At 40.0% G+C, this 144179-nt stretch overlaps 1 long non-coding RNA gene across 2 annotated transcripts; it reads left to right on the top strand.

Annotated features, from left to right (window-relative positions):
• The first annotated feature begins 35705 nt into the window (after nucleotides 1–35705).
• LOC135232926 (uncharacterized) lies at nucleotides 35706–109829 on the top strand. Of its 2 annotated transcripts, none has more exons than XR_010323545.1 (4): nucleotides 35706–36446; nucleotides 37201–37245; nucleotides 42767–42986; nucleotides 109281–109829. It is a non-coding gene; the product is annotated as an uncharacterized LOC135232926 (long non-coding RNA). The 2 variants fall into 2 exon arrangements; XR_010323546.1 differs by lacking the exon at nucleotides 109281–109829 and adding an exon at nucleotides 70725–70782.
• The last annotated feature ends 34350 nt before the right edge of the window (nucleotides 109830–144179 follow it).

Genomic DNA, 144179 nt, shown 5'->3' with positions numbered 1-144179 from the left:
GGGTTACCTTGAGCTTTAAATAAGATAATCTTTTATGAAAGAGCCTAGTAGAATGCCAGACACAGAAAGCAGTCTTTAATAAACTTCAGAAATGCAGAATTCTGCATAAGAAGGACATAAAATGTCTTTGATGGGGAAATGCAGACTACTCGGAGACAGTTTTGCCTGTATTTAGATTTATTTTCAGGAAACATTTTCAAATACTTAACATGCAAGGCAAGTGCACAAGGCAAGTGTCTTACACATTGTGGGAAACACGGAGATGAGAAAGACATGACTCGCCCTCAAGGGATTCTGTTCTAAAAGGGCAGAGGGACTTTGGACACGACGGACTGTACTTTTGGCAGAACGAGCTTTGTTCTACGCCTGCCGGGAAAGTGTGATGAAGAGGCTCTTGGATAACGAGAAGATGGATGTGGAAAACAACTACTGGGCCAAATGCCAGGGTCACAGCAGGGTCCTAGGTCAGGCATCAGCTGTCTTCCTAGAAAGACATGGAAGAAAACTTCTACTATCATCTACAGAGTAGAATACCCACTTACGCCTGGTAAGCAAAGCACGTGACATGTTCTATGCATGGCCTGCCATTCCTGCCACCCCCATCACCCCCGCCATGTTCCACACACATGCAAGCAATTGCCATTCCCCAAATGTGCCGGGATTTCTGTCCCTTCTACGTCTTTCCTGCTGTTTTCTCTGCCTAAGATCTAATTCTCTCTGTTCTCCAACTGGTTAAATCTAATTTCCCCCGCCAATGTTTCTAGCTCAAATGCCTCCTTGTAACATTTTCCCCAGCTCCTCCGCCAGAATTAACCATTCCTACCTCTTTTCCCCCTCAAACCTGCAGATGCTTCTGTTATATAGTCTTATTCTACTCTATTCTATTCTAACACACTGTTTAGGAAAACCAAGGAGGCCAAGGACCGTGTTTCATGCAGCACTGTATCTACATTGCTTAGTGCAGGGTGCTTGACTCCAAGGAGGCGTTTCCCAGAGCGCTAATGAAGGGGCCAGGGAGCTTGCCCTTTTTGTACCCTTTCTGTATGCAAGCTGCTGTGCCAGGTGCCATGCCAGACCCTTGCCTACCACCCTCACAGAAATACTACAAGGTAGGTGGTGTTACCATATTTTGGGTAAAGAAAGTGAGAATTAAAGAGATTTATTAACACATTCAAGATCACACAAAATAGTGTTATTATGGAAATAAGATTTGGACCCTGGTGCTTTTGAGTCCAAAAATCTTGATTGGACAACTCTGTAGGGAAAATCCACAGCAAGGACTGTTGAAAGTGGCTGATCTGCATCTAGGGGTGGCGTTTGGAGTAGGTTGCCCTGTCATATGGCTGTCCACCAAGGTGCTACAAAATCTGTTAGAATTAGCCATGGTGTATGGCCAGTTAGCCTCGGAGTCATCAGGACTGTGCAATAGCCAGAGTGTGACATCTGTATCTAGATTGCCTGCCTGGGTTTGCATAATACCTTCACCAACGTCTACCTTATAGGATTGTTGTGTTCACTAAGTAAGATAATGTATGTACAATGTGTATGATGGTGCTGGGCACACAGGTAGCGATCATAATGTTATTTGGTATCTGCCCTTGTATTGCCAAGGAAAGGCTTTTATGAGAACTAACACTTTCCATAGGCTTCCAAAAGAGAAGAAGTGAAAGATTATCAAGAATAATTGAAACTTGGTGCTATTAGAAGCTTCTTGGACTTAAGTTTACCAGGGCGCCTGCGTTGTCAGAGAATAGTCGTCCAGAGCAGGGATGGGCCAACTGTGACCTGCTGGTGGGATCCAGCGCAAAGACTGTTTTTGAACAAACCACGAACTAAGAATTTTTATTTTTTTACATTCTTTTTTTAATAGTTTAATTTTCATTTTATTCATTATTTATTTTTTTTGCAGTTACAATAGGCAAGTAGTTTTTGTTTCAGTTGGGATGTCAATTTGCTTTTTTTAAACTTCTTATTGTTGTAACTGACCATCACTTCTTTTATTTTTTAATTTTATTGTGCTTTAGGTGCAAGCTTACAGCCCAAGTTAATTTCTCATTCAAAAATTTATGCACATAGTGTTTTTTGACATTGGTTGCGTATTTTTTTTTTGGAAAACATTCTTAAAGGGTTACTAAAAAAAAAAAAAAAAAATCAGAGCAAAAGAAAAATAAGTGCCAGACACCCTCTGTGGCCTGCAAAACCTAAAATATTTACTGTCTGTCCCTTTACAGAAAATATTTGCCAATCCCTGCTCTAAAGCATTATTTTCCAAAGTGCATTCTACAGGTACAGGTATTGAAACAAAAACGATTCCGTGACCAGTGAGTTTGAGAAGTGCTGGTGTACTCAAAGTTAAACAGAGATCTGTAGTAAAACCAAAAAAAAACCCAAACCCATTGTCGCCAAACTGATTCTGACTCATAGTGACCCTACAAGACAGAGTAGAACTGCCCCATAGGGTTTCCAAGGAGCAGCTGGTAGACTGGAACTGCCGACTTTTTGATTAGCAGCTGAATGCTTAATACTGGGCACCCAGGGCTCTGGGATCCATACTGCGGGGCCTCAAAGAGCCATTAATTGGTTAATATGTGTTGTAAGTTCCACAAATGAGGCTGCACTATGAAACGATGCCCAAATTTATTTGAATTCTTTCTCATGGGTTGTCTTCAGACCAAGTGTTCCAAGGACTGTACTTTGAGAAATGTTGATGTCAGAATATTAATACAAAAAGCATATTCACTAGTTAAATTCCAAAAGAGAAATGAACAGGCATATAACTTTCAACTTTTAAAGTTGATGCCGGTTCTCTTACGTTTGATACGAAGGAGGACAGAGACCATCCGAGATGTTCCAACTAATTTTCGTTCCCCGTGGAACAGTTAACATTTTAATTTTGCATAATAATGGCAAAATAAAAATGGGAAAACTGTATTATCCCAAGAAAGTGCCTTGAAAGTTTGGATAACGACAGGGACTGACTTCCAGAAGTCTGCGTCATCACTCTCATGCCCTTTCCCATCAGTCCCACAAGCTCACAAGTCATTCTTTCCCTCGCCCCTTGGCCCTTGGACATGTGATATTTGTGCAGAAGAAATTCTTAACAGACTACAGCATAAGTCAAGCCCAGCTGAACTGTTTGTGTGAGCTATAGGCCTCTAGTAAGCCCAGTGATGGATTACGCACAAGCAAGGTAGGCACGGGCTTACTTATGCTTACTTACTAACCTGTAGTGCACAGTTTCACCTGCTTTTCACCACCTCTTTGATGTGGTGAAATCCATGTGGAATTCCTAAGCCTGTGTGTGCCTTGCTTACTGTAAGCCCATGTGTACCTTGCTTACTATTTAATCCACCCCTGAATAAACTTCAGTTCAGTATTTAGTGAGGAATCCTTGAACGGCCAGATCTGGCCCAGGTAGACAAAGCTCAGCCAGGATTGAACCAGGAACATAACAGGGATCAACCTCCCTTTATTTTAATTCAGATATTTACTAGTGCCTACTGGATACCACTCCCTGGCTGGTACAAATGGTTAATACTCTTGGCTACTAACCAAAAGATTAGCAGCTCAAGTCCACCCAGAGGCACCTCAGAAGAAAGGTCAGGTGATCGACTTCTGAAAAACCAGCCATTGAAAACCCTGTGGAGCACAGTTCTACTCTGACACACATGGGGTCACCTTGATTCAGAATTATCTTGAAGGCAACTGATTTACCACATCTCAGGCATTGTACCAAGTGCTGGGGATACACATATCAATCTAGAAATCTTTTTTTTACCCTCTAGAAACTCATAGTTGATTCAAAGGGTTAAAAAATACTTAACAGACACCTACTATGTTCTACATTAGAAAACATGATAGAAAGTGGGCATTGAACAAGTAATTAGAGGAACAAATGCTAGTCTCGGGGGCCAGAACGTTGAACTAAACAGACACAGTCCCTGCCCTCTTGGAAGTCACAGCTCAATGACGAAGACAGATACGTGAATTAAAAGTGACAGTTAAAAGAGATGCTAAAAGTTGCTGTGAGCTCACATGAGTCATAGATGGTATTCTTTGCATGGTGGAGTGAGGAAATGTTTAGCTGAAAGAATAATTCTTAAAGAGGAACTAAGGTTCTCAAAAGACAGAGAAGGAGAAAGGGCATTCCAGGCAGAGGGATTATTGTGTTCAAGACAGGGTTTCAAACTGGTTAATTCTGGGTCAAACCCCTGGTGATAATTTGCATTTCCACCCCAGATATACTGAATCAGAATCTACATTTAAACAAGATACATAAAAATCTATTCTATATTTTATTTAATTAAAGAAAAAAAAAAAAGCTCTTCGTCACCTACCAAATTGATTTTCTGACCCACTATGGATCTTGGTTCACTATGTGAAAAACATTATTATAGAATTGTGGGGTAAGAGGGTGTGTTTTTGTTTTTTCAAGAAGGGAATAATGGCAAATGGTGATTTCTAGAAGTAGTGTGTAGTAGGAACCTCATAATGAATGAGCAAATCGGGAAAACACATTTGAGAATAAAAATGCAGTGCTTGGAAGGTCTTGTTTAGGGGAAGTGAACCTTCCAAAATATGAAGATGGTGGACTGTTAGGGACAGCTAGTAAATTGCTCACTGACAAATTCTTCTCCTTCAAGGTTGGGGTCACCGCTGGAAGGAATGTACTTAGCTCTCACCCTGCTTTCCCAAAGGTTGAAACACAGGTGCCTTCAGGATTTGGAAATGCAAAATGGCAACAGGGTTTTCTTAAAATGAAGGGTTTATTTGAAAATTCTATTCATAAAAAAAGACAAACGACTTTATAAAAAATTGAAACAAGTAAATATAACCAGAAAAACCCATGAGGAGGAGGTTTCTCTCTCCTAGTTTAAGGGAGGGTAGAATTGTACAAACTTTTATTAGAACTCTTTTTAAGCCTAAAAGGATGGTCAGCGTCACTAAATTAGTGAGGTCTTCCTTAATGCTTTCATAGCTTAGGTATCTGTGTAAACTGAGCCCTGTCATAGCATCAAGGATCTAGGGAGGTGGCTGAGGTGTGGCTTTGGAGCCTATAGATCTGCGTTTGAGTCCAGGTTCTAACTCTTTGCTATGTGACCTTGGTAAAATTACTTAGCTCCTCTAAGCTTTTTTCTCATCTTTAAAACAGGAATTAGAGTATCTAGCTATCTCAAAATTGTCTCAAGGCTTATAACTGTTGTACTAAAAGAAGCAAGCAATACAGCACAGTACCTGGCATATACTAAGTATTCAGTAAATGCCATAAAAATAAAAATTACCATTCATCACACCTCAACAAAAAGAAAAAAATCCTCACAACTGGACCAACAAGAAACATCATGAAAAACAGAGAAAATATTGAAGTTGTAAAGGATTTCATTTAACTTGGATCCACAATCAACACCTATGGAAGCAGCAGTCAAGAAATCAAACTACACATTTCATTGGGCAAATCTGCTCTAAAAAGACCTCTAAAGTGTTGAAAAGAAAAACAGACTAAGGGGTGCCTGACCCAAGCCATATTGTTTTCAGTCGCCTCATATGCATGTAAAAGCTGGATGATGAATAAGGAAGACTGAAGAAGAAATGACACCTTTTGAATTTTGGTGTTGGAGAAGAATATTGAATGTACCATAGACTGCAAAAAGGACGAACAAATCTGTCTTGGAAGAAGACTACCAGAATGCTTAAGAGTGGTGAGAGTATGTCTCACATACTTTGGACATGTTATCGGGAGGGATCAGTCCCTGGAGAAGGACATCATGCTTGATAAAGTAGAGGGTCAATGAAAAAGAGGAAGAATCCCTCAACGGGGTGGATTGACACAGTGGCTGCAACAATGGGCTCAAGAATAGCAATGATTGTGAGGATGGTGCAGGACCGGGCAGTGTTTCATTCTGTTGTACATAGGGTCGCTATGAGTCAGAACTGACTCGATGGCACCTAACAACGCCGGCCATTCATTATTATGTATGAGTAGCATTGACATTCGACAAAATCCTAGGCACTACTGCTCCTCAAGGCTTACTTTCAGATTTCGTCCTCTTGGTAGAAGGGAAGCTGCTAGGAACTACATTTTACATTGGTTGCCCAATGAGATTTGCTCAGAAACAGCATCTGATGAGGGAAGTGAGTGACACCTCAATAGTGAGAAGCTTCTGACTTTCTCAGGAAAGAGCCTCAGAGAAAGGACCTTGTGAATCACCACCAGTATCATCCTTAAGTATCAACATTATCTTGTGGAGACAGCTCTTTTGAAAATGGTCTGTGAATGCCTGATGCATTTAAGTCGCTACTCATCTGCTTGAGGGGAAATCATGGGAGTGTTTTCCGGTGTTGTTGGGTAAAAGATGTAGTATAATAGATGGCAAACTCCATGAAGAGAAATTCTGAATTGGCATCATTTTCAGATATTCCTTTTTAAAAGCCTGCTGTAAAAATTGATACTAAAACCTGAGTTTGAATATATGACCAACAAAAGAAGTCTGTTGGTTGAAGTCGTAGAGTGGTAGCTGACCACTTGTATACATGGGCTTGCCCAGTAGTGTTGCTTGGAAACACCATGTTATCAAAGACAACCTCACTTTAGGTTGGAGTAGTTCCCAGACAGCCGGTTAGTAAAGATAATTTGCAATGGAAAGAAGTCTAATATCTGTTCCAGGAATTTTTCTTTTCTCTTTATTTCATTTTCTCACACTTAAGGTGATAATTTTGGAGGCAGAGTGGTGGATTTGGTTATTTACTTCTATAAGATGGAAGATTAAATGAGGTGATACTTGCAAATATGGTCCATAAGCTGTAAAGTAATCGTATACAGGTAAGCTTCGTTCGTCAAAATGACTATTAAAAAGATAGGAGTGTCTGGAGAGAAAATGATGAAACTTGGTGATTAAAAATGACGCATTCTAGAGGCCCTAGATAAATAAGGCATTACTGAAAAAGAAGAACAAAGTGGGAGGCCTTACTTTACCTGATTTTAGAACCTATTATACCACCATGGTAGTCAAAAAAGCCTGGTACTGGTATGACAACAGATACATAGACCAATGGAACAGAATTGAGAATCCAGACATAAATCCATCCACATATGAGCAGTTGATATTTGACAAAGACCCCAAAACAGTTAAATGGGGAAAAGACAGTCTTTTTAACAAATGGTGCTGACATAACTGGATATCCATCTGCAAAAAAAATGAAACAAGACCCATACCTCACTCGATGCACAAAAACTAACTCAAAATGGATCAAAGACCTAAATATAAAATCTAAAATGATAAAGATCATGGAAGAAAAATTAGGGACAATGTTAGGAGCCCTAATACATGGCATGAACAGTATACAAAACATTATTAAGAATGTAGAAGAAGGGGGCGGAGCCAAGATGGCGGACTAGGCAGACGTTACCTCGGATCCCTCTTACAACAAAGACACGGAAAAACAAGTGAATCGATCACATACATAACAATCTACGAACTCTGAACAACAAACACAGATTTAGAGACGGAGAACGAACTAATACGGGGAAGCAGCGATTGTTTCCAGAGCCTGGAGCCAGCGTACCAGTCAGGTACGGCACAAGCACAGAGACCTGCTCCACCCCTCTGAACTAACCCCGGGAGGGGGACCAGCCGGTTCCACGGGCGGCGTGGGACGCAGCCGGTAGGAGAAGTCCCCGGGAGGCAGTGACTGATCTTGGAGCAGAAAGAGCAGCATCCGAGCCGGGGAACCGTCCCGCAGGGATTTGGACTGCACGCAGGCAGCTTCATTAACATCTGAATAGCCTGAGCCAAAGGGAGAACTCTGATAGGGATCTGACTGCAGTTTTTTTTTAGCGGATTTTCTGGAAAAACTAGTTTCCCAGTGATGGCTCGGAGACAACAATCCATATCAAACCACTTAAAGAAGCAGACCGGGACAGCTTCTCCAACCCCCCAAACAAAAGAATCAAAATCTTTCCCAAATGAAGATACAATTTTGGAATTATCAGATACAGAATATAAAAAACTAATTTACAGAATGCTTAATGATATCACAAATGAAATTAGGATATCTGCAGAAAAAGCCAAGGAACACACTGATAAAACTGTTGAAGAACTCAAAAAGATTATTCAAGAACATACTGGAAAAATTAATAAGTTGCAAGAATCCATAGAAAGACAACATGTAGAAATCCAAAAGATTAACAATAAAATAACAGAATTAGACAACGTAATAGGAAGTCAGAGGAGCAGACTCGAGCAATTAGAATGCAGACTGGGACATCTGGAGGACCAGGGAATCAACACCAACATAGCTGAAAAAAAATCAGATAAAAGAATTAAAAAAAATGAAGAAACCCTAAGAATTATGTGGGACTCTATCAAGAAGGATAACCTGCGGGTGATTGGAGTCCCAGAACAGGGAGGGGGGACAGAAAACACAGAGAAAATAGTTGAAGAACTTCTGACAGAAAACTTCCCTGACATCATGAAAGACGAAAGGATATCTATCCAAGATGCTCATCGAACCCCATTTAAGATTGATCCAAAAAGAAAAACACCAAGACATATTATCATCAAACTCACCAAAACCAAAGATAAACAGAAAATTTTAAAAGCAGCCAGGGAGAAAAGAAAGGTTTCCTTCAAGGGAGAATCAATAAGAATATGTTCTGACTACTCAGCAGAAACCATGCAGGCAAGAAGGGAATGGGACCACATATACAGAACACTGAAGGAGAAAAACTGCCAGCCAAGGATCATATATCCAGCAAAACTCTCTCTGAAATATGAAGGCGAAATTAAGATATTTACAGACAAACACAAGTTTAGAGAATTTGCAAAAACCAAACCAAAGCTACAAGAAATACTAAAGGATATTGTTTGGTCAGAGAACCAATAATATCAGATATCAGCACAACACAAGGTCACAAAACAGAACGTCCTGATATCAACTCAAATAGGGAAATCACAAAAACAAACAAATTAAGGTTAATTAAAAAAAAAAAATACACATAACAGGGAATCATGGAAGTCAATAGGTAAAAGATCACAATAATCAAAAAGAGGGACTAAATACAGGAGGCATTGAACTGCCATATGGAGAGTGATACAAGGCGATATAGAACAATACAAATTAGGTTTTTACGTAGAAAAATAGGGGTATATAATGAGGTAACCACAAAAAGGTATAACAACTCTATAACTCAAGACAAAAACCAAGAAAAACGTAACGACTCAACTAACATAAAGTCAAACACTATGAAAATGAGGATCTCACAATTTACTAAGAAAAACGCCTCAGCACAAAAAAGTATGTGGAAAAATGAAATTGTCAACAACACACATAAAAAGGCATCAAAATGACAGCACTAAAAACTTATTTATCTATAATTACCCTGAATGTAAATGGACTAAATGCACCAATAAAGAGACAGAGAGTCACAGACTGGATAAAGAAACACGATCCATCTATATGCTGCCTACAAGAGACACACCTTAGACTTAGAGACTCAAACAAACTAAAACTCAAAGGATGGAAAAAAGTATATCAAGCAAACAATAAGCAAAAAAGAAGAGGAGTAGCAATATTAATTTCTGACAAAATAGACTTTAGACTTAAATCCACCACAAAGGATAAAGAAGGACACTATATAATGATAAAAGGGACAATTGATCAGGAAGACATAACCATATTAAATATTTACGCACCCAATGACAGGGCTGCAAGATACATAAATCAAATTTTAACAGAACTGAAAAGCGAGATAGATACCTCCACAATTATAGTAGGAGACTTCAACACACCACTTTCGGAGAAGGACAGGACATCCAGTAAGAAGCTCAACAGAGACATGGAAGATCTAATTACAACAATCAACCAACTTGACCTCATTGACTTATACAGAACTCTCCACCCAACTGCTGCAAAATATACTTTTTTTTCTAGCGCACATGGAACATTCTCTAGAATAGACCACATATTAGGTCATAAAACAAACCTTTGCAGAATCCAAAACATCGAAATATTACAAAGCATCTTCTCAGATCACAAGGCAATAAAACTAGAGATCAATAACAGAAAAACGAGGGAAAAGAAATCAAATACTTGGAAAATGAACAATACCCTCCTGAAAAAAAGAATGTAGAAGAAACACTAGATAACTGGGAGCTCCTAAAAATCAAACACCTATGCTCATCCAAAGACTTCACCAAAAGAGTAAAAAGACTACCTACAGACTGGGAAAAAGTTTTTAGCTATGACATTTCTGATCAGTGCCTGATCTCTAAAATCTACATGATACTGCAAAAACTCAACTACAAAAAGACAACACAATTAAAAAATGGGCAAAAGATATGAATACACACTTCACTAAAGAAGACATTCAGGTAGCTAACAGATATATGAGGAAATGTTCATGATCATTAGCCATTAGAGAAATGCAGATCAAAACTACAATGAGATTTTATCTCATTCCAATAAGGCTGGCACTAATCCAAAAAACACAAAATAATAAATGTTGGAGAGGCTGCGGAGAGATTGGAACACTTACATACTGTTGGTGGGAATGTAAAATGGTACAAGCACTTTGGAAATTGATTTGGCGCTTCCCAACAAGCTAGAAATAGAACTACCATACGATCCAGCAATCCCACTCCTCGGAATATATCCTAGAGAAATAAGAGCCTTTACACGAACAGATATATGCACACCCATGTTTATTGCAGCAGTGTTTACAATAGCGAAAAGATGGAAGCAACCAAGGTGCCCATCAATGCATGAATGGATAAATAAATTGTGGTATATTCACACAATGGAATACTATGCATCAATAAAGAACAGTGAGGAATCTGTGAAACATTTCATAACATGAAGGAACCTGGAAGGAATTATGCTGAGTGAAATTAGTTGCAAAAGGACAAATATTGTATAAGACCACTATTATAAGAACTTGAGAAATAGGTTAAACTGAGAAGAAAACATTCTTTTGTGGTCACGAGAAGGGGGAGGGAGGGAGAGTGGGAGAGCGGTATTCACTAATTAGATAGTAGATAAGAACTACTTTAGGTGAAGGGAAAGACAACACACAATACAGGGGAGGTCAGCACAACTGGACTAAACTAAAAGCAAAGAAGTTTCCCAAATAAACTGAATGCTTTGAAGGCCAGTGTAGCAGGGGCAGGGGTTTGGGGACCATGGTTTCAGGGGACATCTAAGTCAATTGGCATAATAAAATCTATTAAGAAAACATTCTGCATCCCACTTTGAAGAGTGGTGTCTGGGGTCTTAAACGTTAGCAAGCAGCCATCTAAGATGCATCAATTGGTCTCAACCCACCTGGATCAAAGGAGAATGAAGAACACCAAGGACACAAGGTAATTACGAGCCCAAGAGACAGAAAGGGCCACATGAACCAGAGACTACATCATCCTGAGACCAGAACTACCTGGGTACAACCGATGACTGCCCTGACAGGGAACAAAACAGAGAACCCCTGAGGGAGCAGGAGAACAGTGGGATGCAGACCTCAAATTCTCACAAAAAGACCAGACTTAATGGTCTGACTGAGACTAGAAGGACCCAGGTGGTCATGGCCCCCAGACCTTCTCTTCTGTTGGCCTAGGACAGGAACCATTCCCGAAGCCAACTCTTCAGACATGGATTGGACTGGACAATGGGTTGTAGAGGGATGCTGGTGAGGAGTGAGCTTCTTGGATTAGGTGGACACTTGAGACTATGTTGGCATGTCCTGCCTGGCGGGGAGATGAGAGGGTGGAGGGGGTTAGAAGCAGGTGAAATGGACACGAAAAGAGAGAGTGGAGGGAGAGAGCAGGCTGTCTCATTAGGGGGAGAGTAATTGGGAGTGTGTAGCAAGGTGTATATAAGTTTTTGTGTGAGAGACTGACTTGATTTGTAAACTTTCACTTAAAGCATAATAAAAATTATAAAAAAAAATGATGCATTCTAGAAATATCTGCCAAGAACAGATAGGGAAAGAGACCCTAAAAAGTTACAAATGTATTCTCTGTGTAAGTGTTGACATAGGTTGCTAGGTTCCAAAATATTTTATCACCACCGTAGTAGCACTTCTGGATGACAACACTCAACACCAGTTAGAACTTTGCCTCTCAAAGGACATTGAGATACATTTTAATAGCTCATTCTTTGAGACCATCATAGTTAGAAAGGCCCTTTCTATTAAGATGCTGTTAAGAAATCCAAAAAGCAGAATACCTAGAGGAAACAGGTATTCTGCACCAGTAACAGGGATTTAAGATTGGCCAAAAGAATAATCCAGCTCAGTGGATTTCAAACTTTTCCCCTCCTGGTTAGGTAATTGTGAAGCTTTCTCTTCAAAAGACCTGCCATTGGAAAGCCTGTTTTGTAAAATAAATAAGAACGTATCTGCTCTAGGGATGGTGGGGGGCAGTGGATTCCCACCCACCAGCCTTTCTCCATTCTACCTTTCAGGTTCTGAACTCCCACCTTCTGCTCTTGATTAGTGGACTGGATAGGTAGATTTGAAACTGGCCTCTGCTGTGGGGTTCCCTAGAGGTAACTAAGGGTCCACCTGGGTAGTATCAATGAGGAGCATACCAGTGTCGCTCAGGCATGTATATATATATATATGTGTGTGTGTGTGTGTGTGTGTATGTATGTATGCACGCACACACACATACCTATGTACATATGCGTATGTGTATATATGACTTGTCTGGTGGGACTGAAATCCGGAAGCAATTATTTGTAGGACTATCCTCATACAATTCAAATTATACAATTCCAGAAAATACTTTCTTCAGTCCAATCCATGGCTTATAAATAAAAATTCTCAAGTAATTACTAAATGTTCTAGTTGAATTCAGGTCAGCAGGCGTTTAAATCTACTTCTCACCTGTTAATGGACCTTGCTCTCCTCTCCCGTATGCCTGGATCAGCATCATGAATCTGTCTCCCTGGTATTCCCCCTTACGTGAATTTCTTCATGAAAAAAGGAAAGTGGTGTTATTAAAATAGATAATTTGTGAGTTTGTGTGACTATATATGTATGTGTGTATATTTTTTTTCCTGTTTTGCTACTGGCCACCAACAGTTGACATTCTGGAGTCCTATCTGCTGTCATAACTGAAACCAAAGGTTTGTTTCAAATTTGAAAAGTTGTAGAATGGGGTAATACTATCTGACCCAAGTCTGACTCAAGCTGTGGTATTTTCAGTCACCCCAAATGCATGTGAAAGTTAGATAAGGAGTAAGGAAGACCGAAGAAGAATCGATGCCTTTGAATTATGGTGTTGGCGAAGAATATTGAAGATACTATAGACTATGAGAAGGAGGAACAAATCTATCTTGGAAGAAGTACAGCTAGAGTGCTCCTTACAAACGAGGATGGTGAGACTTTGTCTCATGTAATCTGGACATGCCATCAGGAGGGACGAGTCCCTGGAGAAGGACATCATGCTTGGGAAAGTAGAGGGTCAGCAAAATTGAGGAAAACCCTCAACAAGGTGGACTGACACAGTGGCTGCAACAACGGGCTCAAGCATAGCAAGGATGGTGAGGACGGCTCAGGATGGCAATGTTCTGTTCCGTAGTACATAGACTCATTGTGAGTTGTAACCAACTGGACGGCACCTAAAACCAGCAACAATATCTGAATGTTTGAACACATCAACTGCTTCCATGGGAGAAAGATGTGACAGTGTGCTTCCATAACGATTTACAGCCTTGGAAACTTGACGGGGCAGTTTAACTCTGTTCGACAGGGCCGCTATGATTTGGGATCTACTCGACAGCAGTGGGCTTGTTTTGGTTTGGTTTGGTTTTGGTTTAACATCTGAATGGAGTTGCCCTTGGAAGGCCTAGGTTCAGTTCCTACATCTAGTTTCTGGGATAGAGTGGTATTTTTCCCTTGATCAACAAAGAAGAATTAGACTCTCAAAATGACAAACTGATTTCTACTTAGTTTGCATTTCTGCCTTCTTGTGATCAACTTTCACTTTAAAAGTCTCCAAAGGGAGACATTTCTACCTGAATGCACATACGTACGTTCACTGCAACCTGCAGGCCTTTTAAAGTGATGAACTGTAATTGTTTGGAACTTGGCTTACTTTTCTCCCTCAGTAAGAAGCAGAAGTCTACCGGTTTGAACTTTAATGGTCTCAGCTGTTTGGAGTGGTGTAATCACATTGTTAGATTCATCGTGCAGCTGGGCTAGTGAACTGTGTTCATTCAAAAAACCAGTTTTACCTGGTTGACTCCAGTTTTCGTAGATCCACACTCACATGGGCAAATGTTTACCTTCGACCTTGACCAAGGAAATCTTTAATCCTGGAGGAAACTGTTACTGCTGTTATTCTGGGGCTCTGTACCCATCATGCCTTCTCTCCGAGGAGTTCTCTAACCAGATGGAAAGGGGGATTGTCTCGAGAATGTTCTCAAACACACAGAGAAAGCCTTGCATATGCAGCAATTTCAGTTTCTATTTCTGAGAATTTTGTCAGGAGCCTTGACAATCAATGTGAACTGAAAACAATTAGTCACAGTCGTGGATGTCTCTTTAAATTCATGGTCAGGACAGCTTAACTGGGAAAGCCACGTTCCGATGAAAATCAGGGCTGTGCTGTACACAGCTTTTCACCAGACAATGGCATTGCAGTCTGGGGCTCAGGAAACATCCTGACATTCCCTTTGTTTAATCAAAGTTCTTTCCAACTCTCAAATGCTGGCTGATTTGCAGAGCTTCCTTATATTTCCTATCTCTGATAGATGATACAGTTGGTGTTGAAATCTTTACGACTAATCTGAGCAAAATGTTTTCAACCAGTAGAAACACAGCCAAACAATGCATTCTTATTATCAATAAAAGACATTTCTGAATTTCCCTGCAGGGAGGGATTCAGCTTTCTTTCATTCCATCCAGTACTCCCAAGTGAATTCACATAGATTGGAGAAAGCAGGACCTCGGGAATACGGAACCCAGCCTGCCACGGCACAGAGGTGTTGAGGAAAAGACAATGGGGAAATACCTCTCGGAAGAATTACAAATCTGCTTTTAAGAACCGTTTTATGTAGCCCCTGTTTTGCTTGGTATGGTTTCGTTTGCATTGTATTTGTTTTGTTTGTATTGTATCGCTTTGCATTTTGTGTGTGTGGAGGAATAGGGTAATGCAAAGAGTATTCAATAAATATTTACTGAGAGCTCTGTTTGTGCTGAGGTGTGGACTTGAATCCAACAGAGTCCCTGCCCTCAAACAGCTCATAGGCTGGTGGGAAGACCAACTTGTAACCAAGGCTTATCACTAAGAGGTTCAAGGTTCTGTGATAGCAGTGGTAGAAGATTTGAGCAGTGGTTTTTTTTTTTCTGGGTTGATGATGGCAACAGGGAAGAGGTCAGGATACTTCAGAGAGTCTTCTTAGAAGAATGGCAGGAGTTTGCAAGGGAGAGAAATTATTGTACCCACAGCAGCTGGGTGGAGAAAGACAGAGATGTGGACCAGCTGAACCTAAACAACTCAAGAAGCCCGTAAAGCTCATGACCTCCGTATATTAACTCTATAACCATGGGTACTTATTTAAACCTCTTGAGCTTCGGGGTTTTCTCATGTGTTAAAGGGAGACATTATTCACTTTGCAGGGTTGCTTACTAAGGCTGATTTTTGGGTCAAATATCACAATGTATTTATAGGACAAGGTTTGATGTGTAACACAAAGTTTGGAACATAATGGGTGGGACCAATGCTGGTTCCCTGCTCACCAAGGGCTCCCCGGCTTGCACCCCACTTTAGCTTATATAGTCTCAGACACAGCAGAGCAGAAATGTTTGTTTGCTTGTTTTCTTCATTTCATTTAATTTTTCCTTCTCTCCATGGTCCTGGTCCCTTTGCTTGGCTGTCTCACATTTACCCTGGGCTCACTGAGGACACCCTTTATATAAACCCCCCTGTGACTACCCTGGGCCTTCCAGCTGCCACAGCAGAATTAGTTTTATCTGGTCCCATTTGTCCAAATCCTTGATTGCTCTCCTTCCCAACCAGGAAGGCATCTTTATGCCTCTGTCTACACTTGTGAGTGGTTGAATTTCAGAGGCATGGGAATCAGGGAAGCTTCTGAAAAGAGGTGGGTTTCATGTTATTTGCTTTTCTTTTGTTTCCTGGGGACATATGAAAGAGTAGGCAGTCAACAAACAGCGACCGGCTTGATTACTGGGTCAAACAGGAGATTGTCTCTCGGGCTGTAGACTTCTCCAGTCTCCACTGAATAATGAGAACAGCTGTTCTGAAATAATGGGGCAAGAAAATTCTTACATGATTCCACTTACATGAAGTATCTAGAATAAGCAAGTGTATAGAGACCTAAGTTTATTAGTGGTTACCAGGGACAGGCAGGAGGGAGAGGGAATGGCAGCCTCATTGCTTAGGAGGCACTAAGCTCCTGTGAAGGGTGATGGAAAAATCTGGAAAGAGATCATGGTGATGATTGCCCAACATTATGAACGCAGTTAATGCCACTGATTGTACATATTAAAAAAATGTTAAAATGACAAATGTGTTGTATAGATAACATGTCCAAAAAAAAAGTATAGAAACAGCCTCAGAGAAACCCCTTTGGTTTACATTTTCTACTCCAGAAAATTAGGTAAATCACAAAAATGCCATGAAAATGTTCCCTGCTTGGTTCAAATCTTATAGAACGTATTTGGAGCAAAGGCAACTTGAGGGGAAATGATAGGCTGGTTCCATCTGTCAACTCTGTTCCTTGCCTGAGTTTGGTTCAACGATCGAAATGGATGCATAGAAAGCTGCTGTTCCACCTGAGAGGATGAAAGTGAGCTGGATGTGACTTCTTTCTGTATAGACATCTTCCTTCAATAATTCGAAAACAGAAAGAACAGAAGTCAGGAAATAGAGGCCGTAGACTTCCTCTTCATGGGTGGAGAGAGAGATATGAAACCTTGAGAATCTAAAGCTGTGGATTTACAACCAATTTTTTTTTTTTCCTTTTTGTTAACATGAGTCTGGCCCCATGCCCTGGACTTAAATAGCAGCCCACAGCTGCTGCAAATTGATTTATCCTCTGATGATAGTTGAAGCTGCTGCCTGTAACATCCGAGAGGCACTGCTTTCGGGCCGTTTTTTAAAGACACATTTATTTATTTATTTAGCTCCTTGCTATTCATTTTACCATCTGGTATTTTTGGTTGCAAAGTGGAGTTAACAATTATTGTTTTTTTAAAGTTAAGATTATTCTGAGATCTGTGTGTTTTGGGGAGTATTGGTGGTTTTTGTTGGGTGGGGTATGATAGGTACCTATCATAGTAGGCAGCTAAGCTTATTGCTTTTTCTTAAAAATGCCTTTATGAATTCTTTTTAAGTTACTATCCCTAAAAGGAGCCCTGGTGGAGCAAGCGGTTTGCGTTGGTTACTAACCTAAAAGTTGGCAGTTGGAACCCACCCAGCAGTTCGATGGAAGAAAGTCCTTGTGATCTGCTTCTGTAAAGACTAACCAAACCCGCTGCCATGGAGTCAACTCAGACTCACAGGGACCTTTTAGGACAGGGTAGAAATGCCCCATAGGGTTTCCAAGGCTGTAATTTTCACGGAAGCAGACTGCCACATTTTTCTCCTGAGGGGCAGCTGGTGGGTTCAAACCACTGACCTTTCAGTTAGTAGCAAAGTGCTTAACCGCTGCACCACCACGGCTCCTCCAGTAAAGACCACTCGCCGTTGAGTTGATTTTGACTCACATTGACCACACAGGATGGAGTAGACCGCCCCACAGGGTTTCCAAGGAGTGGCTGGTGGATTCGAACTGCCGATATTTTATGATAGCTCTTGACCACTGCAGCACCAGAAAAGATTACAGCCCAGAAAACCCTTTGGAGCAGTTCTACTGTGTAACACACAGAGTCACCATAAGTCAGGGGCCAATTCAACGGCAGCTAATAACAACAATTTTCCTTACCCTTTAAGATGATATACGTTGGACCCGAAGTGAGAAGAAATCTTTGATCTAACTGGTCTTATTCCCTGCCCCGTCTGGAAACTGGGCAGTACTCCTTGTTGCTGAGGCGACTTGGAAATGCTCTCTCAAATCAGGGGGTCACACAGCCTTGGAATGAAGCTCTGGAGCCGGTGCAAAGGAAAGGGCAGTGCAGTCTGGTGGGAGAAACATGGGTCTTAGAGTCCAACAGACCTGATTTGAGTTCTTTACTCACCACTTTCTAACCCTGATCAAGCCATTTAATGCTTTTTTAATCTTGGGAGCTTCACTTAGATAATGAGTTCAGTATTAATCAACCCTGGTGGGTAGTGTAGTTAAGAGTTCGGCTGCTAACCAAAAGGTTACCAGTTCAAATCCACCAGGCGCTCCTTGGAAACCCTATGGGGCAGTACTACTATGTCCTATAGGGTCACTATGAGTTGGAATCAACTCCATAGCACAAGATTTATTTTTTTTTAGGTGGGAATCAAGTTAGATGACACAACATTATACATACAATTAGTCCTTTGTGTTGTTAGCTGTCTTCAGGTTGGCCCCAATCATTCATGGTGACCCCATGCACAACAGACCAAAATGTTGCCCAGTCCTATGCCGTACCCACTATGGTTGCGGATCGGACCATTGTGATCCAGACGGTTTTCATTATCTGATTTTTGGAAGTGGACTACCAGGCTTTACTTCCTAGTCTGTCTTAGTCCAGAAGCTCTTCTGAAGGCTGTTCAGCATCATAGCGACACACAAGCCTCCACAGACAGACACGTGGTAGTTGCACAGCAGGTATATTGACTGAGAATCGAACCTGGATCTCCTGCATGGAAAGCGAGAATTCTACCACTGAACCACCTCTGCCCGCGTTAGTCCCTTGTAGCATAGACTAGGTACGTATTACCTGTTACTATAATTACTTTTTATCTGGGATGGGATCAGGCTCACGGGAGTGGCTAGAGACTGTTTAGGAGGAAGTATGGCTTTTTGCAAGAATTTTCTCCCTCCTGCTGCCCATACCCCCATGGGAGGATGTTTCCAATGGATTTTCCAGCTCCATCTATAATTCTGAATTCAGGATTGCATTCGCTGGGGCTTCCAGGCTCTTCTGCAAGGCTCAACTGATCTAATTTACCAACTCTAAGCATACTTACCTGCATGCTATAGGTAAATCCCATGGGAGGATGTTTCCAATGGATTTTCCAGCTCCATCTATAATTCTGAATTCAGGATTGCATTCGCTGGGGCTTCCAGGCTCTTCTGCAAGGCTCAACTGATCTAATTTACCAACTCTAAGCATACTTACCTGCATGCTATAGGTAAATCCCTCCCAGGAGCCATTTGTAACATCTTCCCGTGAGAGGCCACATAAATAAGGAATGGGAGTGAAAGGGATTGATTGCGAGGGAGCGGAGTTTGTATAAGCTCCCACCAGCCTGGGCTGCACGTGCACTGTGGCTGTGTTTACCTCTCCCGGCCCTGGTGATGTGAACAACACCTAAGATTTGAAGCCTTGTGGCCCAGGAATGTTGCCTCAGCTTGTGTTCTGTACCACATGGTGTTACCCTGGCCTTCCAGGACTATTTTCAAAGTAGCACTAGAAATCCAGTGACCCAGATTTTGTCTTGCCAATAGCACATTTCCAATGAAAAGTACAAGTTTGCGGGGATGAATCATGGACTCTGTATAAATTCTGCTATGTGATGATTTATTTCCTTGACACCAAATAAATTACACACAGTGAACTTGGCCTACATGTATACCACCTAGTCTACGTTTCCTGGATTAACATAAAGGGAATTGACGGGAATGACAACTAATTTAGTGGGTGATGAGGACCCCATAACTTGGACCCTATAGGCAAATTATTTTAAAGAAGTGAAGAGTCAAAATAGCTTTCATGTACCACAGAGATTTTATAATACCTAGGGGTCCTTCCTGATTTAAAAACTCACCTAACAAGTGCAGTGCCATCGATGGAAACACCAAAGCCCCGAGCCAGCCCACATTTGCAATCCTGAAAGAGGCGCTAATTACACATGGCCCCCAGCGACCTAAATGTCACGACCTATTTCTCTTCTGCCTGTGCTGAGGAACTATCAGCAAGGAAGCATTTCAAAGCAGGTTTGATTTTGAAATTGGCTTAGTTGTGATAACCTAAGCTGTCACTGGCCCTTTTTAAAAGCTATCTTAATACCAAGTAACCTTTTCAACATGGGAGGAAGATGTGGTAGTCTGCTTCTGTAAAGATTTGCAGTCTTGGAAAGTCTATAAAAAAAAACAAAAACAAAACAAACCCATTGTTGTGGTTGATTCCGACTGGTAGCAAACCTATAGAACGGAACTGTCCCGTAGGGTTTCCAAGGAGTGCCTGGTGGATTCAAACTGCTGACCTTTTGGTTAGCAGCCCATAGCTCTTAAGCGCTACGCCACCAGGGTTTACCAGAAAGTCTATGGGGGAAGTTCTGTCCTGTCCTATAGGGTCACTATGAGTTGGAATTGATCCAACAGCAATAGGTTTTTGGTTTGCATCCGTTAAAAAAGAAAAGTCATTTTCAAACTTAGTAGCGCATAATATACTCTTGGGACCTGATGCTAGGGGCTGACTATAATTGCCTTTCCTTCCTCTTCTACTTGGAACAAGTGCCATTAAATTTTAGGTTATACAATCACAGCCCTGCAAGTAGTCATGAGGGTCCTTCCTATCTCTAAATGAAGAAACCAAGGCCCAGAGAGGTTTAACACTTTGTTCAAGGACATACAGCACGATTAGGTAGGGTTGAAATCACATAAGCGAATGCCCCGCCCCCAAAAAACACACACACACACACACACCAAACCCACCACTGCCAGTCCTGACTCCTAGCAACCCTACAGGACAGAGCAGAACTGCCCCATGGGGTTTCCAAGGCTGTAAAACTTTGCAGAAGCAGACTGCGTATCTCTCTTCCGCGGAGCAGCTGGTGGATTTGAATCTCTGACCTTTTAGTTAGCAGCCTAGTGCTTTAACCACTGTGCCCCAGTGTCCTCTTTCGTTCTCCACAATGCCTTTGCTACTCAAAGTAGCTAGTTTGTAGACCAGCATTTTTGCATCATCTAAGAGCTTATCACAAATGCAGACACTTAGGCTCCAGCCCAAGCATATTGAATCAGAATCTGCATTTTAAGCTAATTGCTGAGTTCAGTGAAAATAGATTTAAAAAAACAAACGAAACCCAGTGAAACAAACTCCTAATTGCGATCCTATTTTGTGCCATGTTGACCTTTACTATCATTTTTCTTTATCATCACACAATTAACTCACCCCCTAAAGCAAAGACACAGACGCGTGCATACACACATACGTATACATATATACACATACACACCTGCAAACATATACATACATATACACATACATACATGTATACATACAGATGCACACACACACGCAGTTACACTTCTATCACTTCAGACTTTCAACTGGCCGCTAAGTATCTTGGGTACTATCTGCTATCTCCCTGTCTGTGTCACCTCTCCTATTCCACAGCTCCCAACCCGAGACTCCCTGCTTCCAGTCTTCCCCTGATCAACCTCCCTCCCCACTGACTCCAGAGGGAGTTTCCTTAAACTCTATTTGCCCATACCCGTTTCTCAACTGAAGTCCTTTGCAGGTTCTACCCTACCCAAAAGGGAAAGTACAAACTTCAAAATGGCGTAAGGATAGTTGATGATTTGGGAATCTTGTGAGTCTTCAGTAGATTGTTTCTGGTTGCGTGAATGAATTGAGCAATTTCACTTCTCTAGAAATCGATGTATAAAGTTGAAAGTGGTGGAGGAGGAGCTTGTTTTGGGAATCACACAAAGAAATGCTTGATGTTATGCTGCTTCTTGGTCCCCAGGAGAGCAGGGCCAAGGAGGCAGGAAGCAGCTGTGGTGACAGCTCTTTCTCGCCTTCTCCCACATGGCCCAGCTGGGGGAAGTGTGTCTGGGGTGGTGATGCCTCTGGGAAGGTGGTCTGGGCACCATCTCCAATCCCAGGTGGAGGAGCTCAGTCAGTGATGGATTGGGGGCAAAACATGCCTCCCCAGGGGCACGCTGGAGTTGTACAAGAGGTTTCTTTGCTCTTGCTCAGGATGGTAGCAGTGCTCAGGAGTGTTTGTGCCAATACCACTGGAGCTGGCCCTAATGCCTGGCCACCACCCTCCCTTCTCTCTCAGCCTCTCCAACTCTTGAAGGAGGCTGGTCAGTGGCAGCAATATGGCCCCGGGCTCTGCCTGCCTCCGGTGCAGAGCTCAGCTGCAGAGTATTCTTTGGAGTTTTATTCTTTCATATTCTCCTACTCCATCCAGACATTTCAGGTGATGGCACCAAAATCTAGAAACTGATTTGCCGCAAAGCCGGTCAGAAGTTAGTAACTTCACGAGCTGTTTTATATTTAGCTTGATTAGTTTTTTTTTTTTTTCCAAATTAGGTTATAGTAAAATCTGATTAGGTAAAATAATGGATACCAGGGGCAGGGCCAGGTTTTGTGGGCCAAAGCATATAGAATTTTTCAGGTTCTCTTTAAGAAAAAGAATAAAAAAAAAAAAAAATCACAGACCCAAAGTGAAAGTGGATATTTATTTCAGATTTATTTTTATGTATTCTTGGTCTTCTGAATTCTTAAATACACCTTTTTCTAAATCTTAATTTGTACTTGATACTTATGCCCTTCTTTCATTGTTCAGAAGCATTCTTGCATTATCTTTGATGATTTTCTCTTTTTCTGTGTTCCTAGTATCCAGGACATTTATAAATCTAATTGTAAGACCTTATTTTTTTAGTCTTTATTAAGACCTTTTATTTATTTTTTATTTATATTCACTGTCTTTTTTTTTTTAAAATTTTTATTGTACTTTAGATGAAGGTTTACAGAGCAAACTAGTTTCTCATTAAACAGTACACATATTGTCCTATGACATTGGTTAACAACCCCAAGACGTGTCAATACTCTCCCTTCTCCACCTTGGGTTCCCTATTATCAGCTTTTTTGATCCCTCCTGCCTTCTAGTCCTTGCACCTGGGCTTTTGTGCCTCTTTAGCCTTGTTTTGTTTTATCAAACCAAACCGAACCAAACCAAACCCAGTGCCATTGGGTCGATTCCAACTCTTAGTGACCCTATAGGACAGAGTAGAACTGCCCCATAGAGTTTCCAAGAAGCGCCTGGCAGATTCGAACTGCCGACCCTTTGGTTAGCAGCCATAGCACTTAACCACTACGTCACCAGGGTTTCCCGTTCATTCATATACATCATATAAAATCCTGTAACTTAAAAGGAGAAACTATACCAGTATTTCTGGTTTGGATTTTTCATTCTGATTTGGCCTGTCTAATCTTTGGCTGAAGGGTGAACCTCAGGAATGACTTCATTACTGAGCTAAAAGAGCGTCTGGTGGCCATACCCGAGGGGTTTCTCCAGTATCTGTCAGGCCGGTAAGTCTGGTCTTTTTTTGTGAGTTAGAATTTTGTTCTACACTTTTCTCCAACTCTGTCCAGGGCCCTCTATTGTGATCTCTGTCAGAGCAGTCAGTGGTGGTAACTAGGCACCATCTAGTTGTACTGGACTCAGTCTGGTGGAGGCTGTGGTAGACGTGGTCCATTAGTCCTTTGGACTAATCTTTCCCTTGTATCTTTAGTTTTCTTCATTCTCCCTTACTCTGAAAGGGGTGAAACCAGTGGAGTATCTTAGACGGCCGCTCAGAAGCTTTTACGACCCAAGATGCTACTCACCAAAGTAGAATGTAGAACAACTTCTTTATAAACTATGTTATGCCAGTTGAGCTAGATGATCCCCGAGACCACAGTCCCCACAGCCCTCAGCCCAGGGAGTTTGGATGTGTCAATGGAGCTTTCATGACCTTGCCTTGTACAAGTTGTGCTGGCTTCCCCAGTATCCTGTACTGTTTTACCCTTCACCAAAGCTACCATTTATCTATTGTCTATTTAGTGTTTTTGCATCCCCACCTCTCCCCTCCCTCGTAACCATTAAAAATTGTTTCTTTTTGTGTGTAAACCTTTTCATGAGTTTTTACAGTGGTCTCATACAATATTTGTCCTTTTGTAATTGACTTATTTCACTCAGCATAATGCCTTCGAGATTCATCCATGTTATGAGATGCTTCACAGATTCATCATTGTTCTTTATTGTTGTTGTTACACCATTGTGTGTATGTACCATAGATTGTTTATCCATTCCTCTGTCGATGGGCATCTAGGTTGTTTCCATCCATTTTCTATTGCTGCAATGAACATGGGTGTGCATGTCTACTCGTGTGATGACTCATATCTCTAGGATATATTTCTAGGAGTGGGATTGCTGGATCATATATTATTTGCTATTTTTAGATTTCTAAGGAAGAGCTGGAAACCCTGGTGGTGTAGTGGCTGAGAGCTACGTCTGCTAACCACAAGGTAGGCAGTTCAAATCCACCAGGCACTGCTTGAAAACTCTATAGGCGGTCTGCTCTGTTCTATAGGGCGACTATGAGTTGGATTCGGCTCGACGGCAATGGGTTTTGGTTTTTGTAAGGAAGAGCCATATCATTTTCCAAAATGGTTGTATCATTTTGCATTCCCACCAGCAGTGCATTAGAGTTCCAATCTCCCTGCAGCCTCTCAACAGTTGTTATTTCCTGTGCTTTTGATTCGTGCCAGTAATGCTAGGGTGAGGGTATCTTATTGTGGTTTTGATTTGCATTTCTCTAATGGCTAGTGATCCCGAGCATTTCCTCACATCTGTTAGCCACTTGAATGTCTTCTTTGGTGAAGTGTCTGTTCATTTCCTTTGCCCATTTTTTAATTGGATTATTTGTCTTTTTGTTGTAGAGGTGTTGGATTTTCTTGTTAGAGATTAGGCTTTTTTGTCTGATTTGTAATAGCCAAATAATTTTTTCCCAGTCCGTAGGTTCTTTTTTTACTGTTTTGGTGAAGTCTTTTGAGGAGCATAAGTGTTCAATTTTTAGAAGATCCCAGTTATCTAATACCCTAATGGCATACTGGTTAAGAGCTACAGCTGCTAACCAAAAGGTTGGCAGTTCGAATCCAGCAGACAGTCCTTGGAAACCCTATGGGGCAGTTCTACTCTGTCCTATAGGGTCTCTATGAGTTGGAATTGACTCGACGGCAACGAGTTACGGATTAGTTATTTAGCTTATCTTCTGGAGTTGTGTGTTGTTGCTTATGGTTTGTATCCTGTTAATGCTGTGTATTAGGGCCTCCAGCATTGATCCTATTTTTTTCTTCTATGACCTTTATGGTTTTTAGTTTTATATTTAGGTCTTTGATCCATCTTGAGTTAGTTTTTGTATCTGGTGTGAGGTATGAATCTTGTTTCATTTTTTTGCAGCTGGTCATCCAGTTTTGGCAGCAAGCACCATTTGTTAAAAAGGCTGTCTTTTTCCCCGTTTCATGGACTTTGGGCCCTTATGGAAGATCCAGTGACTCTAGGTGGATGGATTTACATCCGGGTTCTCAGTTCTGTACCATTGGTCAATGTATCTGCCGTTGCACCAGTACCAGGCTGTTTCGACTACTGTAGCTGTGTAATAGGTTCTGAGGTCAGGTAGTGTGAGTCCTCCTACTTTATTCTTCAGTAGTGCTTTACTTATCTGTGGCTTCTTCCCTTTCCACATAAAGTTAATGATTAGTTTTTCCATCTCTTTAAAAAATGTTGTTGGTTTTAGGATCAGGATTCCATTGCATTTGCAAATCACTTTGGATAGAATTGTAGTTTTCACAGTGTTGAGTCTACCTATCCATGAGCATGGCATGTTTTTCCATTTACGTAGATCTCTCTTGGTTTCTTGCAGTAGTGTTTTGTAGTTTTTTTTGTATAGATCTTTTACATCCCTGGTTAGATTTATTCCTAAGTATTTTTTTTTTTTTTAGGGCTATTAAAAATGGCATTGTTTTCCTAATTTCCTCATCGTTCTCTTTATTGTTGTATAGGAAGCAACCTGATCTTTGTATGTTTCTGTGTATTGTGCTACTCTGCTAAACCTTTCTATTAGTTCTAGTAGTTTCTTGTGGAGTCTTTTGGAATATCTATGTATATTATCATATAGTCCTCAAATAGAGACAGCTTTATTTCTTCATTACCAATTTGAATGCCCTTTATTTCTGTTTCTTGCCTTATTGTTCTAGCTTGGACTTTCAGCACAATGTTAAATAGGAGTGGTGATAAAGGGCATCCTTGTCTTGTTCCTGTTCTTAAGGGGAATGTTTTCAGCTTCTTTCCATTGAGAATGATGTTGGCCATTGGTTTTGCATAGATGCCCTTTATTATGTTGAGAAATTTCCCTTCTATACCTATTTTATTGAGAGTGTTTATCAGGAACGGGTGTTGGGCTTTGTTGAATGCCTTTTCTGCATTGATTGAGATGATCATGTGATTCCTCTATTTCCTTTTATTCATGTAGTGGATTATGTTGATTGATTTTCTAATGTTGAACCCTCCTTGGTTGAACCATACGTGGTATGAGTCCTACTTGGTCCTGGTGTATAATTTTTTGATATGATGGTGAATTCTATTGTCTAGAATACTGTTGAGAATTTTTGCTTCTATAATCATGAGAGATATTGGTCTGTAATTTTCATTTTTTGTGGTGTCTTTGCCTGGTTTTGGTATCAGGGTTATGCTGGCTTCATAGAATGAATTTGGAAGTGTAGCTTTCTTTTCTTTCTTCTGAAATCATTTGAGTAGTACTGGTGTAAGCTCTTCTCTGAATGTTGGTAGAATTCTCCAGTGAAGCCATCTGGGCCAGGGCTTTTTTTGCTAGAAGTCTTTTTTTTTTTTTTTTTTCTTTTTACCTTTTCAATCTCTTCTCTTATTATGGGTCTGTCAATTTGGCCAGTGCTTTGTTGATTTTGTGGATCCTTTCAAAGAACTAACTTTTGGGTTTGTTGGTTCTTTCTATTGTTTTCTTATTCTCTATTTCATTTATTTCTGCTCTGATCTTTATTATTTCCTTTTTTATGATGACTGTGGGCTTTTTTTTTTGCTGTTCTCTTTCTATTTGTTGAGGTTATGTAGCTAAAGTTTTGATTTTGTCCTTTTCTTCTTTTTTGATGTGTATACCTACTGCTATAAATTGACCTCTGAGGACTGCCTTTGCTGTGTCCCAAAGGTTTTGGTATGATTTGTTTTCATTCTTGTTTAATTCTAGGAATTTTTTTGATTCCATCTCTAATTTCTTCTATTACCCAGTGGTTTTTAAACAGGGTGTTATTCGGTTTCCATATAATTGATTTTTTTTCCTTGCTCTTCCTGTTGTTAATTTCTACCTTGATGGTGTTGTGGTCACAGAAGATACTTTGTATTACCTCAATGTTTTGGATTTTGCTGAGGGTGCTCTGTGGCCTAAGAGGTGGTCTATTCTGGAGAATGTTCCATATACATTGGAAAACAATGTGTACTTTGCAGCTGTTGGGTGGAGTGTTTTATACATGTCTATGAGGTCAATTTGGCTGATTTTGCCCTTTAGCTCTATTGTATCTTTGTTGAGTTCCTTTCTAGTTGTCGTATCCTTTACCAAGAGTGGTGTGTTGAGGTCTTCTACTATTATTGTGGAACTGTCAATTTCTCTTTTCAGAGCTGTTAGAGTATGTTTAATGGATTTTGGAGCGCTGTCATTGGGTGCGTAGGTATTTATTATGGTTATGTCTTAATGATGCATCATCCCTTTAATCATTATATAGTGCCTTTCTTTATCTTTTATGGTGGATTTTGTTTTATAGTCTATTTTATCTGAGATTAGTATTGTTGTCACTCCTGCTCTTTTTTGGTAGCTGTTTGCTTGGTATATTTTTTTTATCCTTTAATTTTTAATAAATTTACATCTTTGTTTCTGTGGTGTGTCTCTTGTAGACAGCATATTGATAGATCTTGTTTTTAATCCATTCTGTCACTATCTCTTTATGGGTGCATTTAGGCCATTTACATTCAGCGTAATTGTTGATATGTGTGAATTTATTGCTGTCATTTTGTAGTGCTTTTTTTGTGGTGCTGACATTTTCTTTGTTCCTCTTATCTTCTGTGCTGAATTCCTTTTGTTAGTTTTTTTTTCCATTTCTTTTGTTTTTGTAGATTTTGTTTTTACTGAGACTTTTTATTTTTCTTCTTTATTTTGATGACTAGGTTTGTTAACTTTCTTTGCGGTTATCTTGAAATTTACTCTTACCTTCCTAGGTTTGAACCAGTCTATTATTACTTGGTATCGCCTTGTCTTCCTCTCTGTTAGAAAGTTGTATACCTACACTGTTTATTCCCTCTTTTATTGTTCTGAGATTGTTGTCATTTACAGATTAACCTCTCTGGTTCCCTGTTGTAATTCTTTTGGTTTTGGACAGTCCTTGAGAGTTCATTTCCAAGGTTAGTATTCCATTTGGTGCTTCACTGAGTTCTTTATCTCTTCATTTGACACTTAGAGTTCCAGAGTTGATATTTGTATCTGTTTTACTTAGTTTTTCCTGCCTTTCTGTGGAGGGACAGCATGGTGCTTCTGTCTAGAGAGCCATGTTGGCTCCATCTCCTCACTTTGTCTTTTTATTCTACTTTCTGGAAGACTTGCTAACCTTAATTTTTCAGATCTGCCGTTGAATGTTCTTTATTAAAAAAAAAAAAAAAATTTTTTTTTTCTTTATTAGCTATGTTATATATAAGAGATTTAAAAAAATCTACTTTTCTATTTTTTTTCTTAATTGAGTAATGCTTAAAACAGCTTAACTAATTAAGCTTTATTTGTCAAGTTATGGTACATATATCATGGCATCTTATTAAACATTATGCTTAGTAAAAGAAGATAAACCAAAAAGGCTACATATCTTATGATATTAATTACATGAAATGCCCAGAATACCCAGCTCCATAGAGATAGAATGTAGATTAGTGGTTGCCAGTGTTTGTAGGGGGAGAAGATGGGGGTGACTGCTAACAAGTACCTGTTTTCTCTTTGGGGTGATGAAAATATTCTGGAATTAGACAATTGTGATGGTTGCACAACCTTTTGAACCTACGAAAAACCACTAGATTAACCACTGGATTGTACACTTTTAAATTGTGAAATTAATGGTGTATGAATTATGCCTCAAAAAAAAGTATTAGAGAATTCATTCTTTATCTCCATGTTGGAAGTGTTTAAATAGCACTGGCATTATCAGTTGTATGTTACAAGCCCTAACATCCCCCACTTTGGACAATAACCTGAATGCTTTTTGAAAGAGATAAAAGAAGACCTATGAGGAATATGAATTCTTAAGCTGTATTGACTATGACTGGAATGTTTTCATTGAGTTAAGCTCAACTTGAAACAATCTGGAAGTCAACAAAAACTAGCAGATTTCTGCTATTTCCTCAGAGTTATCTGATGACTATCATTTGATTTAGAAATTTGGATGAAAAGAGACCCAAAGTGAAGACAGAAAATGTAGACAATGAGGAAAGGTGGAGGTATATATATGTTTTTTTCTTACAGTAAATGATAAATTCCTGAGTTCAGGTCTCTTTATACTCAAGTCTATACATTAAAGGTGTTTGGGAATGTCTTTCTGTTAATCAGGATTTGATCACATTTTACATAAACAGAGTATAATGTTGGAAAGAAAAGTGTAAAAATGACTCATTAGTGAATTTTGTAAAAGTTGTTTCCTTTTAATAGGAATTATGCTTAGTAGTTTAAATAAGTTAGATATATTTAAATACATAATATTTTAAAAGTATTAAAAAAAAAAAAAAGGTTGCCATTGAGTAGACTTAGGCTCATGGCGACCCCATATGTGTCAGAGTAAAACCATGTGCTGTAGAGTTTTCAATGGCTGCTTTTTCAGAAGTAGATAGCCAGGACTTTTTTCTGAGGCAGCTCTGGGTAGACTCAAGCCTCCAGACTTTTGGTTAGCAGCTGAGTGTGTTACCATTTGTACCACCCAGCAACTCCGTATTAAATACAGTTTATTGGAAAAATATGAAGAGGGTGAAACTAACATGTTTCAAGTGTCTTCTGTGTACCAAGGTGGCTTATCTATGTGATGTTATTCAGTTGTCACAATGGTCTTTGCTGTATGTACGTAGTATTTTCTCCATTTTCTAAATGAAAACATTTAGAGGGTAAGTCGTGTAATTTCTGAAAACTCACTTAACTTCCTCAAATCTCTGTTTCTGAAGCAGTAGCAATTGAATATTATGAAATCATGACAAAAGAAAACCAATATATAAAGGTTTTTTCGGTGATAAACCATAGTAAATGTAAGGCATTACTCTTAGAATATGGGTTATGCACACCATAAAAATAAATTTTCTTTTCATGCATGAAAATGCTTTCAAATTGGGGATGCCATGTGTAAATAAGACTGAGATGTGTGCCTGGGGTGATATGCACAGTCCTTATCTTTAAGCACTTGATGCTGTTTATTGTACCCCATAGGTAAGTTGACCATATGTTCAAGTTTGCCCAGGACATCCAGGTTCATGCCTATTGTTGTTGTTGTTGTTAGGTGCCGTCGAGTCGGTTCTGACTCATAGCGACCCTATGCACAACAGAAGGAAACACTGCCCGGTCCTGCGCCATCCTTATCACAGTGAAATTATTAACAACATCCTTTTTGAATATCAAAAATGTCCTAGCATATAAAAATATTATATACCTGCAAACATTTGGGTCTCCTTTTAAACTCTGAGTCAGAGCTCAGAGCTAAAAGATCATCTTTTGGAACCACTCATTTTGTAGATGAAGAACCACGAGGAAAAATTATTCACCAAAGTTCACAAAATGGGTAGAAGAATGAAGACTGGCCAAGGCCTTTGGATGACCTGCTTTTTGCTCACCTGTTTGGGGAGTCCCTGAAGGTTGTGAGTGTCCTCCAGTTTCTCTGTTCCCCAAGAGAGAGCAACATTGAAATGTAGGTGAGGTGTCAGGTGGCAGACTCAATAAGGAGTGACGATGGGCTGAGGGGAACATTCTAGAATGCTGAGATATGGTTGATTTGCCTCTGGGGAAGTGCTGACTCCTTCCCAATTTGTTTTTTTAGGAATTTTTAATCAGGTAAGACAAGAGATCCTTTGCAGAGAAAGAGAGGAAGGAAAGGAGGAAAAACGAAGGATGTGAGGAAAGGAGGGAAGGGGAATGAAAAAAGGCTGTTGGACAGATGTAGCCACTGACATATTTCCAGGGAGTAAAAACTGTGATTCTTCTTTGGACTGTGCTTGGAATAATTACAGTTACTAAGGAAGAAGCCACTCTGATCATGTCTAAAATGTCAAAATATTGACAAAGGGTTAACAATCTGGAAACCAAGTTCTACAAAGCTGTGAAGACAGTAATATGAACGAACAAATTTATATAGACAGGTAAACGGAACACCAGCCTGCAGAGGTAGAATGATTAAACATGAATAAAGTTTCTTCACCAGTGAAGATTTAATAAACAGCTTGAAATTTTCTCCATTTCAACGATATTTCTATCTTGAACAATTGTTATTTCCACACATTAACAGAAGACATAGGACGGGGATATGGTTTACAACTTACGTACTTAACACATGTAACTTTGAATATTCTTTCAGATTTCTGACTGTTAAACTTTTCTTTTTTTCTACTTTATGGACTTTTTTTTTTTTGGTTGTTGTTTTTGTGGAGGTGGGAGGGGAAATATGGGACGTTTTCTCTATGTGGTGGTTCTGGTGGCCCCTATAACCCATATAACTCATTTCTGAGAAAAGTAGTCATAAGGGATTGGATCAGGGATCACTGCTGCCCCAAAGGTTGCTCACATAAAACTGCACCTTTTTAGCTGGTGGTCAACCAAACGAATTTGATCTTTTTTATTTGGGGCTATCAAAGGAGAGAAACATTCCCAGTAGGAAAGTTGGCATAGATCTTAGCAGGGCAAGGGAGGGCTAGAAAGTAAGAGAAGAGAGGCAGAGGAAGGATAGTTAAGGTTACCTGGATATATTCCTGTCCCTCCAGAAGTGAAAGGATTTTCCCACTATTTTGCAAAAGCCCCTCCCTTTTAAAAAGAGCCGCCATCTTACCTTGCTGGTGACTGCCCTTGGAGAAGTTTGCCTTTTCGCTTTTCCTAGAAGCTTACATTGCTTAAAAATGTGCTTCTGAATAATTTGACAGCATTTCTTCTCTTCTGGAGTCAGTTGGCTGTGTTGCTTTCTGGAGAGCAGTTGTTTTATATCAGAATGTACTTTTTAATTTTTAGGAAAGCAGCAAAAATGCTTCATAAATAAGGAGGCGTATGGGAAACCCTGGTGGTGTAGTGGTTGAGTACTATGGCTGCTAACCAAAAGGTCGGCAGTTCGAATCCGCCAAGCACTCCTTGGAAACTCTACGGGGCAGTTCTACTCTGTGCTATAGGGTAGCTACGAGTCAGAATTGACTCGACGGCAGTGGGTTTGGTTTTCCTTTTGGAATGACTTTAAATTGGGAGAGTTTCTACAAGTTTTAGGTGTAAATCCGGTTCTGGAGTTATGGGGAAAAGAGCCTCCATAGCTTTTATCTGTGGTATATAATACAGAGTTCACATATCCACGTTCCACTGCTAACAACAGAGGCAGGAACACTAGGCATGAATTCGCCCTTGGACTGCAGCGCAAAATCAGAGGGAAATTACCATGTTGTGGTTTTAAAATGTAAAGTGTGCAAAAAATAAATTATTTCTGACTAGGTTCTATTAAAGAGCTCAAACTTGATTAATTCTTGGCCTAGATAAGCATTCACCTTTAGCAACTACATGCCACTATTGCAGTGATAATTTTGTAGAAGCTAATAAACACTATCTGGAGTTAATATTTGCTCCTGAAGAGTGTTTGCCAAGAGCTTAGAAAAAGTTTATGGAAGATTTTGTCTGCTAGGCTTGCGTACTAAATTTGAAACACTGAAATCCTTTCAGCATCATTAATTAAACAACAACAACAACAACAAAAAATCAATGCACAAACAGTTGTACCCAATAAAGCTGAAATCTAATACAGAAATAGGTAAAACCTTTGGAATTTTACATAGTTAGCCAAGTACTGTCCATGTTAAATGAATTTCAGCCACTCTGCGGTTGATTTAGTCTTTAAAATGGTCTTTGCCTAAATCTATACCGTTTGGAGCTATGCTCTTGCTAATTTTAAGATTGGCCAGGCCTCGTAAAGGCCATGCAGAGTATGGCCTGTTGGTTTAACGCACCCATGCTAGAGGTAACAATGGGATGTTGGTGAATGTGTTCAGTAAAAAAAAGTGTTCAATAGGGAAGAATAAACATATTCGTGATTCATATACCTGATTACAGTGTTATGCTTAATGATTTGTGTATGTAGGGTTTGCTTTGATTTAAACTCCTATTGGGCTTAAGTAAGTGAATATGTTTGAATTTCCCTGAATGTGTTAGATATGTACATATCATTAGTAGGCCAAGAATTAGGAAAAATTAGTATTTTACTGTACTGGTATAAAAAAATATGGCATGTTTCTTAAGTTCACATATGATTAACCCTTATATCAGAACAATAAACATAAACGTGATCCATGAATTTAGAATCTTCTTCTCTACTTAAGTTGATGCTTGTTCTTTAACCAGGAAAAAATGCCCATGTTTACTACCGTAATTTGCTTTATTTACCTATATATCTTATATTCTGATTGGCTAGCATCTGGATCTTTGAATCAATTCACTTTCTAGAAACTTTATTAACTGCTGAACTTTTCAGGCCTCCTCATTTATTGAGAACTTAAGGTATGATTTCTTGTGGGCAAAGAGTATGAAATTAGATCTAAAATTTCTTCTTATATTTCACAATTTTTTCTGTACCTAAAACATTTTTCTTAGAGTGACAGACAACAAATGGCACCTGTACGTATGTATGCATCATGAAACATCTAGGAGAGAGCATGCTTTGTAAAATACTAAAGAGCGTGTCTGTCCATGTGTGCTTCTTCTATGGGATTTACTTATGAACTCCTTTGAAGATGTTGGGTTAAAGTTATTTGTTGCTAAAAGAAGGATTGACATTTTGGGCTGTTATAGAATGATGTTTAGGGAGAGGCAGCTTAGGATAAGAGTGTAGGCTCTTAAGCAAGTTACCTGATTTCGCTCTATTTCAGTTTTCTCTAGTAAAATGGGTCACTGTAGGGATCAAATAAGTAAATGCATGGAAAGTGTTTAGGGCTATATCAAGTAGCTACCATGGTAGCTAGAGATAGAGGCTGCACCACAAGGGTGGGGGTAGCAGGCAGCTTGCAGTCTTGCATACCCAGCTCAGAGGGATTACGAGGGAAAGCAACAAGAAGGTGTTGAAAACCATACAGGAAAGACTCACAGACATCAGTGGTGACTGATACTTTAAAGAAATTATTTGTCTGCCTTGACAATATAAATTAGGAGAAAGTCTTTTATAATAAGATTGCCACATCAAAGAAGAATAACAAAAATGGGAATATCAAGGAGTGTAGTCTTGGGATGTTTCAGTTTGCTGATAGCTTTGAAGCCAAGGACCATTCTTTTTCTACTATGGGGGCTTCCACCAAAAAAAAAAAAAAAAAAGTCAACACCAACCATTACTGCTTTAACTAAGTAAGCATTTCTCTTGATGTCTTACCATGCAGGTTTGGGGAAATAGATGAGTGACTGTGTGTATGTGTAAGTTGGAGTAGGGTACATCAACTTTGCCATGGGAAAGTGGACCATGTCTTTGGTGAACTCATAGATAGGACTTGCATATATTTATAGTAAACTTTAGTTCAGCAATTTAAAAAAGAAAAAAAAATTCTAGAAAAGTTACCATATATAAGAATGGTATATTAAAAAAGAGTAAGTTAGTAAAATCTAAAAATGACTAAAGTTTGAAAAATTCTTTGTATTCCAAGTCCCGATTAAACTGTTCCCTTGTTTACTTATTCAACGAGCATTTATTATCTACCGTGTGTACATGGCACTATACTAGAATCTAGAGATATGTTGGTTAATGAGCCAAACATGCTCTCAGTTTTATGAAATTTACAATCTGGTGCGAGAGATAAACCTTAAACGGTTATTATCATTAGTTAATTTAGTTTTAATTTATTGGAAGCTATGATTACTCAGTTGAAACTGATACAACTGCTAGAAAAGAGAAGTAAAAAGTATGGGCTGCTGAGAGCGAGGGTGAGTGGCTCGGACGCAGCCTGGCAGGGTACAGAGTGGAGCGGCTCGGACGCAGCCTGGCAGGGGACAGCGTGGGGCGGCTCGGACGCAGCCTGGCAGGGGACAGCGTGGAGCGGCTCGGACGCAGCCTGGCAGGGGACAGCGTGGGGCGGCTCGGACGCAGCCTGGCAGGGGACAGCGTGGGGCGGCTCGGACGCAGCCTGGCAGGGGACAGCGTGGGGCGGCTCGGACGCAGCCTGGCAGGGGACAGCGTGGGGCGGCTCGGACGCAGCCTGGCAGGGGACAGCGTGGGGCGGCTCGGACGCAGCCTGGCAGGGGACAGCGTGGGGCGGCTCGGACGCAGCCTGGCAGGGGACAGCGTGGGGCGGCTCGGACGCAGCCTGGCAGGGGACAGCGTGGGGCGGCTCGGACGCAGCCTGGCAGGGGACAGCGTGGGGCGGCTCGGACGCAGCCTGGCAGGGGACAGCGTGGGGCGGCTCGGACGCAGCCTGGCAGGGGACAGCGTGGGGCGGCTCGGACGCAGCCTGGCAGGGGACAGCGTGGGGCGGCTCGGACGCAGCCTGGCAGGGGACAGCGTGGGGCGGCGCAGGTCAGATCAGGGTTGGCTTCTTTAAGAACGTATTGTTTGAGATGAGTTCGGAAAGACAGGAGTAAGCAGCATGATATGGAAAAGGGAAAACGTGCAAATGACTGGAGATGGGAGACGGTTTGGAGCTTTCAAGGAACAACAACAACAACAAAAAACTAGCGTAAAGAAATATAAAGAGTAAGGGAGAACAGTCAAGTTGATGAACTATACAGGTTTCTGGCGTCCTCCCAAAAGGTAATCCTTAATGAACTACAGAATCAAGCAGGAGAAATAAAATACTAGAAACTAACACACAGAAGAAAGAAAGAAGGCAATAATGTCCACTATCATCACCACCCTTTAACACGGGGCTAGAGGCAATGGTCAGTGCTGGTAGGTTAGAAAAACAAATGAGAGGCGTAAGGAGAAGGAAAACTGCCAGCATTTGTAGTGGTGTGATCATAGCCTTCGAATAACGAGAGAATCAAAGAATTATTAAAACTAATAAGAGCGTTTAGGAAGGTGTCCAGATATAAGATCATTAAAATCAATTCTATTTTTATTCACCAAGAGTTATCAATTAGAAAGATTAATTACTAAAAGATACTACCTATTTTTACACAGCAAAACTACTGATGGTGGAGACTGGAAGAACCACTGAGACTATGATCCCCGGACACCCTGCTAACTCAGAACTGAAACCACACCTGAAGTCCATTTTCAGACGGAGATTAGACAGCCTACAAAACAAGCAATAACATGCGTGAGGAACATGCTTCTTAGTTCAATGAAATATACTAGACCAAATGGGTAACTCTTGCCCCAAAGCAAGACCAGATGGCAGGAAGCGACAGGGACTGAATGAATGGACACAGGGAACCAGGGGCGGAAAGGGAAAGCATGCTGTCGCATTGTGAGGATTGCAACCAATGTCACAAAACTATATGTGTATAAATTTTTGAAGGAGAAATTAACTTGAGTTGTAAACTTTCACCTAAAGCAAAACAAACAAACAAACTACTGATGGTTAATTTAAACAAGAATATATTAGACGTTTAGTAAAACCAAACCAAACCCATTGCTGTTGAGTTGATTCTGACTCATAGCAGCTCTATAGGACACAGTAGAGCTGCCCCATAGAGTTTCCAAGGAGCACCTGGTCGATTTGAATTGCTGACCTTTTGGTTAGCAGCCATAGCACTTAACCACTACACCACCAGGGTTTCTACAGTACATACAATATTATCTGAATAACAAGAAAGACACTGTATTTCTTTAATGGATCATTTTTGTCCACTGGGCTTGGAAGGACCACATGGAGATTTGAACAACTTCTAGCCTGTCTTTGTCATAGCGTATCTTGACAAAAGCAGGCTGGGGTATAAGACCATGACTTGTTCTGGCTTTCTGGTACTTCTAAATATTTGTCTTTGTGCAACATTGTTTCAAGATGCTATTAACCATTGTTGTGCAAGTACAGAGTAAAGACTGCAATTTTTTTCTATTTCTTATTTAAGGCCCTGCCCCAATGTCACTGCTTTTGCAAAGCCTTCTCCACACAGGTGAGTTCCGTTTCTGTGCTCATAATACTGTGCACATCCATCTAATTGTCCTTAGTATATAACATTTAGAATATGTTTGTTTCTTCTGCTAGACTGTAAGCTCTTCAAGGGCAGGTGCTGTATCTTTATTCAAATTTTCATCTCCCTTGCTGATCATAAAACTTGGGATGAAGAAGGTAATTAACAAGCAATTGTTGAATATGTGTTATTTTCTTTTAATTACGCTTGCTTGGCTGTCAGTGATTGGTGCTTGGTTAGTTCATAGGTGTAAGCCTGACCTTGTAGCTGTAATGTTATTATCATTATGTCAGCCTCAGTGCTGAAAGGGACTTAGAAATCCCGGAGTCAGACATGGCTATTGAAAGAGTCTCTGCCTGTCCCCAGCACATCTCAGAAGCATGGATGTTCCCAGCATGACAGGATGCGTGTTCTTAAAAATTTGCATGGACTTATGATGCCAGCAACCCTGGGAAGAATTATTTGCTGGAGGCCACTTGCATGTCCTTGGGGACTTTGGCTGTCAAACCCTCTCGCCCTAGTCATAGGATGCTATTGGAAGGTCTCAGGAGAGAATCCACGTAGCTCTTTTTCATGAGCAAGACACCAGCTGAGGTATAGACTCCTTGTCTGCTCTGTGTGTACAGTGTAGCCCAGAGTCGCTGATCAAGCAATGACTCTGCGAACACAGTCTGCCTGGAGGGAAATTTTGAGCTGTAACTAGGCACAAGAAGCGTAGTTGAATTTGAAGTGAAAGCTGTACTGTTTATGTCCATGGTGATTGAAAACCGTGGGAGATTCAGCAAGTAATAGGAACCAGGGAATTTAATGTGGGTAAAGTGATATTCTTAGTTGTGGTGTAAGTCTCTGGGAAACACTGTGGTGTAGGAAACACAAAAGTAATTAGGGGGCTTGGAGTTAGAAGACAGAACCAGCTTGCTCCCTGATGACAGTGACCAGGGCCAAGTTTCTTAACTATAAAGCAGTAGTTAATAAGCAGCTTCACATAGTGGCTAGGAAGAGCAAATGAGATGCTTATGAAAGTGAAAGTGTTTTGTAACTTCACAGCTGTGAACAAATGTTAGATTTTATTAATATGTGTAACCAAAAATACGGGGAGAAGTGAAGAATGTCAAATGAGGCCAAGAAGGAGAAAGACGAAGGTCAGCAAGTGGATTCTTGCCTGTATTCCCATGTGACCTGGCAGACAGATAGCAAACCTGCTCATTCCTCGCTGATGACTGCCTGTCGGTTGAAAATGCACTAAATAGAAGATGCTCAATAGGTGGCGAAGAGCCTATGAAGGCCAGGACATACTGTGCCTTGTTTCAGAGCTCTGGTCTGTTCCCATTTAGACAAAAAGTATATGGTGGATGGGGAAGGTGCAGCCCTGAATAAATGTTTCCACTGAAGAGAGATGAAACAACCCCAGGGATGACAGACGCTTGCAGAAGAGTCCTGCTTGGAGGAAAACCTCTAGATGGAAATCTTGTCTGGAAAATGATGAATTGTGGCACTGGTGTCCTGCCGTCCCAGGGCTAGAGCACAGTCCAGAACACATCTACTGGTGAAAGCAGAAGTGCCCGTTAACTTTGCAGACGGAGTTGGCAAGTGCTCATTACAGAAGTGTTGGTGCAGGCTGGGGGGAAGTGAATGTGAAATGCAAAGGCAGAGATCAGGGTCAAGTTCTGGCTCTGCTACCAGCTGGCTGGGTAATTTCAGCAGAGTGAGTTCCTCATGCTGGTCCTTAGTTTCTTCCTTTATCAAATACATGGGTGGAGTGAGATGATTTCCCGCCATAGAATCCTCTGATTCTGGGAAGGAAAAACTGATCTCTCTCTCTCTTCAGATGTTTCTATTAGTTTTCCAAATATTTCTTAATCCAGGAGACCCCAGCTGGTGAGTGGGCAGAGATGCATCTTTCTACCACCGAGATTTAATGCTGAGATTGTAATTTCTTCTAGTCATATCACTTGTGTGTGTTCTAGGATCATTATTATTAAGAGTTTACCAGATAATTTACACTTTCTTATATATATTTAAATTTCAGATTCGTTTTTAACTTTTAAATTAAGTTTTAAAATATATCCTGTGCACTGAGTATTTTCCAAAGGGAACACTTGCCTGATTTCTTAGACACTGGCATAAAACTCTCAGAAAAGTTGGTATAGAGCCTTCTTTTTAGAATCACATCTATTCTATAGTTTGTCTCCCAAAAATCAGAATGTTGCAAAATATAGAAGAAAACTCAAATTCACAAAAAAAGAAAGACCAGGCTTGCTAGTCTGACAGAGACTGTAGAAACCCCAAGTTTCCTTAAAAAGGACACCCTTTTAACTCAGTACTGAAGTCATTCCTGAGGTTCACCCTTCAGCCAAAGATTAGAGAGGTCTATAGGGCCCAACAATAACACATGTGAGGGACATGCTTCATAGTTCAATCCTGTGTAAGAGACTAATGGGCACACCAGCCCAAAAGCAAAGATGAGGAGGCAGGAAGAGACAGGAAAACTGGACAAATGGAAACAGGGAACTCGGGATGGAGAAGGGGAAAGAGTTGATATATCACAGGGTTGGCAACCAATGTCACAAAACAATTTGCATATTAACTGTTTAATGAGAAACTACTTTGCTCTGTAAACTTTCACCTAAAGTACAATAATAACAATAATAATAAAATCAGAACATTGCAACATTTAAAACATAGATTCTTGAGTTTCTTCTGCCCTGTAGTTTTCTGATTAGCTTTTCTGCAAACAGTGTTATTGAGATATAATTCACATTCCATATAATGTTTAAAGTATGCAATTTAATGTTGTCTTTAGTGTAATCACAAAATTGTTCAGCCATCAGGAAAATCAATATTAGAGCATCTTCATCACTTTAATAAGTAATCCATACCCCTTAGCTGTCACCCCACTCTAATCTCCTCATTAGTGTCTTCCCCTTCCCCAGCTTTAGGCAACCACTAATGTTGTTTCTGTCTCTATGGATTTGCCTAGTCTGGACATATCATATAAATGGAATCATACAATATGTGGCCTTTCTTTCACTTAGCATAATGCTTTCAAGGCTTATTTATGTTGTAGCTTCTATCAGTAAGTACTTCCTTTATTTTTATGGCTGAATAATATCCCGTTGAGAGATATACCATATTTGTTTATCCACTCCTCAGTTGATGGATATTTGCGTAGTTTCCACCTTTTGGTTATTATGAATAATGCACTATGAACGTGTGTATACGTTTTTGTGTGGAAATTTTTGTTTGTCTTGGGTATATATCTAGGAATGGGATTGCTAAGTCAACCATCAACCCTATGTTTAACGATTTGAGAAACTGCCAGACTGTTTTCAAAGTGGCTGCACCATTTTACATTCCCACTAGTAATGCATGAGAGTTCTGATTGCTCCACATTTTCACCAATACTTGGTATTATTTGTCTTTTTGATTATAGCCATCCTAGTGGTTTTTGAAGTCCCTGAGTGGTGTAAATGGCTTTCACTCAACTACTAACCAGAAAGTTAGCAGTTTGAACTCCCCCAGTGGTGCCACAGAAGAAAGGTCTGGACGTCTGTTTCCTTAAGATTTATAGCCAAAAAAAAACCCTATGGAGCTCATTTGACTCTGTAACACATGGGGTTGCCATGAGTTAGAACCGACTCGATGGCAATGAGTTAGTGGGTGTTGAACAGCCTCTGAGTAGTGCAATGTTACCATGCTTGGCTGCTAACTGAAAGGCAGGAGGTGAGGTCCACCCAGAGGTGCGTCAGAAGAGAGTCCGGGTGACCACCTTCTGAAAAATCGGCTACTGAAACCCCGTTTAGCTCAGTTATGCTCTGACTCACGTGGGGTCGCCACAAGCTGGAGTGAATTTGATGATAACTTTTTTTTTTCAGTGACTAAGAAGTGGTATCTCATTCTGGTTTTCATTTTCATTTCCCTGATGGCTAATGATGTTGAGTGTCTTTTCATGTGCTCGTTGGCCACTTGTATGCCATCTTTGGAGAAATCTGATTACTTTTTAAACTTGTAACATCATAGTCCCGTCTGTTTTCTGTTGTCTGGTGACTTTCCAGTATAGGGAAAATGGCAAATAACTTCAAGTTTGGAGATTTCGGGAACCACAGCACAGTATGGTTAACGGCAGATCAGAATTATAGTTTTATTACCTCCCCTCCCATTGTAGGAGCTCTGGTTGTGCAGCGGTTAAGAGCTTGGCTGCTAACCAAAAGGCTGGCAGTTCAAATCCACCAGCCACCCCTTGAAAACCCTATCATGTAGTTCTCTCTGTAGCTATGAGTCTGAATCAAGTCAACGGCAATAGGCTTTTGGTTTTCTCCCATTACAAAGGAAAAAAAAGTGTAAGTTGTCATTACATATACTCAGTGCAACATGATACAATTTGGATTTTAAGTTCAATGTTTTCACTTTTATATACTTGATTTGAATAATTTTGGTTTTCATAATATTGTCTTTACGTATAATGAAATACTACTGGTTCAGGGCAAATCATTCTTAAATATATTTAAAAAAAAAAAAAGAATAGCCTCAGTTTATCTTAGAAATACTAGCACCCAAATTATACAATTAAGTAAAACAAATGATCGAGATTATGTTTCTTCTGCTTCAGGGCCCACTGCTGAGTTTCAAGGAACGGCATTTCTCTTCTTTCCCTTGGATCTCCTACCAAGAGTTCACTGCCAACTTACCATGTGGTTTTCATATATAGAGAGTTCATGGCAGTGCATCAGACTGAGTTCTCATCTCTTTAGATTTATCTCTTCCAAGAGCATGTCATTAGTCATGTCTTAATGGCCTTTTCTAAGACTGAAGTTTCTAGTATGGTTCTTACTCCTGATTTAGTTACACCTGGGAAGTATAAGTAAACTGGCTGTGGATCCTAGACTAACTCCTTTTCTGTCTGCTTTTGTGTCTTTCTTTCTCTTTCTGCCTTTCCTAAGTGTGGGGTTAAGAGAAAAAATAAGACCTGGTTAGAAGCACTGTGAGCGAGGCAGGGATGCATGCAAGTTGTTAATCCACCATGTGAGGCCCCTGCGGTAGAGAAGTACATGAGAGCTTCTGGGGATACCAAGGAAGAAGCCCTGACTGCATGGTCTTTGTGGTCCAGGAGGTGTGGGAGTCAAGACTGCACAGGGGAGGAGACAATTGAGCTCACGATAATGATTAGATGTTATCCAGGTAGACAAATAAGAGAGGTTATCCCAGTAGAAGATCCAGAATGATGAAGGTGGGTGGCAGTGAAAGAGCAAATAGTCTGCTGTGACAATGATAGAGTTTATCCTGGTGGGCAGTGTGGTGGAGGTGAGTGGGAGAGGCCAACAGACAAAACCATTCTCCGTTGCCTTAGAGCTTGTATTATTTCTTCCCATTAGTTTTGCTTTTACTCTCTGGAACAACAAAGAATGCACTGAATTATTCTATCATTTCAAGGTTTATATATATATGTGTATACATATATATTTGACAACAGCTCTAATATCTGTCCCAATCTTTTATTTTCCAGGCTAAACATTCCCTGTTCCTTCACTTTTTCCCCTTATGGAATGGTTTCCAGGTCCTTCACCATCACAATCTTCTCTATTATGCTTCAATTTATTTCTTAACACGTGGCTTCCAACACTGAATCCAGCACTCCAGATGTAGTCTGCACAGCGCAGTGTCACGGGGCCCTTCTCTCGTCTGTCTTGAGCACCTGACTTTGGTACCCAGCCATAGCAACTCAGGTGAGTGCATTTCAAACCTCTGAGCCTTATTTACCTGTTCTACAAGGTTCCTTCGTCCTTGTGCATGTTACTGTTTGACTCAAGGTACAGGGCTGGATATTTACATGTACTTATTTTCTTCTGGTTGATTTTGGCCCCTTGTTCTCAGTATGCCAGAACCTTTTAAAATCCTGATTCAGCTCTCCAACAATGTTTTGGCTATCTCTCCCCACTTGGTGTCTTTGAAAGATTTCATAGTCATGCGTGGCTTGTCCTCATCCAACTCTTTGATAAAAATAATGATTGTCACTGGGCTCAGTATGGAACCAGCAGCCTTGGTTTATTAAGAACTGGTATTAGTGACAGAAAGTGGTATTCACTGATTGATAAACAGACACCCCAGAGCAGCGTTTCTAAGTTAAACCTATGGATTCTCTCTGATGTTTAGTAAAATGTAAATTTCTGGTCTTCATTTGAGACCGGGAATTTCAGACCCTTCACAGCAGAGACACTGGGGTATGCATTGTAACAGGTGATTCTTGTGTACATTAGAACATGAATGAATAACGTAGTGTACTCCTTAGCATGAATAATGGACAGTGGTCCAAGATGTGCAGTTTGTACCTGAACTTGGTGTAATGAGTTTGGTCTTACTTATGGGCAAGCATGTTTAAATTGATATATTGGTGAAATGATGCCAGAGAAGTTTTTGGTGGATCTTATTAAAAAGAAAAAAAAAAAAATCTTAATCTAGGACACCCTTCCTATGAGGTAGCTTTCAAGCTGGGCCAAGGATCATCTTTGCCTTCGACCAGAGGTGCCAGCACTATCTCGGCGTTATGTGGTGTTAGTCACTGTTATATTGGGAGGGTGACTGGTCTGTATTGGGTGCATGAAGCGACGGATCTCATCCTTCAATGGCAAAACCTACAACCCTGTCAAACTCTCGATCCTTGAGTCTCAGTGGGACTGACTCGCAGCTCTTTCCACACACCCTGCAGCTCTAAATTCACACCACGGTAGACAGTGTGAGTTTGGCGACGTGCTAGGGAAGAGTCTCCTGAAACACATATTTACGGAATCACAACTCTTTAGACTCTCGCTCTATATTTACCCTCCTAAAATGGCTGCCAAGGTCCCACCTATTCTCACGTGACTCTGATGCTGCTGAGGATTTAAAGAGCACTATTTTTAAAGCTAGTTGTGAATGTCACGTTTCCCCGCCTTAGAAGATTCTAATTATCTGTGTGTTAGACATCCCCTGATCTCTGCAACTTCATTCTACTCCATAGGCTCGCTCGCCCTTTATTTTAGGAGTCAGTGCAGATCATTGTTGGCGATTTCTGTAGGCGAGTCTTATGATGATTTGCTACTTAACTTTCTTACGTCAATGTCACTTTAGAAATATGCCTTAAAGCCTTTCTCTTGCTCTTATTTATAATTTTTTTTGAAATTTCTACCATTTTTTTTGTCTATAACATCAATAAGGACAAACTCTTTAAAAATAAAGATTTTTCACTGATTATAAAAAAAAAATTTGTTAAGCACAGACTCATAGAAAAACTCAGTTATAATTCTGTCACCCTAACACCACTATATAGGGAGCACCACTGGCATAGTTCTTAAGTGCTCAACTGCTAACCCAAAGGTCTGTGGTTTGAACTCACCAGCCACTCTGATTCATGTTATTGTATAAACATCAAATGAAAGCAGGAACACAAACAGAAACCTGTATACCAGTATTCGTTACAGCATTATTCACAATAGCTGAAGGGTGGAAACAACCTAAACGTCCATCAACAGATGAATTAATACACAAAATGTGGTATACAATGGAATTTACTCAGCCATAAAGAGGAATAAAGTCCTCACACATGCCACAACGTGGCTGAACCTTGAAAACATTATGCTGAGTGAAATAAGTCATTCACAAAAGGACAAATACTGAATGGTCTCACTTATTTGAAATGCTGTTGTTGTTAGGTGCCGTCGAGTTGTTTCCAAGGCATAGTGACCTTATGCACAACAGAACAAAACACTGCCTGATCCTGTGCCATCCTCACAATCATTGTTATGCTTGAGCCCATCGTTGTAGCCACTGTGTCAAACCATTTTGTCGAGAGTTTTCCTTTTTTCCACTAACCTTCTAGTTTACCAAACATGATGTTCTTCTCCAGGGACTGGTCCCTCCAAAAGCTTATTAGTGGTTACCAGGGGCTGGAGGCAGGGGAAAAATGAGTGTCTTCTTAGGGGGCACTGAGGGAGCACTGAGTTTCTGTTAATGGTGATGGAATAATTTGAAAAGGGTGGTGATAATGGTGGGACACCATGATGAGTGTAATCAACTTCGCTGAATTATACACATAAAAATTGTTGAATAGGCAAACGTTTTGTTAGATATATTTTTACCACAATTAAAAAGAAAGGAACTGGGAATTAACTTGAGAAATACATAATATCCGTATGAGGAAGCACTACTGAGAATCTTAAAAGAAAACCTAAAGAAATAAAAAGGCATCGCATATCCTCGAATAAGGAGACTATTTTTTTTTTTTATCATAAAGGTGCCTTGAGTGGGCACTAACCCTACAAAATACTAAAATCTACTATAAAACCTCCAAAATAAAAATGAAATGATTAATTACCCTACTGTTGATCATTTATATTGATTTTTATAAATGACACCATAATAATATCTTTGAAGTCAAGGTTTGCTTTTCATATCTCTTGGGTAATTTCCTCAGGATGAAGTCAAAGAAGTGCTATTATTGTACTAAGGGAACATTTTTAAGGTTCTTGATACATCTTGCCAAATTGCTTTCCAAAAGAGTTGAATCCATTTATACTCCTACCAGCAATATCTGAAAGTATTTGTTTGCACAAACTCTTTGAATATCTCTGATGGCATGATTTATCCCAGGAAAATGATAGTTACATATTGTAAGAGGAAAAAATACCATTCTCTATTAGGAGAAAAGTGAGAGCATTTTCATAGGTGAAACAGATCTCAAGACAAGTTTCATGGTTTAGGATGCTCACCAAATCCCTTATCCGTTGGGCTTGAGAAGAACTTCTTAAAGAGGAAGGAATGCCAGCAATAAATACAAAAGCTATTGTGTAGACCGTTTGCTCTTCTTTTGACTTTTCAAGCATTGACAAAGTCATTCTCACTGATCTCCTATAAGAAAAAGTGAGAAGGTCAAAAGTTATAGAATCATTTAATGCTTCACGTGTGTGACTAAGAACCAGTTCATGCAGACAAATTCTTGAAGATCCTGAAGACGATAATCCAGGAGCTGCGCTCCTTGAGGTAAATTATTGTGGCCTAAAGTGTGATAACAGGTTTCATTACTAGTATTCAAAAGACTCAGATCGTTTCCTCAAGTTGTCAAAGTGGAAATGGAATCAAGACAGGAAAAAAAAAAAAAAAAAAAGAAGAAAGGAAATAATAGAGAACTGGGGATTTAAAATGGACTGGCAAGTTGTTATTCAACATTAACTTCCTCTATTGCCCTATACAGAATCTTTGTATAGTTTAAGATCCCATCTACAAGGCCAGAGAAGAAGAGTAAACTTGAGATTAAACATGCCTGGGTTAAAAACCTAGTCTTGCTACTTTTTTCAGACCCTTAGGCAAGTTTCTTAACTTCTCTGAGCTTCATTTTCCTTATCTGTCAAAACAGGGACAATTTTTATAATAAATAACACCTCTTTTTAATATATTGGATTAAGAGAGTACGTGAAATTGTAACATACACTGTAATAAATATTATTATTATTTTTTGTTGGATAATGTAATGGGCATTTTTCATCAAATGTCTGCACCTTCCTGCTTCTTTCTCTTTATAACTCTTCAATGCATGATGCATATTCTTGCTTTGCCCAGCTGTTTCCAAAATGGCGTTCCCCTTTTCCAGAATACACTTCAGTGCAAACCAATCTCTTTGTCCTTTAGTCTGCTAACCTTATGGCTTGGATCATTCATTCTTTTCTTTTTCTTTTGAATTTTCTAGTATCAACCAAGTCATTTTCACAGATTCCCTGGAAGAACGCTTTTGCATTGTAGTAGGTTTTTATTATGTATTTTTGTGTCTTCCCAATCAGACTGTAACCTTCTCAAGGGCGGGAATGTTGTCTTTGTGTTCCTCTCAGGTTCTACCACCATTTACTTACTTTTTTTCTCCCAACCATTTATGTATTCATCTGTTCTATCTCCACTCATGTGGTGTATTTAATAATCCTTTGCTGAGCCAGGCACTGGGTTAAGCTCTGAGAATTCAACGAGACACAATTTCTGCTCCAAAAGGAACATTTGTCTAGTTTAATGGAGAAGGTAGTCGGTGGAGAAGATCGAAATGGCAGCACGAGATGATAAATGCTTTAATGCTAGTAAGGAAGTATTTGAATTTAGGTTCCTAACCCCCTCTGAGAATGCTTTCAGAAGGAGGTGACATTTCAGTGAGAATTTGAAGGACAGGTGATACAGACCCCAAAAAAGAGATGGGGAGCTGGTGGGGTATCCCAAGCCACAGGAACTATTCACTCAGAGCCCTGGCAGCATGGGCCTCTGAAAATCCCAAATTGGTCAGTGTGACTCAGCCAAAGGATACTTGTTGGGATGGAGCAGGAGCTGAGATCAGATGTGTCTCTAAAAGCCTTATGATGAAGGACCCTGTAGTTTATAAAAAAGAGCTGTGCAAAAGATTTCAAAGGGCAGCTTGGCAAGGCAAAGTAAAGTATTATAGTGACATGCAAAGACCTGGAGTTAGAAAACCAAAAGGGAAGAACAAGCTTGGCATTTCTCAAGCTGAAAGAATTGGAAAAAAAAAAAATTCAAACCTCAAGTTGCAATACTGAAGGATTCTGTGGGCAAAGTACTGAATGACACAAGAAGCCTCAAAAGAAGATGGAAAGAATACAGAGTCACTGAACCAAAAAGAACTGGTCGACTTTCAGTCATTTTAGGAGGTAGCATATGATCGAGAACCTATGGTACTGAAGGAAGAAGTCCAAGCTGCACTGAAGACACTGGCAAAAAACAAGGCTCCAGGAATTGATGGAATACCAACTGAGCTGTTTCAACAAATGGATGCAGTGCTGAAAGTGCTCATTCATATATGTCAAGTAATTTGGAAGACAGCCACCTGGCCAACTGACTGGAAGAGATTTATATTTATGCCTATTTCAAAGAAAGGTGATCCAACCAAAAGTGGAAGTTATTGTATCACACACAAGTGAAATTTTGCTGAAGATCATTCAAAAGAGATTGCAACAGTAAATCAACAAGGAACTGCCAGAAACTCAAGCCGGTTCAGAGGAGGACATAGAAAGAGGATATCATTGCTGATGTCAGATGGACCCTGGCTAAGAGCAGAAAATTCCAGAAAGATGTTTACCTGAGTTTTATTGACTATGCAAAGGCATTTGACTGTATGAATCATAACAAATTATGGGTAAGATTGCCAGGAATGGGAACTCCAGAATGCTTAATTGTGCTCATGAGCAACTTGTACATAGATCAAGAGACAGCCATTTGAACAGAACAAGGGAATACTGTGTGGTTTAAAGTCAGGAAAGCTGTGCGTCAGGTTTGTACCCTTTCACCATACTTATTCAATCTGTATGCTGAGCAAATAATCCAAGGAGCTGGACTATATGAAGGACAGGGCATTAGAATTGGAGGAAGACTCTTTTAAGAACAGGCTTTATGCAGATGACACAACCTTGCTTGCTGAAAGTGAAGAGGACCTGAAGCACTTACTGATTAAGATCAAAGACCACAACCTTCAGTATGGATTATACCTCAACATAAAGAAAACAGAAATCCTCACAACTAGACCAATAAGCAACATCATGATGAATGGAAAAAAAGATTCAGGTTGTCAAGGATTTCATTTTACTTGAATCCACAATCAACACCCATGAAAGCAGCAGTCAAGAAATCAAAGGACACACTGCAGTGGGCAAATCTGCTGCAAAAAAACTTCTTTAAAGTGTTAAAAAGCAAAGATGTCACTTTGAGGGCTAAGGTGCGCCTGACCCAAGCCATAGTGTTTTTGATCCCCTCATTTACATGTGAAAGCTGGGCAATGAATAAGGAAAACCTAAGAAGAGTTGATACCTTTGAATTACGGTGTTGGCGAAGAATATCGAATATACCATAGAGTGCCAAAAGAATGAACAAATCTGTCTTGGAAGGAGTATAGCCTGAATGCTCCTTAGAAGTGAGGATGGTGAGACTATACCTCACCTATTTTGGACATGTTATTAGGAGGGATCAGTCCCTGGAGAAAGACATCATGGTTGGTAAAGTAGAGGGTCATCAAAAAAGAGGACGACCCTTGAGATGGATTGACATAGTGGCTGCAACAATGGGCTCAACACAGCAAGGATTATGAGGATGGCATACAATTGGGCAGTGTTTCATTCTGTTGTACATAGGGCGAGTGGAACCGACTGTATGGGACCTAACAACAGCAACAACAGCCTATAATACATAGTTTGAGCAAGGCTTGAGAGCAGTGGGGTGTCATTAACGCTTTTAATTAAGAGAGAGACATGGTCAGAGTGCGGAAGTTGAGATTGAGGGGCATAAGAATATATTCAAAGAGGGTGGTTAGAAGGCTGTGCAGTAAATCTGGTTAGAAATGGTGAGGTTCTGACCTAAGGCGGTAACAGTAGTGCTGGAGCAGAGTGATACAATTTGAGAGGCGTTTGTTTATTTTTTTTTTAAGGAGTTAGAGGAGGCAATGTGGTCCAGCGGTAGAATTCTTACCTTCCATGTGGGAGACCCTGGTTTGATTCTCAGCCAATGCAGCTCATGTGTTGCCACCACCCATCTGTCAATAGAGGCTTATGTGTTCCTATGTTTCTCAACATGTGTCAGTGGAGCTTCCGGACTAGGAAGAACAAGGAAGAAAGGCCTAGTGATCCAGTCCCAAAACTCAGCCCATGAAAACCCTAAGGATCACAAAGGTTCTATCCCCAACCATTCATGGGGACATTGAGGGGCTGGGCAGTGTTTAGTTCTGTTGAGCATGGGGTCACCATGAGTCAGAGGCAGACTGGATGGGAGCTAACAACTATTAGTTAGAATTGGTGAGTCTTGGTGAGTCAACTAGTTGTAGAGGCTGAGGAACAAGAAAGGAGAAGTTGAAGGTCATGAACAGCCTGGATTTTTTACTTGGGTCAGTGGACAGATTGTGAGGCTGTTCATAAAGTCCAGCCACAAGGATGAAGAGAAGGAGCTGTGTGTTGGTGGTAGATGTTTAGCTCTGATTTTGAGGCAGAGCAGGTCCTTTAATTAGATGTAATTTCAACTTTAAGAATGATATTATGCCTTGAGATTGTAATGGCACTGCCTATAGTATAAAAGGGATCTAAATCTACATGGATTAGTCAATCTACAAGGTCTTACTGGGTATCTTCTATGTGTTTGTACTGTTTTTGTTTCTGAGAAATTGAAAAAGGTACTCTTAATCATGGACTGCCAGAAAAAAGAAGAAATCTGTCTTAGAAGAAGTACACTTAGAATGCTACTTAGAAGCGAGGATGGCAAGACTTCAGCTCACGTACTTTGGACATGTTATCAAGAGGGAGCAGTCCTGGAGAAGGACATCATCCTTGGTAAGGTAGAGGGTCATTGGAAAAGAGGAAGACCCTCCATTAATGGATCGACACAGTGGCTGCAACAAAGGTATTAAGCATAACAAGGATTATGAGGGTGGCAAAGGATAGGGCAGTGTTTCCTTCTGTTGTACCCAGGGTCACTGTGAATCGGAACTGACTCGACGGCACCTAACAACAACAGAGATGGGTGAGATGCTTTGACATCACATCAGAAAGGAGGACAGCATCAGCAGCTGTGTCCGGTATACCTGGTCCACCCTAGAGATGTGTTTTTCAGATTGACCAGAGTGCTGGAGCCTAGGTCTGGGACAGAGTAGTTTTAGATAAATTCTTCTCTGGTAAACCTACCTAGCCTGAGGCATTTTCAGAGCCAACCACCCACAGGTAGGATGAGAGTGGCAATAAAGACATAATTTTTGTCCTGCCCCAGGGCCTAAATTATTGTACTAGGGTAGCAGATTTGGCTAACAAGACTTTGGAATGCTTCTTGGCAAGAGCTGGGTTCAAACGTGTGGAGGACATTATGTATTCTTCTTTCCCCTGACTGCAATTCTGGGAGTGTGTGGAGAGTTCTGAAAAGCCTTACAATTTATTTCCAAAACAGAGGTGAGTCTCTTGGCTGTTCTCAAGCTTGACGTGCGTGAACAATGTCGGCTCTGAGACTTGCCTCTTCAAAAGGAAATGAAGGCTATTTGCTGGCTAGGTTTGCAGATTTGCTTGCTACCTGCTGTCACTATTCCCAGACATTTATACTATCCAATAAGTGGGAAATGTTCACAGAGAGTTGGGAATTAGGAGCTTGTGGTCTCATAGTAACTTCATCGATAGTTGACATTTCTGCCCCCCTATTTACTGTGAGTCACCATGAGTTGTACACCGGTAACTGGCAAAATAAAATTTCTTTACAGCAATTTTAGAGCTGCTTTCTTTTCCTTTTGTTTTGTTACATATGTAAATATGCCTGGTGACAAAAACAATAAGTAAGATACAGTTTCTTAACCTAGACATAATCAATTAACTAGTTGCTGTTGAGTTGATTCTGATTCATGGCAACCCCATGTGTATTGGAGTAGAATTGTGCACCCTAGGGTTTTCAATGACTGATTTTTAGGAAGTAGATCTCCAAGCTTTTCTTCTGAGGCAGCTCTGGGTTGGTGCATCTGCCAACCTTTCTGTTGGAAGTCAAGTGCATAAATATTTGCACCATTCAGGAACTCTATGTTATTTATATATGATCAAAAGCTAATGTTAATCTCTAATATACTTATGTTGGAGCCCTGGTGGCACAGTGGTCAAGAGCTGACCTGCGAACCAAAAGGTTGGTAGTTTCAATCCACTGGCTGTTCCTTGGAAGCCCTATGGGGCAGTTCTACTCTGTCCTATAAGGTTACCATGAATTGGAATCAACTCAAGGCAACGAGTATTATACTTATGTTAGGCCAGTTCCCAGTTATTCAATCAAGTACTAATCTAGGTGTGACTGTGAAAGTATTTTGTAGGTGTGGTTAACCCCTGCAATCAGTTTGTTGACTTTAAGTACAGAAGATTACCCTCGACAATGTGGGTGGGCCTCATCCAATCAGTTGAAGGCTATAAGAGTACAACCTGAGGTTTCCTGGAGAAGTGATTCTGCCTCAAGACTGCGTTATCAACTCCAGCTGAGTCTCCAGTCAGTCAGCCAACCCCTTAAAATAAATCTCAGACTTTTCTGCAGATTTTGGACTTGCCAGCCCCCACAATCTGTGAGCCAAACCCTTAAAATAAATCTCAGCCCCCACAATCCATGAACCAACCCTCCAAAATAAACCAGTTTCTCTGTCTATCACCATAGTTCATTGAACTGACTTCTGATCTTATGAAACTCTTTCAATAATCTATGGACTCTCTGGATACCCTTTTAACTCAGTACTGAAGCTACTCCTGAGATTCACTCTTCAGCCAAAGATTAGACAGGCCCACAAAGCAAAGCAAGACTAAATGGGCACACCAACCTGGGGAAAGGATGAGAATGCAGGAAGGGGAAGGAAACCTGGTAATGGGGAACCCAGGTTTGAGAAGGGGAGAGTGTTGACATGGCTGGTAACCAATGTCGCAAAACAATATATGTATTAATTGTTTAATGAGAAACTAATTTGCTCTGGAAACCTTCATCTAAAGCATAAGAAAAAAATAATCTATTCATTGTGAATGACATGAGAGAAAATGACCACTTGGGTTGTATAACTTGCCTTGCTGCTATTGTTGTTAGATGCTGTGGAGTGGATTTTCCCCTTATAGCAATTGCATGTGGTAGAATAGAACTGACCCGTAGAGTTTTCTAGGCTATCTTTACAGGAGCAGATCACCAGGTCTTTCTCCCGAGGAGACACTGGTGGGGTTTAAACCACCAATTAGCAGCTGAGTTCTTAAGTGATAAACCACCATGGCTGTTTATAAATTGTCTTGTTGTTGTTATTGTTAGGTGCCATCAAGTTGGTTCTGACTCATATTGTCCCTATAGGACAGAGTAGAACAGCCCCAAAGGGTTTCCCAAGGAGCGGCTGGTGGATTTGAACCGCTGACCTTTTGGTTAGCAACTGAGCTCTAAACCACTATGCCACCAGGGCTCCATAAGCTGCCTTAGGCTAGGAAATAATCAATGGAATAAGTAATACTTAAGTTAACGTTATATTTATAAAATTACTTCCATCTATGAATGCAGTTTATCCATGGATATAACATGAATGTGTGATAATGTTACAGAAGAGGTGTATTAGTGAATTTGTATCCTACTATTTACTCCTTCCCTCCTCATCCCACCCTGACCACAATAGAGCATCAAGGGGTTGCCTGTTTGCTTATCTTATTTCTCCTGCCTGGAAATCTAAAGAGAGAAAGTGCAAACAATAAATGGGAACCTTTTCTGCAGAAAAGAGCCAGGCAGAATAAGAAATAAATGCTCAAGGGGTCTGCACCTAGAGTGATCTGGGAAAACAAAGGGGCAGTGAAGAAGGAGAGATGGGAGGTTCAGGAGTACATTGTAACTAACTAACTAACCCATTGCTGTTGAGTCGATTCCAACTCATAGTGACATAGGACAGAGTAGAACTGCCCCATAGGGTTTCCAAGGGGCACCTGGTGGATTTGAACTGCTGGCCTTTTGGTTAGAAGCCATAGCTCTTAACCACTAAGCCACCAGGGTTTCTGTGGTACATTGCAGAAGAGGGAAAATGGAAGAGGTAGTCAAGGGGTCAAGATGGCAGTGTCAGGTTGGTTTTGATGGGGGGGGCGACATTTTTTTTTGGAAGGAAGGGAAGATTAGGAGGTTAAGAGAGTCCCCGGTATTTAGGGGTTTGGAGAATAAAACAGGAAAGAAAAGCAATAAGAATTGTGGTAATCTATGCACAAGGGAGCCCTGGTGGCGCAGTGGTTAAGAGCTTGGCTGCTAACCAAAATGTCAGCAGTTCACCAGCTACTCTTTGGAAACTTTATAAAGCTGTTCTACTCTATCCTGTAGGATCGCTGTGAGTCAGAATTGACTCAGTGGCAATGGTTTTGGTTTTTAGTATGCACATGAGAGAGACACAAATTATTATTTGGGCTGAATTTTTAACTACAACACTTTTAGACTGGGCATCATGAGTGATGACTTTATAAGGGTTACAAGTACAAATAATGTTTTTATACAGATTTTTCTGTGTGTGGGGGGTGTGTGTCTGTTTTAAAGGATTGGAAAAGAAGCGGGAAAGAAAACAAGTGGAGGAATACATTCAAACAACATATATTTCCTGAACAACTGTTCTGTTCTTGGCCTGGCACTAGATACGGCCGGGGGTGGGGTGGGGTGGGGGTGGGGGGGCGGGTGGGGGGGGCGGGGACGGAGGAAGATGACTAACATAATAGTCCTTGCTCCCAAACAGTGCACAAACTATAGAGAGATAAATGTATTTGTTTAAGGAACTGTTGGGTGTAAGTATTATATGAAAAGTGTTAACAGAGTGCTTAGAAATTCTGAAGCTCATAGCATTTTATCTCATCATATACACAGTTGAGTAAGGCACCTATATGGGGATGCTAAGGGAGAATAGCCAAAATGAACTCCCCTGCCCATATCTAGAGAATAACAAGATGAAGAGTTGGACTACAGTGTAATAATAATGATAGCAACAGTAGGCACATAAACAACAACCAACATTGATTGAGTGCTTCTAGGTAGACATTGTACAGTTGAATATACTGTAAATGTTGAAAACGCATTACTTTGTTTAATCCTCACATTGGCCCTATGTGTTTGTATATTAGGCACGGAAATTATCCTTATTTTATAGAGAAAGAAACAGCTTTGATCGGGTTAAGTGACTGACCTTAAGTATGTTATATATAGGAGGCCAGTTCTAGAGTTAGGGTGGAGACATTGACTCCAAAGTTTACCGCTTTAGGCGCTACTCATGTATAAGCCTTAGAAGGGAGGTTAGGATTAAATAGGACTGGAACTATAGATTAGGGATTTTTTACTTTATTTAATGGGTAATGGAGAGTTTTGTGCATTGCTCTGATTGTGAGGTGTTTCGGGGGAGAGGAATCTGGGGTCATCTTGTGCTGGCTGCATTGAAGAGGAAAGACATTGGAATCAGGGGACCAGTTTGAAACATATCACAAAGGTCTTGGGGAGAGACAACAGGGTGGTGGCAATGGGATTGGAAAAGGGGGTTGCATTATTATTTATTTTTTGGCAGTATGATATGTATATGTGTGTGTTTGTGAGAGAGAGAGAGATATAAAATTTTAAACTACACCTGAGGGGCATTTAGTTAATATTTGATATGTGCTTAAAAAAGTGAGAGAGAGAGAGATATAAAATTTTAAACTACACCTGAGGGGCATTTAGTTAATATTTGATATGTGCTTATTGTGGATAAATACTCAGATTGGGATGGATGGCATGGTTATCTAATCGAAGGCCCATACTACAGAGATAGCTACTACAAGCCCTCCTGCTGTAGTTAACTACAATTGTAATCAGATGGTTTGTTATCTAACATAATGAATATTGTTAAAACGTGGATGGTTTTTCATTGGTGAAATTAATGGTGTTCAAGATATGTAGAGCTCATGTCAAGAATGCATAAAAGCCCTTTAAAATCATTAAGAATCTAACCCAACAGATAGAGGATGAACACACATTTTATAAAAGGAAAAACATATGGCCAATAAATATTTGTATGTTATGTGATCATGGCAATGTAAATCAAGACCACACTGAGATACCATTTTATACTATTTAATTGGCAATAATCAAAATTCGACAATACCAAGTGCTGGAAGAGATGTGTATTCACAGAAAATCTCCTTTACATTCATGGTGAGAGAGGAAGCATGTTAGAAGATGATTCACAATTATTTTCTAAACATTCACCTACTCTATTGACCCAGTAACTCCACAACTCAATAAACTTTGCATGTGTATAACAAAAGACTTGTATAAGAATACTCATAGAAGCATTATTCTAAATAGTAACAAAAATCCTGGAAATAATCTAAATGTTGATCACCTGAAAAGTAAATGAGTAAATTGTTGCATATTACAAAAGAGTCAAAACAAACTATAGCTACATACAACAATAGGGAAGAATAGTAACAATTTATAATAGCTGAAAAAGTATGTCCCAATGATTATACCCAATAAAATGTCCTTATGTTAAGTTAAAAATAATTAAAATTAAAATGCACATAATACAGTTTTTATAGGAACCTTTCTCATATAAAAATTTTTTTTTTTTATATGAGTTGCAATAGCAAGGGAATATTGAGCACTGAATTCAGGTTACCTCAGGTGACGGTGGAGTTTGGAAGGGAAGCACAACCCTGTTGCGGTAGAGTCGAGTTTGACACATGGTGACCCCATGTGTTATGGAGTAGTACTGCTCCATAGAGTTTTCATGGTTGTAATCTTTCCAGGAGCAAATCCTTAGGCCTTTCTCCCATAGTGCTGCTGGGTAGGTTCAAACTACCAACCTTTCAGTTAGCAGCCGATTGCAAACCACTTGGGTCACCCAAGGACCTCTGGAAACACCATAGATGTACTTTATTTTAAAGCTCATAGACTTTTTGTTTTATATTGTTTAAGGTTTTTTTTTTTTTGGAAAGTGGGGTTTCACTGCTGCTTAATACATAATTTTAAATAAGTAATTAAATAAAACTGCTGGTAAAATACATGTGAATTAGCTAGAAATATTATGCAGTCAATTCTGCCCTTGTGTGAAGAAGATATAAAAACCCGGTAAGCCTAATGGCCAACATCCTTTATAGTGGACTCAGAGGGTTAAGATGTCACTTCCGTCTGTGTTTAGCTGACACTGGAAGGATCTTTGTCATCTGAATTGAACAAGAAGGTTAGCTGGATTGTGCCACTAGAATATTGCTACATCAGCATTGAATGAAAATTTCATGCAAAATATTCAGAAAGGACAGAGAGCTAGGCTTCATCGATCTAACAGGAAAGGTTGTTTGATACATTTTGAGCCTCCTCACTAATACGTGGGTCGGATTCAGTCTGGGTCTTGTTTTCATGATAACATACCATATGAGATTGTGAGAGAGGAAGCCCGGAGCTCCCACCTGCTTTGACCTATTGAAAGCCTGAGGTATCTACCAAAAACGTTGCTCATATTTGTGTATGTGATCATGCTGGCTTTGGACAGTTTGCAATGAAGGGTTTGTTATGAGGGCTAACATATGCAGTTAATAATTGATTGAACGTGAGAAGTGGTAGTGAGGAAGGGATCAGAAATTATACTGAATTTCTGTGAGGATCTAGCAATAGAATGACAATTTCAATGACCAAAAAGAAAGAGGTCTGTAGAATGAACCAGTTTAAGGAAGGCAAGGATGAGTATGATTTTACACTTGTTGAGTTTGAGTTACTGGGGAAAGTTAAGAGTTAAGCAAATCAGCAGCTAGAAATTGAGGGTCAAAGTGAGGGGAAGGATGGTCACGGTTAGAAATATATATATATATATTTTTAGTAGGACACATGGAGGTGATAGATGAACTTGAGGAGTAGTGTAAACTCCAAACAAAGGCAAAGAGAAAGTGGTGTAAACTCCAAACAAAGCGTGGAAATATTGGGGGTCTGCTGCATTGGCAAGGTGGGAAGAGCCAAAGGAAGGATACAGTGCAGAAGTGGTTTGGGAGTAAAGGGGAGATCTGGATGCTCTCATATTTCAGAAGAAGAACAGAAAACAATATCAAAAGCAAAAAGAGAACTGCAAACAGGGCATGGCCAACTGTGTTCAGTGTTACTGAGGCTCACAGATGAAGAACCCAAGAAAGGGGCAACAGCATGGAGAATCATAAATAGCCATCAAGTGGACCATTTTCACTGGGCTAGTGGACAGGCTCGACTACACAATTTTCGGAGCCCAGTGCAAAATTAAAATGCAAGTACGTACTCTTGTTCAAAAATTATTAGGAATTTCCAGTTGGCAACAGCAGAGCATTAAACCTAGATACTTGCATTTCAGGAAACCCGTTAGAGTCTTGGAGAGGATTCAGAGGTCAAGTGGGTTGAAGTGACCTGATACCTGTGGACAGGCCAGCGGGCCCAGATGTCTTTAATCTGAGAAGTTCTTGAAATGTTTTCCAAGTCCTCACTGTTATGAAAGATAGTTACCTTGAACATCAATGAGTTTTTCAAATTGTCAAGCCAATAACTAGAATACTTATCTTCAAACAAAAAAATTAGCAAGTTTAATCAAACTGAAAGGAAGTAGCTCTTCCCTTAGAGGCCACTAAGTTTAAAGAAGGATTTGGCCATTGGTTGACCCAATCAGATACCAAGTAACAAATTAATCTGCCTTTTTAAATTGCTTTGCTACTTTATTATTTTTTTTCCTACCTAATATTGCAGTTAGTTTTGTAAGTTATCAAAACCCTTTGTGGAAGTAGGCAAAGTAGGTTAGGTAAATTTATGGGCAACTAATATGCTTTGGGAAACCCTGGTGGCATTGTGGTTAAGTGCTGCAGCTGCTAACCCAAAGGTTGGCAGTTCGAATCCACCAGGCGCTCCTTGGAAACTCTATGGGGGCAGTTCTACTCTGTTCTATACGGTCACTGGGAGTCGGAATTGACTCAATAGCAATGGTTTTAGTGTGATTTGGGCTGGACACTGCCAATTTTCGAAGTTCTCATCAAGGATAATTGAATTGAGTCCTACCACAATGGGTCTTTGGAGTCCAATATCAGAGAGAGAACACTGAACAATATGGGTGAGGAGGTCGATTCATTCTGTCAGTCAGCTTGGGGCATGGAACAGACCAGCAGTTTCAAACCCACTTTACTGCTACTAGTAATATGGCTTCAGGTTAAGTCTCCATGTCTTCATTTGCTCACCTTTAAAAATGGGGTTTCAGAATCACCACTATTCATGGATAGTCTGAATATCCAAAAATTTAACAAAATTGAACGTCACTTGGCATAATGCATGAACTTGATAAATCTCAGCTCTTCTTTATGAGTTGTGGAGGGAGGAAGGAGTAAGAAGTATATGTAGTATGACTAAGGAACTGTAGAAGCATAGAGGAAAGTGAGGGGAGGAAAGACACATATAGACACATACAGAACAGAACAGATGTTCAAGAAACTGAGCAGATCACATATGTTGAAATAACACAACCTACATGCTAGGTCCCATGGCCTTTGCTAACAGTAGTCTCATTTTTCTTTTCTTAAAGAAAAAATATCACTGTATTTGGGACGACTGCTCTAAACCCTTGGAATGCCTATTCTAGCACAGGCATTTGGTTACTGCAGTTAATTGAAACAGCGATACAAATTCATCCAAAATATAACTAAAAAAATTCTAAATTTTTAGTATTATTAATTTGGATATTGAGATTGATCACATGAAAAATAGACTATTGAAGCTAAAATCAGTAGATGATTATTATAGAAAATTTGGAAAATAGTGAAAACAAGTAAGATAAAAATCATCTATAATTCATATCTTGATATATTCCCTTCCTAAAAAAAAAAAAATTCACTTCCGTCTTTTGCATTTTTGTTGGTACATAGCTGAGATTGTATTGACTAATTTATCCTATTCTGTCTATTAACATTATTTAGTTACCATTTTCCCACATCATTATAAATGTTTAGAACAATAATCTATTATGGTGTGAATGATTTCATTTAGTCTATATAACATAAATTATGTTACTATTACCCTATTGGACTTTCAAGGAGATTCTATTTTTTCATGACAATAGTAAATACTATGGTAAATATCTTGCGGATAAAAGCTCTTTTACTAATACCTTTTGGATTTCTTTTATGTATGTATATACATGGAAACCCTGGTGGCGTAGTGGTTAAGTGCTACGGCTGTTAACCAAAGGGTCAGCAGTTCGAATCCGCCAGGCGCTCCTTGGAAACTCAATGGGGCAGTTCTACTCTGTTCTGTAGGGTCGCTCTGAGTCGGAATCGACTTGACGGCACTAGGTTTGTGTGTATATATATATATATATATATATATATATATACACACACACATACACATATACATGTATGTATATATATGTGTGTGCATATTTGTGTGTGTGTGTTCACAGAATTGGAATAATCAGGTTTAAAGGCATTACCGTTTTAAGACTCAATATAGATGTAAAATTATTTTCTAAATCATTGTGCCATTGCACACCCTCAGGAGCAGCATGAATTGGACATGTCTTTTTTAGAACATAGTTTTGTTTGATACATGCAAACATTTTTACGGCAGGGCTGAATCTTAGCAAACAATGGCCGTTTTGAATCCAAAGTCTTCGGCGTTGCGTGGACTTCTGGATGGCTAAGAAGGCCTGCAAAACCAAAACAAATGTTTTCAGCTAATAACACCTTCAAGTCATGAGCTGGTGGGGTGTGAGAGTTACTGAAAGGAACTCGAACAAAGCAAACATTGGCCCTCCTGGGAAACACCTGAGGGCTTGGGCCAGTTTAAGTGGGATATGAGGAATTCTTTTCACACCGTGATTACTATTTGAAGTTTCTTTTTGTCTGGCAGCTGCTTCCATAGTACCATCAGATAATATCTACTATCTACTAATTTAATCTGTCACATTGTTTCTGCATACATTGCTGCCTATATTTAGAATCAAGCCTCTCTCTCCAAGGTCCCAGGCAGATTTCAAACCCTACTAAGCCAGAAAACGTGTGTGTATTGTGTGTGTGTTTTAACCCTGTTGTTATGTAAAACACACACAGGCACACGTATTTCACCAACCCACCCTGAAAAATATGGCTTTTGCTTAAAAAAAAATAGGAGAAGAAGACAGTTTACACTGCTGTGTAGCAAAGACCATATTTTCTCGTATTTAGGAACAAAGACATGTCAGGCTTTATTGAGCACATCACTAACGATATAACTAGCGTTAAACACTCTATTTGCAACTGTTGCTGTGTATTTTGTGTGTGATTATCACCCCTAGATCTGCATCCTATAAAAAGATATTTCTGTTTGCTTAATTATAAAGCTCTTTATGAACAAGCTCATCTGTAAATAGCTTGGTGCAGCTGAAATAGAAATATAATTATAATGAAGGCAGATGTTTGTGAGATACTGGCTCATGAAACTTGTTCAGAATCTACAAAGGAGAAACATTGTGAGAGTGTGTGTTTACTGGTGGGCCAAAGCTGGGAGCAAGGAGTGTTTGCCTATATGCTTAGAGTCATCATTTTCCCCCTCAACTGTTGTCTTCCTCCATCTCTTTGGAAAAGGAGTAGCTTACCTCATTTTATCTCTGAGCTGCAGGAAAAATGATTTCTACAAGAGCCTAAGTTGGGCTTAGGGGTAAAAGAGTAGTGTTCGTGGTTGTGATTCCATCATTTACACAACACGGGTTGAGTTTTTAGGACTTGGGATCTGGGGTGAAAGATTTCAGGGCAGGTTTGGTGACATTTCCTCAATGATCGACATTTCTTTTCTCTTCATGCAAGTTGTCTAGAAGACACTCATACAAGAACAGCCTATGTGTGGAGAGGAGAAAGTTTTAAAAAAATGCAAATTTCACAAGGTTTCTAACTAGTCTAGATTCTAGGAAGTCAATCTACTGATATACGATTCTGGGGAACTAACAGACATACAGGTACTAAAGATTTGGGCTGACTCGGTAGTTTGTATGAGGATTTAAAATTAAAAAAAAAAAAAAGAAAGAAACAACACTCAATAACATATCATTATTTCCCAGGCAATAACCAACTTTTAGTTTTAATTTAACTTCTTTGATTCAAACTAAATTCTGTCTGAATTCTTTGTAAGTGAACATCGTGTTAAAAGTCGCTATGTCTGATTTGTCCAAATTTTCCTAGCTGTTATTGTGTTGGGGTCTCTTAAGCATTTTGAAAGTGTTAGTGTTAATTTTTATGTCTTTAATAACTGAGTGAATTAAAAAAAAAAAGATTAATCTACCTGAGATAATCCAACTATGGGCATACTCTTTGTGGTCATCCTTTCAAGCTGTTTGTAGTTCTACATTGATAGTTCACGATCTGTGCTGGAAGAGTGGTAGACATTAATAAATATGATTTTCAAATGTAAATAAACATAAATTATTTTCCAGGTCTGCCTCATGTGACCATATATATGTGTCCCTGAGGTACTACCTGTTAATTGTACCTTTAAGAGTTCAATTAATTACATTTTAACTACTCTAGATAAGGAGGTTATGTGTCTTAGAGTAGATCTGCTTCTTTTGTAACTTCTTATACAAAATGAAAAATGTCTCTCAATTCCTCATTGTTCAAATATATATATACACCCACACAAATATATATATGTATACACACACACAAACATATATATATATATGTACGTGGAGCCCTGGTGGAGTACTGGTTAAGAGCTTGGCTGCTGGCTGCTAACCAAAAGGTTGGCAGTTTGAATCCACCAGCAGTTCTACTCTGTCCTATAGGGTCGCTATGAGTTGGAATTGGCTTCAAGGCAACAGGTTTGTTTTTTGGCATATATGTGTATACATATATAAAAATACACTTACATATATGCATATATGTACACCCATTGCTGTCCAGTCTATTTCTAGTAACAGTGGCCCTATAGGACACAGAGTGGAACCACTCCACAGGATTTCCAAGGCTGTAAATCTTTACGGAAGCAGACTGCCACATCTTTCTCCCATGGAGAGGCTGGTGGGTTCAAACTGCTGACCTTCTGGTTAGCAGCTGAGCACTTAATCACCGAGCCACCAGGGCTCCTTGTGTACATGTATACATATATATGTGTATATATTTGTGAGTGTGTTTGTGTGTGTGTATATGTATCCTATATCTTTACATTTCTCTAGCTCTACCTCACATTCACCAAAATTATTATATACTGCATGTATTGGCAAATGGAAGTCAGTGATTATGAATGCAGATAACCATTATTCACAATAACAGAGGGGAAGGATGGGTCTCTCTTATCAGTATCTTTTCTCTTCTGTTGACTCATCTGCCAGTTCTTTTTACACCAATACCACAATGTCTTTTTCTTGATTTAGCTTTAAAAACAAGTTTTGCTACTTACTTAAATAACTTTCTCTTATTATTTACTTGGAAATATTTAAAGTTATCTTTAGATATTCTTCCAGGTGAATATTAGAATAATTTTGTTAAGATAGAAAAAAAAAATGATGGTTGGATTTTAATTAAAATTTAATTCATAATTAATTAAAAAATTTTTACTAGCATCTTCTGTAAAAGTTTACTGAAGTGAGCTGATCTATAAGAGACCCGTAGACCGCTTAGGGACATTGAAGAGTCATGTATTCTGTATTAATTAATGACAAATGGGCCGAGCCCCAGGAGAAAAAAGGGGCCTGCAATCTCCCATCTATTCTTCTCTCAAGCTTGGCGCATGGACTTTCCAAGAAGCATTGTCACCATACTTGAAGATTTTTCTTTTAACATACTTATTTCCTAGGTTGCGATTACTTGAAATAGTTGAGGTAATTGGATATGTAGGTCTTAAGTAAGAGTGCAATGTCTAGTCTGTCTATCCAATTACACTCTTCTCAGTAGCCCTGGTGGTGCAGTGGCTGCTAACCAAAAGACTGGCAGTTTGAATCCACCAGCTGCTCCTTGGAAGCTGTAGGGGCAGTTCTACTCTGTCCTGTAGGGTCGCTGTGAATTGGAGTCAACTCAATGGCAACAGGTTTTTTTTGTTGTTTTTGTTTTTTTAGTGAGGATCAGTATTATCTCTAGATCTGAAAATAATGTAGAATATATATGTAAGGGGTTCTTATACATCCCTCTTTTTTTTTTTTTTTAGATTGACATGATAATTGGGTTTGCCCAAGGTTGAGCAGGGAGAATGTTGACACGTCATGGGGTTGTTAACCAATGCCATAAAACAGTATATGTATTAACTGTTTAATGAGAAACTAGTTTGTTCTGTAAACCTTCATCTAAAGTACAATAACGAAAATAAATAAATAAAAAATTGCGTTTGCTGCAACCAGCCAGTGCATTAGCCAGGTCCTCACCAGGGTGGCTGATGTCCTGTAAACTTTTAACTCTTGGGATTGCAAAGATTCCCAGCTGTGCAGAGTTGGGGATAATGGTTCCCTCCCCAGCTCTGAATGGGCATTTGTCACTTGGGGTCCAAACAGCTCTGCTTATGCACAGATCTTCTCAAAACTCTCTAGAGCAGCTGTTCTTTAACTTTTGATATCAAAATGCTTTCATACTTTAAGAGATTATTGAAGATCCCAAAGAACTATTGTTTACTTTGGTTATATCTATTGATATTTAGTGTGTTAGAAATTAATACAGAGACATTTTTAAAACAAAAGAACACACAAGCACCACATTCCACACAGTATGTCAGACTGATGATGTTATAACATTCCTGTAGCCTCCAGAAAACTCCACTGTATACTGGTGAAAGGATGAGTGAAAAAAGTCAAATGATGCCTTAGGATTATCATTTTTAAAGTTTTGAAATCATAGACCCCTTGAAAGGTTCTCAAAGACCTCAGGGGCCTTGGACAATCTATGATAATGGCTGCTCTGTAGGAGCCCTGTTACCTTTTGCCTATGATTTTTCTCTATGTAGGGATTTAAAACCGGTCCATGGGATAGTGGAGAGTTGCTTTTCTCTTTTCTCCATTCTCCACATTACTGATTTATTTTCTTCCCAGTTTTAAAACAAAAGCTTTTATGCATATTAATTAGTACAAAGAGATATTTTCTCTTTCTGTTTGTGTGTGTGTTTGTTGGAAGATGGAATACGAATGATGGTCATGGAAGTGTTGTACCTCCCTCAGCAGTAATCTTTAAATTACTATTATTAAAAGCCAACAAGACCTGGTCCTTGCCTCATACTAGTGGGGAAGCCAAAATGAGTGTTAACAAATCAATCCAGATGTCAATACTCAGGTGAGCCCAGAATGATGGGAGCAAAGAGGAGCACTTAAGCCAGTCTCAGAAAGTAGCTGCGATATGTTTCCTGGAGGAGATCACAAACTAAATTTCAGGAATTTGATGAGAGTTTTCCAGGCAAAATGTATATTTGTGCAGGGGGGAAAGGCCTATCAGGGAATTGGGAGGAAGTAGGCTCTCACTGGGGACATCAGAAAGGCAGGGAAGGAAGTAAAATAGAATGAAATTTGGGGAGCTGCACATGGCTTATCGTGGTTAGAGTGCGGAATGCAGGCTGATATTGGCAGAATAAAGAAAAGAGAGCTAAAAAAAAAAAAAAAAGTTGTATTATGTAATCCTCCCAAAGTCATGGTAAGGAGTTTATTCTTCAACCTGGATAGAATGGGAGGCATAAGCAGTGAAGGGCCATGGATAGATAGGTTAGTGTTGAGTACTATCCTCTTATTTTTTAATAGTTATATTCTCCCCCAGATTGATTATCAGCTTCCTTGAAGGATAATGCTACATCTTTGAACCTACATAAATGCCTGGAAACAGCAATGAATATATAATGTGTTCTTGTGAAAATACTCTGGGTTGACTTTCAGGTTCAATGAGGATTGGGTACCCAGCACATTTGATGTCATGGTTGATGAAAATTCTATTTAAACTACTTTAAAAGTGAGTTTTCTACTTGATACTGTTTTGATTTTTAACGTTTCAATTCGATGGCTTTTTCTACTTTCATTCTATGTTGATTTTTGGCTTGTGGTTCGTACTAGTTACTGCAGTTCTTTTGCTTTCAAGTAACTGGGTCCAATTGGACCAAAGTCCTAGAGTTGGCTTATTTTTTCTCCAACCTGGGTGTCCAGGAGTAGAAGATCAAAATATACCTCTACCTAACATATCATCACAAAATTTCAGAACCCTGGGTTTGAAGATAATATCCTGAATGTTTACAGAGGAAATAAGGCGACTTACTAAATATAAAGACATCAGGATGGCTTTCCATTTCTATATAGCAAGACTATAGGCTAGAGTGCAAGCGAGAAATTTCTTGAAAAAGCTGAGGAAAATTCAGTCTAAGTTTATATTACATCATTTCCTCATAAAAGTGGTATGTAATATATAAATATCATATTTCATAAATTAAATTGAGTAATGACCGTATCAAGAATGCAACTTCTGAAAAAACTTATCTCCCATACCTCCTTTTTCAGGAAGCCACTAAGCAAGTTATTTCGCCAAATTTAGGAGTAAATCAATAAAGAGAAAAACCTGGAATCTAGTAAACAGAGGATACAGTCCTGAATGATGGAATCCTCAGGATGATATTGAAGGAAGATCTTAGAATGGTAGTTGTGATTTAAACCTAGAAATCAGTGAGTCCACACTGGGGTATGCTAGGGAGTGAGGTCTTCAAGAGAATATTGATAGACTTTTTTTTTGTTGTATGCATGAATGCATTTAAAAGGAAATTTAAACAATTGGGAGAGAATTTGGAGTGAATAGTGGGAAGTATTTTTAAAAATATAAAGCAAAAAATATAATTATTAATCTTGGAGTTATAAAAAGTTACTGAAGAAAGGAAAAATAATCGTAGCATACTAGATGTCTGAGCTGTGAATAGAATTTGCATAATCATAAGCAAACATTGACTATTAGTGTAGTAAAAATTATAATATGATTATATTGGGAAGATGGAAGATGGGGATACAGGAGGTGGTAGACAGACTAATTCCTCATCTTCCACCATAGGACATGAATAGATAATAGAAATAAAGCCTAAAACAGAAAAATCAATAGTAGAACTCTAAACTTGTAAAGAGAAATGAATGCAAGTACCAGAAGAATCGTCTGAAAGAGTTAGGTGTTTGAGTGAAAAATGGATGGGAGATTGTGTTCCATAATAAGCCTTACAGAATGACCCGCACTTTGCCAATGTGTCATGTATAAATTTGGTAAAAAAAATTAAAAACAAAATCTTATTCTAGGTATTATTGAAAAAGGCCACCCATCTCAAGGAGAAATTTCTGTGGTCCAGGAGAGAGACTTGTGAAGGGTTTGTTGTAAGAGAGGGAAAAGCTGAGAGCTGAAGGCAAAGTAGAAACCAGATGAGGATTTAAATCCTGGGAAGCACTGAAGTGCTGACAGCGTAATGCTGCTAATCCTAGCACACTGAAAGACAGGCAATTATCTGAAGGTTTTCACCTTTTGTGTGGTGGTTTTAGCATCTGTGAAAATATATTATTGGTCATCAAATGAAAGACAACAGGATATGGCAGAAAATTACATTAACTTACTATGAAGAAATGACCTTAACAAAAGATAATGCACCCTCAAATTTTGTCACATCCTAGTTATAACGTGTTACTGTTATCTATGCTCTTGAGGTGATTGTGATGGTTACTGTCACATCTCAACTTGGGTTAGCCAAGATTCTCAGCGGTTCGGCAGACACTATGTAATCATCCTCCATTTTGTGATCTGATGTCAGCAGCCAATCAGTTGGAAGGAGAGTTTCTTTGGGGGTGTGGTCTGCATCCAATATGTATATGAATGTCCTGGCAAAGCTCGCTCTTGCTCACTCGATTGCTCCTTCAGTGTTCTTGTCTGACCTCTGGTTCTCGGGACTTGAGAAACCTTCAGCCTGCCCCATGATCTGCAGATTTTGTTAGCTACCTCAACCATTTGAGTCAGAAGCCTTCAGTCTGTTGCCTGACCCATGAATTTGGGACTTGCCAGCCTCCACAATTGCATGAGCCACTTCCTTGAAGCACATCTCTCTCTATGTATTTATAAATACACTTCACTGTTTTTGGTCCTCTGGAAAACCCAGCCTAAAACAGTGATTTATGTCTATTACATCTCTAGGATAGAAACAGTATATAATATTGTGCTAACTGTGCATTTCTTACCAATTTGTGGTCAGTGATGATACATTTGGAGCTTGAAATTGGCCATGGTAATAGTATTTACGCCATGGAAATTGGCAAACACCATAAATCAGGGTCTGTTTTTCTCCAACGATTTGGTTTTTAGACTATACCAGTATTACACTGTATATTGGTGACATCATCTGACAAGTTTTATTAGTTCCATAGACTCTCTACCTTGGACGTACTTGTGGTTTGGAATAACCGGAGAGACCAAAGAGGTGTGTCCAGCCTTCCATATCTGTGAAGAAGTTATGGTAGTGTGAAAATACCCCAGAGGAAACTTTGGGTAGACAAAACACTATCCCTACATTTGTAAATCTCCCCCTTTCCCATTTTCCTCCAGTGATTATTCAGGTATTTTCTAGTTTTCTGATAAATTTACCCAAAATGATTTATATCAGTTGGACACAAAACCCCTCATGTGTTGCAATTAGTTATATCTTACAAAGTTTGGTAAGTAAATACTCGGAAGAAGTGATGTTCCTTTAAAATTTAGCAATTTTGTTACTGAAATTACTAACCTTATTGGATAGTCTCTTTGGTGTGGCTGATCAAGAGTAAAAAGGAAAAGTCCACGGGATTTGGTATCAGGCCTGGTTTTAAATCTCAGTGTTGCCATCATTCTTTATTTAGTTTATTAGATGATCTCAAGAAAGTCATTTAACTTTTCTGAGCTTCTGTTTTCTTGTCCATTAAAAGGAAGGTAATTACAGCAACCTTGCATGTCAGAGGCAAAGGTTAAATGAGATAATGCAGGTATATGAAAAAAAGTAGTAGGTGTGTATGTGTGTATATTTATCTATATTAAAAAAAAATGTAGCAGCTGTGTGTATATATAATGAGACCCTGTTGGCTAGTGGTTAATAGTTGGGCTGTTAACCAAAAGGTCAGCAGTTCAAATCCACCAGGTGCTCCTGATAAACACTATGGGGCAGTTCTGCTCTGTTCTACCGGGTCACTATGAGTCGGAATCAACTCAACAGCAATGGATTTGGGTTGGTAATACATTAGGTATAAATAGATGTTTCTTCCATGCACTCTATCGTCTTCCATCACCCCATTTTGTCAGAGAAATCTCAGGGAAGTCAAGTCTGTTATGAATATCTTAAGGATATGAGGAAAATTATAAATTAAAAAAGTTGGATTAAACCAAGTTTTTTTTTTTTTTTTTTTTTTGGGTCAGTGCCAAAGAACTATGAATCTAAGTGCATATTTGAATTTTATTTTTAATACACTCTACCTCAGATACAAAGCAGCTAGTAGCTTGGGGCAAGAGGAGAAAAGAGAGCCAAATGAAACATTTACATTGCCATTACAGTGCCACACTCTTCTCTTGGTGTAGATGTTGTGAACAACTTCCCATTAGCAGAGGAAGCAACATCAAGTGTTTAGCAAGGAAGATCACTTGAAGGGCTTATGATTTCAGTGGAGAGCCACAGGTACCTTGGTGGCGAGGCTTGCTTTTCCTTTGACTTCTTCAGAGTGAACTCCCAACTTAGAGGCCATTTCAGAGAATGTGAAGATAGGTGAGCTGAGACTAGAAAACAGTCACAAAAACACAATGAAAAATGAGATCGAAGGTGCAAAACAAGAAAAGGAATCTGGAAAAGAGTGCTGAGAGGTTCCCCAGTTAAAAAAATTTTTTTTATTGATTCTAAGGAGTGCTGGTGGTGCAGTGGTTAAGAGCTTGGCTTCTAACCAAAAGGTCCGCAGTTGAAATCCACCAGCCACCCCTTGGAAACCCTATAGAGCAGATCTATTCTGTCCAATAGGGTCGCTATGAGTCAGAATCTACAGCAATGCATTTAGTTTAGTTTTACTGATTCTAAATCTGTGTTGACCTTCCAAGTTTTTCCTTTGATTTTAAGGAATCTTTAATTTCCAAAATATCATACTTTTCTAAAAAAAACTTGAGAATATTTATTCCAATAGCTTCTTTTTACATGTATATGCGGATGAGCAAATTGACACTGAAAATTGTGACTTGATTTACCCTTAGGGTCCAGAATCCAGTCGGAATATAACCAGGGTCCTCTGGTTCTCAGGCCAGGGCTCATCCCATTGCACCACACCTCTGCACCTCATGGAAGACCTGCATGCTTTGAATTTATTGTTGTTTAATTGCCTGCTTGCTTTTAGATTAAAAGAAGAAGAAGAAAGAAACTAAAAAAGCAGATTCCCAGATGCCCTTTTGTTTTCTCATTTCCTCTCAAGGCCATGTAGAGTTACCCAGGTTTACATATTAATTTTAAGCAATAAAAGCGGGTTACTATTAAAAAGCCAGGTGAATAAAAATTAAAACAAAACAAAGTCAGTACAGAAGATTTCAGTCATTTTACTGTTATCTTTTATTTCTCTACCCTTTATGCAAGTGGAGGTACCTGCAGATTAGGGTTCGTATATCTTAAGGATTCACACACACACACACACAGACACACACAGACACACACACACAGCCAAGGAGCTTGGTGGCACAGTGGATAAAAAATGCTCGACTGCTAACCAAAAGGTAGACAGTTTAACCTACTAGCCGCTCAGTGGGAGAAATATGGCAGTCAGCTTCCAGAAAGATTACAGCCTTGGAAATACTATGGGGCAGTTCTACTTTATCCTATAGGATTGCTATGAGTCTGAATCAACTCAATGGCAATAGGTTTGTTTGGTTTGATTTATACATACCCAATCAGTATGTATACATGTATATGTACGTATACATACGCACATATATACATATATATCTATGTGTACATATGTATCTCCATGTTGCTTGCACACACAAGAGAGACTTTTCTCCTTGCAGGTTTGAAGAAGTTGCCATACATTTTTCTTATCTTACAGCATAGAAGTGAAGATGCTAGATGGTAAGTGACTTTACACTTACTACTCATGTCATTTTTTTTTTTTTTTTTACTCATGTCAGTGTATGCCCTGGACTCAAAGGAGACTTAGTTGTTTTTCTGTAAGGAGTCTTGTCTCATTGCTACAGGTAACAATCTTTTCAGTTTCCTTCCATTGGTAGGTTTTCATTATGAAAATTAAAAAAAAAATTGATTTTTATATTATGAATGTTTTCACTCTGCCTATCTATTATATTGGAGGGTTTCTGATGACATTAATCAAACCCATTTGTTCATATGTTAAATTAATACTTATTTTAATAATAATAGAGGAGTCAAAACACATATATGGGTAATTAGCCTCCTCCTGGGAGATTTCTCCAGTTCAGGTTAAGTTCACAGGTCATGGATTTCAGACAATTGACACAGGGTTCCTGGCATCCCGATGCTTTTATCTCCAGGTACCCTAATTACTCAGAAAACACAGAGTCGATGCTACGGTCTTTGACTGCACTTAATACTTGGTTCTGAAACATAATTTTACCTGTGTTATTTGCTTTAGGGGCTAGGTATTAGCTTCTTTTTCAAATTTTTTAGAGTTGATGATATAATCTTGTGTTCTTGCGGGCTCTAAAAAAAATGAGGCGTAAGGAAAGCCTTGATATTAAACTAATGTAACTTGTGAATCCTGGAAAGAAGTAAATTCACTCAGAAGAAAGCCACCTTGGTGGTGGCTGTTGAAAGAATCCCAGTTCCCCTGGGCCTAAAGAACCCCCTTGGCTGAGACTGAACAGAATATGAAGATGAAGGCAATAAAATCTTTGAACATTCTCTCACAAAGGCAAGGTAATTTGATATTGGACATTACTTCCTTTGGACTAAAAATCTTTAGATGAATTTACAAGAACCTCTGGTATGCTATGTTGGTTAGCATGGATTGCCAAGGGTGGAATGAGTTTTCAGTTTGGATCAGAGTGGCTTTGGAGGTGCTTTATTTACACCCCTCTCCATTGGTGGTTTAGTGGTAGAATTCCCTCAGGTTCATTTCCTAACCACTGGATCTCATGTGCAGCCAGGACTCGTCTGTCAGTGGAGGGTTGCATGTTGCTATGATGCTAAACAGGTTTCAGCGGAGCTTCCAGACTAAGATGGACTAGGAAGAAAGGCCAGATGATTTACCTCTGAATATCAGCCAATGAAAACCCTATGTTTCCCAATGGTCTGATCCTCAGTTAATCATGGGAATGGCACAGGACCAGACAGAGTTCCCTCCTACTGAGCGTAGGGGCACCATGAGTCAGGGGTGACTCAATGACTACTACTAACAACAACAATAACAGCTTATCATCCAACCTCAGGGTACTGGTAAAGCCTCCAGGGCAAGACATCCAGAAACTATGAAGTGGCCATTATGAAGAAAAGCAATTTGGCAAGCGAAGCTCGACACCTCTGGCTCCGCTGGGATAAGAAAGAACCCAGGAAGCATTTGGCTGTGATTGGTGCTGCAGCCATCTGAGAACCACGAATAGCTGTGGTCAGAATGAAAGTTCCTGCATGCTTGATGATGTCTTTGCGCCACTGAATCCACCAAGTCTGGGTCCCGCATTATGCCCGGACTTCCATTTACAGAAAACAAAATATTATGTCTACTACTTGAACAAATGATAATGATACTCATTTCTTGATGTATTTTACATCTATCTTGCACTCACTGCTTAAAGGTAGGACTGAGCTAGGTACCACTGACCTCATTCTAGAGACAGAGAACTGGTCACACAGCTAAAAAGTAGAGAAGCAAGAACCTCTCCTGGGCTCTGTCTGATAAAAAGTCTTCCCTCTTTCCACTTTCCTTACTATACCTACACTAATGGTTTATTCTAAAGGATACACAGTTTTCAAAGTCATGGTCCACTCTCAGTTTAGTCAGGCTTTTGGAAATGCGAGGGCAATTTAATAGCCATTATTTCCCTTTACCAAGGCACCCAGAGACTACAGGGATGAAAATTAAAAATAATTATGAGATTACCATTTTTAGAGATAATGAAGTGTGCATAATAAATGAATAGGTTGCATTTCCATATGTAAAGGCACTTGGATGTATTAACTGATTTGGTTAATGACATGTTTGGGACAGACAAGTGAAAAGATACCTACCGCTCCCCTCAAACTTGACTAATAATATTTCCCGTTTTCAATGAAGACATGCAGTTAACATATCACTATCAGACACCCTCCATTCTCTCTAAAATATCATCTGAAAGGCACTTTCCGGTCAAGCAGAAGTGTTCCAGTGTGCCCATAGAAGCCAATGACAACAGTCAGGAACACAGTGTCCCTTTAAAAGATGAATGCTTTTTTTTTTGCTTCTGATTGCCAGAAAAAGCAGTCCAGGGCCTGTCGTGTTTGTTTGGCCTGTGAGAATAGTCTGGTTTTACAATTGTGCCTTTTCTTCAACAAATGAGGAAGTTAAGGACTCCTGAGCTTTCTCAGATTGCTTCAGGGCTCTGTCTGTGGGCACCCAGAAGAGAGTGGGGTCCAGAGGCGAGTGTGGCACCTGCACAGATGTTTCCTCGTGTGCTAATATTTTGTTGTTGTTGTTAAATGTATACACACATGCACATAAGGACACACACATATATATCTGGCATTTAAAACTAGCAATCTCAAAGCCGCTCTCTGATCTCTGCTCCTGCCCTTTGTTTGGAGAGAACAAGTAACATGATCTTGGGGACAGTGGTGGTTCAGTGGTAGAGTTCTCCCTTTCCATGCAGGATGCCCAGGTTCGATTCTAGGCCAATGCATCTCGGGCACTACCACCACCAACCGTCTGTCAGTAGAAAGCTTGTGTGTTGCTATGATGCTGAACAGGTTTCAGCAGAGCTGCCATGCTAAGTCAGACTAGTAAGAAAGGCTTGGCGATCTACTGCCAAAAAATCAGCCAATGAAAGCTCTGTGGATCAATACAGTCGAATTCTGTCATGCGTGGGGTCGCTGTAAGTCAAGGCCAACTTAAGGACAGTCAACAACATTAACATATCCTTAGAATGTTAAGACATAAACACAGGAGATACAAGATAGACTCTAATGCTATTTGAATGTCTATAAGAGTTGTAGCCCTGACAGATAGGAAGAATATGGAAAAAAAAAAAAAATATATATATATATAAGAATGGAATCAAGCAGTAAACAGATCAGATGAATCCAATCTGTTGGTGAAACATTGGTATATATGTACAGGTCTGTGTGTACACACATAGATATGTGAGCAAGCTCAGAATTAGGCAATGTATAACTTGAACATAGGTAACCTGAGCTATCCCATTTGGAGAGCGTGGATTTGGAGTCTCTATTTCCCTAAGAATCTTAAGGCAGGGGACAAATCCTTCTTGTTGTGAGATACCTGCAAATCCTGCATCCTGCATCCTGGCTAGAACATGAGTTACCAAAGAAGGTATCCTCAATTAACTTGGGACTGTTACCCCAGTTACAAAAAAAAAAAAAAAAAAATTATTGTTACCCCAGTTTCCTTGGTGTGATATAATTGTTTCTTAGGGAGTAAGCATCTTACTACCAAACAGGTAAAGAACTAAGCATAGAAACATAAAGGAAAATTAAATCCATAGTATTAATATTATTTGTGATAAGTGTAGGAATAGTCTGTACATTTGATATTTTACCTCATAATATTTTTGTTAATTTGTCATATCAGAAGATCTGACACATGAAATTGAAATTTGTAATTGATATTAGATTTGTGGTTTTAGCTTTTAAATAATTTTTTATTATGAAATGTTATGGATTGAATTATGTCCCCTCAAAATATGTGTCAACTTGGTTAGGCCATTCCCAATTGTAAGGATTTTTGTTTTCTTTACGTTGAGATGCAATCCATAATGAGGGCTGTGGTCTTCGATGTTCATCAGTAAGTGCTTCAAGTCCTCTTCACTTTCAGCAAGCAAGGTTGTGTCATCTGCATACTGCAGGTTGTTAATGAGTCATCCTCCAATCCTGATGCCCCATTCTAGCCTCTCGGATTCTTTGCTTAGCCTACAGATTGAATAGGTGTGGTGAAAGAATACAACCCTGACACACACCTTTCCTGACTTAAACCACACAGTATCCCCTTGTTCTGTTTGAATGACTGCCTCTCGATCCATGTACAGATTCCTCATGAGCACAGTTAAGTGTTCCAGAATTCCCATTCTTTGCAGTGTTATCCATAATTTGTTATGATCCACACAGTCAAATGCCTTTGCTTGCATGAGAGATTACTGATATTGTTCGATACCAGTGGCACAGCTTCCAGCATCACAGCAACACACAAGCCCCACAGTACGACAAACTGACAGACATGTTAACTTATGATTAGATTCAGGTTATACAGCTTTGATAAGGACATCACAAAAATGGTGCTGTCTTCTCATTGTTCCTTATTAGATGGTGAATGGTTTCAATTTGTTCCTTTACTAGTGATGTTCGATTTTATTAATACACATTTTAGGGGAGGTATTTTGAGAGTATTTATATATTCTGTTACTAGTCAAATGTTCAATTTATTCATTTCTTTGAATTTGGACTCATGATTTCCTGTTTAACCAATGGGCTATATAACCTGTTACTGTCACTGGCTATTTTAATTCTCAGATTGTCCCAGATATTGCCACTGGAAGCCCCTTCAAACTAGCTCCTGAGTCATTTTGATGTGTCTCCATCATTTCTGGAGTACATCCGTGCTGTCTGGCACAAAGTGTTCCAGGCTCATCTTGTACTATCACTGCCTGAGCGTGGGCTCAGCTATTTCTCCAAAGAGTCTGGTTCCTTGTGGAAAATGGTCCTTAGAAAAGAAGATCTGGGTGTTATTGCGGTGGTGTTGATCTCAGGGCCTGTAAGAGGAGAGAGCTACAAAACATATGTATGTGTGAATGCATACATATTCATACATTCATACATATACACACACACAAACTCACCCAGGAGCATATTATACCAATATTTATTTCTATACATATTCAGATCTAAGAGATTGAAAATCTTTAGTTATACCAAGCCAGAAAAAAAAAAAAAAAAAAAAAACAAAGAACTACCAAACCCATTGCCGTCCAGTCGATTCCAACTCGAAATGACCCTATAGGACAGAATAGAACTGCCCCATAGGATTTCCAAAGAGCAGCTGGTGGATTTAAACTACTGACCTTTTGGTTAGCAGTTGATTTTACACAGTTATGTCCAATTTTAATCCAAAACCAGAGGGTTAATTAGTTTTCTCTCTTTCCATATTTATAATCCCTTACTCACTGGGTTTTGTTTTTTTATATGTGTTGGAAGGAATTTAACGGCAACATGTTAGGTTTTTTTGTTTTTATTCCAATAATGGGGAGTCCTGGGTGTTGCAAATGTTTAACAAGCTCAGCTGCTAACTGATAGTTTGGAGGTTCAAGTCCACCCAGAGGCACCTTGAAAGAAAGGCCTGGCAATCTACTTCTTAGAAAATCAATTATTGAAAATTCTGTGGAGCACAGTTCTCAGAAAACATGGGGTTGCCATGACTCGGAATCGACTGGACAGCAACTGGTATGCCTGCAGTGAGAAATCTGGCTCCTGTTTTCCTTAGTACATTCGCTTATGTGATCGCTCCCTTGTGTGTAACAAAGCTGCCATCACGGCCTCAGCCCCATGGCACAGCCCCTCAGACTGCTCAGGCTCTGATTCCCAGAGCCAGGCTACCCTTCTATGCAGGTATTTTATTCAGCCTGCTTGGGCTCTGATACCATGCTGGGCCTTCCTTCCATGGAGATACTCTCCTCTCCTTATTGTGGTCCCAGCTCCTGACAGATCACACTGCCTGTCCTCATGCAAACACCTCCTTTCACCACTTGGGCTCTGACTCCCCGTGTCAGGCTGCCCTTCTATAGGGACACCCTCCTAACCTTGCTTAGGTTCTGACACCATATACCATGCTAACCCTCTGTGGGGCTCTGTCGCGACCCCTGCTGCGCAGTGACTCTTTTCTGACCCCATGGGCTCTGACATCCACCCCAGTTCATGCCCATGTGTGTGCCTTCCTTAAGCACTCATACTCCATCATGTCACACAGAGCTCCCACTCCACAGGGGCCCTCCTCACCCCACTCACACTCCATCACATCACACACAGCCACCACTCAACAGGGGCCTTCTTCACCCTTTTCGGCTCTGAAACTTGCTGTAAGTCACCGAGCTATCCTGGCCCCCACCCCAGGCCCAAGTTCAGACACCTTCCTTGTCTGGGCCCATCAAATGACTTCAGCACTGAATTATTCTGGAAGCAAAGGAAAAGGAAGAAGGGGGAGGGGGCTGCGATTTTTAAATTGAAAAGTATAAGATATTTTTATTAAATTCATATTTGGTATTATAATTATTAGTTTTAACAGAATTATTTAACTACCTAATAAATTTTTGTTAGAGAATTGGAGTCTTTACAAAGAAAATGGACTTTATATGAATTACAAATACAGTATAAAATGTTTAAGAAAATATAATTCAGTTGTAAAGAGGATCAAACATTTATCAAAGTCTAGCCCGAATGCATCTCAGAAGCAAGGATGATGAGACTGCATCTTACGTACCTCGGACATGTTATCAGGAGGGATCAGTCCCTGGAGAAGGACATCGTGCTTGGTAAAGCAGAGGGTCAGCAAAAAAGAGAAAGACCCTCAATGAGATGGACTGACACAGTGGCTGCAACAATGGGCTCAAGCATAGCAACTATGGTGAGGATGGCACAGGACCGGGCAGTGTTTCGTTCTGTTGCACATAGCGTCGCTATGAGTTCGAACCGACTCAACACCACTTAACAACAACAGTAACCTTGAAAGTGCCTTAAAATTTGCCAGTTTGTGAAAAAGATAAGAGTTGAAATTAAAATCTTTAGAAATACCAGACTTTTGAATTTGTCAATAAGCTGTTTATTAATTTAAAACCATGGAGTGACTACAACATTTCCTTCTCATGCATAAAAGCCAGTGATGGGAACTGAGGAGTCGTCCTTCTCACCCTCCCCTACCCCTTGCTGCCTCCCCCAGGCAGGTGAGTGTTGTGATGCCGTGTCCATCCTCATAGGCTGACGGCAGCACAGCCCTCGAGCTGCTGAGGACATCCCCACTCTGCTGGATTGCGAGGCTGGTTGCTAATGTGCCACCTACTTGTGTCTCTTCCTTCAGTGCCCAGGTAGGCGTTGTTGCATGAAGCTTGGCCAAGACTGGGGTGGTCAGGGACTGACATTTTACCATCCCTGGGAGCCCCTGCTACCTCCTCTTGATCTTTTGCATAATCCTTCTTTCAAAAAACCTTGTCATCGACGCATTCTCTGATGATTGTAGACAGAATGTTTCTCCCTGGGTCTAATTAAATCTCCTTGGATTAAATTTTATTATGATGCTTAACACATTTTATTATCAATTTACTGATTATATCTTTCCCTCTGGATGAATGTTCCTGAGGGAAGGCTCTGAGTCTCATTTATTTTTATTTTCTTAGTGCCTAGAGCTGTGTAGGATGCAAAGTAGCAGTTTATTGAAATAATGGAGGGAGGGAGGGAGGGAGGGAGGAAGGAAGGAAGGAAAGAAAAAAAGGGGGATTTGTGATTTTTAAACTGAAAAAATAAGAATTTTATTAAGTTTGTAGTTGGTATTCTAATTATTAGCTTTATCAGAATGATTTAATTACCTAATGAATTTTTGTTAGAAAATTGGAATCTTTACAAAGAAAATAAACTTTATGTAAATTATAAATACAATATAATATATTCAAGGAAATACAATTACGTTGTCGTAAAGAGGATCACACATTTATCAAAGTCTACCTTTAAAGTAACTTGAGGGAAAGAAGGAAGGAATGAAGGAAGGGAGAGAGGGAGGAAGGGAGGAATGCTTTGATGCATTAAGAGAAGGGTGTAGAGTTTTTGTCAATGGGAGTTGCTTTGAAATTGCCCTACAGCTTACAATATACATTCTCCATTTTCAGGAGTTGCAGGGGTAACGGCACAAAGTCAGTTTGTTCATGGACTTAAAGGTGCAAAACTCAGCCAGAGCTTCAAAGTGAGACTGTACACACCTCCTCTGGCAAACTTGCATGAATCACATGAGTTATCATTAAACCTCAAGGTTTAAAGATTCCAGAGGAAGCCCTGGACTGTGATCTGCTGTTCATTCTCTCTGACTTTGTCTGTCGCCCTTTCCCCTTTGCCATTGTGTAGCATTATTTCAGGGTCTCTGGCACCAAAGCTCCTCCTGGGAATTTGTTATCCAGGCACTCCGCCCAGGTTTGCAGCATTGCATAGCCTCAACCTGGACATTTCACTTCCAAAAGCAACTGAGTAATCACTCTCATCTCTCATGTTCAGGATGTGGGGCCTCACCTAGGAATCCTGTCCCTGTGATGCTCACCATGTCCATCTAAAGAAGAGAGGCACCATCTTCTCCCACACAAGGCATCTTTGTCTTGAAATCTGCCTTCACAAATGGATAAGTAGATACTCACTTAAAGAAGCATGGAGATGTTTTCACAGTCAATCCTCAGCAGCCTTTGGGTCCTCCATTTCACTCTGTCACAGGGGGCTGTTCAGAGCATGGCAACTCATCAGGCAGCCTCAGCTCTCCAAGAACTCCCTGTTCTCCCGTTCTTTGCTCCCACTGAGAACTGACTCTGTCTTCTGTGCATTCCGAGTCTCCATTGTAATACACAACTTCTGAGCACTGCTTCTTCCCACCCCATTCTATGGCAGCAAAGAAAGTGAATGTAATCAACTGGTGCTCAATAAAAATGAGATTTGTGTAGTTATCAAAGCTTGAGAATGTCCTTTTCTCTCCTACTCTAAGTAGACTTGAGTCCTCGACCATTTCCAGATATGCCCCGAAAGCTGCCAGGTTAAAACACTGTTCTTTCTTCAAGCCTCCCTTTAACAGTCAGTTCTACTTAAAACCACCTAAATAAATTGCTGTGAAGCTATAAATGTATACGTATAGGGGAGGTAAGAGATAAAGGTAAATAGGTGTCTGAAGAATTGAGAGGCTTAGAATGTGAGTTTATCTACTCTTTTTTAAATGGGTTACGCATTGGGTAAGTTGGATTTTCAGAGACTGAAATTGGACACTTTGGTGTATATTGTAGAGCACAATGAACTATTCTTGGCTTAGTCTCAATTGCCTAAAAGTTTTAAGGTTCTTATTTCCCTAAACTTTGGAACTCTAGGTTATCCAAGTTTGTTAGAAATTTGTATTGAGGCAGTCAAAAGAAGGAACATTGCTATTCAATGACAGACACCAGACAAACATTCCATGGGCTGTGGCTGGAAATAAGCGTGAGCCACAGATAGCTACATTCCCTTGTTTACAAATTAATTTTATTCTTTACAGTCTCCTTTCTCTCTTATCCTGGCCTGATCTTAATTATTCGTGCTTAATCAAGCCTTAATTTCCTCTGTCTTTGATATGATCCAGAGATTCCAATCTGCACAGAGTATTGGGCATGGTAAATCTCACTCCTAATTTGGGTTTCCATTTCCAGTTGGTGATCATTCAGAGTGTTGAATTACAGGGGTCTGCTGGCCAGGTTTCCTGTTTTTCTTTTCTTCTTTCTTTCCTTTTTCTTTTTTTTTGCTTATGTTAAACATTAAATATACAAAATTCATTTCATGAATTTCATCTATGAACAGAGAAAGATGTCTATCACTTTCCCTTTTTTATTTTTTTTTCCTCTTTGCTTCTAACTTGCATCAACAAAGAGAAGGGGCAGGTTTAAACTTGGAACTAACTGGTGAGCCAACTTTCAGAGAGAATTTGGAGGAGTTCATTAGAAACATCATTGAGAAGGATGATAGTTTCCATTCAGGACTCACAATCTCCCTCAGAAATGCAGTAGTCTTCTCATGGTCGCCTCTTTCCACATGTAGCAGGCACTTGGCAAGTGTTTGTTAAATGGGTGTGTAAATGAGGGAATGGGTGTGTTGTCCTTGTGACTCATAGAAGTCAACAGTTACAATTCTTTTCCATAACATTATCGGGACTTGCTTTTTGCAACCTTGATGCTTTGAGTGTAGTAAGTTAAAAAGAGGGTCAGCAAGTTTAAGAAGATTATTTTTGTCAGTTTCATAAGAGTGGAATCGGTAGTTGTTGTTAGGGGCCGTCGAGTCGGTTCCAGTTCAAAGCGACGGAAGGAAACACTGCCCGGTCCTGTGCCATGCCCACTATCATTGCTATGCTTGAGCCCATTGTTGCAGCCACTGTCAATCTGTCTTACTGAGGGTCTTCCTCTTTTCGGTTGACCCTCTACTTTACTAAGCATGATGTCCTTCTCCAGGGGCTGATCTTTCCTGACATGTCTAAAGTATGGCAGTTTGAGTCTACCAGATGCTCCCTGGAAACCCTATGGGGCAGTTCTACTCTGTCTTATAGGGTCACTATGAATTGGAATCGATTTGATGGCAACAGCTTTTGGAACCACATTTAGTTATTTAATTTTAAATTAATTGAAATTGAATGCAATTAAAATTCAGTTCTTCGGTCACACTAATCACATTTCAAGTGCTCCATAGTCACATTTGACTAGTGGCTACCATTTTAAATAGCACAGATACAAAACATTTCCCTTATCACAGAAAGTTCTATTAGATAGCACTGATTTGGATATAAAATATGGTTTTATATTCAATTTACCAATGAGTAAACTAATGTTTGGTAATTAAGGAAAGTGACCTATGGTTATACAGTTAATAAACATCTGGATGTCTTGGACCTGTTTAAATGCCAGTTTTTTTTTTTTTTCCTAGAGTTAGGTTATAAGTAAAATCAAGGGGGTTGGGTAATTTGCAGAAGACCGATCAACTGACAGGCGTAGCTTATGTTGCTGAACTCCTTCATGTGGCATTGAACAAGTTTTTAGATGTGCTGGAATTTAAGCCTCTGCAACATTTTGAGATGAGGTACACTGACTGAAAAACTGACACCTCAGTGCCTTATCAAACTCCAACTCAGAGCACCTTAGGAGTGTTCTAGCTCTGGTGGTCTGGCGTTTTCCCACTGGGCATTCCATACTTTAGGTCTTTTCTGGGGTAGACCAAAGAATTCTAAATATCCACACAGGATTGGACCTCAGAGATCAACCAGAGCAATATATTTTGTCATAGATGAAGAAACAGAGACTAGGAAGTAAAAGTGACTCACCTAAAGCCACATAGGAAGTTGCACAAAGAAGTAAGACTTGAAGCCACATCTATTCAGTGCCATCCCACTATTATTTCTGCTGTGTCATGCTGACTAATTTGAATAAATGAAACATATTCTGTGATGTAGTATCATTCTTTCATCCATTCAAAGAAAAAATTTTTAAGCATCTACCATGTGTCTGCCAAGCATTGTGATGAGTGAGCAAATTCAGACATCGGCCCTGCCCTCCTAGAATGTTAGTAGAAGACACAGGCCATAATCAAATGAGCAACATATTTCAAGTGTCGTGAAAAAGAGGGACAGAGCTCCCTGAATGCCTCTAACTGTGAACTTCACTCAGGTGGCATCTCTGAGGTAGTCACTTTTGAGCTGAGTTATGAAGGGGAAATGGGAGTCAACCAGGTGAAGAGGAAAAAGGAAGAGTACTTGAACATTTTTGGCAGAAAAAAGAACATGAGAAAGGACTGGGTATCTTCTAGAAGCACTGGGTTCCCCATCAGCTGAGTAGAGGGGCTTTGAGGAGGCAGAGTTGTTAAGAAGCTCTAACTTAAGAAAGAATAGAGATTCTTTCTTTTTAACTTCTACTTAAACCAGTGGTTCCCAACCTTGGCTGGAACTAGTAGAAGCTCCATTCTTAACAGCAATAAGATTTCTTACAGATTTGGTCTCTATGTGGGTTTTTTTTTCACACCCCCCCACCCCCAGGCCTGACTGCTTCTCTGTTGTGAACAAAACGTGAGAAGCTTTCACAAGCAGCAAAGACAGGAAGCCTGGTATCTCCACTTTCTAGCCTGTCTCTGAGGGAAGAACCTGAGATGAAGAAAAAGTGCAGAGTGACCTAGGAGAGGAAGGAAAGTAGAAGTACAGGGTTGAGCCATGAAGAAGAAGATGGGGGCCACAGGAAGACCCTCTGGGCTTGGGAAGCAGTTTTCTGGGGGACACAGAGAAGAAAAATGGCAGCAGAGCTGGGACCAGACTCCCAGTCCAATGTATGTTCCCCTGCTCCACCTCACCTCCCCACCAGCACTAATCTTGTACTTGTGGTATTAGCTGAGAATTTAGTGACTGACAGAATGAGGGCAAACCAAGCTTCTTGCCACACAAAAGGATCTAACTCTCAGTTAGATTAGGGAGCAAATAAGCCCTTTCACTCAAATTCACTTAATGCAATTTAACATGTATAACTTGGTGAGACATTTCGCATCAATAACCTCACAGATCACTCTCATATCCTGAGTCTTGACCCAGTAAACATAGTTGTCATAAATCTAGGCACTGTTTTCCCTGTGAACAGATACATCTCTGGGACTAACCTGAAAAATCTCACTTAAGTGCTTCGGGCCCTCTCCTGGACTCTCTCTTCCTGCCCAGGCAACCTGCGCTTTTCATAGTGGTTTCCCCACAGGCCTAGCTTTTGGCTTTTCATGCTCATTGTCTTCTCCTGCCCTAATGCCTCCTCTTTTCCTCACAGCTGAGTTTCATGCTTTTTTCTTCTCAACGGTGTCATGAAGTCCTGCTCTGGGGGAGATGACCTGGATTCTCCCTGGCACATTGTAAGGAGCCAAGGAGCAGCACTGTGCTTCCCACCCTCCTCTCAGTCTATCTCTGCCTCTACAGTATACAAAACAGGCCTCCAGGCATATTGAGGGCCAGGCACGAGACTGGCCAAAGGGAAACACTCTTCTTGTGAGCAGCTCCTGTAGCTCTGCCAACTCTATCAACCTTACAGCAATGCTACTATATGCAACCTGTTGCCTCATTTCAGTTGCGATCAGGCTGCTAGGAGGTCTGGGGCTTGGGGACACACCATCTAACGCTTAAAGGCATGCATGTCTGGCCTAATGTTCTCTAGAATGGAACTGAAGCCTTAGCCAAATGCCCAACCCTGAGCAAGCATCCCTCAAGGGTAAGATGACTAGTTCTTAATGTGCACACCCATTAGCGACCTACACCTTTCAAGAGTTTTAATAACTTGTTCTCTTTAATTTCACAGCAGGTCAGTGATGTGGCGTTATCTCCTGGGCTGTAGAGCAATGGTTCTCAACCGTAGCTGTACATTAGAATCACCTAAGGAGCTTTTAAATGTTGCCTGTAACCACGCTACACCAAACACATATTAAACTGGAACCAGTGAGGGTGGCACCTGGCCATCAGTTTTTGTTAAAATTCTCCAGGGGGTTCCAGTTCCAGCAAAGGTTGGGAACCACTGGTTTAAAGAGAACAAAGGCTCATGGAGAACAAATTATCTGTCCACAGATTCTCTTTCTCTTTCCTCACATTCCCTCTGCCCAGGAATCAGTCTCTATCTTTCTCCCTCTCTCTTTCCCTTCTTCCTTCTGTTTTTTCTTTTCTTCCTTTTGTGAGACTTGTTGATTTGTACAAAATTCCATTTTTAGTCATTCATCTCATAAATGCATTAAAAAGATTTGATTGTCTACTATGTTCCAGGCACTGTATTAAGCATTAGGTATTCAGTGATTTGAAAACAAAACAAAACAACACAATAGCAAAACTAACTAACTAAATAAATAAAATCAAACCCAACCACAAACCAAAAGAAGGCATCATCCTTGACTTCGCAGAGTATACAGACTAGTGGGAAGGACTTTCATCAAGTAAACACAAAATAAATATATAACTTTAAAGTGTAACCTAGTCTATGAAAGAAAAGAGTAAATACTAAGAGAATAGAAGAGACCCGTTTTAACTACATGGCCATGAAAATCCTCTTGAAGAAGGCAGCATTTAAATTATGAACTGAGGGATGAGAAAGGAACCAGTCAAATGAAGAATGAGAATAAAAATATTCCAGAGATAAGAACACGTGTGAAGCCTCTAAGCTGAGAAAGTTGTTAGTACATTTGAAGAACTGATGGACAATTGCTGTAGTTGAGGTGAAGACTGGAGTGAGATGAGGCTGGAGAAGTAGACAAAGGTGGAACCATGCAGGGTTTTAAGCAAGAGACAGACATCATTAACTTATATTTTTAAAAAAGATCATCACAGATGCTATATGGAGAATGAATGGGAGAAGAGAATTGAATTAAATAAAATTAAGAAGACAGAATAGAAGGTTACTGCATGGTTCAAGTGAGAGATCATGTTGGCTTGGCTAGGGTATCAGTGGAGTTAGAGCCAAGTGAATGAGTTGAGAAAAGTTTTGGAGAGAGATTTAATGGTAGTTGGCGATGGCTTAGATCTGTGGCATGTGAAGAAGACAGAGTTAAGAATGATTTGAATTTTGGCTAGAGTAACCGGATGAAAGTTGGTGTCATTTAGTGAACTGAGGAAGAGTGGGGGGAGGCACAGAGATAGGAGAAGAAAAGACCAAATTTCAACTTCACATATAAGTTTGAAAGCTGCTAAATGAGACATGAAATCTGGGTCTTCTAGAGTTGGGGGAGACATCAGGGCTGGGGATAACACGGTTGAGAATCATCATATAAATGGTATTGTAGACATGATCACTACTCAGGGGCATAGAGAGGAAAGAACAGTTGGTCCAGGACCAAGCTCTGAGGAAATAAAAAGATGAAAGATGAAAGTAGGAAAGGAATACACTACAAAGGAGACTGAGAGGGAACAGAGTTACAGGAGGAAAACCATGTAAGTATGATGTGGTTTAAGAAAAGAAAGAACTCAAATAATAAATTTTCACCTTTAGAAATTTGAAATAGAAAAGCACAGAGGAAAAGATGAATAGCTCTTGAAAGTTCCTCATCCAAAGATGACCGCTATTGATATTTAGGTGTGATTTCATAATTTCTTTTGGTTATAGGGGTGTGTGTGTATGTTTCTTAAAAATATGTGGGCACACACACACAGAGTTTAATACATATTTGTTACTGGACTTTTTTAAACCCATTATATATTATATAAAAAAATTATATAAATGTTTTTTTAACCAGCTGTATATTATATAAATGTTTTTTTAACGAGTTATATATTATATAAATATATACAAATAAGAAGAAACAGCTTCAAACATCCACTAATAATCAGAACCTGGAATGTACAAAGTATGAATCTAGGAAAATTGGAAATGGTCAAAAATGAAACGGAACCCATAAACATAGATATCCTAGACATTAGTGAGCTGAAATGGACTGGTATTAGCCATTTTGAATCAGATTATCGTATGGTCTACTATCCAGGAAATGACAACTTGAAGAGGAATGGCATTGCATTCATCATCAAAAAGAACATTTCAGGTTCTATCCTGAAGTACGCTGTCAGTGATAGGATAATATCCATATGCCTACATGGAAAACCAGTTAATATGACTATTATTCAGATTTATGTACCAACTACCAAGGCCAAAGATGAAAAAATTGAAGATTTTTACCAACTTCTGCAGTTTGAAATTGATTGAACATGTAATCAGGATGCATTGATAATTACTGGAGATGGGAATACAAAAGTTGGAAACGAAGGTTTGATAGTTGGAAAACATGGCCTTGGGGATAGATATGATGCAGGATATAGCATGATTGAATTTTGCAAGATGAATGACTTCATTGCAAGTACCTTTTTTCACCAACATAAACACATGGACCTCGCCAGATGGAATACACAAGAATCATATGGACTACACCTGTGGAAAGAGATAATGGATAAGCTCAGTATCAGTCAGAACAAGGCCAGGGGCTGACTGAAATACACCATCAATTGCTCACATGCAAGTTCAAGCTGAAACTGAAGAAAATTAGAACAAGTAGACAAGAGCCAAAGTATGATCTTGAGTATATCCCACCTGAATTTGAAGACCATCTCAAGAATACATTTGACACATTAAACACTGATGACTGAAGACCGGATGAGTTGTGGAATGACATCAAGGATGTCGTACATGAAGAAAGCAAGAAGTCACTAAAAAGACAAAGAAAGAAAAGACCAAAATGGATGTCAGAAGAGACTCTGAAACCTGCTCTTGAACATACAGCAGCTGAAGCAAGAGGAAGAAATGATGAAATAAAAGAACTGAACAGAAGATTTCAAAGGAAGTCTTGAGAAGACAAAATATTGTAATGACATGTGCAAAGAGCTGGAGATAGAAAACCAAAAGGGAAGAACACGCTCAGCATTTCTCAAGCTGAAAGAGTTGAAGCAAAAATTCAAGCCTTGAGTTGCAATAATGAAGGACTCTATGGGGAAAATATTAAATGACTCAGGAAGCATCAAAAGAAGATGGAAGGGATACACAGAGTCATTATACCAAAAAGAATTGATTGACCTTCAACCATTTCAAGAGGTAGCATATGATCAGGAACTAATGGTACTGAAGGAAGAACTCCAAGCTGCACTGAAGGCGTTGGCCAAAAACAAGTCTCCAGGAATTGACAGAATATAAAATTAATGCGTTTCAACAAATGGATGCAACACTGGAAGCACTCACTTGTCTATGCCAGGAATTTTGGAAGACAGCTGCCTGCCCAACTGACTGGAAGAGATCCATATTTATGCCTATTCCCAAGAATGCTGATGCAACTGAATGTGGAAATTATGGAAAGATATCATTAATATCACATGCAAGCAAAATTTTGCTGAAGATTATTCAAAAGCGGCTGCAGCAGTATATCAACAGGGAACTGCCAGAAATTCAGGCTCAATTCAGAAGAGGACTTGGAACCAGGGATATCATTGCTGATGTCAGATGGATCCTGAATGAAAGCAGAGAATACGAGAAGGATGTTTACCTGCGTTTTATTGACTGTGCAAATGTATTCAACTGTGTGGATCATAACAAATTACGGATAACGTTGTGAAGAATGGAAATTCCAGAATACTTAATTGTGCTCATAAGGAACTTGTACATAGATCAAGAGGCAGTCACTCAAACAGAACAAGTGGATACTGCATGGTTTAAAGTCAAGAAAGGTGTGTGTCAGGGTTGTATCTTTCACCATACCTATTCAATTTATATGCTGAGCAAATAATCCAAGAATCTGGACTATATGAAGAAGAATGGGGCATCAGGCTTGGAGGAAGGCTCATTAACAACTGGCGTTATGCAGATGACACAACCTTGCTTGCTGAAAGTGAAGAGGACTTGAAACACTCCCTGATGAAGAGCAAAGACCACAGACTTACGTGTAGATTACACCTCAACATAAAGAAAACAAAAATCCTCACAACTGGACCAATAAGCAACATTGTGATAAATGGAGAAAAATATATTGAAGTTGTCAAGGATTTCATTTTACTGGATCCACAATCAACACCCATGGAAGCAGCAGTCAAGAAATCAAAATACATACCGCATTGGGCAAATCTGCTGCAAAGGACCTCTTTAAAGTGCTGAAAAGCAAAGAAGTCACCTTGAAGACTAAGGTACGCCTGACCAAAGCCATGGTATTTTCAATCGCCTCATAGGTATGTGAAAGCTGGACAATGAATAAGGAAGACCGAAGAAGAACTGATGCCTTTGAATTGTGGTATTGGTGAAGAATATTGAATATACCATGGACTGCCAAAAGAACGAACAAATCTGTCTTGGAGGAAGTACAACCAGAATGCTCCTTAGAAGCAAGGATGGCAAGATTGCATCTTACATATTTTGGACGTGTTGTCAAGAGGGATCAGTCCCTGGAGAAGGACATCACACTTGGTAAATACACGGTCAGTGGAAAAGAGGAAGACTTTCACTGAGATGGATTGACATAGTGGCTGCAACAACAGGTTCAATCATAATGATTGTGAGCATGGTGCAGGACTGGGCAAGGTTTTCTTGTGTGGTGCTTAGGGTTGCTATGAGTCTGAACTGACTCAATGGCACCTAGCAACAGCAGTATATATGCCATTAAAATCATCCCTATACCATTAAAAACTTTTCCTATACTATGAAAAAATTCATTGCAACCCGTGATCTTTTCATTGAATGATGTTGCTTCCAACTTATTTATATTTTACGGGTAGACATACAAGTGTTACTCATTGTTAATAATGCTCTTTTAAGGAAGTTTCAGATTTTTTATTAGATCAGAATCCTTTCTGAATGACTTCATTTAAATTTTTACAAAGAATAATATTAAAATAACTTCTCTGTCATCTGGAATCTTTAGCAACTGGCATTTTTTCCTCCATTCACTGATTTTAGGAGAAATGACTATTACCAAAAAAGTACCTATGCCAAGGATTATGGAGGTTAGAAACAAACAAAACAAAACAAACCCACAAACACAAAATACAGGTTGGGGTAGTTAATTAATTAGTTCTAAAAATTTAAGATTTGCTTACAATACAAACCTAAAAGTAATGGTAGAGGACCTGATGTATCAATTATGTAGGCTAATTTTTGAACACCTAATATTTGGCAATGCAATTAATACACTTTACAAGTATTTTCTCGTTTAATCTTCACAGCAACTCTTTGAGGAAGGTGCCGTTAATATATTTATTTTATAAATAAGAAAATGGAGGCGGTAGTAGTAAGGAATGCAGCCAGAAGTGAAACCCCGTTTAACTGGCTCTAGAATCCACATTCTTTATTGATGCACTGTATTCCCTAACACACAAGGACAGTGATTGAAAATAAAGATAAGTCTTAGGCATGTTTTGTTTTGTTTTTGTAATTATTCTTAGTGTTTCCTAAGCTTCTTGAATCTATGATTAGGTGTTTGCCATTGGTTTGGAAAAATTCTTAGGAATTATATCTTCTAATATTTACTTTTGATGTCACATTTTCTCGCTCTTCTCCATCTAGGATTTTGCATTTCTACTGATTGCTTTTTATCTTGACTGCATGACTTTTTTTCTTGTTTATTTTTATGTTTCATAATTTTTGGTTGAAAGGCAGAATCTTAGGTAAGACAGTTGAGACTAAGGTAAATATAATTTATGCCTAGAAATGGACACACATTTTCTTTTATCAGATCTCTAGCAAAGAAATTTGAGTCAATCTACTCCTGAATTTAGCTGAATATGATTTTCATTGTTGCTATTGTTAAACTTAGTGAATGACAGGATTCAAATACCTCTATCATTTCCTTGTGTTTAGTATTGTGGCTGGTTTGTCTGGCAATTTTTTTCTCCATGCTTGTTTCACCATTAGTTTTAGTACTACCCTTTGTGCCTGTGCCTCAGGGAGGTTCTTTCTTCATGCACTTAACCCTGCCCCAGTGATTGTCTTTAGTGCTTCCTAACCTGGTTGTGGGAACAAAGCAGAACGTTCTCTGTTTTTCTGGTTTAGCCTCAACCTTAAATCTTGTGTTCCCAGTGCTCAGAGGTAGGTCCATGGAATGATTGCCCCTCCTCAGCAATGTTGTTGTTAGGTGCCATTGAGTCGGTTCCAACTCTTAGTGACACTAGGTACAACAGACTGAAACACTGCCCGGTCCTGTACCATCTTCACAATCGTTATGCTTGAATCTATTGCTGCAGGTGTTGTGTCAATCCATCTTGTTGAAGATCTTCCTCTTTTTTGCTGATACTCTACTTTTCCAAGCATGACGTTCTTCTCCAGGGACTTGTGCCTCCTAATAACATGTCCAAAGTATGTGAGATGAAGTCTCACCACCCCTGCTTTTAATTCAAATTCTGGCTGTACTTCTTCCAAGACAGATTTGTTCATTTTTCTGGCAGTCCATGGGATAGTTAATATTTTTCACCAGCACCATAATTCAAAGGCATCAATTCTTCTTCCATCTTCCTTATTGAACTGATATACATATCTATTTAAGTATTCTCACCCCCACAACAGCGAACCAATTTTTTTTTTTTTTTAGTGAATCTATCCAGCATGACTTGCAGCTGAAGTTTATTGACAATTCACTGATGTTATTGCTAACATCAAACTGAGACTATGTTCTCAGCTCACAAGCAAAATATTTGGAAGGATACATTGGAGGTCAATTAAATGCCTTTGAAACTGAAACATCAACCATGTTGACTACAACTGTCTTAATTCCATTTCCTTTGCTCTCTACCTCAAGATCTGGCATCTTGCTGGGATAGAACTAACCTGATACACTGCAGTTGGCACTGGCAGGCATTTTTGACTAGTTAGTGGCTTTATCAGCATGATGAAACAATCTCTGTTTGCAACATTTGTTATTTTTTTGCTGGAGAAAAAGGGGAAATATTTATATATGACTGCAAAAATTCTTGATCTGGGACATGAAAATATTTTCACCTCTGAGGCTTTAAGCTTCTCACTTGTATGCTATATTTCCCCAGTACAGGTACTGATGGCTGCACGGCAGCTCAGTTTTAGTCAAATAAAGCATTAACCCAATGCTGCCTGCATGGGACTGGGATAAAGTGAGACACATTATAAAAAAGAGTCTGAGAAAGTGAAAGGAAGAGAAGGAGGGATAGTGGAGTGAAGGAACAGCCCAGGCCAGGTGTTGCCACTGAGCAGCAAGGAGGGGACTATGCCAGGGTATCCTAAGTCTGTGCACTTCAGCACCTAAAGCCTGTGACCTGGGACACTGTGGGAGAGAAGGCCTCCAGGAGCCCCAAGGAGCACAGCTCTAGCCTCTTAGATGGAGGCATCTTCCCCACTAAACAGCAGCCTGCAAGGATGCTGGGAATACGGAGGATGGGAAAGAAGCCCTGGGTTGCAGGGAATTACATTAAAGGTTTTAAAAATTAATACAGCAGATATTATTAAAAACTCTATATTCCAAAGAAATATATTATTTTATGATCAACGGGGAAATTATGGTCAAATGGTTTTCCGAAAGCTTAAGAGTGTAGTTTGGTCCTGCCATATAACTACACTGATGGTGATACAAGTATTTCGTTTAAAGCATTTAGCCTTCCTTATATAATTTTCTTATTGTCTTTGTCCCATCCCTTGTACTGATTTGCTGATGTTTCCCTTGTCAGACTAGGTTCTTATTAAGAGCAAGGAATACAGTTTATTTATCTATATTTCTGTGTCTTGCAGAGCCCTTGGCACACAATATATGTTCCATATGGGTTTGTAGAGTTGAATTGCATTTTAAAAATTCAGCACTGAAACTCTCGGCACCCTCCTGAAAACAGAGTATGCCCTAACTAAAAGCATAGCTAAGCACTTACGTATTTAACCAATATCTTGAGGATCTTACTTCAGAGCCTTGATAGTGGTTGCCGTCAACATTGTCCAAACATCCTGGAACCAAAGACAGCATTGGCTAGTCAACTGGCATCATAGGAGGTGAGAATTCTTTCCAAAGCACATGTGAAATTTGGCTTTCAGGTCACCATCACAAAGCTAAATGTATTGCCAAGTTTCACGACTTCATATGACTGATCTCTAAACTGTAATAATTGTTGCATTTGTCTGTGACGACTTCTCAACATTCCTGTGACATTACCACCGTATTCCCACGTATGTAAAATGGAGAGAGAATTCAGTGAGGTTTTGGAAACCTGTAGTGGAGCTTTTCATTTATTTATTTTTGTATCCACATTGAGTAAATCACTTCTTTCCTTTCTGCTGAGGCAGAACTGAAAGGTTCCTTTCTGAAACTTCTGTGGGTTTCTGTGGTTTCATGGAGCCTGCCCACGTATGGGTCAGCTGTAACTTTGTGTGTATATGTGTGGTAAAAATATATATAACAAAACATTTGTCGATTCAACATTTTTTTACATGTACAATTCAATGACATTGATTGTATTCATCGTGTTGTACAACCACAGCTACTATCCATTTCCAAATTTTTCCAATACCATTAACAGGAGTTCAGTGCTCCCTAAGCAATGGTTTTCTTTTTCCCCCTCCCTCCTGCCCCTGGTAGCCATTAATAAACTTTGGCCTCTATAAATTTGCTTATTCTAGATATTTTATGTGAGTGGGATCATGAAATATTTGTCCCTTTGTGACTGACTTATTTTACTCAGCATAGTGTTTTCAAGGATCATCCATGTTGTAGCAGGTATCAGGACTTCATTTCTCTTTATGGCTAGTGATATTTGATTGTATGTATATATCAAGTATTGTTTACTCATTATCTGTTGATGGTCATTTAGATTGGTTTCACCATACTTTGCTATTATGAATAGTGCTGCAAAACACGTGTGTACAAGTTTTCATTTGCATTCTTGTCTTTAGTTCTTTTGCTAGTTCTACATTTAATGCCTTGAGTTCTATACTCTTACATTTAGGTCCTTGATCCATTTTGCTTTAATTTTTGTATTTTGTGAGGTATGGGTCCAGCTTCATTCTTTTGCATATGGAAATCCAGTAGTCCACATTTATTAAAGAGACGATTCTTTCCCATCCCATGGACTTAGCACCTTTGTTGAAAATCAGTTGACCATAGTTGCATGACTTTATTTCTAAACTCTCAGTTCTATTCCATTGGTCTATGTATCCATCATTATACCAGTGCCAGATTTTTTTTTTTAAAAATAATTTTTAAACTTTAAGTGAAAGTTTACAAATCAAGTCAGTCTTTTGCACAAAAACCCATATACACCTTGCTACACACTCCCAATTACTCTCCCCCTAATGAGACAGCCTGCTCTCTCCCTCCACTCTCTCTTTTCGTGTCCTTTTTGCCAGCTTCTAACCCTCTCCACCCTCTCATCTCCCCCCCAGGCAGGAGATGCCAACATAGTCTCAAGCGTCCACCTGATCCAAGAAGCTCACTCCTCACCACCATCTCTCTCCAACCCATTGTCCAGTCCAATCCATGTCTGAAGAGTTGGCTTCGGGAATGGTTCCTCTCCTGGGCCAACAGAAGGTCTGGGGTCCATGACCGCTGGGGTCCTTCCAGTCTCAGTCAGACCATTAAGTCTGGTCTTATGAGAATTTTGGGTCTGCAACCCACTGCTCTCCTGCTCTGTCAGGGGTTCTCTGTTGTGTTCCCTGTCAGGGCAGTCATTGGTTGTAGCCGGGTACCATCTAGTTCTTCTGGTCTCAGGATGATGTAGTCTCTGGTTCATGTGGCCCTTTCTGTCTCTTGGGCTCGTAATTACCTTGTGTCCTTGGTGTTCTTCATTCTCCTTTGATCCAGGTGGGTTGAGACCAATTGATGCATCCTAGATGGCTGCTTCCTAGCGTTTAAGACCCCAGACGCCACTCTTCAAAGTGGGGTGCAGAATGTTTTCTTTATAGATTTTATTATGCCAATTGACTTAGATGTCCCCTGAAACCATGGTCCCCAGACCCCTGCCCCTGCTACGCTGGCCTTCAAAGCATTCAGTTTAGTCAGGAAACTCCTTTGCTTCTGGTTTAGTCCAATTGTACTTACCTCCCCTGTATTGTGTGCTGTCTTTCCCTTCACCTAAAGTAGTTCTTATCTACTATCTAATTGGTGAATACCCCTCTCCAACCCTCCTCCCTCTCATAACCACAAAAGAATGTTTTCTTCTCAGTTTAAACTATTTCTCAAGTTCTTATAATAGTGGTCTTATACAATATTTGTCCTTTTGCAACTGACTAATTTCACTCAGCATAATGCCTTCCAGGTTCCTCCATGTTACGAAATGTTTCACAGATTCCTCACTGTTCTTTATCAATGCGTAGTATTCCATTGTGTGAATATACCGTAATTTATTTATCCACTCATCTGTTGATGGGCACCTTGGTTGCTTCCATGTTTTTGCTATTGTAAACAGTGCTGCAATAAACATGGGTGTGCATATATCTGTTTGTGTAAAGGCTCTTATTTCTCTAGGATATATTCCAAGGAGTGGAATTGCTGGATCGTAACAAAAAAAAATTTTTTTTCTTTTTTTTTATGGTAAGTCTATTTCTAACTTTTTAAGGAAGCGCCAAATTGATTTCCAAAGTGGTTGTACCATTTGACATTCCCACCAACAGTGTAGAAGTGTTCCAATCTCTCCACAGCCTCTCCGACATTTATTATTTTGTGTTTTTTGGATTAATGCCAGCCTTGTTGGAGTGAGATGAAATCTCATTGTAGTTTTGATCTGCATTTCTCTAATGGCTAATGATCGTGAGCATTTCCTCATATATCTGTTAGCTACCTGAATGTCTTCTTTAGTGAAGTGTCTATTCATATCTTTTGCCCTTTTTTTAATTGGGTTTGTCTTTTTGCAGTATCATATAGATTTTAGAGATCAGGCACTGATCAGAAATGTCATAGGTAAAAACTTTTTCCCAGTCTGTAGGTAGTCTTTTTACTCTTTTGGTGAAGTCTTTGGATGAGCATAAGTGTTTGATTTTTAGGAGCTTCCAGTTATCTAGTTTTTCTTCTACATTCTTTGTAATGTTTTCTATACCGTTTATGCCATGTATTAGGGCTCCTAACATTGTCCCTATTTTTTGTTCCGTGATCTTTATCATTTTAGATTTTATATTTAGGTCTTTAATCTATTTTGAGTTAGTTTTTGTGCATGGAGTGAGGTATGGGTCTTGTTTCATTTTTTTTTTTTTGCAGATGGATATCCAGTTATGCCAGCATCATTTGTTAAAAAGACTGTCTTTTCCCCATTTAACTGTTTTGGGGCCTTTGTCAAATATCAACTGCTCATATGTGGATGGGTTTATGTCTGGATTCTCAATTCTGTTCCATTGGTCCATGTATCTGTTGTTGTACCAGTACCAGGCTATTCTGACTACTGTGGCAGTATAATAGGTTCTAAAATCAGGTAAAGTAAGGCCTCCCATTTTGTTCTTCTTTTTCAGGAATGCCTTGTTTATCCGGGGCCTCTTTCCCTTCTGTATGAAGTTGGTGATTTGTTTCTCCATCTCATTAAAGAATGTCGTTGGGATTTGGATCAGAATTGCAGTAAATGTATAGATCGCTTTTGGTAGAATAGACATTTTTATAAAGTTAAGTCTTCCTATCCATGAGCAAGGTATGTTCTTCCACTTATGTAAGTCTCCTTTGGTTTCTTGCAGAAGTGTACTGTAGTTTTCTTTGTATAAGTCTTTTACAACTGTGGTAAGATTTATTCCTAAGTATTTTATCTCCTTGGGGGCTACTGTAAATGGCATTGATTTGGTGATTTCCTCTTCGTTGTTCTTTTTGTCGGTGTAGAGGAATACAACTGATTTTTGTATGTTTATCTTGTATCTCGATACTCTGCTGAACTCTTCTATTAGTTTCAGTAGTTTTCTGGAGGATTCCTTAGGGTTTTCTGTGTATAAGATCATGTCATCTGCAAATAGAGAAACTTTGACTTCTTCCTTGCCAATCTTCTTTATCTAGCCTAATTGCTCTGCCTAGGACTTCCAGCACAATGTTGAATAAGAGTGGTGATAAAGGGCATCCTTGTCTGGTTCCCTGAAAACAGTGGGAATGTTTTCAGGCTCGCTCCATTTACGGTGATGTTGGCCGTTGGCTTTGTATAAATGCCCTTTATGATGTTGAGGAATTTTCCTTCTATTCCTATTTTGCTGAGAGTTTTTATCATGAATGGGTGTTGAACTTTGTCAGATGGCTTTTCTGCATCAATTGATAAAATCATGTGATTCTTGTCTTTTGTTTTATTAATGTGGTGGGTTACATTAATTGTTTTTCTAATGTTGAACCATCCGTGCATACCTGGTATGAATCCCACTTGGTCATGGTGAATTATTTTTTTGATATGTTCCTGAATTCTACTGGCTAGAATTTTGTCGAGGATTTTTGCATCTAGGTTCCTGAGGGATATAGGTCTATAATTTTCTTTTCTTGTGGTGTCTTTACCTGGTTTTGGTATCAGGGATATGGTGGCTTCATAGAATGAGTTTGGTAGTATTCCATCCGTTTCTATGCTCTGAAACACCTGTAGTAGTAGCGGTGTTAACTCTTCTCTGAAAGTGTGGTAGAACTCTGCAGTGAAGCCCTCCGGACCAGGGCTTTTTTTTTGTTGGGAGTTTTTTGATTACCTTTTCAATCTCTTCTCTTGTTATGGGTCTATTTAGTTGTTCTACCTCTGTTTGTGTTAGTTTAGGTAGGTAGTGTGTTTCTAAGAATTCATCTATTTCTTCTAGGTTTTCAAATTTGTTTGAGTATAGTTTTTCATAGTAATCTGACATGATTCTTTTTATTTCATTTGGGTCTGTTGTAGTATCGCCCATCTCATTTGTTATTCGGGTTATTAGCTTCCTCTCCTGTTTTTTTTTTTTTTTTTTTTTATCAGTTTAGCCAACGGTTTATCAATTTTGTTGATTTTTTCAAAAAACCAGCTTTTGGTCTTGTTAATTCTTTCAATTGTTTTTCTGTTTTCTATTTCATTTAGTTCAGCTCTAATTTTTATTATTTGTTTTCTTCTGGTAACTGTGGGTTTCTTTTGTTGTTCTCTTTCTATTTGTTCAAGTTGTAGGGATAGGTCTTTGATTTTGGCCCTTTCTTCTTTTTGGATGTGTGCATTTATTGATATAAATTGGCCTCTGAGCACTGCTTTTGCCGTATCCCAAAGGTTCTGATAGGAAGTGTTTTTGTTCTCGTTGGATTCTATAAATTTCTTTATTCCATCATTAATATGTTCTATAGTCCAGTCTTTTTTGAGCAGGGTATAGTTCAGTTTCCAAGTGTTTGATTTCTTTTCCCTGCTTTTACTGTTATGGCCTTATGGTGAGAGAAGATGCTTTGTAATATTTCAATGTTTTGGATTCTGCTAAGTCCTGCTTTATGACTAATATGTGGTCTATTCCAGAGAATGTTCCACGTGTGCTAGAAAAGAAAGTATAGTTGATTGCTGTTGGGTGGAGTGTCCTGTATGTATCTATGAGGTCAAGTTGGTTGATTGTGGCATTTAGATCTTCCGTGTCTTTACTGAGCTTCTGTCTGGATGTCCTGTCCTTCACCGAAAGTGGTGTGTTGAAGTCTCCTACTATTATTGCGGAGCCGTCTATCTCACTTTTCAATGCTGATAGAGTTTGTTTTATGTATCTTGCAGCCCTGTCATTGGGTGCATAAATATTTAATATGGTTATATCTTCTTGGTGTATTGTCCCTTTAATCATTATATAGTGTCCTTCCTTATCCTTTCTGATGGATTTAACTTTAAAGTCTATTTAGTCAGAAATTAATACCGCCACTCTTGCTCTTTTTTGATTGTTGTTTGCGTGATACATTTTTTTCCATCCTTTGAGTTTTAGTTTGTGTCTCTAAGTCTAAGGTGTGTCTCTTGTAGGCAGCATATAGACGGATCTTGTTTTTTTATCCATTCTGCCACTCTCTGTCTCTTTATTGGTGCATTTAGTCCATTTACACTCAGGGTAATTATGGATGGGTATGAATTTAGTGCTATCATTTTGATGTCTTTTTTTTGTGTGTTGACAGCTTCTTTTTCCCACTTGATTTTATGTGCTGAGTAGATTTTCTTTATATATTGTCCTTTCCTCATATTTGTTGTTGTTGATTTTGTTTCTGCTGAGTCTATATTTTTCCCTTGTATTTTATTTTGATGAGTAGGATAGTTTGTCTCCTTTGTGGCTACCTTATTATTTACCCCTATTTTTCTAAATTTAAAACTTTTATTTCTTTGTATCGCCGTATTTTCCTCTCCATATGGAAGGTGTATGATTACATTTCTTAGTCCCTTTTTATTATTTTAATGTTGTCTTCTTTTATATAATAACATTCTCGTTACCCTGTGTTGGGCTTTTTTTTTTTTTTTTTTCTCTGTCTGCGTTGACTTCTGGTTGGTCTGCCCAGTGTTCTAGTCTTGGGTCAATACCTTATATTATTGATTTTCTAACCAAACAACTCCCTTTAGTATTTCTTGTAGTTTTGGTTTGGTTGTTACAAATTCCCTCAACTTGTGTTTATCTGGAAATGTCTTAATTTCATGTTCATATTTCATCGACTCGACGGCACTGGGTATTTAAGAGACAGTTTTGATGGATATATGATTCTTGGCAGGCAATTTTTTTCCTTCAGTTTTTAAAATATGTCATCGCATTGCCTTCTTGCCTGCATGGTTTCTGCTAAGTAGTCCGAGCTTATTCTTGTTGGCTCTCCCTTGTAGGTGACTTTTCTTTTACCCCTCGTTGCCCTTATAATTGTCTCTTTATCTTTGGTTTTGGCAAGCTGGATTATAATATGTCTTGGTGACTTTCTTTTAAGATCTACCTTATGTGGAGTTCGATGAGCATCTTGGATAGATATCTTCTCATCTTTCACAATATCAGGGACGTTTTCTGCCAACAAATCCTCAACAATTTACTCTGTATTATCTGTCATCCCTCCCTGTTCTGGTACTCCAATCACTCGTAGGTTATTTCTCTTGATAGAGTCCCACATGATTCTTAAGGTTTCTTCATTTTTTTAAAATTCTTTTCTCTGATTTTCCTTCAAATATATTAGTGCCAAGAGATTTATCTTCGAGTTCAGAAATTCTAGCTTCTACTTACTCAATTCTGCTCCTCTGAGTTTCTATTGAGTTATCTAATTCTGTAATTTTATTGTTAATCTTCTGAATTTCTGATTGCTGTCTGTCTATGGATTTTTTCCAGCTTATTAAACTTTTCGTTATGTTCCTGAATAATCTTTCTGAGTCCTTCAGTTGCTTTATCTGTGTGTTCCTTGGCTTGTTCTGCGTATTGCCTCATTTTCTTCCTGATGTCTTGAAGGGTTCTGTACATTAAACTTTTGTATTCTGCATCTGGTAATTCCAGGAATGTGCTTTCATCTAGAAGATCCCTGGATTCTTTGTTTTGAGAGCCTGTTGAGGTGATCATGGCCTGTTTCTTTGTGTGACTTGATATTGACTGTTGTCTCTGAGCCATCTATACGTTATTGTATTAGTTTATGTTTGCTTACTGTGTCATAGCTGTTTACTTTGTTTTGTTTTGGTATACCCCTATGGGTTGTTTGAGTGAGCTAGCTTGATTATTTTCACCTTTGGAGCTGTGGTGTCCTGTCTCCAGCTGGCTAGAGCTGTTATCAGCTATATCAGCCTAGGAGTCCATTCAGTTTTCTTATATGAATTCAGCTCAGGTTTCTAGGTAGCTGATATCAAGTGTGTGGTACAGGCTCTCTCCTACAGCCTCAGAGGGCCAGGGGTGATTGGTGTATATACCCGTATCCGATTGCAGCAGGGGGTCAAGCTCTGAACAAGGCAGGGGGCTGAGAACTGACCCCCAAGTGTTTCTGAGGAAAATGTGTCTCTGTTCCCTAGAGTGTGCTGGTGGGCGGGGTCTGCATAGGGACCACGGGCACCCAAAGTTTTTGTTGTAAGGACTGGGAGGTATCCTGGACCCCTGTTGCGGGTGGCTGGGTGACCCAAGTGGAGCCACCAGTCCTTAGGTCCCTGTCGTGGGTAGGTGAGGACCTTATTTATTAGGCAAAGCAATGTCAAAGGTCAAACACCCACCTCTCTACCGCATAGCAGAAATGGTTGGAGTTTGCCAACAAGGGCCTATTCTCCTGAAATAGGCTCACACAGGTCCATACAGAAGGGAAAGGTGCTCAAGGTCCATGGATGGTTTATGCCTGGACAGGAGCTGCTTCTGTCCTGAGCTCCCCTAGTTAGTGGAGCTAGCAAATTATCTTTTCCCCCCAGTTGGAAATTTTTCCCCTCCCCAAGGCCGGGAGGCTGGCTCTAGGTGCTCCCCAGGGTCTATCTCAGGCCCAGGGATTCAGCTGCTGAAGCTGGGGTGGGGGTGGGGGTGGGGGGGCACGGTAAAATATACGTAAGTCCTTAGCTTTTGCAGAAAACGCCCTTCTCCTCAGGTTCCGGAGATGTGAGTGGGCTGTGTGGCTGGCTGCTTCTCCCTGAGGAAACTGCAGCGCAACACTAGGACCAGCCCTCCGCCGCCGCCGTGTTGTCGCTGCTCCGGGAATGGTGCCTGAGGGCTTCCCGAGATCCAGGTCCGGTAACTACTCTCCGCTTCTGAACGGTCTCTTCCTTCCCCTGCCCCTCAGTTCGTTGTCTAAGCTTGCCTTTGATGCTCAGGGCTCCCAGCTTGTCACAAATATACTCGTTTCACTTGTGTTTTCCGGTCTTTGTTGTAAAGAGGGCTCCACAGAAGCGTCTGTCTATTCCGCCATTTTGGCTCCCCCTCACCAGGTTGTTTTGATTGCTGTAGAGTTATAGTATGTTTTGAGATTTGGAAGTATGAGTCTTCCTACTTTATTCTTTTTCAAGACGGTTTTGGCTATTTGAAAAAAAAAAAAATGAGGCCCTTTGCAATTCCATACACATTTGAGGATTGATTTTTCATTACTGTGATGAAGGCTATTGGAATTTTGACGGGGACTGTGTTGAATCTGTAGATTGAGTTAGGTGGTATTGATGTCTGAACAATATTGTCTTCAATCCTCTAACAGGAAATGTCCTCCTGTTTATTTAGGTCTTCTTTAATTTCTTGCAGTGATTTTTTAAAATAGTTTTCAGTCTACAAATCTTTCACTTCCCTGGTTAAATTTATTCCTTGGGGTTTTAATCTTTTAGATACTATTGTAAATAGAATTGTTTCCTTAATTCCTTTTCAGAATGCTCATTGCTTATGTATAGAAACCCAACTGATTTTTGTTTTGAACTATATCTTGCCACTCTGCTAATTTATTTACTAGTTCTAGTAACTTTCTTGTAGATTCATTGTGGTTTCTATATATAGAATTATGGCAAACACAAAAAGGGATTAAAAAAAAAAACCCATTGCCATTGAGTCGATTCCGATTCATAGGGACCCTACAAGACAGAATAGAAACTGCCCAATAGGGTTTCCAAGGAGTGCCTGGTGGATTTGAACTGCCAACCTTTTGGTTAGCAGCTGTAGCTCTTAACCACTATACCACCAGAGTTTCTTTTTTCTTCCCAATTTGGGTGTGGTGGGACTGATTACTTTAGTGTGGCCTCTGTAGCCATGGTCTTATAACTCACACCCAGGTAATTCGGAGGGACTGTGTGATAGAGTAATTGTGGCTCAGCAAGGGGATTGATCAGGTTTGTCATCCCACTGGGTTTGAAATGAGCCGCCTGACAGGCAGGAAGGAGAAGAGCCCACCACCAAAGAAGGAGAGACCCGGAGGATAGACTTGAAGAAGATGGTGCAACAGTGGGCTTCCTGGCCCACAGGGTGAGAAAGCTGATTGCCTTTGGGCAGAAACTGAGGGCCAGGGAAAGGCGTTCGTGCAAGCACAGCTGGACAGAGGCTGTCCTGATGGAAAATATGTATCCTTGAGTGTCCTTGAGCCTGAATTTTAACCTGCTTCTTCCGTAATAAACCCCGTAATTGTGAGTATGGTCTGTGAGCTCTGTGTGGCTATTGCAATGAATTATCAAACCCAGTAGAGAGTGCTGTGGGAGGGATGGATGGTGTCAGAATTGGTAAAGATGGTGGAAAAAGGAGGCATGTCTGACCTCCACCTAATAGGAATCAGCCTTGGGCTGTTGATCTTGATTTTTCTTCCACCTTGTGAAGTTAGAGAAGGTCAGACACTGACCTCATGCCATTTTTACATTGTGTAACTTTTATTTTTCTTGCCAGTTGGTCTGTCTAGGACTTCCAGTACAATATTAAATAGCAGCTGTAAGACAAGGCAAACTTCTCTTGCCCCCGATAGTAAGGGGAAAACCCTCAGTCTTTCTCCACTGAGTACGATGTTGTTGTTGTTAGGTACTGCTGAATTAGTTCCAACTCATAATGGCCCTATGTACAACAGAACAAAACACTGCCTGGTCCTGTCTATCCTCATAAATTGTTTTTAAGCTTGAGCCAATTGTTGCAGGCATTGTATCAATCCATCTCATCAAGGGTATTCCTCTTTTTCAATAACCCCCTACTTTACCAAGCATGCTGCCCTTCTCCAGGGACTGGTCCCTCCTGATAACATGTTCAAAGTATGTGAGATGATTTCTTGCCCCCTCTTCTAAGGAGCATTCTAGCTGTATCTCTTCTAAGACAGAGTCTCTGATTCTTCTGACAGTCCATGTTATATTCAATATTCTTTGCCAACGCCATAATTCAAAGACATCAATTCTTCTTCAGTCTTCCTTATTCATTGTCCAGCTTTTGCATGCATATGAGGCAATTGAATATACCATGGCTTGGGTCAGGTGCACCTTAGTCCTCAAAGTGACATCTTTGCTTTTTAAAACCTTAAAGAGATCTTTTGCAGCAGAGTTGCCAATTCATCATTCGATTTCTTGACTGCTGCTTCCGTGGGTGTTGATTGTGGATCCAAGTAAAATGAAATCCTTGACAACTGCAATATTTTCTCTGTTTATCACAATGTTGCTTATTGGTCCAGTTGTGAGGACTTTTTTTTCTTTATGTGGAGGTGTAATCCATACTGAAGGCTGTAGTCTTTGATTTTCATCAGTAAGTGCTTCAAGGCCTCTTCACTTTCTGCAAGCAAGGTTGTGTCATCTGCATATCACAGATCGTTAATGAGTCTTCCTCCAATCTTGATGCTGTGTTCTTCTTCATATAGTCCAGCTTCTTGGATTATTTGTTCAGCATACAGATTGAGTAGGTATGGTGAAAGGATACAACCCTGACACACACCTTTCCTGACTTTAAACCATGCAGTATCTCCTTGTTCTGTTCGAAGGACTGCCTCTTGGTCTGTGTACAGATTCTGCATGAGCACTATTAATTGTTCTGGAATTCCCATTCTTCACAATATTATCCATAATTTGTATGATACACACAGTCAAATGCCTTTGATTATGATGTTAGTTGTAGGTTATTCACAAATGCCCTTTATTATATTGAGGAATTTATCTTTTATTACTAGTCTCTTGAATTTTTTTCTTTATCATGAAATGGTGTTTTGTCAAATGCCTCCTCTGCATTGATTGAGTTGATCATATGTTTGTTTTCCCTGGTGGTGTATTACATTGATTGATTTTCTAATGTAGAACCACTCTTGCATTCCAGGGCTAAATTTCACTTGATCATGGTGTATAATTCTTTTAATATGCTTTTAGATTCAATTTATTACTATTTGCTTGAGGATTTTTGAACCTCATCTTTCTTTATTCATAATGGATACTGATCTATAGTTGTTGTTTTCTTCTGGTGTCTGTCTTTTGTATCAGGGTAATGCTCGACTCATAGTATGAGTTAGGAACTTTCCCCTCCTCTTTTACTTTTTGTTTTTTGGAAAAGTTTAAGAAGGATTGGAATTACTTCTATAAATGTTTGGTAGATTTCTCCAGTGATCTGGGATTTTTCTTTAGTGGGAGGTTTTTGATTAATGCTTTAATCTCTTCACTTGTTATGGATCTGTTGGGATCTGTTTATTCTTGAGTCAGTATAGGAAATTTGTGTGTTTCTAGGAGTTTTCTCATTTCTTCTACATTAGTTAATTTGCTGGAGTCCAATTTTTCATACTGTTTTATTATGATGATACTTTTTTATTTTTGTAGGGTCAGTTGTAATGTCCCTACTTTCATTTCTGATTTTAGATATTGCATCTTCTATTTCTTTTTCTTTGTTAGTCTAGCTAGAGGTTTGTTGATTTTATTGATCTTAAAAAACAACTTCTGATTTTGTTTTTTCTTTGTTTTTTTCTGTTTTCTATTTCATTTATCTCTTCTCAGATCTTTGGTGTTTTCTCCATTTTGATAGTTTTGCTCTTGGTTTGCTTGCTTTTACTAGTTCCACAGGTTGTAAAGTTCAATTATCGATTTGAGTTTTTTTCTTTTTTTTTTTTTAATGTAGGAATTTAACTATAAATTTACCTGAGTGTTATAGTTTTGTTATGTCGTGTGTTCATTTTCACTGGACTCTAGGTATTTTCTGATTTCTTCCATGACCCATTGGTTGTTTAATAGTGTGTTGCTTAATTTCCATGTATTTGTGTATTTTCCAGTTTTCCTTTGGTTATTAATTTCTGGTTTCATTTTATTGAGGCTGAAGAAATTACTTTTCATCATTTCAATCTTTCCGATTTATCGATACTTTGTTACACAGCATGTGGTCTATCCTGGAGAATGTTCCATATGCACTGGAAAAGAATGTATATCATGCTATTGTTGGGTGAAGTGTTCTAAATATGTCTTAGGTCTAGATGGTTTATAGTGTTTTCCAATTTCTCTGTTTCTTTACTGACCTTCTTTCTAGATGCTCTGTTCGTATTTGAAAGTCATATATTGAATTCTCCAACAATTACTGTGAACTATCTATTTTCTCCCTTTAATTCTGTCAGTATTTGCTTTATATACATTTTGGGGCTCTAATGTTAGGTGCATATATATTTATAATTGTTATATCTTCTTGATGAGTTGACGCTTTTATCATTATAAAATGCCCCTCCTTGTCTTTAATAACAAATTTTGAATTAAAATTCATTTTATCTGATATTAAAATCACCCCAGCTCTCTTTTAGTTACTCTTTAAATGAAATCTTTTTTTTTTTTTTTTTAACATCTTTTTTCTTTTAATCTATTTGTGTCTTTGGACTTCAGATGTGTCTCTTACAGACAGCATATAATCGAATCATGTTTTTAATCCATTTTTTCACTCTTTGCACTTTGATTGGAGTGTTTAGGCCACTTACGTTCATTGTGGTTATCAGTTGGGGCTCTTCTCAGTGCACAAAGAGCTGTGGATTGGCTGGGGCTGTGACTGCAATTCTGTTACAACTGTCCATCTGCTGTGTTGGGGGGGGCATGGGGACAGTGGCAAAAGAGATGGTCCAATGCATTGAAATTTGTCTTTTTCTTGATTTAGTCTGCAACTCCTTGCTTTTGTCCTTTCCCCACCTTTTCAGAGTTCTTACAGGGCTAGGTACAAACTTTTAGTTACTTTCTGTGCTTGCGGGAAGGGCTGGGCTCTTATATCTGCTCATGCTACCATTTTCCCAGCATTCCTTGGATTTTATTTTGCTTCTGAGTGCAGAAGCCATTCTAGTGCCTCCAGGAAAGCATTTTAAGAATACATGCTTATTTACTTCCCATACTAAGGAGGTAATCTTCACCACCTCCTTTCCCTCCTCTGCCTACTCCCATCTTAAATACTAGTGCTGGCCATATTGCTTTTTCCAATCACTCCAAGGTTATTCCAACCTTGTCCATCTCACTCTTTTCTATAATCATACTCTGTACCATGTAACTGAGCATCATGTATATCCTAACCAAATTGCTTCTTGTATTTTGTTTAGTGATGTTCTCACAGATATAAAGTTCTCTGAGCAGGAGTTCTGGCTTAAAATTCTCTTTATATCTTGAAAAGCCAATGGAACAGAGTGAAAATGGCTTCTTAATAAACATTTTCTAACTGTATACCTAAATTTAAAAGAAACCCTGGTGACACAATGGTTAAACACTCAGTAGCTAACTGAAAGGTCCATGTTCCAATCCACCAGGGGCTCTACAAGAGAAAAGACCTGGTGATCTGCTCTTATAAAGATTACAGCCTAGGAAACCCTATGGAACAATTAACTCTATCACATGTAGTCGTTATTAGAAAGAATTGACTCAAAGGTACTCAGCAGTAACAGGAACATACCTAAATCCACTCATATGTGTTGAAAACGTTTTACTTGAAGATTACGCAATAGCTAGAAACATTCAGAAAGTTGAGATTCAATGATTCCACATACATATTTTTGTAAGTGGCCTGCAGCAATGCTTTCTTTTGTTAAATACTGCCTGATGTCTTTATGTGTCCCCAAAGTTGAATGGTGAACAGGTTGCTAGAAGTGATTTCAGGCCCCAGTGAGGAAAAAGAAAATTTTTTTAAACCTACCATTAAGAAGCAGATTTGTACCAATACTCAATAGTCTAGGCTGGGTACCCTTTGAACTAGTTTTGCTTTCTTCTTACCAGCTGGTGGTGGCCAAAATTCTGAGATATTCAGTGACCGATTGATGGTTAGCTGGCACTGATCTCCCTGGAGGCACAGATTTATTTTTTGAGGAGACTTAAGTTTTTTTTATGTTCTTTGGATACATTGGCCCACCTTACTTCAATGATCATCAAGAACAGAAAGTGAGGTGTGGATTTAAGGAAGGTCCTAAGGAATAGCAAGTAAAATATGCTGTCCATGGCGGATTTAAGCCCTCAGAAGGCAGGTGTGTCTTGTTATCACTCTCTCCTCATGGCGTAGTTGTCAATCAGACAATATTTATTGACTATATGATGAATGAGTGAATTGAAGAAAGAGGAAAGATCTTTCTTCAAAGAAAGACTCAATGTCACTTAGATGTTTAGTCAGAGAAGGTAGAACTCCAACATTTTGCCTTACCTTATATACTATGATTTACTTGGTAACAGACACAACTTAGCAAATTGTATTTTATCACCAAACTTCACTCATTGTTTAAAGATGCTGGCTAGGCATCAGCACAGCCTGAGCCAGAGAGCGCAGTTGGACCATTAGTCATCATCTGTCATGCTCGTGGACTCCTGGGACCAAGAGATTTACACTCAGAATCACAAAGAGAATTAGCACATTAATGCCTTTGTTTCTAACCACCAAGGCTATTCATCCTGTCCCCAGCCTGGCTTCAAGGCCTTTGGAAGTTTTGCCAGCGTCCCAACCTGTCTACCACTTCGTTTTCAGACTCCACTCAACAATGTCTTATATTTGCTGTTCCTAGGTCGCTTTGTAATTGTGTATGATTTTGTGGCATGATTTTGCCTTCTCTGAACACACTGGGTATAAGGCTTTCTTCTCTGTGTTCTATTTTAGCTGTATATTTTTAAATGAAGTTGGAGTGTGGTTTTAATTTAATTCCCAAAATATTTCCCAAAATATTTGCCTGTGATGGAGATATAGAGAGATACTCCATTCATGATTGTTAGCTACACAAAGAATACTTCTCTCCCCCTCTCTGTTAAGCTGAGTTGGAGTGGAGAGAGTTGGATTTTGCTTGAGGTCTGCCCTTCCACAGTACTTGTCATGCTTGGTTATTAGCTACATTTTTTAAAGTGACCTTCTAGCAAGGCTCTGGGCTAAAGCCCGTACTGGCATTCTTTTCTTTGAGCCTCTTAACGACAACCGTATGATGTTAGGCATTATCATTTCTATTTTTATGGATGAAGAAACTGAGATGCAGGCTCAGGGAGGTTGTATAACATACCCAAAGCACTGGGTACTGAGGAGAAGTAACTTTCCAAAGGACACAGAGACAGTACGTAATTGGGCCAGGATCTGAGCACAGGCCTGCATGACACCAAATTTCTAGTCTTTAATGCAGAAGGCTTCCTAAAAACTTTTCAAAAGGAATGGAGGATGTATTATCTGGCTTGGATGATGTTACAATATATTTGTAGAGGTATGTTACTGAGAACTTAAAAATGGGAAAGATAGGATAATATATAATTATTAGAATTGATGAGGAAAATGGATTTTATACTCCAAGAAACTTTTGTGATCCAGTCCAATCCCATTATCTTCATATGATCAATGAGGATACTGAGGATTATTGGTGTTTAGAATCTTGTCCAAATCCACAAAACTGCTACCAAAAGGCCAAACTAGGACACAATTCTAGGGTACTTACTGCCAATCCATTACTCATTTTGATAACTCCTGCTACCTTGATGGCTTCTCAGAGTTACATGTTATTAGTGTCTTAGTATTTTATAAAAACATGTAGGTTGTGGACAAAGAGTGTCTGCTTAATGCATTTCAATCTAGAGGAACAAAACTAGCTTATTTATGGGAATAGGGCAAGTTGGTCCTCACCCTAAATTATGAAACAATATCTGGATGAGTCTACAAGGCTCAATGTCTTACCAAAAAATTTGTAATGTCAGTCTGAACTGGTATTTACAAGTGAAGAGATGTTATTAGCAGGGTAATTTGGTTAAATAAATATTGTGCCAAATTATCTCAAATTTATAACACTTATAACAATTTTATGGAAAATTGCTTCCAAAATTATACCCTTATAAAGTGCACACATTAATAACACACCACAAGGACACATAAATTATATAAGAGTCATGTCCCTTTGCAGTTGCATACATTGAATAATGTGCTGTTTTTGCAAGAGCAAAAGGTATACTATGTTATTAAAATATACTGGCATTTTAAACTGCTACATTAAAGTCACTATAGACAACTAGAAAGTCACAGATATAACAAAGATATAGTGTTTTGAGGAGGATAAAATTTGTTCCCCCGACAAAAGAGGGAGCAAGACCACATATATAGAAGTAGATGAGCTTAGAATAAGAATTAGGACAGTAACATCTGTAGTTATTTTGTAAAATTTGTTATGGTGAAATAAAGAGATGCATCTAATCACCCGAAACATGATGAGTTCAGTTATCTAGCAACAAGATAGAAATACTTTTATTCCATTAATTCTTGAGCATTGCGGCCGCTTTGCCAACATGGGAAATGAATATCTCATAAGGCTAGAAGTTACGCCCCTCACTGGGATAGGCACGCCATGCACAGTGGCTCTCAGTTCCGTCAGTGTGCCGTGCGGTTTTCTCCATGTTTTCATACCCTGCTTCTGTTCATTCTGATTCATTGCCTAGAAAGTCCTTCCTTCTCACCCCTTATTCTCTTCTCCTTTAGATCCGCTGGTGAACACCACACCATCTTTCAAGATTTGGTTAGGGAATTACAACATCTCTAAAGCTGTTTCCAACCCCAGTCATGGAGTTACCGCCTCTTCATTTGACCTTCCACTGCAGCCAGGTTAGTACATTTGTTGGTTTACACGCTTGCCTCCCCGCTAGATTGTGAGCAGTCTTAACCAGCCTTGTGAACCTGAACACCAGTGCTATTGATAGCTCAGACTGGTGTATGTTTGTTGAATGATCAAATGAATGAAAAGTTAAGCAAAAGTTAAATGAGACTCTTACAGGGGATAAAGGTATCACTCTCAACATCAGTGCTACTAACTCTACTCTCAATTCTATATGCACACCTGGATGGACCAGTTTTTTATATCTGTGAAGTAGACCACATGTCCTTTTAGCTTCTGGCATCTTTTTACTTTTCCATAATTAAGTCACCTGTCCTAATAAAGTTCAATTTTAATCATCTGTCTTCATTTTTCGGGGTGCAGCTGGTAACTGCTACAAGTGTGTTATAAGAATTTTATTGGAAGATTCCTATTCAAATTACCTAGTTAATTAGCCATTTTTGATATATATTTCTGAAATAGCAGCTTCAGGTCTATAAAAACATCTCTCTTTTTTCTCAACCCTTCCTCTTCTCCTTCTGTTTCTTTTCTTCCTTTTTCAACAATTTATTGAACACCTACGTGCTCAAGTCACAGAGCTAACTATTATGAGTGCAAATAGTAATAAATACAATGCAACAACAAAAACATTTTTTTTATCCTTGGCATAGGAAACACGTGCTCCCCAATGTGTATGTTTTTCTTCTTGTTTTGGGTACACAGCTAGACAACGTTCTTTAGTAGTCTTTCAGTTTTTTTTTTTTTTTAATTTGATAAATGATTGGGTTTTAACCAGAGCAAATGTAGGTGGAAATGACGAATGCCATTTACAAGCCCAACTTTTAAATTTTCCTGCAACATTCTCTGAGTTTTCTCTCTCTTTCCATGTCTGCTGGCTGGATTTAGCAGATCCAAGGAGATCTTCTGAAGCTTCAGTGGTTTGTAGAGTGTTAGGTAAAAGGATTCTGGGACCCTGAGTGAAACAAGGTATACCCCCTGCCCCCACCACCAGTTCAGGTGACCACCATCAGGCTATAAGAAGAACAAACTAAATTGTTATTGTGAGAAGGTAATGGGATTGAGAGGTTGATTTTTAAAACAATTAGTCCTCCCTGACTGATTACAGTCCCCTCAATGAATTGACAACAAGCCCTACAACTTACCTTAATGTCCACTCACTTTTTTTTCTTCCTTCCTATTGATATTTAAGAGATATTATTCTTCTTGTATAGGGCTATTTCCTCCCACATCCCCAGAAAATTTATTCTCTCTTTTACATCTCTTCCCATCAGCATTGAAGCATGTTCAAATTTCTATCATCTTCAAAAATAAAATGGAACAAAAAAATCACCCTCCTATGGAACTTTTTCGTCTTTAGTATCTACCTTATAGCTCTCCTACCCATCACAACTAAACTTCCAGAAAGATTTGTATGTACTTTCTCTATATGCTCAACTTTTTAAACTTCCAAATCCATTGGAATGTGGATTCTATATTACCTTTTCCAGTCCCAGCCATGAATCTGCTTTTTCTCAGACCACTACCAATCTCTCTATTTTATTTTTTGGCAAACCCAAAGAAATATATCAGTAATTATTGTACTTATTTTTACTACAATATTTGACTTTGTTGAATTTTTCTCTTTCTTGAGAAAATCTATTCCCTTGGCCTCCATGACACCCCATTCTCCACGTTTTCTTTCTATATCTCTGGCTGTTCTTTTTGGTTTTCTTTGAGGATCCTTTCCCTTTTCCAATTTCCTAACTATTGGCATTCTAATTCAGGCCATATTTTTTCCTCAATGCTATATTTGTGCTTTCTGGACATTCTCATTCCACTCTCTTAAATCCACTAATGATGCTGATCCTTCCAGCTTTTTCTCCAGTTTAGGATGTTTTCTTAAGTTTCTGAAGCATTTGCCCAACTACCTAATTGATAGCTCCTCCTAGATATCTCTTAGGAACTTTAAAATTGGTAATTTCCACATTGATTATATAAGTTGTCCCTTCACAATCTCCATCCCTCTGCCATTTCTACTTCCCAAAACCTTGTTGACTCACCTACTTACTTCTCTTCATCCTTCACTGCTACTAGCTAGTCCATGCACCATCCCCTCTTTTCAAATGATTGCCACAAATCTACCTGCGTTCACTCCTGGGCCTTCACGTTGCACAAACCCAGAGGTTATCATTCACATAGTATCCAACACCGTGTATCATGGTGGTCTTGCATCAGTGTTGCCCTGTTCAGTTCATTCACACTGCAGACAGTGTGACATTTGAAGAGATGTCCACTTGTCACATCAATCCCCTCCTTAAAAACCTTGTATGAGTGACCATGTGTGTCTGCCATCATTATAAAAGGTGATCTATAGAATAACTACTTTAATTATAAAGCTATAATCTTTATTTTACCTAATAAATATGGCTTTATTACTTTTTTTCTAAATATAAAACTGCCATATTAAACATAAAATAATTTTTAAAAATAAGAAGGTTAAGAAGAAAGAAAGTAAAATTCAACCCCAAATCTTACCTTATAGATAAGACATAACTACTGTTGGGCATCTGATGAAGTGATCATCATTGTTCTGGATTTTTTTTTTCTCTCTGCACATTTACACACAAAATTTCTCACACAAGGTTTCACACACACACACAAAATACACACATGAGTAGCCCTTACTGTTCACACCCGTGTTATACATACTCAAAAACCCTATAGATTCAGATATATGTATGTATATTTTTAAGATAGGGTTGGTATCTCTCACTATCTGAAGTCTCATTATTCAGTTTCCAAACATCGGACCAAATAGAGTTGACTAGCAAGGCATATTCCACTGAGCAAATTCACTAACCCAAATGAAGGACTGAATAGATTTGGACAGTGAGGGATACTTTTGTATGTGCATGTCTATGTATCACAGATTTTCAGATGTCACAGATTTTATATAGTATATCCATTCTGTTGCCATCAAGTCAATTCTGACTCATAGTGACCCTATAAGACAGAGTAGAACCGCCCCCATCTTTAGGTTAACAGCCAAACACTTAACCACTGTGCCACCAGGGCTCCATATGGTATGTACTATGTTATACACTGTGCTTTTTCATTCAATACCGTGTTCTTCTGTGGCAGAGATGACTTCCTGTCTGCTAACTCACCTCTCCCGTTCATAATGTAGAGTTGTAGCTGAGAAGCAGCTCCCAAACTAGGGACTATTTTCCAGCAGCCCTTGAATCTTGGAAGGGAGGTGGCCCATGCTCGAGTTCTGACCAATAAAATGTAGGTCAAAATGATGTACATTGCTTTTAGGCCCATTACATAAAAATTGCCCACGTGACCCTCCATTCATCCTCTCTCTCCCTCTATTTATTGGGTGGACATCAATCCCAGGGCCACCTTGGGAGCCATGTGGTAAAGATAGCGAGCCTCTGCCATTCTGTGGCCTTGAATGTCTATGTGAAGCAGAGGAGAGCACACCCTTCCTTCCCTCCCTCTCCACCCATTGTACTTATAGGAGTGAAAAATAAAATTATAATTTTAAGTCACTGAAATGTTGTGTGTTAACATGATTAACACCCATGATCATTGTTTCACATCTGTAAATATATATTCATGCCATCATTTTTACTAGTTGCCTATTAGTCCATTTATGACTATGCCAGAATTTTTTAAACCAGCTATTAATGGTAATTTTAATTATTTATGTTTTTGGTTTTTGTTTCTTTTCTTTCTTTCTTTCTTTCTTTGCTATAACAGCACTGCAGTGAATATCATTAAGCATAAATCTCTTAAAAGAAACTGATTATCTCCTTAGGATAAACGCACACAATGAAATTATTGGGTCATGTGATATACATGTTTAAAATGCTAATAAAAGATTACCAAATAGACCTCCAGAGATTTGTCACAACTGTGCATAAATGTGTGTATGTTTTGAATCCTTTTGCCAATATTGGATAATGTCAATATTCTTATTTTATCTGACATGTAAAATATAGTATTTGAATTGAATATCTTTAATTAGAAAAGGGACTGAAGAGCTCGCTACATATTCTCCAGCTTTTCTTCTTTTCATTGTCTGTGCCTTTGAAAATATTCATATTTTATTTATTGTTTTTAAAGCCCTCAAACCACATTAAGAATATTATCTCTTTATGAGAAATACTTTCTCCAGTGATAATTTTTCTTCAAGCTTCATTTATTATCATTTTTGGCTATATACATTAAAAAGATAAGTATTCAAACTTACACATTTTTCCTGAACATATTTTTCTAGCTACAACAACATGCTTAAAATGGTTTTTCGTATTGCAAGATTATGATCATATTCACCCAGGGTTTTTAGTTGTGATTTTAGTTTAATTTTTTTTTGCATTATTGTGTTGTACTGATCCATATGGGGAAACCCTGGTGGCGTAGTGGTTAAGTTGTACAGCTGCTAACCAAGAGGTCGGCAGTTCAAATCCGCCAGGCGCTCCTTGGAAGCTCTATGGGACAGTTCTACTCTGTCCTATAGGGTCGCTCTGAGTCAGAGTCAACTCGATGGCAATGGGTTTTTTGAGATCCATACAGAGTTTATTTTGATAAAAAGGGTGAGGAAAGGGTATGGCTGTATTACTTTTTCCCAAATGGTTAGCCACATTTTCTAATAATTTTCCTAGTACTTAGGAGTGGTCACATGCAATCTGGGTTTCTCATCAAGCTCCTCATTTGTAAAGCTGGACTAGCAATTTCATGAGTCATGGTCAGGACCCAGGGAAAGGACCTGCAGAGAGGCGAACCAGGCAGAGGAAATAGACAAGATGCTCTGCAAAGATGGCTGTTGCAGTTGTCACTTGGCTCTTCTACCTCCTATCTGTGAAGCGCGGGCCTCGCAACCCTTGGGGTTTACTTCATCATCATTGAAGTCAGAAGACTAAAGTAGGCAGTCTTGAATTTTCTTCAGTTCTATAATTAACAGACAGAATGTCACCGAGTGGAGGTTTGAGTCCACCCAGAGCACCTTGCGAGAAAGGCCTAGTGATCTACTTCTGAAAAGTCAGCCATTGAAACCCAATGGAGCATAGTTCTGCTTTGACACACACGGGGTCGCCATGCAGAATGAACTTGATGGCAACTGCTTTTTTTTTTTTTTTTTAATGTCACAGAGTGGGAGCAGGCAAAGACGATAAATGTCCTGAGTCGCTTTCTTGTTTGGCATAAATGTGATCTGGGGTGTTGGTCGAGGGATTATGCTCTGAGTAAACCATCCTTCTGCTACTTACTAGTTGTGGGGACTTCTTTACGTTTCATTTTCTTTGTTGTAAAATAAGCGCAGCGAATAATGTCTTGCACGTCTGTTGAAGAATTCACTGAGCTAACGTGCGCAGACAGTGCCTGGTGGGATAGGTGCTCGGTAAACGGGACCTGCGGTGGGCGGTGTTGCTGCCTGACCGTAGCCCCTCGCCCTTACCATTTCAGTGCATGCTGGACTGCCTTCCCAGACCTGGCACCTCCGTTTCTTTGCCTGAGGGTTTATCCGGCCTCGGGAGTCTGCTTTGCTGCCCGTAGCAATCTGGAAATGCCAGGGCATGAACGCATCCCCCAGCCTAGAAGCAGCTCTCAGTAGTGACTGACAGGAGTTGGCAACGTATAACCCAGCTGTTTCACCTCTCAGAAGGGAAAAACCTGAGGCGTGTGGCTTTCCACATTTTCCCCAGCTGCGTTACATTCCAGTTGTCCATGCTGGTGACTGGCTTGGCTGCTATTGCTTCCCTGACTCTCTCTCACTCCCTTACCAATATTTTCTTCACCTTCCAGATCAATCTCTCATCTCAGATCTGCTTCTGAAATAACTAAGACAATTACAGTAATAGGACTTCTTCTTGCTATTTCTGTTGCTGTTAGTGTTGTATTAGTATTTTCATTATCATTTCAATTACTGGGAGGTGTGAAGAATTCCTTCACTGACACGTAGGTCCTGCTGGGGAATGCCACCTCAGACATTAGCCACCTGAGACCTGTTTTCACCTCTGCCGCCCCGGACACATTTTCGGGCAGGTTGATAGCTCAGTGTGGATTTGGAGCTCAGTGTAGCTTGACATGGAAAGTGATTCAGTACTCCTGGCTTCTGTCTGAGGCTGTCACAAACCATCCCACACCAAGCTTTGACCTGATGGTGGAAGCTTTGACTTGGCCAAAGAGCCGCTTGAGCCTGCCGTAGCAGCAGGTTCTGTGAGAGTGCAGCTGGCAAGCTGGCAAGCTGCTATTCTGTTGGGGACCTGCAAGCATCCAGGGCTGTCAGAGCATTGTTTTAATAACAGTGATGCTTGCAAACATAAAGTCAGAAGGACCCTGTAAGTGTAATACTTGCAGTGAGGAAGGTGCCGCGTAGATCTGTGTTGAGCTGAATAGACGGTGAACATAGCTTTTCTTCCTGTTATGGGCGCTGAGCGAGCAGACCTCTCTCCCTGGGAGAGTGTGACAACCATCATCCACCTTCTTGCTCATCCCAAGGATGAAACCTATCCCATGGCTGTGCCTGTGGATAGAACACATTGCCTGGCACCTAGGAGGTGCTATGAATATATGTTGAATCCTAGAGATACATGAATCAATGATGAAATGAATGATTGAGAGAATATGGACAACAAAATAAAAACAATTATTATAACAACAAATATCAAACATGAAATTCTGGCTCTTAAGCGGCAAGTAAATGGATGTCCTCATCACTCTAAAATATTGATTGTTTTAATTAAATTAGTATGCTTTATTTTTTCCTCAAACCCTTTGTGTGGCTAGACACAGCTGTCTGTCTCTTTAAGTAGATGATAGTCTGCCAATCCGTCTGAGCTGAAGTTTGGGGAATCTTCACACATGCGCACAGACTTTTTCAATGAAGTTGACAACACTCAGTCATTTCCTCAGGAACATCAAGGACTGAACCTTGTTCATTAATCCCAGTGTGCTCTTCCCTGCAGAGAATAAGCTTGCAGGGTCTCTGTGAAAGGATCAGAAGGAATTTGGAATTGTGTTATCCAAGGTTTCCCAATAAGAGTGCCAGATTAAGGACCCACACGAACAGTTGAGGTTTCTAATGGTATCTTTAATACCGGAAGTACTTTTTGAGAATCTACTCATGATCATGATCAGCACTACACGGACTAATGAAGTCCTCGCGCTTCTTTGCATTTGGATAGAATCATATATATTTAGTGAGGTTCCACAACTCCCCATGAAGATAGAAATGGGGAGTCTTTAAGGGCATAGGCCTCTTGCCAGGCTTAAACCTGTTACCTGAATCCTTACAAGACACCTGTCTATACCCATTGCCATTGAGTCAATTCCTACTCATAACAACCCTGTAGGACAGAGTAGAACTGCCCCACAGGGCTTCCAAGGAGCGCCTGGTGGATTTGAACTGCCGACCTACAAGATAGCAATTATAATTTTTCCTAGTTGTAATGAGGCTGCTGAGATTCAGATAGGTTAAGAGAAGCATCTAAATTCATACAGCTAGTTATGGTGCTGGCAACTGTAAATGCATCATGTCCCAAACTCAGTGCTCTTTGGCATATACCATGCTGGCTCCACACAGAGACAATCCATTCAGTACAGAGCAAGACCCTTTTAAGGTACTTAAATCTTTGTAATTCACAATACTGGGGGGTGGAGGTTGTTAGAAGGGGATACCAATCTAAACTAGCAAAAGTTTTGGTCATAAAACATTTTTAGTTGACAAAATCTAGTTTCATAGCTTTCAGAGGTTAGCCAGGATAAGGAGAACTTGGTAACAACGAACTGGGTGTTCAAAGTCGTTATGGAAACTTAATGACCGAATAACAACAAATTGGTCTTAATATAGCACTTGTATGTGAACAGATGCTTCTGCAGGGCTTGAGGGCTCTGAAACGTCTGCCAGTTTAACTCACAATAGAAAATAACTTATTTATGTCACTAATATTCTTGGTAAAGTGCTGGGTGTACAGTGGGTTTTAACGAATAAGGATTCACCCGGCTTTATTAAGAGTTATCATTCCAAAAACACATCAGAGCTGAACAGCTTCCTCTTTTTAATGACTCCAACATCAACTGACTGTCCCCAGGGCTATTTCCTAAATCTCTCAGAGTAGAATTCAAGGTCCCAGTTAATTTTTCTAGTCCCCCCTCCAGGTTCTCCTGGATACTTATCCTGTTATCCAGCCACTCGTAAAATTGCTGCTCACAACCGTGCCATGCCCTTTCCTAATTCCGTGCTTTGCTCTGTCTAGCTGCTCCTTCTACCTTGACTGACCTTTAGCCTCTCTCTGGGGAAGATTCTCTCTCAACCTTCTTGGCTAAGCCTAATCATTTTTTGTACCTTATCTCTTTAGCTCTCCTTTAACCCCCTCATTCTGCAAGCTACCACCTGCTAAAGCAAAATCAATTGTTCCTTCTTAAGCTTTCCCATAACACAAAATACATGCTTAATTAAAGCATATATCACATTGTGATAAAGTTGTCTGATTACATCTATTGGATCCATTGGATTGTGGGTCCTTTAAGGCTACAGAATGTGTCTCATTTGTTTTTGTGTTGTGGGGGAATTGAATTTTCTCAGAGTTTTTTTGCAAGACAAAAAATAGTAATGTGAAGCTTAGAGGGTACCCAGGAAGGACTGGGGGGGCTGAAGAGAAGACGGAGACCAGGGAGCCTTAGGAGGCCTCCTTTCTTCCCACAATAGATACAGAGGTGCGACCTTCCTCCCCACAATAGCAAATTAGTGAAAATGATATGGGCTCATTATAGGGTTGACCTTGTCCAAAGAAGGGAAATAATGCTCCCAAAGTTAATGCTATTGAGAAAAAGCATTGGGGCCAGCGTGCTGGCTGTAACACCACATTCAAAGAGAAAACGTGATTCAGGGGCTGCAAGGCAGCTGGTCTGGGAATGGACCCAAATCAAGATTCTTAGAGGCAGGGTTTCCCCCTGGAGGTCAGTCACGGTGATTGAATCCAACATGCTATGAGGTGGGGTCCAGGCCAGCTTTGGGGTGGAGCTCCCTAGACTGAGTGTCGTCCTAACAGGTGAAGGATTGTCCTCTTTCACATCAAGAAGGTCCTCTGCAACTCAGTCTGTTCTTCAATCTCAGAGGTAGACCTGCGGCCACATGCCATGAATCAGATGTCGTTCAGGGGCAGCGTGAGTTGGCAACTGTGCCGCCTGTGGTTCAGCTGCTTCTGGCTTAGGTGGACCTTTGTTTCCTGCATGGTGTAGCCATGCTCCTGGGGAAATGTCTGAGCTCTGGTTCTAAGGGATAGAACCCAGACTAGGGATTTACATGTGAGAGCTGTGGGGCAATGTAAGCGAACACAGTTCACTTTGCACTGTTCCACTTCAGCTTCCTCCGTCTGTGTGTGGTACAGTGGCACTTTCCCATGAAGTCAGTTTCTGTGGCAGTTGTGAAGAAGGCAATCTCTAAGGATCTTTCTGGGGTTTTGCTCTAGCAGTAAAATTGGATCAAGGACAGCTAGTGCAAAAGGCAATGATACTGGGAGGGAACTGGGAGTGGTTGGAGGGGTATACTGGACTTGCTGTCAATCGGAGTAAGTGGGAACTTGAGTGTCACAATTTGAGATGCATTTCTAGGCTGTATAGTGGGACAACCCAGTTAGTCTACATTATTTATTTATAAATCTGTATTACATGACTAACTACCCCAAAACTTACAGGCTAAAAATGACAAGTATCTTACAAATTCTGTGGTTAGGAATCAGGTATGATTTAACTGGGTAGTTCAGGGTCTTTCACAATGCAATCAAGGTTTGGGCTGGGACTGCAGTTATCTCATGGCTCAAATAGGGCTGGAGAAGCTGCTTCCAAATTCACTCATGTGGCTGTTGACAGGCCTCAGTCCACCCTAGGGTGGACCGGAGCATGACTTAGTTTTTTGCAATATGGGCCTCTCCATAGGGCTGCTGAAAACACGACAGCTTATTTTCCCTGTAAAACGAGAGAAAGACAAAGAGAGATGGAAAATAAGAAGAAGAAGAAGAGCAGGAGAAGGAGGAGAAGGAGGAGAAGGAAAGAGGAGGGAAAGCACCACAAGATGGAAGGAAGCCTTAGTCTAATTTTTATCTTATTTCTAAAGTGATAACTCATCACTTCTGCCATGTTATATTCATCAGAATCAAGTGACTACATTGCACTTATACTCAAGGCAAAAGGAGCCCTGGCGGCACAATGATTAAGTGCTCAACTACTAACTGAAAGGTTGGCAGTTTGAACTCATCAGTGGCTCAGTGAAAGAAAAGACCTAGAGGTCTTCTTCTGTAAGGATTATAGCCTAGGAAACCATAGGAAACCCAGGGCAGTTCTGCTCCATCCTATAGAGTCACTATGAGTTGAAATTGACTCAGTGGCACACAATAACATACTCAAGGGGAGGGGATTACACAAAGATGTGCACATCAAGAGGTGGAGATGATCATGGGGGCCACCTTAGAAGCTGCCTATCATACCAATCATTTGTTGAGCAAAGATCCTGCCCCAGGAAACGTGCTAACTTCTGAGGATACAGAGAGGACAAGACATAGTCCTTGCTGACATGACAAGGAGTATACAGGGTAGCTAGGAAAGAGGTATAAAGCACTTTCATGATGTTCCAAGAATTGCTTTAATGAAAGCTTGTATTAAATACAATGAGGGCAATGTTGTTGTTGTTAGGTGCCATTGAGTCAGTTCCAACTCATAGCAACCCTATGCACTACAGGATGAAACACTGCCCGGTCCTGTGCCAGCCCCACGATAGTGTTATGCTTGAGCCTATTGTTGCAGCCACTGTCTCAATCCACCTTGTTGAGGGTCTTACTCTTCTCTGCTGACCCTGTACTCTGCCAAGCATGATGTCCTTCTCCAGGGTCTGATCCCTCCTGACAACATGTCCAAAGTATGCTAAGGAGCATTCTGGCTGTACTTCTTCCAAGACAGATTTGTTCGTTCTTTTGACAGTCCATGGTATATTCAATATTCTTCGCCAGCACCACAATTCAAAGGCATCAATTCTTCTTCGGTCTTCCTTATTCAATGACCAGCTTTCACATGCATATGATGCAATTGAAAATACCATGGCTTCGGTCAGGCGCAGCTTAGTCTTCAAGGTGACATCTTCGCTTTTCAACACTTTAAAGAAGTCCTTTGCAGCAGATTTGCCCAATGCATTGCATCTTTTGATTTCTTGACTTCTGCTTTATAGGGTTGCTATGAGTTGGAATCGACTTGAGGGCACTGGGTTTTGGTTCTTTTGGTTTGGCTTCCATGGGTGTTGATTGTGGATCCAAGTAAAATGAAATCCTTGACAACTTCACTATATTTTCTCTGTTTATCAGGATGTTGCTTATTGGTTCAGTTGTGAGGATTTTTGTTTTCTTTATGAAGGCAATAGAATCATCCAAATCTGTTTGGATGGAGGGGTCCAAGAAAGCATCAGGAACAAAATATCCTTGAGATGAGCCTTGGGGACTCGATGTGTTTAATTCCAGCAGCAAATATCCAGTGAGTTGTTATTACTTGAAGAAATGAATGAAAATGCTCAGCTACACTTTTGACCAGCCTTTACCTGCAAAGTTCTGCATTTTGAGCCAAACGGGTGGTTATCCATGGAGAGTTTCTGTGGAATTAAACAGCTCTGACCAACAACAGCAAAGTTCTGCATTTTGAGCCAAACGGGTGGTTATCCATGGAGAGTTTCTGTGGAATTAAACAGCTCTGACCAACAACAGCAAAGTTCTGCATTTTGAGCCAAACGGGTGGTTATCCATGGAGAGTTTCTGTGGAATTAAACAGCTCTGACCAACAACAGAAGCCCAGACAACCCTCTGCCACTGCTTCTTTTGGCCTCATGCTTTCCCCTACAGTGAATTGTATAGGGGCCCTGACCCTACCTCTTCACAGTGGCCACAAAAGCACCAGGTTTAAAAACACAAGCAAACTGCACACATGGCATATCTGTGCTTGGCTGAGAGCCCACCTGTTTGAAGTCCTGGTCTTCATAGCAACTGAGTTCCATCTGGGGCCACTTTCCATCTTCACACTGCACACAGCACGGTGTATAGCAGGTTATATATAGACAGGGGGGCTGGTGTAGATGGCCAGCACATATGGTAGAGCTCAGCGGATCACAGTGACAATTCTGCTCACCTCACCATGGAGTGAAGCTCACATGTGGCTTTGCTGTAGGCAGTTGAAAGCGATGTTAAATTGCAAAGGGGCTGAAAATAGAATTGGGAATATAGATGGTGAGAGTGCTGACTGGTTTCCCAGAGACCTGATTCTAATCCCAACTCCACCATGTCCTAGAGTTTTACTTAATCGACCTCTGCTCTTCCATACCCTCACAGGCGACAGGGGGATAAGGTGACTTCATAGGCTTGTTGTGAGAATCAGATGAGGCAAAGCTGCCGATTACCAGAAATGTTGTCGACACTTCAACAACATTACCCCATTTCTAGAAGACAAAATTCTTTTCTAAGTGTGGGTTTTGATTCTGCTCTTTTGCTTCCAGACCCCCTCCAGTTATCAGACTACAAATGGAAATAGGGGAAAGAGAGGTCTCCATTGTTTTATCATCTAACTGCCTACATTTTCTGGAGACTCGGTGTTTGATTTGCTCATTGCGCCAAAATCTAGTTAAAGGAGACAAATAAACTTTTATTTTATATCCATAGTTCCAGATTGTGAATTAAAAAAAAATTAATCTAAACATTGACTTTTCTAAGTGGTCATTCTGTCATAATATGCTGCTTCTACCCATTATAAGGGACTCACTGGATGGTGCAAATGATTAACTCACTAGGCTGCTAACCAAATGATTGGAGGTTCAAGTCTACCCAGAGGTGCCAAAGAAGAAAGGCCTATTGATTCACTTCCACAAAAAGCAGCCACTGAAAACCCTGTGGAGCACAGTTCTACACTGGCACACATGGGGTTGCCACAACTTGGAATCAACCTGATGGCAACTGATTAGCCATTATAAATCACATCTCTGGTGAAAATCTAAAATTTGACTTATCACAGTTCTTCTTCAGGGAATGATTTTCTTTGGTTTAGCATCAGCTGAAAAAGGGTTTGCGTGATTGTGGTTTGATATGTATTTTATAGAGAAAATTGCTATAAACAATTCTGCTTGACCTAACGTTTGCAAACTCTTCTTGGGAAATCTTGGGTCTTGTACAGGTAATCACTATCCTCCTTAGCTTGAGCAAGGGATATTTTGATCTGGAAAAATCTTCTAATTTGTACAAATTACGCAACAAAACCCAGCACGAATAGATCGATGTTAGTTTAATCAGGGGCAGTGAACTCAAATGCCTTCGGGGCACAGGCAGTATTAGGAATACAAACAGCTGCTGGGGGAACATGGTGTGGCTATAGGAACTAAAGGGTACATACAATGCTTAGAAACATGTACCCTTAATATTTGACTAAAATACAACACTGACCGAAACATGTCTACAAGCCAATTTAAAAGCATCCTGTGGAAAAAGTTATTTCTTGCATTTTATTACTGCCAATTTGGAGTGACACGAATACGCGAGATAAGAGGATACCTCTACAGACCTCCAGACACGTATCTCAGTAAATAGGTCTAGCCTTAGAGACCCAACACTGTAGCCTGTTACATGACCTCAATTGAGAACAACCTGCTACCTGAGGGCAGCAATAGGGGGTCTACCAAGAGTGAGGGACCTAAACGAATGGTATGTAAAGTGTTACATGGTAGACAGAGTTAGGGTTCTGGAACAAATTGGATTTCATTGCTTTGATTCTATTGATTTGGATCCCAGTCAACTGTCTTAATCTTGCTAAGCCTCAACTCCCTCATTTGAAAAGAGGAAATAATAAAAGTACCCACCTTATGGGCTTGCAGAGCCCTGGTGGTACAGTGGTTAGGACCTATGGCTGCTAACCAGGGGTTGGCAGTTCGAATCCACCAGCTGCTCCTTGGAAACCCAATTGGGTAGTCCTACCCTGTCCTATAGGGTCACCATGTGCCAGAATCGACTGGACATCAATGGGTTTGGTTTTGGGTATGGGCTTGCAGTGTGGATTCAGTGTGGTGATGTGGAGGGGAAATTCTTAGTGAAGTGTGTGGTACATTGTCAGGGCTCGATAAATAGGTCATTGTTAGCTGCTGTGGATTCCGACCCCCATGGCAGATGGCAAAATATTCCATCCTGAACCACGGAGTTTTCTTTGACTGGTTTTCAGAAGTAGAATGCCAGGCCTTTCTTCCTAATCTTAGTCTGGAAGCTCCACCAAAACCTGTTCAGGAGCATAGCAACACGCAAGCCACCACTGACACACGGGTGGTGGCCGCAGATGAGGTGCATCAGCCAGGAACGGTACCTGGGCCTCCGGCATGGAAGGAGAGGGTTCTACCTCTGAATCACTGTTGCTGCTCAATAAAGAGGAGGTTCTGGAGCTGTGTGCTTCCTTTGGCACTCCCTGAAGACACTGAGGGAGTGAAGTAGGGGCATCTGAGATGAAGGAAAGGCATGGGTTCATTTTTAAACCAAAAGGCTTCAGACAGCATTGGATGGCTCAAACTATCGTCCTGATTACTTACGTTTTGTTCCTCTGGGTTTTCTGCACCCCCCTTTTATTTCTGCCATGGCACTTGTCACACTGTCTCTAATTGTTGGTTTTCTGACTCTTGTCCTCACTCAGTATTCCCAGCACTGAGCACAGGATCTGACATAGTATATGTTGAAAGAATGAGTGAGTCAAACAGGGCCTCCCTGGGTGCCCTTCCTCCCTGCTCTTCATGTGCTCACTTAGAATTCTTCCTTCCTTCTTTCCAGAAGTCCAAGACTTGACACTTCTACCCTTCTTGTGTGGTCACTTCTCAGCTTGGTGCTGGGTCTCTCTTACCTTTCCTCGCTTCCTTAATAATCCACGTTTCTCTGTTACCTTGAACCTCAGACTTCAGACACGTTCAATTTTATATTGCAAGCACCTTCACTTTGTTCCTCTGTGTCTTACAGTTATTTCCTCCAAAAATTCTGAAGCTAGCTTTCTCAAACAAGAAATAAAGATTTGATTTCTCTGTCACCTCCCACTTAGAGACCCTGGGTGATGCAATGTTAACACATACGGCTGCTAACCAAAAGGATGGAGGTTTGACTCCACCTAGATGTCCCTTGCATGAGAGGCCTGGAGATCTACTTCCAAAAAAGTAGCTGGGGAAAACCCTATGGAGCACAGTTCTACTCTGACACATTTAAGGTAACCATGAGTCAGAATCAACCCCACAACAACTGGTTATTACTTCCCATCCAGGCCTTCAGTCCGTGGCCTGGCTGGTGGTGACCAATACCGCCAAGCTGTTTCTCATCCTTGTAGACCATGTCAGCACTTTGTTAACCGCTAACATTTGTTTCTTCCTGAGACATCTCCCCTGGATTCGGTGACACTTAGCAAGCCTGTCTCTCACTCACCTTCCAGGTTGCTTTTGTTGGCTCCTCTCCACAGTCAACTTTGGGATCATTTCTCCCCTAGAGCTCTCTGGTCTTCTCCTGTCATGCCGTCTTCCTCAGGCCCTCTTTTCCACATGAGTCTACATAGCTCTCTACAGCCCCATCTCCTCTCCAGTGGCACAAACTTCTGCTTCTCACACTCAAGCAGCATACACATTTCCCCTGGGAGGCTCTTACAGTTACAGAAGATGGGTCCTACAACTTATGGAGGGTTAATTTAACTTGAATTTGGGTGAAATACAAAGACAGTAATTTTTATATTAAAAATTAAATGCACACACATATACCCATGCAGTATTTTTTTTATATGTAGAATATACTAGATTTATACGATTAAAAACAAAATAAAAAAATGTCTTCCTTGTAGCGTTCAGTTTTGGTAGCGCACCCAGTTTGTTAAGGCCAGGCCTTTGCTCTTCTATGCTATTGGAAGTACTTTGAGTGAAAAAAATTTCAGAGGCATAATGTACAGTGCTTCTGATTTTGAAAATTAATATCAAAAACCAAAATCATAATTCTCTTCCTGAAAATTCTTCCCCACTGCCTCTAAGTTACCTCCCCAACTGGTGACCCATGCTCCCACCTCTGAGGGCTTTTGAGATCCTCTTCTGCTCATGACTTATGACAAATCTAACGATTCTCCAGGATTTTTCACTGTCACAGTCACTGCCTTAGTTCAGGCCTTTGGAATCTCACTCATGGACCCTTTAAACTTTCTTGTTGCTAGTCTCTCTGCTTCCTCCCAATTAACATCATCCTAAAATTTTAATTTTGTTTTGTTTTCAGTTGAAGCCAAAGGACAAGAGAAGAGCAGAAATGTATACTTCTAGATATGTTGACTAAAAGGTTAATGCGTTTTTGTTTCTTGAGGTTATAAAATCCTGCAGATGGTCCCAGCTTCTGCTAATAATGATGATAGACTATAGAAAAGCGTTATCAGTTATGATTCTCCCCAGGTTGCTAGTTAAACTCTCTCCTCTTCATATCAGAAGACGCAAGCTACATTCGAATTTGTTTAAGAACTGAAGAAACAAGATGACCAACATCATCCTTGTCTTTATGAAACAATCTATAATTATTACTTCCTTTCTCCTAACAACCCTCCACAATGCTGTTGCATTATTGCACATAGTTTATAGCTGAGAAAAATGTGACTCAGAAAGCTTATGTAAGTATTGTATTCCAGATTGTACAGGTTGTTCTCGTCCCAGGTCTGCTATCTTTCCTTGAAAATGTTCTCTCTTTCATATATAGTAGGGGAGCTTGTCTTAGGCTGGGTTCTCTAGAGAAGCAAAACCAGTAAAGTATATAAAAATATATATATAGAGAAAGGTTTATATCAAGTAAATGTCTCATGCAATTTTAGAGGCTGAAACATCCCAAGTCTGTGTATCAGGATAGAAGCTTCTCCCAGTTCATGTAGCTGAAGGGGTTGGCGAACCCAAGATTGGCAGATTGGAGAGCGGGACTCCCGCTGTCAGGCTCTGAAGATTGACAGATTCCAAGATCTGCAGATAAACTGATAGCTCAAGTCCCAAGAGCTGGAGATCAGACGAACAGGAGGCAGCACAGGATCCAGAATGAGCAAAGAAGCCAGAAGGTCTGCTTATATTTGGATGCAGGCCACACCCCCAAAGACACTCCCTTTCAACTGATTTGCTACTCACAACAGATTCAAACATGGCAGTGATCACATATAAACACTGATACTCATGGCCCAGCCAAGTTGACATGCAATCTTAACCATCACAGAGATGTCTTAGCACTCAACACAGTGTCTATCCCAAGGGGAGTTGCCAATATGTGCTTATTAGATGGATAATTTAATTAACATAGAATTCTACATGTATGTGGGTGTGTATATTTACATATTTAAATTTAAAAAAACCCTTCTTACCAGAATTCTAAAGTAAGTTTTAGACTAAGGTAACTCGAGAAGGCCAACTGGTTTTCTTTATAAGTGGATGGATATGAAAATGACAATAAGAGCATATTTCTTATAGAATCATTATTCTTTGCTTTGACATTTGCCAAATACTTAAAAAATCTAGGATTATGTGTGTGAGCCGTTCTGTCTTAATCAATATCTGCTCATCACTGTAGAGAAATGGAAAAGAAAGCATGGCCAAAGAAAAGATTGGTACCCAGTTCTGAAAAATGACTTGTGACTGTCAGCAGCATTGCTTCCAACAAATCTGAGGAAATAATTTGAGAGAGTTTTATCTCTGTTGGGCACTGGATTCTTGTTAAATTATTTTACCAGAAGGATTACTCTTAACTGCACACCGCACCCTACTGGACTCAATGTAACTCTAATTGAGCAGGAAATAAATTCAAGTTTTTCAAACTTTGGAAAGTAGAATCTTTGCCACAGAACATATATTTTACTTAATCTGCAATTTTGGAGCTCTTTGGGAGATGAAAAAAGGCTCATGAAGCTCATACTTGCAAAACAAAGACAGAACAATGCCTTTCCCCAGCCCACTGGTTTCCAAAGAAGACCGTTCAGAGCTTCATTCAGTTGGGCTGTGGGCTGAGCGCTTGGAGGTTCCCCGGGTTACACATGTTTCTAATACTAAGTTCTATACTTAACTTTAAATGGACTCCCACATTTTAAAGTCACAGGCAGATTGAGCAGAAATGCAGAAATGTTCCAGCGGTAAGGGAAAAAAAATTAGCTTTCTCCCCTGCAGATTTTATGGTGCTGAGCCCTGGTGGCACTGTGGTTAAGCATTTGGCTGCTAACCAAAAGGCTGGCAGTTCGAATCCACCAGCTGCTCCTTGGAAACCCAGTGGTGTAGTTCTACTCTGTCTTATAGGGTCACTATGAGTTGGCATTGACTCGATGGCAATGGGTTTGGTTTTTTTGGTTTGTGTGAATCACCAGCTTCTGCATTCATTTTTTTTTTCTTCCAAAAAGTAATGAGTAAATGAAGTTTGATTGCCTTTGCTTTAATCAGTCCCAAGCTAATGTTCAAACAGTCCTGGGTCCCTTAAATGAACTGTAATTCCTAGGTATATACAAGGGCCCTGTTGGTCTTACTCGTCTCCCCGTTCCCACACTCAGCAGAGTACCAAAACATGGTTGATGCTCAAAAATATCAGCTGATACAGAATCTGAGACAAAGAACTTGCCCCAGAGCTGGCAGAGAGAGAGAGAGACTTTCCCTATAGCCAGTGCCCTGTGAGAAAATAAATTTCTGCTCTATAAAGCCATCTACTTGTGGTATGTATCTCTGTTACAGTCACTCTAGGAACTAAGACATGACCTCTTCTGGCTGTGCCCCTCCCCAGAAAGCGAGGAAATCAGTGTGCCCACCTGGAACCTGGGCCCACTTGAAACCCATGCCCCTCTACCTTCTAGACAATTCTCCAAGTACCTATGACTCCAGAATTCCATAACCAAACAGCCCGGAGGCTTATTTGAGGGTCTGCATCAGCTTCTCCTGTCTCTTCTCACAGGATGATGCTATATTGCATACCCCTCAGCATGGGAGGGTGTTGTGGGTGAAGGGTGGATGCAGTTTGAATTTACAGTCTGGATGGTCCACACACATGCTCATGAGGTCTACACCATGTTAGAGGAAGACAGAGGAGGGGGAAAAAGGGTATCAGTCTGGGACTGAGAACCTCCATTTATAATCTGCTCCAAGCCCCACAAGTATTAGGAGTGCGTGTGGGATTTAGGACCCTGCTGTGGCATCAGCATCCTTTCTAGATTATTCTTTCAGCTACCTGTACTCCCTGGAAGTTTAGAAGAGCTTGGCCCTCATGCCTCATGCCACACCCAAGGGAATAATAAGCCTGGCCCCTCCCTAAAAAGGCATTGAAAAAATTAAGCTTTACTGACTCCCTTGGTCAACCACTGGGCAGGGCTTTCTTTCACTTTGTGGTCAGCAAGGGGATGACTGTAGACTCTCACAATCGTAAACACTTTAGTGAGGGGAGTGTGATCCAACATGTCATTATTATTCCAAACACTGTTTATCACTGAGCAACATTTATACACTACTTGCTGAGTGTTGAGAGTGGGATTACACCCTTCTCAGCCCCCTTCCCTCCTTAACCACCTTCTCCCTTTAGCCACACTCTCTGGTTTATCCTACCACAGACAGGACATTGAAGATACCTGGACTGACTGCTTGACCATTGAGTCCCTATAGGAAAATGGAGTTAAGAAAGAGAGACATCTTAGAACAGTGTCTGAAGCAGGGAGGGATGGTTGGTGCTTTCAGGAAGCAGAGCATCAGACTCTTGGCCAAGAAAGGGCAGGACAGCGAATGGTTATGTAACAAACACTCACTGAGTACCAATCACATTACGTACAGTATCACATTTATTCTACATAACAGTGAGACAGTATTTTGACTGCTGTTTTACATATGAGGAAATAGAGGCCCAGAAAATGTAACTCACCTAGGGCTATGCCACTTATAACTAGTTTGGATATGCGGTGTGATGAATCACTTCTGTGTGGCCTGTCTTGCCATGGTCTTGTAACTCCCATCCAAGTGATTGGGTAGATCTGTGCAAATGAGGTAATTGTGGCTCACCAAGGGGGTTCGACAGTTTTGCCATCCAGCTAGGCTTAAAATGAGCTATCTCAGAGGTGGGAGGAGAGGGTCTCGCCACCACCAAGGAAGAAGAACCAGGAGTGGAGCACGTCCTTTGGACCTGGGATCCTTGTGCTGAGAACCTCCTAGAAACAAGAGACAGAGAGAACTGTAACACCAAAGATGGCAAGATGGTGAGAAGCAGCAGCAGAGAAATGGCAGCAGCAGAGGCAGCAGAAACAGGGGATTGGCAGGAAAAAACATGGTGGGCATCCCAGCCCACCAAGCAAGAAAACTGAGTGCCTTTTGGCAGGAGACTTGTTGGCAGAGTAGGGTGTCTCTGGGCACTTATCAGCAGAGCTAAAAGAGATTTGTAACACTTGCCCAAGCAGGGCAGAGTCTGAGGGCTAGAGAGAGGTGTGCCTGCGAGCACAGCTGAGGGGAGGCTGTCCTGATGGAGGAACTGTATCCTGAGCGTTCTTGAACTTGAATTGTAACTTACCTAACAAAGCCCCATAGCTGTGAGTATGGTCTGTGAGTTCTGTGTGGCCATTGCAATGAATTATCGAACTAGCATAGCTGTAGAGAGTGCTGTGAGGAGGGACGGCTGGTATCAGAATTGGTAAAGATGGTGGAGAGAGGAGGCATGTCTGGCCCCTGCCTCCTAGCAATCAGCCTTGAGCTATTGATCTTGATTCTCCTTCTCCCTTGTAAAGTTAGAGGAGGTCAGAGGATGCCACCTCAATCCCATTCTTACAGGATTTGAACCCAGCTTTTTCTAATTCTGTAGCCTTGTTTGTTCTCATATCTGCTTTACATGACATTGTCTTTCTGAAACTCTTAAGTGTCTCAAGAGATAGGCACCCTTCTTTCTTTTCTTGGGGCTTTCTGTGGACCACATGGGAAACTAGGTGGTGTTAGCCTGCTTATAGGATAAGGAAATATCAAGTAGAAAAAAGGATATTTTGCTTTTGAGAGATAGAACACAGTAGTCCAAAGATAGCACACACACACTCTCATACTCACACACACGCTACAACTTATTTGATTTACTAGTGGTTATGGATTCTGAAGTTAGAAATTTTGGCCGTCATTGGTTTTAATCCAGCTATTTGAAGAAATTCTAGATTTTCTGGCCTCATGTGGCAGTGATTTCAGTTTTGAGCAAATGTTTTACTTGGTCCAAGTTAGTAAGAACCAGAATACTCCTTAAAGTGTCAATGTCCAGAGAGAGTCACAGTTAAGATGCCAGCTTCCTTTGTCCATGCCCTGGCACTCCGACCCCACAGGAAGAAATATGTTCTATTTATCTGGCCATATTTTTAGAAAAAAATTGAGCACATTATTATACCACATCCCCATGGGTGGGTTCTGTTTGTGTAGCACACATTGAGGCTGACCTAACAAAACATAATTGCACACCTCTATACCCTCCAGTGCAGGCTCTGCCCACCATTGCGGCACCCCTCTGTTTCCAAAGCTGTAATTACGTTGTGATTATCAAGGCATACGATGGCTTTCCTGGATGTCCATGTGGGATTTCTCAGAGGGTAGTCATTGTCTGAGAAGGGCCTGCTTTCTTTTTATCACCAGGGATGTGGTTCCTCTCCCCAGACATGCTTCTCCTAAACCCTGAAGTTTGAGCAGCATGCCTTTAGACAGCCTTTTGTCCTGCCTGGGTGAGTCCTGTTTCTTCCCATACAGATCTTTTGAGTTCAATAAAACAGAAGCTCAAATTCCTATCTCTCCACTTTTCAGTTGCCAGCTCCCAAGCCAACTCTTACCTCATTTGACTACTCAATTCCTTGTAACATCTATTTACTCCTCAGTTGGTCTCCGGTACCTCATTTCTCCAGCAGTATCTCAATTGCAGGGTGGCACTCTTTGGCCATAAACACCAGTCCCAACTCCAGCCCTCTTCCTGGGTGGTTTGCAGAAGCTTTATAGCTTCAAATAATAAATGATCATATTTGGTAGAAATCTTATCCATGATCTAAGCTCAGTTCTTCCATTTTTATAATTGAGGAAGCTGGGTTCAAGCGAGGTAAGGCGATCGACCTAGTGTTTTACAGTCAGGACTAAGACATCCAGTTAGGACTAAGACAGAGGACCTTATCACTCCATGCTGTGATCCTTCCTGTATTCTACTTTTGGGTTCCAGTCTCCTTTACATCATTTGTTGTTGCTCCTTTATTTTAAAAGCCTGCTAGATGCCATGCATACATTTCTGCCATGTTTCGTTCAAAAAATTTTTTATGTGGTTTGTAAGGCTACAAAACAACAAAAGAGTAACAAATATAAATGCATATATATATATATATATATATATATATTTTAAGTCAAAATGAAGGGAAAATATAGGTAAAGCAGTATGACCCAACCAGAGAGGAAGTTAGTAATAGGAATTTATACCATAAGGTCCTCCTTCCTTCATAGAAGTTGGATTGCTTAAATCTGAGTTTCCTGGCAACCAAAGCAAAAAGCGGGAGGTATACAGTTGAAGATTCACACTGTCCGTAAGATAAAATATCAATTGTTCAGAACTAAACTATTTCTGGCGATATCTTGTTCTTACATTCAGACTTTGCTTCTTTTGCCCAAAGAGAATGTTTGTTGATTTTGCTCCTGCTCATTTCTCCCAGATTGCTATGCTGTTCCCTAGCTTCCTTCCAACTAGTGACCAGTTTCCTTGTTTGATTGTTGGCTTGTAACTCTTCTTTGATAACCAGTTCTCCTGAGTTTCCCATGTCGTTCTCCCGCCTTGCTTCTGCGCAGAGTCGTCATCCCTCCTCTGAGCCGGCCTGAGGATAAACAGTGGGGTCAATGGCTACCACTTGAGCTATTTGCTCTGGCTAATTTACATTTACCTGGTACCAGAGCAGCCTGGACAAATGGGCAAGGGACTCGCATCACTTGTTTTGATGTGCTGCTCTCCCTGCTCCCTGACAGCTGGGTAGAAACACAAGGCAGGGGATTGGGGTCTCCTGTCATCCAGCCTCAGGCCTCCATCCCACTGTCTGCGGAGAAGGTCTACTGAGAAAGATTGTCTCCCAGGTTCATGAGTTCATGAGTAGGCACCAAGGAACACTCTAGGGCCCGGGGTGGAATGGCAGCTCAGGGGCTCCAGACAGAACGCATCCTGTCCCAAGCAGAAACCAGCAGCAGATCATTTCTTTAAAGATTCAATACGTCACCTATTGTTATTGTCTTTCTGTCTTTTTACCTATTTGTCTTCCATCTGTGTACCCCTACCTGTTTCCATAAATTATTCTAAATGACTTACAAAAGTTCAGACAATGCAAAAGGATAAAGTTAATAACTAAGGGAGTCAGGGTAATGCTTACTTGCCTTGGCACCAGGGACTTGGTGGCTGGTATGCACGGAGACTTTAGGGTAAATTGAGTTCTATTAGCCTCTAATGATGAGCTGCTACTGTTCCTCCTGTAACGACTTCCACTTTGAACTTCTTTCTCTCTTGGGTGTCTTATGGATTGGCAAACAGTCTCGCAGGGCTATCTGTGTTACTATTAACATGCATAGCCAGCACAAGCTGTAGGATTCTCTAATAATCATATAGCGCTTGTATTATGCTTTACAACATTAACTAATTGATTCTCAGGAGGAAAGGGTTACTACTCTGCTCTGGGATTTTTGTGTTTTGTTTTGTTTCTGAATCTCCAATGAGGTCACCAAATTTGTTGGGCAGATCTAGGAGACTTCCGAGTTCGAAGCTCACAGTTCCACAGCAATGCATTCTTTTCCAGACCTTCCAAAGCTTGACTAAGGAGAAAGGTGGGCGGAAATGGTATTTGAGAAAGAAAATTGGAGGATAAAGGACAGAATGTAGTAAGAAAGAGCATGAAGGTGGCAGTTGTCTTAGACTTTAGTTCACGCTCTCTAACCTGCATGCTGGGTGATCTCAGGTAAGTCATTTCACCTCTCTGTGCGTCTGCTTCATTAATGATGATGACATTGAATTAAATGACCCCTGAAGTACCTCTAAGGATAAGCATATAGGGGTCTACGTATTTCCTTATGGGAGTCCCTGGGTGGTGCCATTGGTTAAGTGCTCAACTACTAACTGAAAGGTTGGCCGTTCAAACGCACCCAGGAGAACTTGGGACGAATAAGCCTGGTGATATGCTTCCAAAAGGTCACAGCCTTAAAAACCCAATGGAGTGCAATTCTACTCTGTACATAAGGGTTCACAATTAGTTGGAATCAACTCAATGGAAACTGTTCTTTTTTTTTTTTTTTGATACTTCTTAAAAAAGGCCTTTCCTGGAAAAAGCATTACATTTTGCCCTCTTTGCAAATCACAGGGTTCTGTCTCATATTTAGTTTTTAGTTCCCCAGCCTCACACTCCTTTATAGCCCATTACAAAAGCTGAAAGGACAAAAACAAAGGTAATGAAACACAATGTAAAGAGTGAATCAGTCAGTAAATCCCTCACTCCATACACAGAAAATTATCACCAGCTGTTGCCCAATTAAAGGCAACAATCGAACAGTGTGCCAGTGGTTCACGGGGGAATATACACACATGCTGTGCACCCAGCCAAACCACTTCCATGCAGACCCAGAAGGTTTCAACATAAAAACACATTTTTCCATAAGCTACATTTGTGTTTTTGTTAGAAGCATTCCAACACAAAGACATGGTGAACAAGCAATGGACTCGGTTAGCAAATTTTGCACTGCGATTTTATACACACTGCACCTTCAGTAGTTTGGAGACACAGGTTTGAAATGGATCCCTTCGACTGCAAGTATTTCAAGGGCTAGCTTAAGCTCTAATGACTGTTCTGCCAGATGAGCAGATAAGTGCACCATGGCAATAGGTCCAGTCCTTGGTTTATATTAATTCACCATACGTTTATTGTGCATTTTCTGAGTGACAGAAATTTTACTGAGTTCCCAAGTATAGGAAAGAGTAGGACAGATTTTTCTGCCATGAGAGAACTGACAATGTAGTGAAATGGACAGGTGTGGAAATTATAATACCACGTTATAACATTACATAGGCTTTACTGGAATCTTGGACCTAAGAAACAAGTGTAGAGATACTTGGGTGTGTCAGAGACAGCGTCTAAGAAGGACTAGGATAAAGGCATGGCAGCTTCTTAATTTAATGTAATCTGCTTTTTTTCCTCTATGACTGATAGTTTCTTGTTTTTTTTTTTAAGAAATCTTTTCTTATTATAAAATCATGACAATATTTTCAAGGCATGAAGATATTGCTTTATATTATCGTCTGAATGTTTTATAATTTTACCTTCTCATTGAGGTTCATAATATACCTGAAGGTGGTTTTTGTGTATGGTGTAAAGTAGAGATCCAATATAATTTTTATCCATATGGGCATCCTACTGTTGATGAGATGGACTGATGCGGTGGCTATAGCACTGGGCTCAAATAACAGCAACCATTGTGAGAATGGCACAGGACCAGGTAGTGTTTTGTTCTGTTATACACAGGGTCACTATGAGTCAGAACCGACTTGACGGCACCTAACAACAACAATAACACTGTCCAAACAACGCTGCAGTGTTGAATTAAAGTAGTTAGAGTAGTAAGCATCCTGTCTTGTTTACAATCTCAAAAGAAAAGCTTTCAAAGCTTTATCATAGATAGTCCCATTTCTGTAGTGTTTTGATGCCTATTATTAAATTAAAAACGTTACCTCAAATTCTGTTTTATTTAAAGTACTTTTTAAAATTTTTATCATGAGTCGGTATTGAATTTTATCAAATTGGTTTTCTCTGTTTGTTGAAATAATACTATTTTTCTTCAACCTGTTAATGTGGTGAATTACATTGATTGAATTTTTAATATTAAATCAATTTTAATTTCCTGGTTTTGGTCATAATGTATTAATTTCTTTTTATATTGATGGATTTGGAATGCTAAGAATTTTTTTTTTTTTTTTTTTAGGATGATTGCATTTTTGTTCAAATGTCAGGTTGTTCTATAATTTTCCTTTACTTTACAGATCTAATTGAGTTTTGGTATCAAGATTCTTCCAACCTCTTAGTTGTGGAGAGTACATCTCCCCTACTCCCCATCTCTTGTTATTCTGGAAGATTTTGAAAAAGATTAGTTGAATTTGCTGTTGAAGCCATCCGAGACTAGAATGTTCTTTGTAGAAAAACGATGTTTTCAATTTACTTATGTTAATTAAGCCAATTCTGATAAGTTATAGTTTTTCAGGAGTTTGTTCATTTCATTTCAATTTTTGATATCGCCATAACAGTGATAAATCCTCTAGTTTTTCATTTCTGATTGTGCTTTCTCCTTCTCTTTTTCCTTCTTCTCCTTGATCAATATTGCCCAAGGTTTATTAATCCTTTTAGTTTTTTCTATGAGTCAAATTTCGTGTGTTTTTTGACCTTTTTTTGTGTAGATCTTTTAAAAAATCTCATTGCTTCCTGTATTTAAAAAAAAGGTTTTCAATTTTCTTTGGGTTATTTATTCTAGTTTGTTGACATGGATGTTTAGCTCATTAATCTTCAGTTTTTTTTTTTCCTTTTCTAATATGTGCTTTTTAAATAATAAGTCGTTTTTAAAATATCTTTATGTAAAATTTTTCTCACTTTTATTATGATTTCCCCTGAGATCCACAGATTATTTAGAAATGTGGTTCATAATTTCCAAAAATATGTGCATTTTCCAATTATCTTTTATTTTTGACTTCTAGCATTGCCATCAATGAATGTATTCCGTAAAGAGGGTTGTTATTTTACGACCCAGTATATTGTGAAATTTATGCTTTAGTACAGGAGCCCATGGAAACCAATACATTACAATAATTGTACCCATCTTACTTCTAATGGTTAAGCATTGCCACCTAGCTTCTGATATTTTGGGATCCTGTCATCCCCATGGAAACCCTGGTGACACAGTGGTTAAATGCTACACCTGCTAACCAAAAGGTCAGCAGTTTAAATCTACCAGGGGCTCCTTGGAACCCTATGGGGCAGTTCTACTCTGTCCTATAGGGTCACTATGAGTCAAAATCAATTCGATGGCAACACGCTTGGCTTGGGCTTGATCATCCCCAAGGAAACCCTGGTGGCATAGTTGTTAAGAGTTTGGCTGCTAACCAAAAGGTTGGCTGTTCAAACCTCCCAGTTGCTCCTTAGGAACCCTATAGGGCAGTTCTACTTTGTTCTATAGGGTTGCTATCAGTTGGAATTGATTCGACAGCAATGGGTTTATCATCCACATTGATATCAGAGCACAGTTCTATATCAGCATTTACTACTGTCATTCATAGCCTATAGAGAACAGCTACCACTGGACTTTTCTATGAAACAGATGCCCCATTCACCAGGGCATTACTTCTTGCTTGTAAAGACAGTGTCTCTAAGTCCACCTATGATACTTAATTGGTTGGTAGGTGTTCTGGTCTTACATAGTTTATCCATTTTATCATCTGCACTTCTCTGAGACTTTTGATCATTTCTTCTGTGTTTACCAGGAAAGTTCTGGAATTTCTACTTCATTAGTGCAGGCAATTGCTTTCTTTACCTTTTAAGAGTCATCATAGCGGAGTGAGCACCATCTCCCATGGTCCTTGCGAGGGTGTTCAATCCTCTATCATGGGAGAGTTCTCCCTTAGCTTACTCTATGTTTCACCCTCACCTTGAGTCCACACCTTCAGGATCCAGTCTCATACATACTCTTCTAGCTCCTGCTGACATATGTTGGTTAGGTTCTGTAGCTTTTTAGGGTATAGTCTCTTTTCTCTTTCAGCAGTCTAAGAATTTCCCCAGCCATGTTGTGGTGTGGGCTAGGAGGGTTGGTGGGGATAGATCAGGGTGTAGGAGAAGGGTGAGGGTGAGGTGGGGTACCTGTTGTTTTGCAAGGCAGAGACCACTTGATTTTGACAGGGAGGAGTGGGCCACTTCTGTTGATCCAGAAGGTTTAGAGAGATCTATGTAGTCAAGGTTTTCATGTACATTGACCTATATGCCCTTACTCCGTGTCTCAGTGTCTGCCTTACCAACCAAGGATCTGGCCTTGGCATAGTTGCCTTGTTGAAGTTAAGAATTCAACTCCTCTAGATTTCTGCTACTCCAATAATTACCTTCTGAGTCTAATTCTCAAATTTTCTGCTCCAGTGCATCAATGGCATTCGGCAATCCCCACTGGAGTCTATTGACCTTCTAATTATGACATCCCTTGAGTTTTTCAAGTGCCTGAGATATTGCACCCCCAGTACATTCCTTTAGATGTGCCCCATCTTAGTTTGCAGTGAAACATTAAAAGCTCTGCTTCAGTGTGGTCTCTTCATGCTTCATCCATCTCCAGGGATAGGGCCTTCATTGACATCTGGCCATCAAGTGACCCAGCTCCAAAATCCCATTTTAGAGTTAGCTGCCTCAGACCAATACTGGCACCAACTGCTATAGTTAGGTTCCTTTGGGAAACAGACTCTGAGACGTAAATTTGAGGGCAGAAAGCTTATTGGGGTTTTCCTTGGGATCAATACTGATGGAAGAATGAAGAAAGTAGAATTAAATAAATGAAGAGTTGAACTAAAATGAAGTCAGCACAAGGTCTCAGACATTCCCACAGGGAGCTCCTGTATTCAGTGTTGCCTGGTCTGGAGGCAAGGAAGCTGTACCCTTACATGCCCTGCATTGACCAGTCATTGGATATGGGCTGCCCCAAGGAATGACCTTGGATGAGACAGCTCCTAGAATTGCAGGCAACTGAGGCAATTCCGGAAACCCTGGTGGTATAGTGGTTAGGTGCTATGGCTGCTAACCAAGAGGTCGGCAATTCAAATTTGCCAGGCGCTCCTTGGAAACTCTATGAGGGCAGTTCAACTCTGTCTTATAGGGTCAGCATGAGTTGGAATCCTCTCAATGGTAGTGGGTTTGGTTTGGGGGTTTTGGAGGCAATTCCTGGAGAGTGACTCAGCTGTGATCTATCAGCAAATACTGATGTTTCTCTGTGGAGGGCTCTGGACAATTGCCTCAAATAGATGGTGCATGTGACTGGCTTTTATGTTTTGAAATGCATGGACCTTCAGATGGCTAGGTTCAGATTGGGTAATATGGACCGATTCAGGGAAAAGGTGAGTGTGGCTGGATTTTTTTTTTTTTTTTGCCAGTAAGAGCATTTGGGAAACCCTGGTGGTGTAGTGCTTAAGTGCTACAGCTGCTAACCAAGAGGTCGGCAGTTCAAATCCAGCAGGTGCTACTTGGAAACTCTATGGGGCAGTTCTACTCTGTCCTATAAGGCTGAGTTAGAGTCGACTTGATGGCGGTGGGTTTTGGTTTAAGAGCATTTGATCTGCATGGCTCAGGAAAGTTCACGTTCTAGAGATTCTTCTGGAGAGATGTACAACCAACAGGTTGAGGCTTTAAATGAGAAAATATCAATCTTTCTCCCTCACGTGCTCGCTCTCTATTACCGTGGGATGATGAGGGGGGTAATTAAGTTCTTAGGGAGGGAATTCAAGCTCATATCCAAGAAGACTGTCTAAATGTCAGGTCTTAATGTATGGTGAGGAAAATCACAGAGACAACCCTCCCCCCTGCAAAGAATTTCTGAGTCTTGGATTCTAGAAGAAATGGCCAAGTCGAGCAGTAGCAAATGAGTGTTCTAAGCAACTCTCGTATAATCCCCAGGGCAGTCATTTCTATCTTTTTTTTTTTTTTAGTGTATCAGTAAGATTATACTAGGCAGAGATGATCAATAACTTGGCAATCTATAACCTATTCCAGGCACACCAATGTGCTTCAGGCCAGAGTGTGGAAAGCTTTCCTATACATTGCTCAGGAAGATATGCATAATAAGGAAAAGTAAATGAAACAAACAAAAACATAGGAATGATAATAAAAATCCAATTTGAGATAGTGGTCACCCCTGGGTGATTATCTATGGGTAGGGCTGGAGAGGGAGATGGGCAAGAAAGGGTGATGCAGTTTGCGATTGCTACCAGTAGGGCTTCAAATATGCTTGTGATATTGTATTTCTTAAGCTGGTTGATAGGTGCTTTGTCATTGTTTGTATTTTCCTTTATGTCTTTATGTTATTTTGTATGCCTAAAATATTTCATAAAATATTACAAAAGAATACTAAAATATCTTCAGTAGTCTCTAGTGCAATAAATATTTATTGAATCCCTTTTTCACAATGGAAACCCTGGCTGTGTAGTGGTTAAGTGCTACAGCTGCTAACCGAAAAGTCAGTAGTTCAAATCCACCAGGCGCTCCTTGGAAACTCTATGTGGCACTTCTACTCTGTCCTACGGGCTCACTATGAGTCAGAATCAACTCGATGGCAAGGGGTTTGGGTTTTTGGGTTTTTTTTCCCCCCACAATACTAGTAGAATAGAAAAGAAGTAGTCAAATATATGCTTGGCTTTGTTTTTCAGTAAAAATGTGTTGACGTTGACCCAGCATCCTTTCCAGCCTGGACCCCTTCATAAACACACTTTTGCAAGATGACTAGGATTAGAGCTGCAGGCTTACTTCTTTAAGGAACACGCATGTAGTAGTGCAATGTCCTTAGCCGAAAGATGCAGATTTAACATAAAGCCTTTGTTTCTCTCACGAGCAAACTCCCTCAAGGAGATCTGCTGCTGATTCCATTAAGTTGTCCTTGCAAAAATTTCCAGACCCACAATGCTCAAAATAATACTAATTATTTCTGACATTTGTTAATTGTTTCACAATTATCAAAGTGCTGCCAAAGGCCTTAATAACTCACTAGATACTACTATCATCTTATTCATCAGAATTCTAGGATTTCTGAAAAGCAGAGCGGCCTGCTTGGACCCTCTGTTATCCTTGAGGGGAGCACCAGCTTGGGGAAACGGACATCGATCCCTAAAGAGAACCCATGGCAGGAAGGCTCAGAGGGATGAAAACCCAAAACTCATTGCCATCAAGTCAATTCCGAGTCATGGTGACCCTGTAGGACAGAGTAGAGCTGCCGCATAGGGTTTCCAAGGAGTAACTGGTGGATTCAAACTGCCAACCTTTTGGTTAGCAGCCATAGCTCTTAACCACTGCACCACCAGGGTTTCCTTAGAGGGATGATGTATTGTTAATCAGATGGAAGAAGACTATGAAGTATAGTATGTGATGCCTCCAAATATCCACCCAAATCTTTAGTAAAATAGATGAACTGAAATGCCAAACGTGATTGCATTGAATGATAAAGGCTAAATAGAATGTATGTGCCTAAGACATTGGACTCAGAGGAATTAAAGTGTAGAGACTTAAAAAACCATGGAGAAAACTTTGAGTTTTCACTCTAGATTCACTCTTGAGACCACAAAAGTGACGGGAGGCAAGTAGGGCATCTAATGGGGTTATCCCATTTTGAAGATGCAGAAACAGAATCACAAGAGGTACAAATCCCAGCCAGTAAGTGGCAATGCTAGTGTTTAAAAGTATGTCTTCTACCTCCATATTATCTCCTTTTTCATAAACCAGAACTACCACTGGAAGCATGGATTGTGAGAACTCTCCTCCAGGATGTAGGTATGATCAAATTTTACTCAGCAGCCAGAAAGGCTGATTGATGGCAAAGAAGATGCAAGCAACAGATTAGAAGGAAAAGTTTTAGTGGGATCGTAGGTATAAGCCAGTGGTGCTGCAAGGTAATTTTTCTCTCAGATTCTCTGGGTCTCTTGTGACATTTGCCCAGGTTTTGTATTATATCCAACAATCAGTTTTAATTACAGCCTTTTCCTGCAGCCCTGCAGATCCTTACTCAGCACCTGCATTGTGCTGAGTCAGCAGGAAGTGATCTCATCAACTCTGTGGGAAGTTCCTACATTGTAATGGAGAGAACAGAATTCAAATAAATTAGATTGAAAAGAAAGTCCTCATCAGCAAGAATGGGAGTTTAAAACATCAGAATTAACTCTGGTGGGATGTTGGGGGCATGTTAAATGAGAAATGTTATTAACTTTGGTTTAGGAGGAGATAACTATAACTTGGTATAAATGAAAATAGAGATAGTTTGTCAAATCAGTCTCTTTTATGTTATCGTAGTCACATCTGCAGTATATATTACTCAGAACTTATAGGGTAGCTATGGGGTCCCTGGGTGGTGCAAATAGTTTGTGCTGGACTATTAATCAAAGGTTGGTGGTTTGAACCCACCCACTGGTGCCACAGAAGAAAGGCCTGGTGATTGGCTTACAGATTACAGCCAAGAAAACCTATGTCATAGTATATTCTGTAACACATGGTCTGCCATGAGTCTGAATCAACTTGATGGCAGCATGGTTTTTCGTTTACTGGGCCTGAATTTGATTTGTATGTTACAAACAAGTGTCTTCCCCTCAGCTTTCTGTTTCCAAGTGGATTTTTTTTTTCCCAGAAATGTATTGCTTATTAGATGTCACATCTCTGAATTTGGAGATCAGATGTTCTAGGTATTCTGGGAAAGATCTGGATTTCAAATACTGTAACCATTGTAACCACAAGTACACCATACTGAAGGACCCCAGTAGTTATAGTTACCATTTGTTGAACAGTTTTTATGTCCCAGGGATAGGACTCAGAGCAGTTTGTGCATTCAGTCATTTAACTTATCCCAACAACCATTAAAGTAGGTATTATTATTGTTAAAATCTTACACATTTGGAAAGTAAGAGTTAGAAAGGCTAAACAGCTTGTTCACCATCTTCAAACCAACACATGGCTGAGTATTGTGATTCTAAAGTTTGCCATCTTAACCAACATCCTGCCTCTAAAAAGGCTGATGCTTTTTTCTACATAGTTGTCAAACCTTGTGTCCTCCTGTGGTAAGCAGAATTCCAAGATGGCACTCAAGATTTCCACCTACTGGTGTGCGGACCCGTATAATTCCCTTCCTATTATTGTTGGCAGAATCAGTGAAGATGATGGGATATCATTCCTATGATTAGGCTACTAATCAACTGGCTTTGAGTTAATGAAAACAGATATTATCTAGGTGGGCCTGACTTAATTAGGTGATCCCTTAAAATGAACTGGCCCTTTCTAAAGTCAAAGAGGTTGGAAATGTGAGAGGACCTATGGACTGGGGGACAATGACCAGAGAGCAACCTCTTAGAAGTTGGAAGTGGTCCCCAGCTGGCAGCCAGGAACAAAGCAATTTTTTCCCTAATCAAGCCTCAAGATACAGATGTAGCTGCTGACCCTGAGATCAGCCTTGCGAGGATCTGAGCAGAGGACCTAGCTAAAACTTGACAGACTCCCGATGAATGGACATTGTGTTGTTTTAATCCACCATGACTGGGGTAGTCTGTTACATAGCAATAGAAAACTGATAAGTCTTGCTTCTCTACCTTTGGAAACCCTGGTGGTGTAGTGGTTTAAGTGCTATGGCTGCTAACCAAGAGGTTGGCAGTTCGAATCCACCAGGCGCTCCTTGGAAACTCTATGGGGCAGTTCTACTCTGTCCTATGGGGTTGCTATGAGTCGGAATCGACTCGACAGCAATGGGTTTTGGGTCTCTACGTTTACCATTTTTCCCTCTAGCTCCCGGAAATAGTTCCTGAGCATTTGTTACGTATTAGAGTGGATCAGGATAGGGTAGAAATTGTGGCTATACTGGTAAGCAGGATCAGGTAAGATATTCTTCTCTTGTGTAGCTTATAATATACTGAAGGAGACCCATATTAATCAAAGAACAACAACATGGGTACATGTACAATTGTAATTGAGGTAAGTGAGAAGACGATCATAGCACTGTGCAAGTGTGTAAAATTAGTCTCTGACTTAAGCAGGTAACACAGGAAAGGTTTTCTCAGGCAGGTGCAATTGAGTAAGAGTCGAAGGATGAGCAGTGGTTACCTGTGTCAAGAGAGTAGAGAAGCATATTCCAGGTAGAGGAAATAACATGGACAAAGTCCCTGAGGAGGCAGGAAACATACAGGTGCAAGCAACTAAAAGAAAGCCTTTGTGGCTGCAGCATAGGAATTGAGACAGGGGATGTCAGTAGGGCCTGGCTCATGTAAGGTCTTAACAGCTCTGTTGAGGTTTTTCCCCATGTACTGAGAAAAATGGAAAACTCTTGAAAGGTTTTAATGGAGGGGTAAAAGTATTTTAATTACAGGAGAATATGAAGTAAAGAGGGCATGGAAAGGCAGAAAATGGAAGAACAGGTAGTAAGTAGCTAATACAGCCCAAAGAGTGATGGTGGCATTGAAAATGGAAAGAATTGAAAATATACAGGGAATGGAGGTGGTGGGATATGTGATTTGGAAATTGCCAATGGATGAAGGGGAGAGCTAATAGTTATTCAACCATGACTCTAATTTTTCCTGTCTTGGTGACTGACAGAAGAGAGTGCCAGGACAGAGGCAGCAAGCATAGAGGAATAGAATCAAGGAAGGAAGGTCAAGGGTTTAGCTTGTTGGTCTTGGATGAAGTGTCTGGAGGTATACAGAAGCGTCAGGTGGTAGTATGAAGCATATTTTGAACTAAGGTATAATCATGGATCTTCACTCCGTAGAAATGGTGATTGGAATCATGAGAGTGAGTGAGATCTCTGATGATGAGAGACGTTAAGAGAAAAAGATCAAGGATAGAATCATATAGAGAGTCTCTATTTCCTTCTCACTATTTGGGTAAATAAGACTCAAAATTTCTCTTTCATAAATACAGAAACAGTTGATATCATGCATCCCATTTCTTTAAGTATCCAAATGTCTTAGTAACTATAGTGCTTCCATAACAGAAATATCACAAGTCAGTGGCTTTAAAGAACA

This window comes from Loxodonta africana, chromosome 12 (assembly GCF_030014295.1).
Source record: "Loxodonta africana isolate mLoxAfr1 chromosome 12, mLoxAfr1.hap2, whole genome shotgun sequence".
Lineage (NCBI taxonomy): Eukaryota > Metazoa > Chordata > Mammalia > Proboscidea > Elephantidae > Loxodonta > Loxodonta africana.
The sequence above is the reverse complement of the archived record's forward strand: the minus strand, read 5'-3'. Positions and strand labels throughout refer to the sequence as shown.